Raw genomic sequence first — 139146 nt, 5'->3', positions numbered from 1 at the left:
TCAGAAGATGGGTACACTGTGGTCATAAAGGAACGGACATGGTCAGCAGCAATAATCAGGGTCTCAAAGTGTATCAAGACAATATTGCCTATAACCGTTACATCAACAACAGCCTGGCACCAACAACAGTGCCACATTGTCCTTTAAATCACCTTTCATCTTTCAGCAGGCATCTTGACCATCGACATGGCTTTCAGTTGTTGTGACTGGCCACTTAGAGGTTTGTGTTAACAAGTAGTTGGATAGTTGCTCCTAATAAAGTGGCAATTTGCCAATTAAGGAGTCAAACATCTCAAGAAGACTCCCAGCGTTGGAATTTGGATTCAAAAGGACTCTCAATGCAAAACCAAAAATCTATCTGCGAGATTATGGGACCATTAAGGGTATGTTGTGTGTGTAAGTCGGGGGGGGGGGGGGGGTTCTATTCCACTGCGGGTCAGTGGGCAATAAAGCCTTGATTAAGGGTATATATGTTACCAGTAAAGACTATGGCAGTGATGATCAAAGAAAAAATGCATTAAGGAGGTAGGCATGTTATCATCCAACCCAGCTCTGAAGAGAAGAGTTCATAAGAGTCAAAGCATTCATAAACTTTGATAACAGATGGACAAAAGAAAAATGAAGCTGCATCAGGTGACCCTGAATAGTCTCTTAGTTGTGCTGTAGTAGGTCTAGACTGCTGGGAGCTTCACATGATGCACTAAGTGTTTCTTCCTCACTCACTTTTTTCTTTTCGTTCACTATGTGTTTATACACCACTCTGCAATTAGTCATTAGTTATTGATCTCTGGCTGTCTTCCACAGCATGTCTTTGTCCTGTCTTTCCCCAACTCATTGCTGATGGCCGCCCTCCCTGAGTCTGGTTCCGCCAGAGGTTCCTTCATGTTACAAGGGAGTTTTTCCTTCCCACTGTCGCCAAAGCAGTCCTCATAAGAGGTCATATGACTGTTGAGGGTTGTTTTTCTTTGTATTATTGTGGGGTCTTTACCTTATAGTACAAAGTGCCTTTAGACCACTGATGTTGTGATTTGCCATTAAATAAACTGAATTGAATTCAAATGAAGTGAAATGTATTGAATTGAATTGGTCATGTCAGAGATATCTAGACGGACTAGATAGTGATGTCCATGGTTTCCAGTTTTCAAAATTGTGAAAACTGTACAAATTCCTGCGTTTATGTAGCTGAGGCTTTCTGTGTTTAATGTTAGTAACTACTGTTAATCACCGCAATCAGATAATAATGTAGACAGATGGAGAAATCAGACACACAAGTCCTGAGCCCATTTAAGAGGCTGACGGTCACGAAGGCCAGACAGAAAGCCGATATCTTTGTTTTCCATGACTTAATACTGTTTGTTGTCTTTAACCCAGACATAGTAAGAGTGAGAAGGCTGAAGAGGAGGGAGAAGAAGAAATGAGAGACCACATAAATAGTCAAATTTCCCCCACAGGTGTCTGTGTAACTAAATAATGCATTTTTCATGCATTATGGCTTTTAAAGGCACCAGTAACAATCTTCCAACTCATTTTGTCAATTATTATAGTATATATGTATTATATTTATGTATATTTAGATGCAGAAAATGGAAAGCAATGTAGCAGAACATTGTGCAATAAAATACATATTATACCTACTGTATTTCCTTGGCTTTAGAAAAATTTGTTTTAATTTAAAAGCAAACCAAAAAAATGATTAAATTAGCACATCTACAGCACAGACATATTAGACAGACAGGGCTTTAAATCTCTACTTCAGAACTACTTTTAAATATTAAAGCATGATAAAGTTCTCTATATCTATATAGCTCAAAACTGCAATAATTACCACAATGCAATAAATATATGTTGTTTTTAAAAGAGCATTCTATGTGTCAAAATAACCTATTAGAAAGAATATTTTGCAGGGTAAAAAAAAGTAAAAAGACATGTAAATTGTTTTGTTCTACAACAATATTTAGTTATGAGTGACTTAAATACAGAATGTTACAAATCACTTTTTTAAATATGACAAAATTTAAATATGTACAAATAACATTATTTGGAGCATGTGAAGTTAAATTAGTAGAACACCCAGAACTGTACCCAAATGTTAACTTCAGTCACGACTGGATTCAACCATGCATGAGAGAAATCTTCAAAAAGCAGCGCTGCAGTAGAGGCAAGTATTAACTGGTAAATATAATAACAGTTGGGAGTGTTTCAGTTATCATTTGATTTAACAGGGTCTGGTATGTAACCTCTACTGAAACAGCACTAGAGCTTTTTTTCATATAAAATACAGTTTTATCATCAGTCTAATTAAAAAAAACAAAACCCTTTCTTCAAAGTAAAGTATGACTATAAGGCCCCAGGGACCGTTCAGTCGCATCCCAAGTATTTCCCTCAGCCCCTCAAGTATCTCGTCTCTCAGGGATGCCAAAGTTTGAAGTTGGCTGAAGCTTTTTTTATTTTTTCAAAAAGCACAGAGTCTACTCTGTTATTATCTTATTCCACTTTCCATTTCACGCAAGTGTGAGCGGTGCCTCTACTGCAGGTTGGTGGCTGGATTTCTTGCTCGAACACGTCGCAAGGATGAATGCTGGCTCAGTCTGATTGGTCCATGTTCACTGTTGTACTTTTAGCTAGTCTCTGGGTTTAATCGGTTGTTTCCAGCTGGGATCATGTTCTAAACAATGTTAAGAAGACAACAGTCCCAGAGAGTCAGATGCCTCTCCACATTGGGCTCCTTTTGACTGCTTTTCACTCTGTGTGGCCGGCTGCTTTGGTCTTTTTGATCAGGGAAGCGCTCTAATCCTCCTTTTGTTGATAGAGAAGCAACACTGCTTCTTGCAGTGGTACTTGCAGTCTGTTGTAAGTCATCACATGTAAATATGTAGGTCCACTTCCTGCCCTTTTGACTAGAGACATTCTCACCTTTCTGACCTTTTGTTTCCAGACTAAACAGCCCAATAAATGGGAGGTATGCAGTCCTGCTCCTGCCTTTGGTTTCTTAATTCCACTCAGACCTCAGGTGGTTGGGGATACATTGACACACTAGGCGGCTGTAGTAAAATCCATCCTGGCACATGCGTCTGGGGTTTCTGCATGGCAACCTGTAACAACTAGAGACAGGAAGGGACAGATCAAGAGAAACAGAGGGGATCAAGAGGTAGTGTAAAAAATAATAGAAAAGGAAAAGAAGATAAAGAAAAGAAATGAAAGCAGGAAAAGAAGACAAAGGGGGAAATGAAATGAGAACATCCAGAAAAAGATTTTTGAGAAGGGTGAGGTTGAGAGTGGGAAGATAGGAACAGAAGAGAAATACAAAGGAGATTATTTTTGTCTTGGCATGCTTACTATTGATTATTCAGATCATCATATCCCTTTTGGGCAAACCTTCATCCAAGTTTTGTTTGCATCAAAGGACTCTGTGTGTGAGGAAAAAAAGAGGGAGTACTTTTCCGGGGGGAAGGGGGGGGGGGGGGGGATTGAAAACTCTCACTTCAAAATCACAGTAGGTGTACGGTCCTTTGTGAGCCACCTCCTGCGACCAGATGTTAAATCAGACTTAACCTTTTAAAGCCCAAACTATGAAGAAATTACCAGAAAATTATTTTTTTCTTTTTGGTAAATGGAGGGTCTGTTGGACCTTATAGCAAATGTTTTAAATAAAATATTTATGTATGTATGTTTAAGTTTTAATTTCTGTTATATTTACATCTGACATGTTTTTCCTGCAAGTTATTGCTTAAGATGTGTGGCATCTTAAGCAATAACATACTAGGATGAAAAATGATGTAAAGTCTCAAAATCCCATATGTGAAATAGGATAAACTAGGCATTAAAGGTTAAGTAAAAAAGTAAGTAAGAAAGTGAGAAAGTGAGCAAGAAAAGAAAAACTACAAAAAAAAAGTGGAATTAGTTTGCTATTTGTGAACTATGCCTGTAAAGTCCGTTCTAAATGACTACTTATCCTTTGTCAAACATAAAAAATGCAAATGTCAGCAAAATAAATTCCAAAACTTAAATGCAGCTTAAGGATTGGTTAATTTAACTTCTAGTTTTTATTTGCGCATCTGAATTAATTTGACTTGTGTGCAAACACTTTAGAGATTCTGCAGGAGACATTTACTGTGTACTTAACTAGGAAGAGACAATTTTTTAAATTTAATTTTAAGTTCCTAGGCAACTCCTAAATGAGGTATTCAGGGCATGGCCCCCTGAGAGGAGGCCCTGGGGCAGAACCAGGATACACTGGGGAGATTACATCTCTTGGCTGACTTGGGAATGCCTTGGTGTCCTCCCCGGAAAAGCTGGAGGCTGAGGGAGGTCATGGGTGTCTCTGCTTATGCTGCCCCCATGTTCCGGACCCAGATAAACAGGATGGATGAATAGATATTTTATGCTTTCATATCATTTTAGATTAAAAAAATGAGTAATAATGACTGAATAGACAAAAGGTGGCTAAAATGGAGGCTACAATTTTCCACAAAGAGTGAATTTATTTCAGCCCCCCTAAGCTCAGAAAATGTAGAAAACTGGCATTAAAGGTCACTTGCACGTAAATCCGTGAACTTTACCACATGGAAGGCCACTAATGTAAAAGCCGAGGTCTGCGGTTGTGTTTTCTTTGTGCCTGTCACTCCATCTGTCTCTGAGCTGGTCTCTGTCTGCTCTGATGGTTGCTCTGCTCACTGTCATCAAGTTCACCCAGTCTCCTTCTCTGTCTCTCTGCAGGCCTCTCGGGTCAGGGGAAGGTTGATCCCTTGCATGCTAACTGTGGGAACCGAGGCATGCACGCAAAACACACGCAAATATTTAGAATGCCTCAAGTCCATAAAAGGTCACATGGAAACATGTGAGCAAAAGAAAATGGAGGGAGATGCTTGTGTGGAATGTTTGACGTCTCCATCGAGAGTTGTTTCTCTTAATGCTCTCACTCTTTCCATGGGTGATGGCACCCCAGTGGGTCACCAGCCATTGGAAGCATCACGTGCAGGAGTAGCTCCCGCAGTGTAAGCCACTGTTTGAGGGAGCAAGTATGGAAGTGGCTGTGTACATATTGTACTCAGATTGCAGCACAACAGTGAAAATCTACACCGTGTGCAAACTCTTTCCAAAATAAAACTCCCATATCCGCAATTCTAAAACACTGAGCCAGTTTACCAGTCGTTAGTGCCAAGTTGTATGTTTTCAGTGATTGTTGTAATCACTCTCCAAGAGATCACCTCCTGCTGTGGTTTGAATAAATGATAAATGATTTCTATTGGCACAAACATATTGTCATGGTCTCCATTTCCTGGTTAAATTTGATTTCTGATCCCTGCTTGGATTTAGCTGATACTGTTCACTTTGTTACTGTCCCCTTTGTCCTCACTTCTTTGTCCTTCTCTGTTTTGTCTGTGTGTTGGCTTCTTTGTGTGTTTCAAGTATTTGTTTTCCCTCCTTTTATTATTGTCACCTGTGTTCAGCTGTTTTCACCTGTAACTAATCAACCCTGTGTGTGTGGTCTGTCTGATATCCTCGTGTTGGTTATGTACCAGCCATGTTATAGTTTTGCAACTTGGAAAAAAGTCCACAGGGTTAGGTTAGGGTTATGGGGTTAGGATTACGATTTGGTGTGCGGTGTTACAGCGTTTCCACGTTTAAAAACTACAACATAACTATATTGTGACTGGTCACTTTTGATGTTGATCCTGGACCAGCATCCAGGAACAACTTTGACACAACAATCAGATTGATTAAACCAGTTTACTGAACTTTGTGTATTTCTGTTTTTTTTGGAGCAGGCATTAAAGGCTCAGATTGGTTTATTTAACCCACCTCATTGTTTTATGTTTGTGTCCTTTAAATCTCTTTCAGAGATTTGTGTTCTTAGCCACATGTGTCAGTCAGTGCATTTACATAATACAGAGGAAGTGTTTAGTTGGGGATTTTTCTTTTTACATTGGAACTAAGAAGAGGAATTACTAATTCCAGTGAATTGTTTGGATGACACATGCATAGCAACCAGACTTGGATACTGCTTTTAGTGTGCGTAAGTACACTTTATTGGTGGTTGCATGTTGGATTGTGATTTTAAACCAAGAGGAGGGTATTTTATGTCACATAGAGACAGTGACAGAACAGAAAGTAGTCTGATGCCAGTGGAGGTGTAAGACATCTGTGATTAGTGGTGGATTCAGGTTTTTTAAATACAACAATCAACTATTAACAGATATAATTAAAAACCTAATTAATGTCTTTAATTAAATTTGTCTGTGGTTAAATATTTTCTTTGATCAGATAAGGTTCTCTTGAGTTTACTTGGCAGACGCCCACAGTGTGGATACCTGAGATGAACAAACCAAACAGTCACTTTGGCTCAAAGCCAGTAGCAGGAGTGGACTTCTGACTGCTTTTTACACCTACCTGCAGGTGTTTGGGTTGAACTTCTTGCCCTGCCGCATGCACGACTCATGACTCTCTCTGCACTGACACAGACAAGTATCTGGGTTCAGAGGCTGGTGTCCGGGACATTCTGCAGCGCACACACAGCCGCAGAGATCATCATCCCACCTCTGGCCAGCAGGGCATGACTTCCCCTCGCCCTGACCTTCGCACTGGCATTCACCTGAGAGAAGATCACCGAGAAAACCGAAGAGGGAGAGGGATTTTATGAATCAAAATGAAACTTTATCATATATTGTGTCACACATGCCTGACAGCACTGTCGGGCTAAGTATTTGATGGTCGTGTTTCTACTTGTAAGACATTTGCATGAAGCTATCTTCCCCAAACTTCCCTGTATCTGTGTATTTTTGTCTCTCGAGCTTGCTCATTTACTGTCAGAGTGATGGCTTCATGGCGCATTTATTGTAAACTGCTCAGAGTGAATCCAAAGGCTTGAGGAAAACTTAATTCTCAAGAGCTGCACATTACCATTTTGCACAACGCAGCCAAAACATATTTAAATACAATAAATGAAACCCTTGCTTACAAGTGTTGTGGTCCAGTTTCCAGCCTGGATCACAGCTGGCTTCAGTGAGTCCATTTTGACAGATGCATTCACATGTGGACTCTTCCAGAACCCGATTGGGCCCACAGAGAGCCAGAAGGCCAGAGTCCAGCACTTCTGGAAAACATAAAAAAGTGAAAAATTGTATTCTGTCAGGGTTTTTTTTCTTTTTCAGATTTATGAAATATTGTGCAGAGTCATGATCCCCAGAGGATGAAACACTGTAACTGTGAGGTTGGCATTTTCCCAGGAAGAGAAACAGATTCCTTTAATGTTGTTTCAGGAAGGCCATCCGGTGTTTGGCACTGCCCACTGTGGCGATCCCTTACGAATAAGGGAGCAACTAAAACTAGCTCATCTATACAGACATTTGATGGATTGTCATGAAATATGGGTTAGGGTTAGATGTTCAAGTTCCCCAGAAGATGAAATCTAATGCCTTTGATGGCCTCCTGATTACATTCAGGTCAACATTTTAATCTGTCCAGTACAAAAGATTCCCTGCAGCTGTACCTTGAACTAAGATTTGACTTCATGATATGTCAGCTAAACATCAGCCTGTTAGCATGATAGTATTATGTTTGCAGCCTCCCAAAGTTTAGTGCTTTCATGGCTGTCAGTTTGGCAGGCAGCTACAGGAACTGTGGTTAAGTTGCAGAGAGACTGGCATTTTCTTTTCTTAGGACACATACCTGTGGTAAATCCAAAGAAGAGAATAGTTTTTGGTTTACACTTATACTAATGTTGCCTGTGGAAACAATAGTTCAAAGACGGACCTCTCAGTATAGATCAGATGAACAGCTATGAAAATGATAAACAATAATATATGTCAAGAGAGGTTACTTTAATGTAAAAAAGAGTGGTAGGAACTGTAGTTCACTACATGATTGTACAAGTAAAACGGCACAAAAACATTCCTGCTACAAATGAATAGGCAGTACCTCAGGGAAAGATTTGCCACCCAAACGCCATCATCATCACCATCATCATCATCATCTGGGTGTTGTTACTCAGTTTTTTTTTTTGGTTCACATCCCAAAACGTGCTCAGTGGAAGTTTTTTGTACTATTGTGCATTCCACTTCAGAGCCGTGACCCAATTAAAAGGACATGTCTTGTTTAAAGGACATGCCTGAGTTTAAAAAAACAACACTATTTCTAACACGTTGGAGTGTCCGTGCTGTCCATTACGGAGCCACACAGGGGACATGGGAGAAAAAAAATTGAGACGGACTTTTGCGAGATCTCGCAAAACTATCTCGGGATCTCGCAAAACTTTTGCGAGATCTCGCAAAAGAAACTCGGGATCTCGCAAAACTTTTGCGAGATCTCGCAAAACTAGCCGCATTCTTCGGACGCCGGCTCGAAGCCGACCGGGAGGTCGAGGCACGATGTGCCGGGAAAGCAGTGTTCCTCCCGGCTGTAGTAGGTCTAGACCTCCCGTTAGCTTCGAGCTAACGGGAAGAATGCGGCTAAAACTTTTGCGAGATCTCACAAAAGTTTTGCGAGATCCCGAGTTTGTTTTGCGAGATCCCGAGTTTGTTTTGCGAGATCTCACAAAAGTTTTGCGAGATCTCGCAAAAGTCCGTCTTAATTTTTTTTCCTCCCATGTCCCCTGCGGGGCTCCGTAGTCCGTACTGCAGAAAGGGTGGGTCAGACAAAAATATCAAACTCTGCAGTGAGATTTTGACCCATGAATTAATCTCTGTTTTTCATGTCATCAAAATGACGCTCAAACTTTGACATCCTCATTTAAAGGCTTTATTTGGAACATAAGTCAGCCTTGTTCACTGGATTTACCACTTTGGTTTCATTTGCCAAAAAGTTTACTCTTCTATGACTCTTTTTCCACCATTGTAGTTCTGGTACCAATGCAGATCCCATTCTGTGTTGGTGCCTTTTGAGTACCAGGGGCTCAAGAGGATTCAGAACCAATTATTATGTTGCGTCATTAGGAGAAGTTGGGGTAGTGGTCTCCTTGGCTCTGGTGCTAGTCTTTTTTCAGTGCAAAAGGGTGGAGCTAGTTCTAGATTGGCCATCTGCGCCACATCAGTGGAAAAACTGTAATTGTCAGTTTTGTCTATAGTGGGTGTCAACCACATGCTTGAGAACCACTGATGGACTAGACTGAATATGCATCAGCATGAGTAGAAAATGACTAATTTGACCAACATGACTCATGCATGCTTACCTGCCTCTCTCTCAGGGTAGTTTATCGTGTCTGCAGAGACGCACACACAGTTTGCTGGATCCCATAAGCCCGAGGCACAGGCACGTTCAGGAGGAGAGCACCTATCAAAACACAGACACGCACTCACGCTATATTATAAATGCATGGATACACAAAAGAGTGAGTCATGAATGGCTGTAAAGGCACCCACACGTCACTCTTCACCTATCACTCCAACTCACAGGCGATCTGTTGCTGCTCGTCTGATGATGGAGCGGAGTGGCCGCTTGGGGAGGCAATCGCATGAAGTGTGGTTGATGAAGGTTACCGTGACAGCAGTGTAATCCAACCTGGACTGGGATCGTTCCATCAGCTAGGAGTGGGAAGAAGAAAGTTAGACGTGCATGTGTGCATAAAAATCTGCATTGTGGAAGGAATTAGTGTTTGTTCTTTTCTTTCCTGTTCTTCTGCTGCAGTACTGCTGATGTTTAGATGCTGATGTAATTGTTGTAAGATTGTGCAACTGTGCGTGACTCAACTGTGTATATTGTCTTAACATCATGTCCATTTGCAGCCAAAGGCTGTCCCACTGGAGTAGGGTGTGTTGTGATACAGACAAGCTGGTTACATAAATGGGCAGATTGGTTTCTGTCCTCTTTCCTGATGCAGTTTGTGGCGCAAGAGCATAAAATCTGGAGCAGAGTGTTAAATAATTCAAGCGCTGAAGAGTGTACAAGATACGGTGGCCCTGAGAGGCCAAACGGCCTGCAACTTAAGAAAACACCAGCAATAAGAAAAACGCTGCAAAAGCACACAAAACACAAAATAGGAAAAATGACAACGGAAATAGGAAAAACTAAAACAGAAATAGGAAAAAAAAGCTGATTTCCAAAAGTACAAAGGAAGTGTTTCTGGGGAGACAATAACCCGACGGACCAGTTGTAGGAACCAAAATATGTTAAGTATTGTGCTGGGAGACACTTAAAAAAGTGGAGGATTTATCGGTTTTGTGAGGAAAGAAAAGATGAGAGGTAAGTGTGTTAACCTAACCATTAACCCAAAAATCTGTCATCAGTATTATATGAATCATGATAAAACACGCCTACCATGTTTTGGGTTCCTGGAACTGGTCCGTCAATGGTTATTGTCCCCCCAGAAACACTTCCCTTATATTTTTTCCTATTTCCCTTGTTGTTTTTCCCTATTTCTGTTTTGTTTTTTCCTATTTTTCTGTTGTCGTTTTTCCTATTTCCATTGTGTTTTGTGTGCTTTTGCAGCATTTTTCTTATTGCTGGTGTTTTCTTAAGTTGCAGTCTGTTTGGCCTCTCAGGGCAACCATAACAAGATGTTAGATACAAGGAGGTAAAATAGAGACTCCGGGTGCATGGCTTACCGTCTTGTTCACAAGAGCGTAACTTGTATTTGTGCAGTAAAAAGCTTCGTTGTTGCAGCATCCACTGCAACGATGCAGTGCCACACAATGAGGGAGGTAGAATTGACTGGTGGATTCTGGGTATTCTTTAGCGACTTCAATGCACACCTCTCTGGGCTGGCACGAGGTTCGTTGGATCTCCTCCAGGATGACTGAAAATACAGCCAACAATGCATGACAACAGGAACTGCACCCCTCTGTGAAGGCCACACCAGACATCTTTGAACCACACCTTCAGTTTAATTCTAAAATTACTTAAACACAATCTGAGATGCTTATAGCTTAAAGATCCACCTTTAGCAACATTCACTTCAAGCAACGGTATTCTGTATGGCTTTATTAGTCGGTTACATCATTATGGAGGAATTTGGACCCACGCTTCTTTACAGTGGTGCTACATTTCATTGAGGTTTGCGGGAATTCAGCTCTCTTAAGTTCCCAGCACAGCATTTCAGTGGAGCTGAGGTCTGGACTTTAACTGGGTTGTTACAACGCCTTGATTATTTTCTTTCTCTGTCATTCTGTTGTTGACTTGCTGCTATGCTTGGGGATCACTGCCCCTTACATCATCTGGTTTGGGCCAAGCTTTAGGTGTGGGACAATGGCTTCACATTTGACTCTAGAACACTTTACAGAGGAGTTGATGGTTGACTCAGTGACTGCAGGGTGCGAGGTCCTTTGGCTGCAAAACAAGCCTAAACCATCACACCTCCACCTCCGTTCTTGACAGTCAGTATGAGGTGTTTGTGCTGATATGCTGGGTTTTCTGTCTATCACTTTGGTCTTGTCTGTCCAAAGCACAGAAGTCTTCTGATTTGTTCAGATGCAACTTTGCAAACCTAAGCCATGCTGCCATGTTTTTTCAGAGAGAAGAGGCCTTCTCCTTAAAACAGTTTCAAACACATCATACATAATTGTACTGCCGTTATCTTTAATATTGAACATGCTAACTGAGACCTGTAGAGTCTGAAGTGTGTTTTTTTCACTCTAGGCATTGCATGGTCTAACCTTGAGGCATCAATTCTTTGGATGAGTGGAGGCTGTCTTGAATGTTTTCCACTGGTGAGTAATCTTTCTCACTGTAAATTGTTTGGAAATGGCTTTGCATCCCTTTCCAGACTGATGGGTAGCAACAATTGCCTCTCTAAAGATCATTGCTGATGTCTTTCTTCCCTGGCATTGTGTGAACACACACCTGAATGCGGCAGATAAGCAAACTTCCAAAATTTCAGCTTTTCTCTAGAGGTGGTCACACTTGCTGATGATCAGTTAATCATGTGCACTTGATTAGCAGTGCCTGGCTGCTACTTCCCCTTTTAATTCTTATGGAAGCGGTAAGGGTGTATTCAGGGTTTTACATACTGCTTCTGCATGTGGGTTTTTTTTTTTTTTTGAGATAGTGAAATATTTCACGTGTTGTTGTTCACATATTTTTCCACATGAGTGTATAAACACCCACCTGAGGATTCAGAAACCACGTTTGGGATAATTCTCGCCACAATTTGTTTCTGCAGAAGCACATTTTTGACATACAGCTGCTCAGTGAACACAACAGTAATTTCCATTGTATGCTGGTAATTATAGGTAGATTCTGTTTGTTTCCCCCTTTCTTCGTTTTTCTGTTTATTAGAGGTTTTAGGGAGAGGAAATGCTCATTCTCTGCAATACCAGCTACTTTTTCTGTCTCCAGTACAATGAAATCCATCTGTTAGTCCTTAAAAAACACAATTGTGTGGTTATGTCACTGCTACATTTTTTCCACTTTGCCAGTCTGTTCAAGTATTTCAGACTGCTGTGATTGAAAGGCTGACATTAGCAGCAATAACACTGTCTTGACTTCCACAAATCTAATGATTCTGAAGAAATAATAATAAACAGACTACCTCTGTGCAAGCCATCAGTGTTTACCTCGCCAAGTGTCATCAACTTTGTAAAGAGCCTCCTCCCTCATCGGAACCCACATGTCCTGATTGTTAGCGTTGAGTAAAGGGCTCATTGAAGATGTGGATAAAGATGATGAAGAGGGGGATGAAGAGCTGTGCCATGACCTCTTCTTTAGGCACTGCTGAATCACACTGTATTCAGGGTATAGGAACTGTAGAAGGTCATCCACACTTTTTATTGTCTCCAAACTGAGCTGGTCATTTGACTGCAACAGAGCATGGGGGGGAAAGAAGAATAGAGAAATTATACTTTTTACATATGTAGTCAGCACAAAGAGTAAAAAGAGTTATGTAGACAGAAAATGAACCTAAAAGATGATAAACAAACGTCACAAATCTTGCAGCTAAGAGGGTGTTTTGGTTGTGTAATAAAATAGAAATTATTTAAAAACAGTTGTTTGTGTATTTTTGGTGAAAAATGGTTTGATACAGTGGAATTTACAGCATGGAGTTTGCTGGTTTGTTCTGGGTAAACAGTGAATACCTCAGCTGCCAATGTGTTGTAACATGTTGTTTTTGGCTACTGTTAGTTAAGAGCATGCATGTCCTCTCTTCACCTGCACACACTGCTATTTTTTAATGACAAAAAAAAAAACAAAAAAAATCCAAAGCAGGAAAACTTAATTTGAGAATACACATAGGGTATACATAAGTCTACAAATAAATACACAGTATATATAGCACTATGTAAAAGTCTTGAGTCACCTTCATTTCTTTGTATTTTGCTAGGAAATTGGGAAATAGGTGCAGCGATTTATTGAAATAACAACAGAGTTTGTGCAATTCTAACAAGCTTGAAAGTCAATATTTAGTATGACCACCTTTATTCTTCAACACAGTCTGAACTTAAGAGAGTTCAGAGTGTGTTGAATAATAAAGGCACACTCTTCTAATTTCTATAAGTAGTCTTCAGGAATAGTTCTCCTGGCTTCTTGAAAGACATCCAAAGCTCTTCTTTGGATGTTTCTGCCTTTTGTTCTGTTCTCTGTCAACATGATCCCACACTGCTTCAACAGTGTTGAGGTCCGGGCTCTGGGGAGGCCAATCCATAACTGATAGTGTTCCACTGTGTGTTTTATGTATCCAGGTATGGTTTTACTGCACTGGGAGTGGGTTTTTCATTGTCTTGCTGAAAAATTAAGGTATTGCATGGTGGATCTAAATCTGATGGCACTTTTTTTGCATACAAGATTCCATCAATTTTGATAGTCCCCAAAACAAGTGGTTGAAATGCAGCAAAACCATGACAGAGGCTCCACCGTGTTTTATAGATGGGCACTCACCGTCCTACCTCTCTCCTAACCTCCAACATATCAGTTATGATTTGAATGAAACCTTTAACATTTGGATTCATCACTCCACCACATGTGTTGCCCCCTGTTTTCACTCCAGTTCTTGTATAATGTGGCATACCTAAGCCTTTCCTCCCTGTTTCTCCACCTTAAGCCTTCTTGACAGCCACCCTTCCACTGAGATTATTTCTGATGAAGCTTCAGTGAACAGAAGATGGATCAACTGAAGGTCCAGATGCATCTCTTAGGTCCTGTGTCAGGTCTTTGATTGCTTTCCTTCATATTTCTTAAGGACATGACTTTCAGATATGGTTCATCTGCTGTAGACAGGTTTTAAGCCTGGCACTTCTTTTTTCCTCCACTTGTATAGTTTCCCCTAGTTGTTTCAAGACATTGCACATTGTGCTAAAGAGCCATTTTATGCCTGTCAAACTGTGTCATCTTTGGCATTTTTCATAGATTTGGCTACAAAAATGAGAACAAGTTTTGTGTTTTTGTGACAGCTGCTGGTAATAAAGTGCCTAAAGATACAATTTAAAAGTGGTTCTTTGCTAAGTTGTCTTTTATGTGCAGACAAAACACTGCTTAATCCCTTCAGTTAGGAGCCTTTTTATGCTTGAATGATTCATAGGTCAGTCTCAACTGGCTTAACAAACAAAAAACATTCATCTGAAAATTAGCAGGTACACAGACAATAAGTGAAAAAGCAGCCAATGTCCAAAGAAAACTTTGAAAGAACTTCAGAAATCCTGGATAACTATAGCTCAATGGCACTTTAAAAAAACTACAAGAAAGTCTGGCTGCTTAGAAGGAAAATATAAAGAATTGAGGGGTGACTCAATGGTTTTGCGTAGTACTGTATGAATCATCCAGAGTTACTCTACTATAATCTAAAAACAAAAGACAGAGCTGGAAATGAGCATAACAGGTCAGCTTCCATTGAAGCCTCCTATGTAAGAGCTTTTGGAGTTTACTCTAGGACAACACTGGGCCTCCTTAAATAGACAAACGTAATGGAGATTATTCAATGTGGTGGATGAGATCCATACAGTAAATCAGTTTAAAGCAGATATCACTCTATAAACCCTTCCAGCTGTGAGTCATTCCCTTAATGATTTTCCCGCCATCATGATAAACGACTCTCTTCTGTTTTAATAGAGTAGATGAAAGATGAGAGATTAACGGACTAATAGACGCTGCTGTATTATCTGACTAAATGTCAGCAGGGAGTTGGTCTTTGAGTGTCACATTTGAAGTCTTCCTGGGAACATGGGTGGGTTGTTTAATTTCCCAGGCTGAGAGAGAGCAGACTGGCACAGCTGGCACTGCCTAAACAGAAACTGGATCTCTGCAGTGTTATCACTATTTCCATTTATCTCTTTCTGTCTGCCTCCCCCCTCCTTTTTCATTTCCCTCCATCCGTCTTAACAAATATCAACATACTTTACTGTCATTATTAACCTCCCCTTCATAGCAGTTTTTTATGTCCACCTGTTACTATAAATATGGAATTCTGAATTTAGTGTAAAAACAAAACTGCATAAAAATCTGTATACACGAAGCTCCAGCTTGATGATCCATGACAACTTCATGGTGCCACTACTGGAAATAAGAGATGCTGTTTTTAGACCATATCTGCTTTTGAGATACCTAAGTTAAAAGAACCAACACTGGTCTTGTTTCCACCTCAGTGAACCCAGAACCTTTAATCCCAGCAACTTTTTTAATGTTCTTTCAGACAGTTGTTTGTCTGTGTTTCTCCCCAGTCTCTAAAGGCCTGTAGACAGCTGTTTTTACACATGAGACTCCTTTGCACTCCGTCATCCCCTGAGCTGTGCCACACGTGTAACTTTTGTTTTGGATGGAAATAGCTGTCAGGTGATATAAATCTATCTGACAGCCATTTTGCACATTTATAAACTATAAAATAGAGCTGAGTGCATTTCTAAAAATATAGTTGATCAACTTCAGCAGAACAGAAAAGAACATACTTGCCCTGTTTGTACGGAATTAATTCAAGGATCTTTTGATTTCCTATTAATCTTTTGACCAACCTAGGTTGCTATTTAAAACCAGTAGAAAGAAAAGTTTGTGGTATATTTACTGTAGAATTGTTTAGCGCTGTACTTCTCATTACAGAGCAGATGACAGACTCTTCTCTCTCATTTTGCCCTTTTTCTCCTGCTCTTCCTCCTCTCTTGCATTGTTAGTTGATCACATAACATGAGGTAATCGCTAAGGGACCGTGAAGTCATAATTGACTGATCTTGCATCCATTGTGTCTAACATCAGGCATTGCTGGCATATAGACACACACATGTGCACACACCCATTCATTTCTCACTCTTATTATTATTGCTGTTGTTGTTAGTAGCTGTAGTAGTAGTAGTAGTAGTAGTAGTAGTAGTTGTAGTAGTAGTAGTATTACAACCACATTAAGTCTGAAGTTATTGTGACTTAAACAGACTTTAAAAAAGATACATACACGTATGGAAAAAGTGCTCAGAAGAAAAACAAGTCCTCTATCTTAAGCGTGAAAAGCACTATGACTCATTGTTGTCATAGATGTTTTTGATAAGTCTGAAGTTTTTCACTTATGCACCGAGCAGCTTCCACTAAATGAGGTCTACTTTCCTAGAGCAGGAAACCAAACACCGAACCATTTCCTGGCTGGCTCGTAAACAGCCTTTGTTGTCAGGTAAACTTTCAAAACCATGCTGACTTTTGTTTTTTTCTTTCTTTAGTCATAACTTAATAACATCACAGAAACAAGCAGTTGCTTTACAAAACAAAACAAAAAAGTTGTGTAAAACAAATGCATTATATAAATGCATATCTTCTAATTTTGTGTAATGAAAAGCAAATGATAACCTCTATATTTAGAAATCTACTCCATGTTTCTGTGATCATACTATTTGTATGATTTATTAATAAGTTGCTTTCTAGAGGCTGCAAGGATTCTTCTTATAACTGGTTCTTAAAGTTTCTTATAATTTGTGTTTTAAGCTTTTGAAGGATTTAGGTGTCCCACAGGGATCAATACTTGGCCCCCAGCTGTTAATGTTATACATTAATAAGTTATATTACAATATAACTTATTAATTAAATATAATAGTTATATTGTTATACAATATAAATTATCTGATAATATCACACAATCTAAACATTTTACAAAGGAACATCAAATGTTCACTTCTATGCGGATGATACCATCTTGTGTGCAGCCAGCTCTATGGTGAGGAAGCTTCATGTTTTAAGTTTTCACTGAAAGAAAAACTGTTTGCACTTGACTACTGTTAGTTTTGGAGTATGCATTTGCATTCAAGCACCTAAGAAGATGGTGTTTTCTTTAATCTTAAGTGCATTACACTTTTTTTTGTTTACATAGTATACAAAAATGATGCCACTTTCTTTAGGTTCTGATAAATCTACCAAATTTGATTCACATGATACAATCTGGTGGGAAACTAAATATATTCCATGACTCAGTAAAGTAAAGTAAAGTAAAGTGTGCGTGTTAGTCCCCATAGGGAAATAGTTCCTCTGCATTTAACCCATTCACCCAGTGAAGCAGTGGGCAGCCACCAATGCAGCGCCCGGGGAGCAGCGTGTAGGGACGGCACCTTGCTCAGGGGTACCTCAGGGTAGCCGTTCAGTGGAGTCGAACCTCAGTAGCTTGTAGAAGAAACTTTGCCAGCAGTAACTGGAAGCAATTGTTTTCTCTATGACTATCAATCACATGCATTTTTGTGGAGGAATTCTCTTTATAGTGCCCCATATATTGAGGTTTGTGGACATTTGTTTTTACGCTACTTGCTTCATCTCCCACACAATTTTTTTTAGGTTGAGGCCTGGACTTTAACTGGACTAAAGCATTTTATTGTTTTTTATTTTATTTTAATTTATTTTTAGCCATTTTATTATAGTCACTGCTCTATTTGGGCTCATTGTCCTCTTACATCAATGGTTCCCAAACTTTTTTTGCTTGGCCCCCCTTTGTTTAGTAAACAATTAAGCAAATACGAATAATCTGCAATAAATTACAGGTAGTAAGGAAATACACTACTAACTCTTTTACGCTACGTCCACACCTACATGGGTGTTTTGGAAAACGCAGCTGTTTCGTCCACACGTAAACGGCGTTCCAAATCACCGAAAACTGAGATTTTTTAAAACTCCCTTTTTGCGTTTACGTGTGGACGAGCAATACAGAGTTTGTCACACAACATCACGCTGTGCCACGTTATTGTTTACATGAGATGAATTGCAGAATGGCAGATAGTCAGATTAACAGTATTTTGTTTCTATCTTCAGGTTTTACACATGAAGTTACTGTCCCTCTATTTAGAAAGGCAGAGGCATCACGGTGTAATTATTTTACATGCAGTTGTTTTTTTCCTGTGTAATAATATTCAACATTACTATCAATACATTTTTCAAAAAATGCCTCTCTGTGCAAAATGGGTTTAAAAACATAAACAGCTGTAGGATACTGTTTGTCCGTGATTTAGACAGGGGGAACAAATTGTGGCAGGATCAGCCTCATATTATCTGTATCCCACTGTAACTTTACTGTATAAAGAGCTAACATCTCCAAAATGTCAGGAGTAATTAATCATTACAACAAGTGTTTGTGAGTTAGGGTAAAAGGGAAAACCAATCATGCAGCAGAGACCTACCTTGGCACTTGTGCAGGTGAACCCAAAGGGAAAAATATGCTTCACCATATTTTCTAGTCTTTGGCTTAGAATGAAGTTGGTTCGGAAACATATTCAGCTATGCTTTGTCTCCTGCTTTGCGTTTGTGTGGTGCTAGCAGTGTCCGAGCATTGTCCCCCCCCCCCCCCCCCCTTGGCATACCACCCCCCCCCCCCTCCCCCCTGCAATGGCTCTGCGCCCCCCTTAGGGGGCGGGCCCCACACTTTGGGAAGGTCTGTCTTACATGATTCAGTTTGTTTGACCACTAAAACCAAGCTTTGGCTGTTGGACAGATTCACATTCAACTGCAGAATACTTTGGTATACAGAGGAATACATGGTTGACTAAATGACTGGAAGGTATCCAGGTCCTGTGTCTGCAAAATAAGCACAAATCATAACTCTTCCGCCACCATGCTCAAGTTGAATTTCCTGTGACGTCCCAGGATTGTGACATAGTGACAAACATAACATAATTATTATTAATGGGATGACTGTGGCTCAAGAGGTAGAGTGGGTTTTCATCTCAGAAGGTCAGTGGCTTAATCTCCGGTGGTTCAGGTGTGCATCCTTGCATGTCAAAGTATCTTTGGGCAAGATATTGAACCCCAAGTGGCCCCACTATATCCTTTTTAGTGTGAATGTTGGGTTTAAAGCACTTATGCACTTTATTTTTCATTTGACTGTATGTATTTTATGCTATTGAAGTATGCCATTGTACCACAAGAATGAACACTGTGTTTTTCCCCTAAAACATAATTGTATTTATTTTCCAGTTGAACATTTTAATGGCCATTGTTATGCTCATGATGCCATTATTGAAAGCTTATTCCAAACTCCATTTAGACAAAATGTTTGGTTTTCACTGCATTACTTATCTGTAATGTTCCTACTCTGCACAATAACAAAATTCAGGCTAAAGCAAGGCATCACTGAGCTCCTTGCATTTTGTTAAATAGCTTATAGTGTGAAAACACATCATGAAGGAGCAAAACAATTGCTGGAAGATTTAATATTCACAATTTGATGACATATATGAGACAGCTACAACAATAGCTAGTTGAAGTTCTGCAAAAGTTACATGTCCCAAAAAGTCACTGTTGGTTGGAAGGCATCAGGTTAGCTGTGTGTTTTTTTTTATTTTTTATTTTTTTATTAAGGACATGCTATCAAGCTTAATCAAGTTTAAAATGAACAACTGGAAGTTGTTAGGTTTATATACCCCATGTGGATTTTATTGATTTTATGATGCCTCCATTGTGTAAACCACTGTGATTGTTGGAAATGTTGCTTGTGTAAAAAAGATTACATCTGTGAGATTGCCTAAGTAAATACAGCTTAAATAACGCAATCCTTACAAAACGTATTCTCACATATAATGTTTCAGTGCTGACGGTGCAGAGGACAATCTCAACAGTTGGGCAATCTGCTGTCTGTGTCTACGTATCAAGCACATAGGTTAATGGTTCTTTAATACTATTTCTATAACATCTGTGTGCCATCCATGGAAGCATCTACAATTCTTTGTTCATTCAGCTTTTTCTCAAAAATGTTCATCTGTATGGAATCGATTGTAAGAAAAACTAACATAATTATCATGTTGTGAGGTGTGAAGTGTAAATACTTACCTGTGTGCCCATGTCTCCAGATTGGTAATAGTCTGTATAGTCTTGTCCTGAGCACAAATTGCTGATATTAAGCATCCATAGGAGCACAGCTGGTATCCACATAGTGAGGATATAGAGAGAAGGGGGGGAAGGAGAGGAGATGTCAGGACAGAGGAAGAGGAAGTTGGCGGATTTAAAGCTTGATGTAAAGAGAAAGCCAGGAAGGAGGAGAGGAAGGTGGAGGATAAGGAAAGAGGTTTCCGCAGATTTTATAGGTATCTCTCAGCTCCTCTCTTCATTCTATCCTGGGACGAAGTTGCTCTTCTGGCACAGGTTGGTTAAATTTGGGAAATCAGCTGAATAAATCATGATGAGGAAATCTACTCCTCTTCCTCGTGTCAAACCACAGCTCGTTCTCGTGCACGCTCTCTCTCTCTAGCCTCTCCTGTCGTCTCGCTGCTCTTCCATTCTTGCCGTTGGCCGTGATGTCAGGTGTCTGTTAGTCGCTGTTTGTCTCAGTTTTGTCTTCACTTTGTCGCCTCTTTATATCTTTCTTGGCCTTGGCCTGGACCTACTCCTCGGTCTCTGGCCCTTTTTTGTTTGCTGACTCTCGCATTTATCTCCCTTTTTCCTCTCTCCAGCCTTGGTCGTCCTTGTCAGTCTCCTTTCCTCGCCCTTCACACTTGTGTACCTCCTCGCCTTTTTTATCTGTATTTTTTTCCTCGTCTTTGCACAACAGCTGTGCTCTTCCCTCCCTCCTCTCTCTCTCTCTCTCTCTCTCTCCCTCAGATTATTTCTGACTCTTTATCTGTCTCCTCTTTCTTCCCCAGAAAGCTTCAGGGCACAGCTCTGTCTGTCTGTCTCTCTGGATTTCCCCCCTCCTGCTTTCTGAATCAGTCCCAACTTTTCTGTCAGGGTGTGTGATCCTTAGAAAAGCATCAAAGGGAGTTGAAACAATAGAAAGTGGCTTATTTAAAATCCTGCCCTGAAAAAAAAAATAGAAGAGAAAAAAAAAGAAAGGAAAGAGTCAGTCGTTTTAAGTTCCAGTCCAAACAGAGTGAACATGCGTCCTGTTCACAGGCGTCCTGCTGGAGTGAATGAGACAAACAAGAATGGCTTGTATTTAATGGGCGGGGTAAAGGATTTGAGAGACATGGTTTGTACAGCTGATTATACTGACCCCCGCCACCCAGCCCAGAAATTGCAGGCTATGCAGCGCCTGGGCACTGGCACATTTTCCCTTAGCAGATGCCATCATCTTCTTTATTTTAAGATTTAAATTCACTGGACAGACTGTTTCCCCCCCGCTGCTGTGGGTTCTATAATTTGATTCTCTCAGACACATAACACGCTGAACTGTCACTTTTTAAAATCAGATTATCCTCCCACATTCCCCATCACTCTTCTGTTTCTCACACAGTTGTTATCGTGACATCTTTTGTCATTCTGTCTCTGTAATTCCTGGTAACGGGAGCAGCTGCTGGTGGGGAAGAAAAAAATGCGCATGTTCGCTCACCTGGGAGTGATGAATGTGAGTTTCCTAACTGCAGCTCTAAGTGCCTTTTTATGAGCTCCTAATACCTTTGCTGCCTCTCTCTCTCTGGTTTATCTCAGCTGCCCCCAGTTCCTGTCGATTTCTCTTCACCCCCATGAGCACTATTTCTTTGTCAGGACTAGTCTGTGTGTGTGAGAGGCACATATGAAGCTCTCACACCTGCAGCTCAGCCTTTTCTGACATTTTTTACCCCTCTCAGGTTCCATCTTTGCCTTTTCTTCACTCTGGCTTTCACTTTTTTTCCTGACCACCTCTGGTTTTGTCCCTTACAGGTCCTAAAAAAAGACAAACTTTACATACCTCCTTAACTATACTGCCCCAAGGCTGTGGGCATGTGTGTCACGGAGCAGCAGGAGGAGGAGGAGGGGGAGAAGAAGGAGAGAGGAACAGCAGAAGGAGCTTTTATCTTTTTCTATATTCTGAAATCTTTTTTTCCACTTTCCCCCTTTACCGACAACTATAAAGTAAATTATGGGGATGTCAGGCAGACAGACGGTATATAGAAGTGGAGAAAAGGCAGGAGGAGGAGGCAAAGAGAGGTGTGTCTGGGAAACGCTCGAATGAGAAAACATCCGATTTTTGGGCCAGTCACTGCCAGCCTTTTGAAGGATTAGATGCGCACGCATGCATGCACGCACATGCTGGCAAGTGCCTGCATGCAGTTTGCTTTATGTGTCGGAATCTGCTCAACCAAACTCCACATTCCAGTCATTGCTTTCCCCTCTTCATCATGTGAGCACAGAATTACTAAATAGAGATCAATATGTGAAGAAGGGCTCTATCAGCATGATTCTGTGGCACCACCCAAGAAATCTTTTATAAAGAGAGCGATAACCTGCTATATAAAATTCACCAAGATGCTTACAATGGTGTCGTCTGTTTTCTTTGGGCTGTGAAGGGAATTTGACCTCACTGAATCATTGTTAATTGATCAGAAGGTCTCCGGTGGCTGACAACAAAACCAAAGATCCCATAAACCTACGCAAAAGTGACGTCAGACATGAATGACATGACATTTGAAGGAAAAATTAATTTGTATAATTTGATGGTGGTGGTGTGCATGGTGTTCTTTCAGAAATATCAGGTGACACAAGCTACTAACCAGTTTAAAACAGTTAGACGGGTATGTGCTGTGGATGAAGCATAAACAAGGCTACACAGTAAGGCTAACAGTAATTTAACAGGCTTTATTCACCGAGCTGTCAAAATGACACCTCAAGCAAATCTTGTTATGAATACAGCCCAGATAGTGGACATATTTGGCCCAATCTGGGCTACTTTTGGTACCTTCGCCTCATCAGAGAGCAATATGGCCATAGCCAGACTGTCTTGAGTCAATTCCCCTTAGTCATGGCCAAATGTAGCCCAAAGAAATCTGTAGCCCAAAGATTTTCTTAGTACTTCATAAGAGTCACATTTTAAAACTTGATCCATGAAAGGTTAGACCATCAAGAAAATATGTTTCCAGCTCAGACATGTTAAAAATGCATGCAAGAAATTAAATGGCAAAAAGATATAAACCGCAGGGGAATTTTTTTTTGATTAAAGATCTAAAAGACATCTGAGGCCTCAAAGCCATCGAAACTAACATCCTGTTACATTTGGTTTGAAAGAGAGTTAAGCAAATGTCTTGTTGACACTTGGACATTGTTTCAAAAGTCCACATGTTGTAGTGTATGGCACATTTTAAAAATTATATATAGATTATTTTGCCATTTATAACCACTCACTGAACACTTGCTAGGTACCATGTGACTCTCTAATGAGCCAATCACATGGAAACAATTTTAGACACGTAGACATGGTTAAGATGACCTACTGAAGTTCAAACTGAACATCATAATGGAAAAGAAAAGAAAAGAAAAGTGATTTATGTGACTTTGAACGTGGCATGGTTGTTGGTGCCAGACAGGGTGGTCTGAATACTTCAGAAACTGCTGATTTACTAGAGTTTTCAAAAACCTTTACCTTTAGGGTTTACAAAGTATGTTTCGAAAAAGAGAAAATATCCAGGGTGCAGCAGTTCCCTGACCTCTGGCGTCCCTTGTTGATGCCAGAGGTCAGAGGAGAAAGGCCAGCATGCCTCAGACTGAGGAAGGCAACAGTAACTCAAATAACCAATTGTTACAAGAAAAGTATGCAGAAGAGCATCTTAGTTTGCAAAAGAGCCCCCAGTATGGTCTTCTGCCACTCCTGTCACCTAAGAACAAGACACTAAGGCCACATTTGACAAATGTTCACCAAAATCTGACAATAGAAGAACATTTCTTCTGATGACTCTGAGAATTTCTGCTGTGAGCATTTAGATTGTAGGGTCAGACATGAAATCCTGCCTTATATCAATAGTTCAGATTAGTAGTGGTGGTATTTTGGGCCCTTAGCATCAAATGAGCGTTGTTTAAGAGTTACAGCGTATGTGACTATTTCTGCTGATCATGTCCATCACTTTAGGACTACATCTTCTGATGGCTTCTTCCAGTAGGATAACACACCATGTCACAAAGCTCTAATAATCTTTTTTCTGTTTTTTGTCTACATGATAAAGAGTACACTGTATTTAGATGACCTCCACAGTCACCAGATCTCAATCCAACAGACCACCTTTGGCTCATGGCGGAACAGGAGACTCTTACGTATGAACATTATGCATTATGAGTGAACAGCCGAGAAATCTGCAGCAACGGTGTGATGCTATCATGTGAGTATAAACCACATTCTTTGATGAATATTTCCAGAAGGTTGTTCAATCTGTGCAGTGAAGAATTAAAGTTGTTCTGAAGCCAAAAGCAGGTCAAATCCAGTACAAGTGGCCAGGGGCTATCTATAAGAAAAGGTTTTTTCTTGGGGGTCATGGCTTATTGTGCGTTGCAAGTTGGCCTTAGGCGGAAATTCAGAACTTATTGTTTCCACTAGCACAGGTGGCACAGTCCTAACCAATGTTACCTGCCAGAAAACTACATGTGAATTTGAATCTCCTGAAAGCAAAAGAAATATCCTCTCTCTTTGTTTTTTGAAGAAAGTTGCTGTTTTATTTGTGAGAGCTACAAAGGCTAGCTGTGACAAATGAGCCTAAAATCAATGTGGCAGGTGACCTGCAGCTGAAATATTAGAGCAGTGATTCTTGAGATAAGGGACAAAACATGTCCGGCAGATAAAACCCAATTATGTGGTTAAAAATATGCATAGAAGTGTTAACCCAACTGCCTAAAAGACAAACCAAGGCAATGTTTATACAACAAAACTATGATTTTGCATTTTTTATAAATATATATTTATTTTAAATGGTACAATACATTACCAGTACCTTAAAAATCCATTGTCCAGAAGCAGGTGTGATAATATTAAAATACAGAAAAAAAAAAAAAAGTAATGTAAAATTAAACATGTTCTCGTCACTAAGTATATAAGTCAATACCTTATATAATATCAAAATATGCAATTGAAAATGTATTTTTAAATATTTTTTAAGTGATTAAAATCGTGTCCAGAGTTTGTGTCAACACCGTCAGATTTTTTTAAATGTACAAATAAATCAGGAATTATTGTGGGTAGCTTACACTCTGAGGACCCCTTTACCACTTCCTGTTTGATACACATGCCATGAGGTCACTGCTGTGATAATTTGTTTGTTTTTATTTCATTTATTGTACACCTTTCTGATAAAACTCTGTGTCACAACCATAGTGCGTCAACACCAAAGTCGATGTAATCCAAGGTTTAATTATTTTTTCTTGTAAAAACAGCCTCATTGAGGTAGATTGTTGAGGCCATAAGCAAATGATGAAAAACAAGATGGCTTCTGTCAGAAAAACATGTGTTATAAGAGAAGTAGGGTATTTTGTCAACACCATCAGATGTCAACACCATCAGAATTTTTGTCTGATGGTGTTGACCCTTTTTCTAATGCTGTTTTTACTAATATTTCAGTCATATTACTTCCTGTGTATTTTACTGATATTTCTGCTTCACAGATGTGTCAAATATTATCAAATTTGCCTTATCTTGAATCTAATTGTTTATGTATACATTATTAATCCTGTAGGAAAATGCTTAGTACTCTGCATTTAACCCATTCACTCAGTGATGCAGTGGGCAGCTACCAATCCAGGATAGCCTCCGTTCGTTGGATTTGAACGCCCAACCTTTCGATCATGTGGCATCTACTGAGCTAGCTGTGCCCCGAGAGCTGTTCTTTAAGTGATGATGTATGAATCCTGCTACCGGGCCCAAACTACTCTGTCATTTACTTTTAAATGTGGTATAATTACTTTGAAAACATATGTGCATAAACAATAGAATAGAGAAGCTGCTAATAGTCAAAATAGCTGAAACAACTTAATTTAAAATATATATTTCTGCATTTCTTTGTGTCTGACGGTGTTGACAAAAACCTTGCACTTCTCCAGCAAAAACATAAATTATTAAAAAATGTTACACCTGGGAGATTGTACCAAAACATGGTGAGACAGCCAAAACTTTGTGTAACAATTATATGTAAATATGTTTTTGAAAAATTAAAAAATATAATTTAGAAAATTAAAACCTGTTTTGTCCCTAATCTCAGGAATCACTGAGAGGTAAAATTGTGAATTAGTCCAGCTTTCAAACAGCAGGCAAACCAAATAGTATAAAGGTTTGGGTTAAAATATTCAGCTCATCACATGAGTTGAATTAAAAACCTATTTCTTATCGAGTGTAAGCCCCAAAGTGAACTCTCCTCTCTGAGTTATGTAGTACTTTTAAGAACTTCTTACTATAACCACTTTTGAAATGGTAACAAAACATTTTTAAATCATAAATAACTGAACAAACAGAGAAATGTGGCTGATTTAGAGACACAGTGGCAGAATCACTGCTTGCTAGAGCCTGAACAATTTCACAGCCACACTTGCCATTACTGAAGCAATGGTGTCTTTATTCTGTCAGAACAAAATCCCAGATTACAGAAGGAACGAGTTCAGGTACAGCACCTATCCTACAAAAGTAATCAGAAGTCAGACAGCAGTCTCTCTTTTCCCCCCCAGCTGTCCTTGTGAAGTGCTGATGGTCTCTCTCGACATCCTGTGCTCAGCATTAAAAAGGGCGCCCTTTGCATTAGGCAGTGAGAGAGCCTACACAGCGGTGCCATTGTACTCCCAAATTGTGGAAAAACCACTTCCTCTGTTTTCAGTGTCTGCTGCAGTTCAGAGCAGTACTGCTGTCCTCTGCTACTGAGCTGATGTTGATGAGACTTGAGGCCCTTCAACTGCTTCCTCTGTCTTGGTCTTTGTTCATTAATCTCTAAGCACTAACTTGGACATTGTGCTGTAAATGGTCATAGCATGAGTGCAGAAGTGCAGGATGGAAAGTGCTGCCGATATGCAATGTTCCTTCTACAGTGGGGCAAAAAAGTATTTAGTCAGCCACCGATTGTGCAAGTTCCCCCACTTAAAATGATGACAGAGGTCAATAATTTGCACAAGAGGTACACTTCAACTGTGAGAGACAGAATGTGAAAAAAAAATCCATGAATTCACATGGTAGGATTTGTAAAGAATTTATTCGTAAATTAGGGTGGAAAATAAGTATTTGGTCACCTCAAACAAGGAAAATCTCTGGCTCTCACAGACCTGTAACGTCTTCTGTAAGAAGCTTTTCTGTCCCCCACTCGTTACCTGTATGAATGACACCTGTTTGAACTCATCATCTGTATAAAAGACACCTGTCCACAGCCTCAAACAGTCAGACTCCAAACTCCGCCATGACCAAGACCAAAGAGCTTTCGAAGGACACCAGGAAAAGTATTGTAGACCTGCACCAGACTGGGAAGAGTAAATCTACAATAGGCAAGCAGCTTGGTGTGAAAAAATCAACTGTGGGAGCAATCATCAGAAAATGGAAGACATACAAGACCACTGATAATCTCCCTCGATCTGGGGCTCCACGCAAGATCTCATCCCGTGGGGTCAAAATGATCATGAGAACGGTGAGCAAAGATCCCAGAACCACACGGGGGGACCTGGTGAATAACCTGCAGAGAGCTGGGACCAAAGTAACAAAGGTCGCCATCAGTAACACACTACAACGGCAGGGAATCAAATCCCGCAGTGCCAGACGTGTTCCGCTGCTGAAGCCAGTGCATGTCCAGGCCCGTCTGAAGTTTGCCAGAGAGCACATGGATGATACAGCAGAGGATTGGGAGAATGTCATGTGGTCAGATGAAACCAAAGTAGAACTTTTTGGTATAAACTCAACTCGTCGTGTTTGGAGGAAGAAGAATACTGAGTTGCATCCCAAGAACACCATACCTACTGTGAAGCATGGGGGTGGAAACATCATGCTATGGGACTTTTTTTCTGCCAAGGGGACAGGACGACTGATCCGTGTTAAGGACAGAATGAATGGGGCCATGTATCGTGAGATTTTGAGCCAAAACCTCCTTCCATCAGTGAGAACTTTGAAGATGAAACGAGGCTGGGTCTTCCAACATGACAATGATCCAAAACACACCGCCCGGGCAACAAAGGAGTGGCTCCGTAAGAAGCATTTGAATGTCCTGGAGTGGCCTAGCCAGTCTCCAGACCTCAACCCCATAGAAAATCTGTGGCGGGAGTTGAAAGTCCGTGTTGCTCGGCGATAGCCCCAAAACATCACTGCTCTCGAGAAGATCTGCATGGAGGAATGGGCCAAAATACCAGCTACTGTGTGTGCAAACCTGGTAAAGACCTATAGTAAACGTTTGACCTCTGTTATTACCAACAAAGGTTATGTTACAAAGTATTGAGTTGTATTTTTGTTATTGGCCAAATACTTATTTTCCACCCTGATTTACCAATAAATTCTTTACAAATCCTACCATGTGGATTCATGGATTTTTTTTTTCACATTCTGTCTCTCACAGTTGAAGTGTACCTCTGGTGCAAATTACTGACCTCTCTCATCATTTTAGGTGGGGGAACTTGCACAATCGGTGGCTGACTAAATACTTTTTTGCCCCACTGTAATTTTTCATGTGTCTGAGCGAACACACACTTTTATCATAACTCTGGTTTTACGTGGCCCATCAACACAATTTAAAAACTGGTATAAAGGCCACACTTTTTCTGTCAATTGTTCCGTCTGTCCTGCTCACATCTCCAATGGTTGTACACCATTGGAGGTGGCTTCACTCCACATCAACCACGCCGCTTTGCTAGCGAAAACATTGGTGTCGGCACATAAGGACGCTGTCATTGCCTGTCAACAATGCTGATTAGCTGCGTATATACGAATGTGAATCGCATCATTGGCTGGACTATGGGATGAGGTGGCATCATTCTAATCCCATACTGGAGCAGCCAGTCACTTACTGACTAACACTACAAAATAGAATTGTTAATGTATTTATTTTAATTTCAATTCAGGTTAGATTTTTTTTGTGTGCGCAATGCAGATTTTCTGTGCGCAGAGACCATGCCAGCAGTGCGCAGCTTAGAGGGAACGTTGCCGATATGTGGTTTTCTTTCCCCAATAAAGCAATAAATTATTATTATTTATTTATTTATTATTGGCAACACGGCAGTTAGCACTGTTGGATCACAGCAAGAAGGTGAGTTCAATTCCACCATCAGGCTAGGTTTGCATGTTCTTTTCGTGTTTGTGTTGGTTCTCCCCGGGTACTCTGGCTTCCTCCCAACATCAAAAGGCATGCACTTTGTGGGGATAGATTAATTGAAAAACCTAATTTCCCTATAGGTGTGAATTGAGTGCGAATGGTCTGTCCCTGTGTGTTAGCCCTGCGACACACTGGCAAACTGTCCAGGGTGTACCCCGCCTCTCGCCCTATGACATCTGGGATAGGCTCCAGCACCCCCTGCGACCCTGAAAAGCGGAAGCGAATGGATCAATGATATATTTATTGATTTTAAAAGTACAGTTTTCCAATAGATGGTCAATTTTTCCCCCTTCAGACATGTGAAAGAGATGCAGATTTCTCTAAAACGTGCTACGCCTCGCTACTTTTTACTCATTTACACCATCAGCTGGTTGTGTGCTGGTTTACCAGCACACAACCAACTTCCACATTGGTTGTGTTACCAATATGCAAATTGGAGAGTGCCCTCTGTTGGACAAACCCTTTATAGATGAAGGGTGTTTGTCCCTGCTTCTGTTTACTTTAAAATTTTCATTTGGGAGGGGGGTCTACAAAACACTAACATTAAAGGCGTTCAAACACTGTACTCACCTTTTCTACATGCATTTGTTCACACCAAACGCATAATTTGCTGGACAAATTTGCTGCATTTATTGTTTGGATCAAGCGGTACTGGATATTCATTGACATTTTAGTAAACTGGTAAAAGAATCCTATTTCACCTCAGACACACAGCTAAATGTTGCTTATGGTCAGTCGGCTCTCTGAAATTATTTCTTTGCCGCCTCAGATTTGGTCCCAACTCTGCCAACAAGAGCTCAAACTGCTCCACTGACGTCTCAAAATATGTACGAATATGTACGAAAGCATCCGTGATACAGCTTTAAACCATGAAATGATGAACCCAGAATCTCTCTTTCTTCCTTTTTAAGATGAATGCTATGCAAAATCCAAACTCTTTAAGCGTGTATGTAGGTTACACGACAAATTTGAGCGCTTCAGAATTTCATGGGTTTTTTGGAGCGTGCTCTGTGCATAAAGGCCTTTAAGGCTTCAGAATGTTGCGTACACAAACCATTTGGCTATGTTACGTTGGCTGCATCTTTAAAATACAGTCTATACTGAGATTTCACGTTGAGCTCCATAATCAGTCTTCTGAGTCATTTTTTAATCTTTGTCAGAACCCCTAAGACTGTATCGTGCTGTGCAAACAAACCAAAGAAAAAAGCGAAGCTGTGTTCCAACCGTCTATTTGTTCGTAGGCAGTTTCACCCACAGATGCCTGGTATTATAGCATGAATCGCGCCACCAGGATTAGAATATAGAAAATATAATATAGAAATGTTATTTGTTTCATGTTGCCATGAATAGTTCAAGACTTTGAGGTGATACGCTGAGTTTTTTTGGGTTTTTTTGCATGTAAGTTAGATTTTCTTTCCTTACAAAGCTGCAAAGAGGACAAAGTTAGCTTAGTACAGTTTAAAGAATGAAAATAGGGGGGTGGAGTTGGTCTGGCTGGATCAGAATGTAACAAGAGTCTTATTTATACACTCACTGCAACCCTGAACTTTTTAAGAGTCAGCAGACAGAGGTGTATGCGAGACCCAGTCAAATTGGACGACTGGAAATTCTGGAAGGTCTGTGACCTTCCAGCTCCTCAGTGCAAACTCTGTGATGATGGATTGTGTGAACGTGTGAGCAGGCATCATGTATCCTACTCCTGCCTTTTGCATGCTCTATTCCAGTAGCTCCCCTCACCTAAACCAAACAGAGTGTTCTTCCCTGTGTCCAGCAATGAAAAGGTGTCTGACATTAATGCACAACAGTGGAAAATAATTTGATAAAGTCAAAATTCACTGTGCGATTTAAGGATGGTGCTGTCCTGAGAGCATTCACCCAAATAATTGCCTTAGAAAATTTTAAAAAATCCTAGATTTTATTTAGCGGGCAGAAAGCAGGATACCTTCCCAACCATCCCACTGACATCAGCAGTGTTGGTAGGCAGGACGACGGTGTTGAACTGTTTGGCCCAGCAACACGTTTCCATTTCTATCTGTCAACAGCAAGTTACAGAGAGTACCTGGAAAAATTTACACAGGTACACCAAGCACCCGTGATTTATGATTATTTATAATCCTGAGGTAGTAAACGAAGCATTAAATTCTGCTTTAAACCTGCTCAGCCAAAGCCTCTGACAGCAGACGGATGGCCTTGGATTTGACTTGTGCTTTGGCCGACGCAGCCTGAGTTTTTGAGGATTTAAATGTCCTTTCCCAACGTCCCTCTCGGTTTGATGTCAGCGCCCTTGTTTGACTTATCTTATGTCTATGAGTCGTGAGATTGTCATGCGGTGTTGTAACGCAGTCTGCGGGCGTGTAATTAGATGCTTGGTGGATTCAGTGTAATGACAGCTTAAGTTAACAAGACCTTCAATTACATTACGGAAAACTCCTAGTTAAACTGTTTATTTAAATCATTAAAAAAACTCAAAAATGTAACTTGCTTGGGACCCTCTGTGATGTTTATGGTTGCTTCCTGTGTCCAGCACATTGGTTCTCTTCCTGTACTACCTGTAGTCTCTCCACCTACACAGGAAGTAGAGCGCACATAGTCAGATAATCCTGAAATCATCCCTGAAGCTGGCTGCTGCAGTTTTCATAACCTCTAGGATTTGCCTTTGATTGTGTCATTAGACCTCCCGGGTTATATGTGCGCATCTAACTTGCATTCGCATAGACTCTCTGACACAAACTCCTATGTCTTTGATTTCATAACATGTGCATCGAATTCTCCTACTCAATCATCTGATGCCTGGTTAATGCTGTGGATGAAGATTCCCTTTCCTTAAAAAGCAGTAAGGCGGCAGATCACGCCTCCCCATCATCGTGTTATTTTACACACCAGACACCCTGAATACTTTCTTCTTGGTGTCTGGTATATGCTTTTTCTGATATTTTCTGGAATTTTACACCATAACTGGACTGGAAAGACGTGAAGGATCAGCATTCATGAGGAGATAGTTCATGAGCAAGACAAGAAGCTGGTGCCCCCTGCTGGCTAAACCACAAGACTGCACTGAATTTAGGGCTGGAAACAGTATAATTACAGGAAATTATAAATAAATCAGTACTTATATAATCTTTTTTACTCTGTTTGAGCACTCTCTTAATACCACTTTAAATCTAACATTCACACTCTAATAGGGCAACTCAGGGTTTAGCCTTTTGTCCATGGATACTTCAACAAGCTGGGGATTGAACCACCAACCTTCCTAACAGTAGGCAACCTGCACTCAATCTTAATGGAGTTAGTGATTACTGTAAATCCATATTAAAGCAAGGGCAATGTGCAGCTTATTGTTTATGTTCCTTAAATGGATCCAACATCCTTTAAATACAGCACTGCGTTTATTTCCGGTGCCAGTACAGTAAATACCAGTTCACTGAGCAGAGGGTCAGGGTTTGTCATACAAGTACAATCTCTTTAAGGCTTTATATTTTTTGAACTCATTCCAGTTTGGGAATGAGGAAGTTCAGTCCCTGTGGGAACAGAGGTAACACAGATGTGGTTAATTTGATGTGGATGACGAAGCAACTGGCGGGAAGATCTGAGCTTGGTGGATAAAAGGAATTACTGGCTATAAAATCTGGTGAAAGCGGCCCATCCCTTTCAATCACCCAAGCCAGCTGCTGTGGCGCAAACAGCACCACGGTGTTCATGGAGAGGATCATTGCTGCTGGGCTGGAGCCAACCTGGGCACAGTTCACTGGGAATTCTGCAGAGCGGGAGGAGATACAGCAACGCTCAGTTCAGGTACAGCGCTGTGAGAAAGTTTTTGCATCTTTCTGAAACAGATCGGATACTAATTACACAAAGATAATCCAAGTAAATAAAAAAATGCAGTTTTCAAATTATAATTTAGTGAGGGGGAAAAACGTACTTGTGTGAAAATTAATTGCCCCTAAAGCTGATAATTGGTTGGGCCAACCCTGGCAGCAAGAACTGCAATCAAACATTTGTGACAATCGAGGAGTTTGTCACAAACTCTTTGCAGAATTGTTGTAATTCAGACACACTGGAGGGTTTTTCAGCCACAGCAGGTCACTCCAAACCCTTCATTTTGTTTTTTTAAACCATTCAGAGGTGGACTTACTTCATCGTCCTGCTGCATAACCTGCTGAAGTGAGTTTCAGGGCATGAACTGATGGTCAGGATTTTGGGGCAGAGAGCAGAATTCATGGTTGCATCAATTACAGCAAGTCATCCTGAAGCAGCAAATCAGCCACAGACCCTCACACCACCACCATGTTTGTGTGTTAGTGTGATGAATTTCATTTTCGTCTATGGAGAATGAGACCTGCAGTTCTTTAGATGTTGTTCTAGGTTTTGTTCTGACCTCCTGGATGAGTCATTGATGCGCTCTGGGAGTAATTTTGCTCAGCGAGCCTCTTGGAAGCTTTACCGCTGTTTCAAGTTTTCACGATAATGACTCTCACTGTGGTTCACTGAAGTCACAAACTCATTTCTGTGGACTGAAAGATATCAATGACTTTGTCTCTCATCTGTTTCTTTAGATTGTGGCATGATGTGTTGTTTTAGCCTACCTCACTTTGTCAGACAGGCTTTATTTGAGTGATTTCTTGATTCAGCTGGTCTGGTACCAATCAGGCTTGGGTGTCACTAAAGAATTTGAACTCAGCTTTCCCAAAAAAAAAAGTGGTTAATCACATTTAATTCATCATTTTACAAGAAAAAAATCCCCCAACTAAGTAGAAAGCAGGAAGGGGATAAATCAGTTTTCACAGCACTGTATCTATCAGTATTTACATTTCCAGTCATGTATCTGTTTGTACTATAGCCCTAATGAGGCAAAGAACAGTGATCAGTTCAGTTTCAGTTTTCAGTTTTATTTGTCATATGCAAGTTAGCACAGGGTCAACATCGCAATGAAATGTATTTGACGAGCAGAAGACAGTCACTCAGCAGAATGGTACAGTAGAAGAAAAAATAAATAAAAATAAAAAATAAATAGAAAAATAGAAAAGAGCAAAATATTAATAAGATGTAGTAAAAGAAAAAAATAGATTTCCAGTTAACTGACTAAATATAAGTATATATAAATATATGTACACACTAGTGATTAAGTGATTAAAAAGGTGATGCTTAACGCCTCTGCCCATTCTAAATATGGGTGGGGGCTGTCACACCTTTGCAGCGTTGGTTACTGATCCTGCTCACCTCTTTGACACAGGAGACACTAACTTTGAAACTTTATTCATATGAATACAAACGAAACCAAAAGAAATAGCAGGTTCTTTCACATACATTTTACTGAATGAGGTTATCAATCTACCAACTGACAAGCTGCTTAGACTATCTTTTAGCTAGCACTGACATGATGCTCATTAGATATTTTTACCTTTAAATCAGCAACACCAAACAGACACCATGTCTTCAACATTATTATTATTATTATTACTATTGTTTTTAAATACAATCAGATAAATGTTAATATTATAGGAGAACATGAAAGCCCAAGAATCAGTAGTCAGGGGTCATGCCCTTTTTCTTTTTTCTAGTTTTTTTTCCTTCTTCTGGTAAAATATATAACAGAATAAACCGCAGACAGGACCACTGCTGCCCTCTACAGGTTGTTTGCACTGATTTGTTGTGAATAGCTTTAATCGTCAAACGTCATGCAGCACTGAGCAGGGAACATGCTGCTGGTGCATGATGGGTGTAGAAAGCCTGCTGTTTCCTGTCCCATAGGGTCTAAAACAGGCAATATATGAGTTTACTATTATAGTTAGATGACATGCTCACAGACCTGGAGTTCAAGAAGCTTCAACAATGAAGTCAGAAACCTTTTCAGCAGAATAGATTTCACATATAATAATAATGGATTGGATTTATATAGCGCTTTTCAAGGCACCCAAAGCGCTTTACAATACCACTATTCATTCACTCTCACATTCACACACTGGTGGAGGCAAACTACAGTTGTAGCCACAGCTGCCCTGGGGCAGACTGACAGAAGCGAGGCTGCCATATCGCGCCATCGGCCCCTCTGGCCAACACCAGTAGGCAAGTAGGGTAAAGTGTCTTGCCCAAGGACACAACGACCAGGACAGAGAGCCCAGGGATCGAACCGGCGACCTTCCGGTTACAGATGCGATTCCCAACCCCCTATATGAACATTGATCCTAACAGGTTCATTGTTATTGTTATTATTATTATTATTATTAATATTATTGTCTAAATAAGAAGTGCAACGAAACTCTACTAAAAAGCCAAATCATCACATTGGTAAGAAAATCTGTTCCATGTGTTTACTATGCTGCCGTCCACCTTTAACCTCTAAATACTCACTTATGTTGATAGTTAGCACTCAGACATGTGCTGGAAGTATTGTGGTATGAGTTAGTTTGTTGCTGTGTGCAGGTTGTATGGATCCTTGAGAAAGCACAGGGTGATACGAGTTTGGGTATTTCTGTTTTTATTTCAAGGATTGTAAATGTGGTTTGTTAGACATAATATTGAACATGTTGAGAAGATTTTCAGATTGAAAGAGTAAGACGGCTGCAGGTATTTCTCATACAATGACAATGTTTTTGATTCAGCAAAGTAAAGTCTGAAAGAGCCCTTTACAGTTAGTCTGTGTGACAATAAATGACAACAACATAAGCAGACTTTAATACCGTCACAGGGATTATGCAGACAAAAAAAGCCATTAAGAGAAGCTGACTAACCTCTTTTATTGCAACTTAGCACATATTTATGATGAGTTACATTAAATGTCATATAGTGCAAAGCATGCATTTAATTCCTGCAATTTTCAGGTGCACAAGAGATCTGCATGCAGAGTCACTATCTGCGCGGGTCTGCGCTTCTGCTCATTATGTACTAAACACAAAGTGATGCTGGGCAGATGAACACCCACATTTAAAGGTGAAAATTTAGGTGAAAGTTGTATTGCGCTGCCTACAGGATTTTGACGTCTCTGGAGTGAGGCTGCAGTATTCTGAGGCTGACAATGAATCTGATAGCTCTTCTAAACCAGGGGTAAAACAGAACATAAATCACAGGGTTCACACAAGCATTTATTAGCATGATCCAACACACCATGGCGTACGAAGGCAAGCTCAGAAAGGTGTCCACACCTGCAAGGGAAGGATAATAATAAGGGCAGAAGCACATTACAAACACAGCTATCAAAATCCCGAGTGTCCTGGCTGCCTTCAGCTCTGATTTTTTAGCAGCTGGAGCTGCTCTCACAGCTGCCTGTGACTGAATGGCACGCACCTGAGAAACAGCAACCACAAACACCCTCATGTACAGAACAAACATTACGCCACAGGGGCCAAGAAATGACAAAAAGAAATCTACTGTTCCTGAAGTTTGGCTGATGAACACAACACACTCCCCGTGACAGGAGCTGAACCTGTCTGGCCACCCTATGTGCTCCATGAGAATGCAGCCATTGTAGAGAAGAGAGCAGGCCCAGCAGACACAGACTGAAAGCTTCACTCTGTTCACTGTTATCTTTGAGGAATAGAGCAGAGGGTCACAGATGGCTATATAGCGATCTACAGATATGAGCACCATGCTGCCCAGAGAGACAGAGATAAGGCAGTAAGACAAATAAGGACTGAGAGCACACATCAGCCTCCCCAGCAGCCAGCACGTCTCGATGTAGCGCAGGCCCTCGATGGGCATCACCAGCAACCCCACCAGCAGGTCGGACATGGCCAGGGACAGGAGCAGGGCGTTGGTCGGGGTGTGGAGCTGCTTGAAGTGGGAGATGGAGACGACCACAAGCAGGTTGAGCACCACAGTAAGCAATGAGACTGAAGCCAGCAGAGTGTAGAGAAGAGCGGCCTGGGAGGTGGGTCGCAGCAGCCGCCTGCAGGAGGAGTTGAGGTTAGGGAAGCAGAGGGGAGGACCTCCAGTGCCGTCCATCGGGGAGAAAGGGAAGACCTGCAACTGTGCTCGAGAGTCTTCATTTATCTTCTTCAAACACACACCGTCATTTTTTTTCTTTTTCTTTTTTTAAACATGAATGATGAGACTTCTTGTCTTTGTTTTCATCACCTCTCATTCTTCCTCAACCTCAACTCCTATATATATTCAGCTGGGATTTAATTTAGTTGAGCTTTGAGAAAAGTTTCAGAAATGTGCTATTAACCACTTACTTTGTATATTAATATTAATCTATAAGTGGTCCTTCCAAAACCTTTCGCACCTTGGAATTCGACTGGGTTGATACTGATATAACAATGAAAAACACCAGAATGTTCCAAAACTGTAATTGGAGCTGTGATGTTAATTCCAGAGTAGCTTTGCCGGATGATTCTAGAGTAGTTCACAATTTAAAAAAGACCTAATTTGTATGATGCTGGGCCTTGGTGCTGCCCTTCAGCCCAAGACAACTCTCTCTTTAGGGTCAACCTGTCCTTAAAGCGACTGGTCTTCTTCTGATTGGCTTCCCCTAGCAATCAATATGTTTCAATTAGGATGTTGCAGGGGAGAATGCTGTGCTCAATGCTAGAGATGGACATATCTGCTCTAATGGACTTGATATAGATCTTTGATGATCTGAAACATGTAAGTGAGACAAATATGCAAAAAATAAGAACTCAGGAAGCGGGTAAAAACCTTTTATGGCACTGAATGTGCTGCAGATCAGGAAGGTTGGACTTGATGGTCCTCTCGACTGAGTGGACCACCCCCCTAGGAGCCAAGAGGTCTGATCGGGTGCAGTTTGGTACTCCCTCTAAGAGTCCTCTCTATAGAGCAAATGTAGAAATTCCAAAGTCCCCTCCAACACAAGCAGAAGTTTAAAGTCACTGATGCAGTAGAGGTGTTGATGGGCTTTCTTCACCAGGGTGTTAACAGAGTATAGGACCATTTCATCTCCTGGGAGATGTAGCAGATTTTCCTTTTCTGGACTTTGGTGCAAAGTTTTCCATGTTCCAGGAGGCTGTAATGTATTGACTTATTCTGTTTTACAGCAGGAATTTTGAACTTAGATTTTACTTTAATTCATTTCAGCTGCAGTGCGCACAAAGTAAAAGGAGTCCAGCAGGTTATTTGGGAGCATTCATCTCAGTTGATGATGCACTAGCTATAGGAACAGAATAATATGAACACCGTGAATTGCATTCATATGCAACACCACATACTGTGGATCAGTGAAACACAAATTGGGGGTGTTTGTTTATTATTTAGGTATCTGTGTTATCTGTCATGTAGAGAAATCATTTTTTCTTTGCTCTTGTAGAAATAAGCAGCACTTCAGCATTTTTATGCCTACAGATAAAAATGACTCAGTCACAGGTCTGGACTGATATTTGCTGAAATGGTATTTGCCTTGATTTATCCATTAAATCCAACATTTGAATTTTTTCTCTCCCCTGATTCATACACCAAACATTGGTGTATTAAATTCTTATCTTCTCTTTCACGGGGGATAGAGTGCCTCGTATTAGTTAGGCACACAGATGGGAATTCTCTATTACTTCAGTTTAGATTTGTCTGTATTTTTGAGCCACTGTCGAGCTGCTGAGTTTCACAGACCTGCTTCATGCAGACACCAGGAAGTGGCTTTCTTTGTTGCAAGTCTGCAGGTAGCAATCTGGATGTGTGATGTTCTACGAACGAACTTTGGTGTCGCTTTTTCCCTCCATTTCTTGAGGGGACGGTGTATTTCACAGTTTGTTTTCACGTTTATTTAAATGAAACGTGGCAGAGACAAAGACCACTGCAGATCAGTTATTGTTTAAAAACACAGCTGGAAGGACAAGTACATAAAAGCTCCAGTGAAATGCTGAATGACAGTGAGAATAATTAATCAGCATTTGCCACTGCAGAGGGTAAAACACACATAGTTTATCTGAAAAGGCCCGCTGATCAGCCTGTTTAAAATCATGCATGCATTTATTATATTGCATCACAGTAATCTAGCATTTACTATTATTGCATTCACAGCATGTGGCTTCACGTATGTGATATTTTTGTACAACTTGTGGTTATATTTTGCAGTAAACTATGCAGTTTTTAAAAATGTGAGTATTCTGGTAGTGACAGAATTCATCAAGATGGACTTTAGATTATATAGCTTATAGTCATTTGAATGATTTGTAGCTTAGTATTTGCATGTGTATTATTTCCCCAATAGACGCAAGTGTGGTGAACATTGTTTGATCGTGAGGCCACTGTGAAGGATCTCTGTGGAGCAGTGGCATAGTTGTTTTTGATTATTCTTTTAAGAAAAGACTAATGACTGGTTTGTTTTACTGCTGCCTACAGGATCTTGACATCTCTGGAGTGAGGCTGCAGTATTCTGAGGGTGACAATGAGTCTGATAGCTCTTCTAAACCAGGGGTAGAACAGAGCATAAATCACAGGGTTCACACAAGAATTTGTCAGCATTATCCACGAGAATAGAGCGTAATAAGGTAAGCTCATAGAGGTGTCGTCACCTGCAAAGGAAGGATAATAATAAGGGCAGAAGCACATTAGAAACACAGCTATCAAAATCCCGAGTGTCCTGGCTGCCTTCAGCTCTGATTTTTTAGCAGCTGGAGCTGCTCTCACAGCTGCCTGCGACCGAATGATACGTACCTGAGAAACAGCAACCACAAAGACCCTCATGTACAGAACAAACATTAAGGCACATGGGCCGAGAAATGAGAAAAAGAGATCTATTGTACCCAAAGCGCGGCTGATGAACACCACACACTCCCCGTGACAGGAGCTGAACCTGTCTGGCCACCCTATGTGCTCCATGAGAATGCAGCCATTGTAGAGAAGAGAGCAGGCCCAGCAGACACAGACTGAAAGCTTCACTCTGTTCACTGTGATCTTTGAGGAATAGAGCAGAGGGTCACAGATGGCTATATAGCGATCTACAGATATGAGCACCATGCTGCCCAGAGAGACAGAGATAAGGCAGTAAGACAAATAAGGACTGAGAGCACACATCAGCCTCCCCAGCAGCCAGCACGTCTCGATGTAGTACAGGCCCTCGATGGGCATCACCAGCAACCCCACCAGCAGGTCAGACACAGCCAGGGAAAGGAGCAGGGTGTTGGTCGAGGTGTTAAGCTGTCTGAAGTGGGAGATGGAGATGACGACAAGCAGGTTGAGCACCACAGTGAGCAGGGAGATGGAGGCCAGCAGAGTGTAGAGAACAACGGTCTGGGAGGTGGGTCGCAGCAGCCGCCTGCAGGAGGAGTTGAGGTTGGGGAAGCAGAGGGGAGGACCTCCAGAGCTATCCATCGGAGAGGAGCGGTGCATGCATGTGCATGCAGTCAAAGGGAAGAGGTTGAACTATTTACCAGGTTGTCCCTTTATCCTCTTCTAACACCACCCTGTAATTTTTACAGGGACCCAACAAGAGTGATGTAACTCCCCTGACTGAGCATCATCATCTTCAATCTCATCTTCATCCCCTCTGTTTTCTCTGTTGTCGTTACAGTTACAGTACACTTTCAAATAAACTGTACTTTACAAACACTTTAAAAGTTAAATTGTTTATGAGCTGTAGGTTAACAAGCCATTATAAGTACTCCAGGCAAAAATGCTCTAAAAGTTTAACAGGGACTTTCATCACTGTCTTAGAAGTTGCAGCTTTAAACACTAATGGGTCATTAAAGCCCTTTAGTGTTTCACTTAACTGTCTGAAAAGACAGTTATGAACAGGATATAAGAAGCACTTCAAAGTACACTTGTTATCCTGGTTAGCCAGGACTCAAAAGCAAATATTGACACCATTGCTTCTGAAGCCACTATTACTACATCTTTTTGAGCAGTTTGAACTAATGAGTGTTAATTGGTGACTTCAACAGAATTTTATTACATTTTGGGGAGCCTAATCTAACCAGACCAGTGGCTAGCTTCTCATTTACTGTAAAGATGGCAGAGTGGGCTCAGGCTATTCTCCCAGCTATATGTCAGATGGTGTTTTTAGTAATGTGAAGTTACTACTCACTGAAGAACAGTGTGAGACTGCACGCTTAGATCCTATATTATTCCAACAATCATTCACTGACTGAAAACAATTTCGGTCTGAGACCTCCTCCTACACAATCAAGAGCGCAGCAGCCAAAACTGGCACACAGTTACATCTTAGGCCTCTGATGGTTCTTATCTATATCACATATTGCCAAGCAACCACCTACTGACCAAAATTATCCATTTGTACCACTCATGCATTTATAACACCTTATAAAACACTTTTCTGCATTTGTGTCTATATACACAAATGCAGTCATACTACACCTATATATATGTAGTATGATGTCATCACTTTACCTACCTAACAACAGACTAAAGCAAGATTTATATAATACAGCAGGACAAGTAATACCAGGGACCCACAATAATAGGATTGTAATACAATCAACCCCATATTTGTTTTCTATTTATGCATTTAGGAAATAAAATCTGTGATTTTCCCTCTTTTGAATTCTTAGTTGTTATGTATATTTGTTAGACTTGGAAGTTTCAGGTCATCATATAAATTTTAAGATTTTTTATATTAAACAAAGATAATCTTGAATTAATACAAGTTCAGCAAATTCAGCAAGTTTGACAGTTACCAAGCTTGCTAGGGTGATTAATTATAATAACATTTATTCCGTGAGGGCTCTTTCACAAGTGCCTAATGTGCGTGTTTCTACCTACCTACAGTATAGATAGATACACACAAATGATTATAATTAATCACTTTTTTCATTTGTTCAAGAAGCTATATCAAAAAACCCAGAAACCTTAGTAGAATAGATTTCACATATTAACATTGATCCACATATTATTATTATTACTACTACTACTACTACTACTACTACTACTACTACCACTAATAATAATAATAATAATAATAATAATAATAATAATAATATTGTCTAAATAAGAAGTGCAAAGAAACTCCACTAAAAAGCCAAATCATCACATTGGTAAGAAAATCTGTTCCATGTGTTTACTATGCTGCCGTCCACCTTTAACCTCTAAATACTCACTTATGTTGATAGTTAGCACTCAGACATGTGCTGGAAGTATTGTGGTATGAGTTAGTTTGTTGCTGTGTGCAGGTTGTATGGATCCTTGAGAAAGCACAGGGTGATACGAGTTTGGGTATTTCTGTTTTTATTTCAAGGATTGTAAATGTGGTTTGTTAGACATAATATTGAACATGTTGAGAAGATTTTCAGATTGAAAGAGTAAGACGGCTGCAGGTATTTCTCATACAATGACAATGTTTTTGATTCAGCAAAGTAAAGTCTGAAAGAGCCCTTTACAGTTAGTCTGTGTGACAATAAATGACAACAACATAAGCAGACTTTAATACCTTCACAGAGATTATGAATTAAAAAAAAAGCCATTAACAGGAATCAAACTGACTAACCTCTTTTATTGCAACTTAGCACATATTTATGAGGAGTTATATTAAAGATTGGTGCATACATTTCATTCCTGCAATTTTCAGGTGCACAGGAGATCTGCATGCAGGGCCACTACCTGCGCGGGTCTGCGCTGCTGCTCATTATGTACTGAACAAAAGGTGATGCTGGGCAGATGAACACCCACATTTAATAATTTTTTAATTTTCATGGTAAATTTTCACCTTTAAGTTGTATTGTACTGTCTACATGATTTTGACATCTCTGGAGTGAGGCTGCAGTATTCTGAGGGTGAAGATGAATTTGATAGCTCTTCTAAACCAGGGGTAAAACAGAACATAAATCACAGGGTTCACACAAGCATTTATTAGCATGATCCAAAACAGCACAGCGTAATAAGGCAAGCGTGTAGAGGTGTCCACACCTGTAAAGGAAGGATAATAATAAGGGCAGAAGCACATTACAAACACAGCTATCAAAATCCCGAGTGTCCTGGCTGCCTTCAGCTCTGATTTTTTAGCAGCTGGAGCTGCTCTCACAGCTGCCTGCGACTGAATGGCACGCACCTGAGAAACAGCAACCACAAAGACCCTCATGTACATAACAAACATTACAGCAAAGGGGGCAACACATGACAAAAAGAGATCTACTGTGCCTGTAGTGTAGCTGATGAACACAACACACTCCCCGTGACAGGAGCTGAACCTGTCTGGCCACCCTATGTGCTCCATGAGAATGCAGCCATTGTAGAGAAGAGAGCAGGCCCAGCAGACACAGACTGAAAGCTTCACTCTGTTCACTGTGATCTTTGAGGAATAGAGCAGAGGGTCACAGATGGCTAGATAGCGATCTACAGATATGAGCACCATGCTGTCCAGAGAAAAAGAGAGGAGGCAGTAAGACAAATAAGGACTGAGAGCACACATCAGCCTCCCCAGCAGCCAGCACGTCTCGATGTAGCGCAGGCCCTCGATGGGCATCACCAGCAACCCCAAAAGCAGGTCGGACACGGCCAGGGACAGGAGCAGGGCATTGGTCGGGGTGTGGAGCTGCTTGAAGTGGGAGATGGAGACGACCACAAGCAGGTTGAGCACCACAGTAAGCAGTGAGACTGAAGCCAGCAGAGTGTAGAGAAGAGTGGCCTGGGAGGTGGGTCGCAGCAGCCGCCTGCAGGAGGAGTTGAGGTTAGGGAAGCAGAGGGGAGGACCCCCAGTGCTGTCCATCATAGAGAAAGGGAAGACCTGCAACTGTGCTCGAGAATCTTCATTTATCTTCTTCAAACACCCCCCACCTTTTTTTTTAAACATCCTATGAATGATGAAACTTATTGTCTTAAACTTCATCACCTTTCCTTCTTCCTCTGTATAAATTCAGCTGGGATTTATATTAGTTGAGCCTTGAAAAAGTTTCACAACTGTAGTGTGTTGTACTCCCGAAGCCTTTCACAACTTGGACTTTGACCCATTGGGTTTATGCTGATATAATAATGGTAAATGGCCTGCATTTGTATAGCGCTTTTCTAGTCCTTAAGGACCCCAAAGCACTTTACACTACATTCAGTCATTCACCCATTCACACACACATTCACACACTGGCGATAGCAAGCTACATTGTAGCCACAGCTGCCCTGGGGCGCACTGACAGAGGCGAGGCTGCCGGACACAGGCGCCACCGGGCCCTCTGACCACCACCAGTAGGTAAACATGGGGTTAGTATCTTGCCCAAGGATATTTAGCATGCAGCCAGGAGGCAGCCTGGGATCAAACCACCGACCTTCTGATTAGTGGCTGACCTGCTCCAGCCACCGCATTATAATGAAAAACACTAGAATGCTCCAAACCTGTAATTGGAGCTGTGATGTTGATTTTACACTAGCTTTGCATGATTATTGCAGAGTAGCTCTGCATAGCTGACGGTTAAAAAATACCTAATTTTTATCATGCTGGGCCATGCAGATGGGTCTGCTGGGCTTAAAGCTAGAGAATGAAATATCTGCTCTAATGGACTTTATATAGATCTTTGATTATCTGAAACATGTAAGTGTGACAAATATGCAAAAAAAAGGGACCCAGCAAGGGGGCAAAAGCTTCTTCACAGCACTGAATGTGCTGCAGATCAGGAGGACCTCTTGACTGAGTGGAACACCCTCCTAAGAGCTAAGAGGTCAGATCAGGTGCAGCTCGGTACTCCCACTAAGAATCCTCTCTATAGAGCAAGTGTAGAAGTTCCTGAAGTCTTTCAATCCACTGATGCAGTGAAGTCTTGATGGGCTTTCTTCACCAAGAGTGAATTGTTATCCTTTACGCTTACTTCCTATTTAACTGAGAACATCTTAATCGCAACCATCATCATATATAACTATTTCTCAAGACTGTGGAATTTTAGAATGAACAAAGTTACGAACCTGGAGAAAGCCAAAAAAAAGTGGTCTCTAGGAATATTAAAATTTGACTGCTCATCAGTGTGTTGTTTTGATACAAATCGCATATTACCCTTAATCCCTTTTTGTGCCACTTATCGAACATACTGCGAGACATTCCTGTAACAAAGTCTTTGTTTCTCAGTAAAGGAGTCAAGAATGAAGTGTAATCTTCTCGACCCAACCTTTTATGCATTTCCCCCCAGACCCTTATTGATTGGGTTATTCTTAATCCCCATTTGTAATATTGTTTTTTTTGTCACAGACAACTAAGCTCCAAAGGGAATAAGGTAAAGTGGACCAAGAGTCTAGGTGAGAGTGAGAATTTAGATAAGCATATAGCCACTTCCATAAGACATGGCTATGACATGCCCAATTACAGGGAGTGCAGAATTATTAGGCAAATGAGTATTTTGTCCACATCATCCTCTTCATGCATGTTGTCTTACTCCAAGCTGTATAGGCTCAAAAGCCTACTACCAATTAAGCATATTAGGTGATGTGCATCTCTGTAATGAGAAGGGGTGTGGTCTAATGACATCAACACCCACCCTCAGGTGCGTGTGCATAATTATTAGGCAACTTCCTTTCCTTTGGCAAAATGGGTCAAAAGAAGGACTTGACAGGCTCAGAAAAGTCAAAAATAGTGAGATATCTTGCAGAGGGATGCAGCAGTCTCAAAATTGCAAAGCTTCTGAAGAGTGATCATCGAACAATCAAGCGTTTCATTCAAAATAGTCAACAGGGTCACAAGAAGCGTGTGGAAAAACCAAGGCGCAAAATAACTGCCCATGAACTGAGAAAAGTCAAGCGTGCAGCTGCCAAGATGCCACTTGCCACCAGTTTGGCCATATTTCAGAGCTGCAACATCACTGGAGTGCCCAAAAGCACAAGGTGTGCAATACTCAGAGACATGGCCAAGGTAAGAAAGGCTGAAAGACGACCACCACTGAACAAGACACACAAAATATCTCAAGACTGATTTTTCTAAGGTTTTATGGACTGATGAAATGAGAGTGAGTCTTGATGGGCCAGATGGATGGGCCCGTGGCTGGATTGGTAAAGGGCAGAGAGCTCCAGTCCGACTCAGACGCCAGCAAGGTGGAGGTGGAGTACTGGTTTGGGCTGGTATCATCAAAGATGAGCTTGTGGGGCCTTTTCGGGTTGAGGATGGAGTCAAGCTCAACTCCCAGTCCTACTGCCAGTTTCTGGAAGACACCTTCTTCAAGCAGTGGTACAGGAAGAAGTCTGCATCCTTCAAGAAAAACATGATTTTCATGCAGGACAATGCTCCATCACACGCTTCCAAGTACTCCACAGCGTGGCTGGCAAGAAAGGGTATAAAAGAAGAAAAACTAATGACATAGCCACCTTGTTCACCTGATCTGAACCCCATTGAGAAACTGTGGTCCATCATCAAATGTGAGATTTACAAGGAGGGAAAACAGTACACCTCTCTGAACAGTGTCTGGGAGGCTGTGGTTGCTGCTGCACGCAATGTTGATGGTGAACAGATCAAAACACTGACAGAATCCATGGATGGCAGGCTTTTGAGTGTCCTTGCAAAGAAAGGTGGCTATATTGGTCGCTGATTTGTTTTTGTTTTGTTTTTGAATGTCAGAAATGTATATTTGTGGATGTGGAGATGTTATATTGGTTTCACTGGTAAAAATAAATAATTGAAATGGGTATATATTTGTTTTTTGTTAAGTTGCCTAATAATTATGCCCAGTAATAGTCACCTGCACACACAGATATCCCCCTAAAATAGCTAAAACTAAAAACAAACTAAAAACTACTTCCAAAAACATTCAGCTTTGATATTAATGAGTTTTTTGGGTTCATTGAGAACATGGTTGTTGTTCAATAATATAATTATTCCTCAAAAATACAACTTGCCTAATAATTCTGCACTCCCTGTATGAAAAATTTAATTTAGTAAGCCTAAGCCTCCCCTATCTATAGGCAGTAGTAAAGTTCCAATCCTTAATCTAGGTTTCTTGCCACGCCAGATAAATTTTGAAAAGGCTTTTTCTATATCACAAGAAACTTTCTGGGTGATCAGTAAAGGTAGCATTTGTAGGGGATATAATAAACGCGGGAGAACACTCATTTTTATTAAGTTCACACGCCCCATAAGAGAAAGCGGCAATTTTTGCCATCTATCGAAATCTTTTTTGATTTTTATTATAACTGGTGATAAGTTCAGTTTCCATAAATCTTTAAGAACTGGTGGAATGTTTAGCCCAAGGTATGTAAAGCCGCTGGGGGACCATTGAAAGGGATTAGAAATATCTGGCAAAGAGTTAATCTGATCACCCAGCGGCATGACTTCTGATTTCCCAAAATTAATTCTGTAAGCAGAGAATGAGCTGAACTCATGTATAGTAGACATAATAGCTGGTGTTGATTGTTCTGGTTTTGATAAGAACAGCAAAATATCATCAGCATACAATGCTATCTTATGATTTGTTCCACCCACTGTTATACGATGCACATCTTGGTGCTGGTGAATGGCCTCAGCTGGAGGTTCAAGTGCTAATGCAAAGAGGAGAGGGGACAGGGGACAGCCTTGCCTCGTACCTCTTTGCAGTGGAAACGCTGATGCTTGTACACCATTAGTTATTACACAAGCTTCTGGAAGTTTGTAGATAGTTTTAATCCATGCAATAAAACCCTCACCTAAGCCAAATCTTTCTAACACATTAAATAAATATGTCCACTCGATTCTGTCAAATGCCTTTTCGGCATCTAAAGATATACCATAGGCTTTATAACGCTGAATTCTAGAGATGAATGCAGTGCGTTTTATTCAGAGTGAGTGACAACAATCCAACAATAATCCCCTTTGTGCTCCCGACTCCCGTGCAGTGTCCATTCCTCCGTGCTCCACGTCTCTGCTCCCTTATACTTGAGTCTGCTGCCCTCCTGTGCTCCACTTTCCTCCTGGGGAAAACAACAGAGGCAGCCATTAGTACAATCCCACGGTCGCGGCAAAGTCACACTAACTATAGCTGGAAAACTGATGGGTAGTAACGCGTATTATCCAGCTTCGAGGAGCTCTCAGCTACACTCCTATGTAACTCCGCTGACGAGCCTGATCAGCTGCAGGTGTGTGTAATTCTCCTCCACAGGTGTGGCCAGGCGGTGAAGCCGGTGACGGCTGAAGTGGCCCCTCAGACCCTCCAGCGGAGACAGACACGTGACCGGTATGGAGACCTCTGGCCAAGGGAATGCTGACTGTGACTGTACAGGGCACACAGCCGGCTCATGATGCTGCAGCTCGGGCTGTGCAGTCCTCTGCTGGCAGACTGAGCTTCTCTGAGCATTCAGCAGAGGATGGAAGTGGCAGTGTTGCCGGCTGAGTTACAGGCCATGCTGCCATGGGCTGAGCTACAGTCTGGACAGCTATGGGCTGAGCTACAGGCTGTGCAGCTAACTGTGCTACAGGCTGGGCAGCTTACTGTGCTATAGCTACAGGCTCGGCAGCTGACTGAGCTTCAAGCTGGGCAGATGACAGAGTTACAGCTACAGGCTGTGCTGATGGAGAAACTAATAATGGCACAGCAACCGCAACAATTTCCAGGAACCCAGAGCTAGCTGAGGCCTCCAGTTCAGTCACTGTGGAAGCCCTGGAGTGAGGAAATGTCTTGTGGCTGTCAGGCTTAGCTAAACAAAGCTCAGGTATCGGGCTCTCCAATACCGGGCACTTCAACACATCAGCAGCCACGAACTCTCAAGTTCTCAAGTTCTTTAACATTAGTAAAGTCAGGAGCTTTTTCCTCCAGGCTCTTCTCCTCAGCCAGTACTTACCTGCCTTCTCTTTTCCATCTTAGCCCTCTCTCCACCTCTGCAAGCCTCTTCTTCTTTGCCTGTACTCTTATCCTTTCCTCCTCATCTCTTTTCTTCCTTTCTTCCTCCTGAATTTTAACAGTCACAGGGAGGGAATTTGCAAAATTAGCAGAGCCAATTTTACTCACCATAGCGTCTTGGGCTGCTGGAGTGGTTAGCAGGGTGGAGGCTGCCATAGGTGGAGCAGATGGCTGAACTTCAAATGGCTTAGCCGATGGACAGGCTACTTTAGTGTTTGCAGTCTCACAGTCTTCTGTTAACAAACAAAAAGACGGAGTGGGTGGAGAAAAATTGTCCTTATTACTCACCACAGCCGACAGTTGGAAAGTCCGGGAATCCGGCTGCAGTGAGGAGCGCCGAGCGGCGCTTCCTTGACGATGCCGGGGCCGGCGTGTCAGGCTGAGGATCCGCCAGCTGGCCAGGCTGGGAGAGCAGCCTGAGTTGGAGAGTGGAGGGTGTTAATTAAGAAGTCAGCGACGATTGGAAAGAGACGGTCCATTACCCAAGGGAAACAAGCCAGTTTTTCCCGCAGCTGCTTTTCCACTGTGCGACGCACTTTTCCCCGCCAGCTACAGGTCGCAGAGTCCGTTAATTTTATCCATCACCTCCCTCCTGAACCTCTCCGATGAGTCTGCTGGGTCCATCTGGCTGGATCGTTCTGTCACGGTTTGCCAAGGCAACCCGTGGGGAATGTGGGGATGGAGGGCCCAAACGCTGGACTCTAGAGGTGAATGCAGTGCATTTTATTCACAATGAGTGACAACAATCCAACAATAATTGCCTGTGCGCTCCCGACTCCCGTGCAGTGTCCATTCCCCTGTGCTCGACGTCCCTGCTCCCTTATACTTGAGTCTGCTGCCCTCCTGTGCTCCACTTTCCTCCTGGGGAAAACAACAGAGGCAGCCATTAGTACAATCCCACGGTCGCAGTAAACTCAAACTAACTGTAGCTGGGAAACTGACGAGTAGTCACATGTACCATCCAGCTTCGAGAAGCTCTCAGCTACACTCCTATGTAACTCCCCTGACGAGCCTAATCGTCAGGCGTGTGTAATTCTGCTCTGCAGGTGTGGCCAGGCTCCAGGCAGACACACCCACACATGCCCACATAGATCACCCACATACACAAACATGGATCTGGGTCACCCAGAACCAGGTCCTCAGAGAAGCTCATTCTCATTCCCACCACTTCACACTCAGCTGTGAACAGTTCCAAGCCGAGCTGGAGGCTATTACCCGATGAAGCCAACAGAATCACATCATACGCAAAAAACAGAGATGAGATCCTGAAACCACCCAAGTAGAAGCCTTCCGCCACTTGGCTATGCCCAGAAATTCTGTCCATAAAAATTATGAACAGAATCAGTGACAAAGGGCAGCCCTGGTGAAGCCCATCACCCACCAGGAACGAGTCCGACTTATTGCTGGCTATCTGGACGAAGCTCTTGCAATGGTTGTATAAGGACTGGAAGGCCCGTAGCAATGGGCCAGACACCCCATACTCCTGGAGCACCCCCCACAGGATCCCTGAGGGACACGGTCGAATGCCTTCTTCAAGTCCACGACACACATGTAGACTGGTTGGGCAAACTCTCTTGCACCCTCAAGTATCCTTGAGAGGATGAAGAGCTGATCCAATGTTCCACGACCTGGAAAAAAAACGGATCATTCCTCCTGTATCCAAGGTTTGGCTAACGGATGGACTCTCCTCTCCAGCACCCTGGCATAGGCTTTCCCAGGGAGGCTGAGGAATGTGATTCCCCTGTAATTGGAACACAACCTCCTGTCCCCTTTCTAAAAGATGGGAACCACCACCCCGGTCTGCCAATCCAGGGGTACTATCCCTGATCTCCAAGCAACATTGTAGAGGCGTGTCAACCAAGACAGCCCTACAACATCCAGAGCCTTCAGGAACTTGGGGCGGACCTCATCCACCCCAGGGGCTCTGCCACCAAGGAGCTGTTTAACTGCCTCAGTGACACCTCTGGTGTCCACCATTTGGTTTGAGGATTACCACCACGACAGTGTAAAGCAAGTGTTCTTAACAATATTAATAAGTCTGCAGTTTGTTACAATCCACTTGGCAATTGTGTAAGTCAGTGTTTCCGAGGTAGACTTACTGAGTCCCTGATGCTCCGTGAGTGGTTTGTCGCAAGCTGGGTGACATGTTAGCCAAGGTCCTAGCAGCATCCCAGACTAACATATGCTTCACCTCAATGTGATATTTTAAGCTGGAAGTACCTCGGTGAAAAGAAAATTCATTCTTGCACATTGTGCATAATACTTTATGTCGGTCGACTGTTCCATCTTGTTATTTTTTTAATACTCAAATTTCCCAATGTGCATTTAATAATAATAATGGATTGGATTTATATAGCGCTTTACAACACAACTATTCATTCACTCTCACACACTGGTGGCAAGCTACAGTTGTAGCCACAGCTGCCCTGGGGCAGACTGACAGAAGCGAGGCTGCCATATTGCGCCATCGGCCCCTCTGGCCAACACCAGTAGGCAGTAGGGTAAAGTGTCTTGCCCAAGGACACAACGACCAGGACAGAGAGGGCGGGGATCGAACCGGCAACCTTCCGGTTACAGATGCGCTTCCCAACCCCCTGAGCCATGGTCGCCCCGTTTATCATTTTCCATATTGAGTTGAGTGGATCAGCTGCCCATCACTACCAGATCAACTGCCCATTTGCGCATGTAACTGTACTTGGACAAACTGCCCGAAATGCGTTGAAAAAACATTGCAGTGATTTTGAGTCATTTTGCACTCGAGATGCATTAATTGCGTTAAAAATTTGAATCGTGTTGACCGCGATGGCAGATTAATTTGCGTTAATTTTGACAGCACTAATTCATATGCAACAGCACATACTACATACAGTAAAACACAAACTGGGGCTTTTGTTTATTATTTAGGAATTGTATCTGTATTATCTGTTATGTAGAGAAGTCATTTTTTCTTTGCTCTTGTAAAAATAAGCAGCACCTCACCTTGAGGATTTTTGTGCCTACAGATGAAAAAAATAACTCAGTCACAGGTCTGGACTGATATTTGCTGAAATGGTATTTGCCTTGATTTATCCATTAAATCCAACATTTGAATTTTTTCTCTCCCCTGATTCATACACCAAACATTGGTGTATTAAATTCTTATCTTCTCTTTCACGGGGGATAGAGTGCCTCGTATTAGTTAGGCACACAGATGGGAATTCTCTATTACTTCAGTTTAGATTTGTCTGTATTTTTGAGCCACTGTCGAGCTGCTGAGTTTCACAGACCTGCTTCACGCAGACACCAGGGAGTGGTTTCCTTTGTTGCAAGTCTGCAGGTAGCAATTTGAATGTGTGATGTTGTATAAACGAACTATAGTGTCGCTTTTTCCTTCCATTTCTTGAGGGGACGGTGTATTTCACAGTTTGTTTTCACCGTTATTTAAATGAAACGTGGCAGAGACAACGACCACTGCAAATCAGTTATTGTTTAAAAACACAGCTGGAAGGACAAGTACATAAAAGCTCCAGTGAAATGCTGAATGACAGTGACAATAATTAATCAGCATTAGCAAAGGCAGAGGGTAAAACACACATAGTAAAGGTCCGCTGATAAGCCTGTTTAATCATGCATGCATTTATTATATTGCATCACAGTAATCTAGCATTTATTATTATTGCATATACAGCATGTGACTTCATTTATGTGATATTTTTGTACAACTTGTTTGCAGTAAAATATGCACTTTTTTAAAAATGTGATTATTCTGGTAGTGACAAAATGCAGAAAAAGTCATCTTCATCAAGATGGACTTCTATAGCTTATAGTCATTTGAATGTTTTGTAGCTTAGTATTTGCATGTGTATTATTTCCCCAACAGACACTAATGTGGTGAACATTAGTTTTTACTGGGACCCAAGAAGAGTGATGTAACTCCCCTGACTGAGCATCATCATCTTCAACCTCATTTTTCTTCCCCACTGTTTTCTCTCTTGTCGTTACAGTTTTCAGCTTTTGAGTACACTTTCAAATAAACTGTACTTTACAAAGGCTTTAAAAGTTAAATTGGTTATGAGCTGTAGGTTAACAGGCCATTATAAGTACCCCAGGCAAAAATGCTCTAAAAGTTTAACAGGGACCTTCATCATTGTCTTAGAAGTTTAGTTTTAAACACCAAGAGGTCATTAAAGCCCTTTAGTGTTTCACATAACCATCTGAAAAGACATAGCTATGAACAGGATATAAGAAGCACTTCAAAGTACCCTTGTTATCATGCTTGCCAGGACATAAAAGCAAATATTGATATCATTGCTTCTGAAGCCACTATTACTACGTCTTTTTGAGCGGATTGAACTAATGAGTGTTAATTGGTGACTTCAACGGAATTTTATTATCCGACCAGTGGCTAGCTTCTCTATTACTGTAAAGATGGCAGAGTGGGCTCAGGCTTTTCATCCAGCTATATGTCAGATGGTGTTTTTAGTAATGTGAAGTTACTACTCACTGAAGAACAGTGTGAGACTGCACGCTTAGATCCTATATTATTCCAACAATCATGCATTGACTGAAAACAATTTCCGTCTGAGACCTCCTTCTACACAATCAAGAGCGCAGCAGCCAAAACTGGCACACAGTTACATCTTAGGCCTCTGGTGGTTCTTATCTATATCACATATTGCCAAGCAACCACCTACTGACCAAAATGATCCATTTGTCACTCTTAAGCACTTATAACACCTTTGTACTTGTATGTCTATATATATATCACGTTACCTACTTAACAACAGACTAAAGCAACATTTACAGTTGAGGCCAGAATTATTAGCTCTCCAGGAATTATGGAACATTTTCCTAAACTTCTTCTCAATGTTTGCAGCATTGATGAAACTTGATATAATCAAACATTCACCAGTGCTATTTAGTAGCTTTTTGTACATTTTGCAGTGGAAAATACATTTTTCGGTTTGCCTTATATTAAATACAGTAAAACATGGTGTGGTTTAGCCCCATGTGAATGTTTGCTTTCAAAACACACCTACAGTAATTAACCAGTCTGCTTTGAAACCACACCTCTGCAGTCACTTTGCTTCCTAACACCATTCAATAAGCATAAAAAGACTCCAAGGAAGAGGGCACTTGAACACATGAGAGGGACTACTGTCACAAACCATGCCAAAGACAAACGAAATCGGTCTTGAGCTCAGAAAGAAGATAGTACAGGCTCATGATAAGGGGGAAGACTGCCATTTCCAAGCGATTCACAGTGTCTAGAACCGCTGTACGTTGCATCATTGCCAAGTACAAGGAGACAAATTCTGTAAGAAACATACCTGACCGTGGCCATAAGTGCTCTGGAGAGGAAAATAGTCAGACATGCCAGCAAGGAACCCTGGACATCTGTCAAGACAATTGTTGCTGACCTGGCCTCTTCTGGAGTTGATGTTTCAAGGAACCCAGTTGTGAGGGCTCGTCATCATGGTGGGCTTCAGGTCCATCGTCCCAGAAGAACCCCTTTACTCAAATAGCAGCACATCACAGCCCGACTGAGGTTTGCTCGTGAACATTTGAAAGGTAAAGACGAGTTTTGGAAGTCTGTGTTTTGGTCTGATAAGACTAAACTGGAACTGTTTGGGCACATGGATGTTGCTTATGTTTGGCGAATAAAGGGACAGGCCTTCAACCCTAGGAACACAGTTCCCACAGTTAAACATGGTTTGGGGCTATTTTGAAGCCTCAGGCACAGGGAGACTTGTTCGGGTGGATGCCATCATGAAAAAAGAAAATTATGTTGACATTTTGAGGGGGGATATGTAAAAATCTTCTCGTAGTCTAGGCTTAGGTCATTGCTGGGTCTTCCAACAAGACAATGACCCAAAGCATACATTGAAATTAGTCCAACAGTTCCTCAAGGATACCAAAACCAAGATCCTGGAGTGGCCCGCACAGAGCCCAGACCTCACTCCTATTGAGAATTTGTGGCAAGTGCTCAAAGTGAATGTCCATGATTGGAAACCATGCAATTTAGACCAGCTAGAAAGATTTGCAATGGAGGAATAGACCAAAATCCCTCAGTAGACCTGTGCCAACCTAGTAAAGACCTACTCTCAGAGATTGTTGTTGGTTGTGGTTCAGAAAGGGTACAGTATTGTCTACTATTGGCCATAGGGATAATAATTTTGGATGTCTCATTTTTGCCCTTTCTTGTTTCAATTCGGTGTATCAATAAAATATCCTAATTAAACTTAGTGGACATTGTTATCTTGGAAACAGATACACTATAAAAACAAATACTTGTTGTTAGTGGTCATTTCTATATTGAAATCAAGAGTGTTGTCTAATTTCACAAGGGCTAATAATTTTGGCCTAAACTGTATAAAGTACAGCAGAACAAGTATTGCCAGGGACTTTAATACAACCCCATATTTGTCTTCTATTTATGCATAAAAAAAAATAACATCTGTGATTGGCCCTCTTTTGATTTTTTAGTTGTTTTGTGTATTTGTCAGACTTAGAAGTTTCAGATCATCATACAAATTTATATTATTTTATATAAAAATTTTTTAATATTAAACAAAGATAATCCAGAATTAATACAAGTTCAGCAATTTTGGCAGCTACTAAATACACACAAATGATTATAACTAGGGCTGTCAACGTTAATGCATTAACGCGGATTAATCAGTCATCTCGATTAATGCAATTACATTTTTTTTAATGCAATTAATATATCTGGAACTCAAAATCCCTGAAATGTTTCTTTCAATGCATTTTGGGCGGTTTGTCCAAAGTTTGTCCATTCTGCGCTCCAGGTTTTGGCCTGGAGCGCAATTAAAAATTTTAATCATGTTAATTGTGATGACACGTTAACGTTGACAGCCCTAATTATTACTGATCACTTTTTTCAATTTCACTAGTCCCATTCAGGCCTGGTAACTGCCAAACTTGCTTAATCAAGAAATCACTTAAATAGAGCCTGTCTGACAAAGTGAATTAGGCTAACAGATCTCAAAAAGCAACACATCATGGCACAATCTAAATATACTGCTGAGAAACTAAGTCATTGACATCTATAATTCTGGAAATGTTTACAAAGCCATTTCTAAAGCTTTGGGACTCTGGTGAACTACAGTGAGAGTAATTATACAGAAATGTAGAAAACTTGGAACAGTGGTGGAGCTTCCCAGGAGTGACTGGCCCATGAAAATTACTCCAATAGTGCATAAACGACTCATCCCTGAGGCCACAAAAAAACCCCAGAACAAAATCTACAGAACCACAGGCCTCAGTTGCCTCTCACTTAAGGTCAGAGTTTAGAAAGAGACTGGACAAAAATGACATCCATTAAGGAGTTCAAGGAAAAAAACACTGCTGACAAAAAACAAACAAAAAAACAAACAAAAATTTTTTGATGATCCCCAGGACTTTTGGGAAAATATTCTGTAGACTGATGACACTTAGTCTCATCAATTTTTGGAGTGTTTGAGTCCCGTTGCATGTGACATAAAACTAAAATCAGATTGAGATGCTGAGGCATGACTTTAAATAGACAGTTCATGCTGGAAAACCCTGCAATGTGTTTGAGTTACAACAATTCTGCAAAGAAGAGTGGACCAAAATTCCTCCACAGCTATGTGAAAGACTCATTGCCAGTTATCACACTTGATTACAGTTCTTGCTGCCCAGGTTGGCCCAAACTATTTTTAGGTTTAGAGGACAATTACTTTTCACACACGGCCATGGAGATTTGGATAACTGTCTTCCCTTAATAAATGAAACTGTCATTTAAAAACTGCATTTTTTTATTTACTTGGATTATCTTTGTGTATAATTAAAATAAGTTTGATGATCTAATACTGGCTAATAAATGTTGAGAGACTGAGTTTCAACAGATTTATCACAGTAGTTAGCACCATGACTGCCACTTCTGTAGAAATGGATGACATTGGATTTAGCATTCACCTTCAGGATGATTTTGAAATGGTTTCATACAGGAATTATCCCATATCCACATGGTGCATAGGGAAGGGGAACATTGAAAGTGCTTTTACCTTGTCATGTTTCAAGGAAGACATGAAGCTAAAGGCGAGGCGCAGTGAAGATGTGTAACAGGAACACTAAAACAACAAATTATGGCAACCAAACAGGTCATAGTATTATACTGGAAAGCTTTTATTCGATTCAGAGCAGTAAAATAAACTGTTGTAAATGTCAGTAGGCACACTGTAAACAGATGGCAAGTCTAGCTGCTAAGGTTTTACTGTAATCTAACAATGACATTTATTGCAGTGCTGAAAAAAAAACACCAACTGTGCAGGATTATGGTTGGTGAGGCATTTTAAGCACGTTTTTCTCCACAGTATGATTAGAAGCGGGTATTACATGTAAAGTCTGCACAGACCATCCAAACTTTGACTGTTTAAACAGGCGATCATAAAAAAATGTTTACCTGTCCTTATGTGTTGTGTTGCATCATTACAGTATATTTGTTTTAACACCTCAGATTGGCCCAGTGCCTCGGTGGCAAAGAAGTGCTACCTAACAGAGTCATGATGAAACAAGGAAGCTTGCTAATGAGAGGCACCTCACTGGTATTAACCACGGAAGGCAGTTGTTTTGCTGATGGGTGAGAAGCTATAATTTGATCTCAAAGGTATTATTATTTGTGTGTATTAGTTTAATGAGTTTGCTGAATGTTTTGGGGGATTAGGTGATGGAGGGGTCTGGGGGCCAAGTGAAGCTACTGTTGTAGTCTGTTAAAAATTACAAACCCAATTCTGAAAAACACTCATATTTCCCTAATAGAACATAGAAAACATAAAATTTTGAATTCTGTGGCAGCAACATACTGCAAAACATTGAGATTAGGGGGGTGGGGCAACAAAAGGTTGGGAAAGTAAATATTACTAAAAGCAAACAGATGGATGAACATTTTCTAACCAGATTGATTCATAGGCAACTGATCAGTGACATGATTGGGTATAAAAGGAGCATCTTAGAGAGGCAGAATTTCTCAGACCTTTGGGGTTCGTCAAGCTGCAGTAAATGTTTCTAATATGTGAAATTGTGAGGACTTTGAATAATTTATTTCCTACAGGTCATAATTTAATCAAAAGATTGAGAAAATTTGGAGAAATCTCTGCGCAAGGGATGAAGCCAAAGATCAGTACTGTATGCTTGTAGATCACAATTTTTGGCCTTCAGGCAACAAACTAAATGATTTTGTGAACCTGGAAAAACTAGCTAAAATAAAACAAAAATATTGAGTAAATATCTTTAGTTTTAGTATTTGTTAGTTTGGTAAAAGCAAAGCTAAAAAACAATTTACCTGATTTGGGATGAGTGTTTATTGAGACTGATATCTATCTCTGGGGCGATCGTGACTCAAGAGATAGCAGTTCGTCTTCTAATCAGAAGGTTGCCAGTTTCAGCCCCAGCTCCGACGGTCTCGGTCGTTGTGTCCTTGGGCAAGACACTTCACCTGTTGTCTAGTGGTGGTGGGCAGCTGTGGCTACAATGTGGCTTGCCATCACCAGTGGGTGGATGACTGAATGAAGTGTAAAGTGCTATACAAATACAGGCCATTTACTGAGCTGATTGAGTCAGCTGCTTTCAAAATTTTATTTTAATACCTGTACTAATTTTCCTGCTTCCTTGTCTCTGACATATGCCCTCCGTAACATAATTATAAAGACTAAAACTAACACTGAAACTAATAAAAACTCTGAACGAAACATAATAAAAGAATAAACTGAAATAAAAAAAAATCAGCTCTGGAAACTAACTGGAACTAAACTGATTTGAAACCAAAAACCAAAATAAAATAATAAATACAAAAAAATGCTAATAAGAAAAAACCAAGACTATAACTCTGTACAAAATTAGTTTTTTGTACAAAGGGAAGGGTGGCCATTTTAACAAAATGAAATTTTCATTTTATTAATTCATTTTATGTATTTATTTATTTGTTTAACTTTTTCAGACTAAAAGAAAACAATGATGTATTGCTGGCAAAATATTACACTGGCTTGTCAATAAATAGATGAATTTTAGTAGATTAAAAAAAAATGTAACATGCCTGTAAATAATTCCAAAATGCAAATGATCCTGTTTTGGGACTACAAATGTTTCAAATAAGTAAAACACCCAATACATTGTTTTAATGTTGTTTGTTGTATAAATTATTAAAACCACCTTTTGTTTTATGTTTATTTTGGTTAGGAGTGACGTCACCGTGACGTTGTTGTATATAGGGCTTTGCCGCATGATGTCATGGACAGAGGGGGGCACGCCCCCTCCCGCCATGACAGTAGGCCAGACAAAGCACATGGAAGCGTCAGCTATGGTTCGTATGTACTGTGTTGTCGGTTGCAACGGTAGATCACACAATAGGGAAAGGAAAGAAGCTGGAAAATGGGATCTCTTTTCATCGTTTCCCCTCCTGGAGGCAACGGGAGGGATCTCATGTATCCGATAATACTAAACGAAGACGTCAGGCTTGGATTGCAGCAGTCAGACGAGTGGATATCAAGTTCTCTGCCATCCCCAAACGAGAGCAATTGCCCACCTGAGAATTCATGTTGAGCGAGTAATAGGTAGTTTGCGTAACAAGTTCAAAATGCTACCACTACAATGCCAATCCGATTACTCACATCATGTGAGGGTGAAGACACAACACTGCTTGATAAGATTGCTAAGGTGTGCTGTGTTTTGGTGAATATGTGCCCCAGTGTGGTTGTCAAACCAGGGCCAAATGAAATTTGCTCTTTGCTCGTTTTGCATGTACAGTTCATTGTAAATAATTGTACTTTCTGTAAAGTGGTTTCAATAAAACAGAAAAAAGTATGTTTATTTTTTTATTCAAGATCCGTTCACATGTACTTAGCAAGTACATACACATGAAATGCAAACTATTTACATGGCAACGCACAGCTGGCATCAATCGTGAACCGTTCATCTAGAGCAAATTTTGGGGCAGGTGTTGAGAAGTCAATGTTATGTGCAACCTCTGGCTGGATCTTGGTCATATGGTCAACGTACTCACAACGTGGAGGCTTAAAAACGGCCAAATCTTGTACCCAACCGTTTGTGAATCAGATGTGCGCCTCCAGGGATTTATAATTACGAAAATGATTTCCCCACAGGCAAGGTACGTGAAGATATTGGGATAGGACAACAGCGGTAGGCTGTCTGGGTTTCCACTCCACTGCCTTATTTCATACAGGTCCACATTACAGATGCACGCTATTTTTTCCAAGTACCGTCTCTTGGCTTCTGGGCGCAATCAGTCACGATACAGCCCTTTTGCGCTGATTTTAAGCATGGTTCTGGCAGTCCCGCTTCCAACACCGTGGCCCTTTCTCAATATGCGTACTTGTGTGTACTTGCGTTCTCGTGATACGTCATCAGTCGGAGACCAAGTACTGTTCCAATTCGAAGTACGCATCAAGCCGAGAACGCGAAAAAGTCCCGGATGTGTTCTCACTCCGCCCGTTTTATCGAGCATGCATCGGTGGTGACTGTCACTACCCAATCTGTACCGGAAACCCGATCGGTACCCCGCATGCGCGAAAGGTGTCTACTTCCGGTCGAAGCATTTTACGATAGTTACAGGTCAGAGTATCTGTTAACTCATTCACTGCCATTGACGTCTATAGCCGTCAATGGCAGTGAATGAGTCAATGGGTTTAACTCATTCACTGCCAATGGCTGGCAGTGAATGAGTTAAGAATAACAAGTATCTCTTAAAATGTTTCCGATAATGAAACATTTAATATAATGTAGACAAAAACAAAAAAATAAAAAGATAGTGACAGATCGGGACTTCCGATCCTTACTGCGCATGTGCAAAGTCGGACCGTACAAATCGGGTCTACCCGATCTGTACCGTGCATGTGCAGGGGTTTTCTTCTTCTTCTGTTCGTTTAATGGCAGTGTACTCCCCAGTGTACGAGGGCACCACCACCTGCTGACTGAGCGAATGAACCCTATTGTAAACTAAATTAGCGTCATTATAAACGTGTGTTAAATTTGATTTAGTGATAATCGAGTGTGTTTATGCTTGTCTGTGTGGAGAGGATTGTTGGAAAAGTGATGATAATGTCCGCTATCACTGTCAATTGCCAGTAAACACTTCATCTGGCTGCTGAATCTTCACTTGACATATTATAAAGTCTGTATTATTAACTCTGTCATTAGGCACCATTCTTCTTATTTTACGGCGCTGTTGTTCAATCAACGAACGCTCTCTGTTGAGGAGAAAAGCAAAAATTTGTTGCGGATACGGATTATCCATTGTTTAAATGTCCCGGTAGTCGAAAAGGAGGCAGAGCTGCTGAGAAATGCTAAGAGCTAACTGGGCGCTAACCGTGTCATTCAAATATATTGAATGTCGCAATGTTGGCAAAGAGAGGAAGTGACGTAAGATTTGCGCATGCGGGGTACCGATCGGGTTTCCGGTACGAATCAGGTAGTGACAGTGGCTGTATCCCAATTCAGGGTCTGCAGCCTTAAAGTACGCAGCCTCAACGGTCTTCAAGGGCCGCGTACTCAAAGACCACTAAGGCCGGAAGTGCGAGGCTTGTGAAATGGGACGGTCTAGCCTCCGTCGCGCTGCCCAGGTTGCCTAGCAACCATGATACTAACAGCTGGAAACGTTTCATACAGCTTTGTTTGACAGAAATGAAGAAGAAAATCTTTTGTTCATTTGTTTGTTTGTTTCTACATGAGCTTTGATCATTCTCTGTAAAATGAAGGTCAGCTATTGAAGGCGTATATTTTAAAGTAAAGGCTTTAAAACCAAGTTAGTACAAATGTCACTAATGTCACATAACTTTGCCGACATGTGGCCAACAGTAATGTTTTAATGTTCTTCGTTATTAAGCATTTGCACATAAATAAGTGACATAATATTCAGTACTTACTTAAAGTTTACTCTTCGGGCGCCCCTCATCCGCCGTTTTTTTTTCGGTAAAATTATCGTAATCGGCCTTAAAATGCGGCCTTTAAGGCTGCAGACCCTGAATTGGGATACAGCCAGTGGTCGTGTCCAAATTCATGGGCTGCATCCTTCTGAGGCCGCATTTGTAGACCGATTACGTCACAGCGACGCGCCGAAGGCTGTCCAAATTCGTAGACTCCTCCGAATGCAGCCGACAAATGCGTCCTCCTTTTCCCCGAATTTGAAGGATGGGTCAGGTGTGTCCTTCGTGGCATACCATATCCCAGAATTCATAGCGCGGCCCAGCCAAACTCCAGTTTCCAACAATGTTTCCAACTACTAAGTTTTAAAATTACTCATACTAATCTTTCTGGGTCACAAAATAAACTTTTAACATATTTTCAGGCGAGAAAGTAGCTGTGTAAACATCAAATATCTGCTCGGTTTATCAAGATATCGCATATTTGCAAAAGTGCCTCGACGTTTTCGGAGACGTCTGCTACCCACCAGCTCGATAGCTAGCTGGGAGCTCGAGGGTTACTGATGCGGCCGAGAACGGCACAACTCCCGGCACATCATTTTCAGATCACCGCGGACTGCTCGGGTTAAACGTAATATATAAGTCACTTAGACAACCTAAAAATGTTATTGTTGGGCTTTTTTTCAGTGTTTTGTTTGTTCGTGAGTAAATCGGTTTGGCTGAGATTAAAGTTATTAGATTAGATTAGATAAAATAAAACTTTATTAATCCCCTGGGTGGGTTCCTCCTTGGTTTTTACACAGCTGACTAAACGTCAAACAGAAAACTGATTAAACAGAAGTATGAGACAGTCGAGAATTTACGCCAGTGTCCTGTTATATTTTAGATAGCAAGGAGCAGACGGCTGAGTTTATTAAACTCCACCGAGACAGCGGTGACGCTAATCAGAAGGCTAGACCGTCCAATTTCACGGCCGTTTACTTCCGGCCTACCCGACCTTCTGAGGACCCGGCCCACGTAGACCGCGAAGGCCGGGTCTATGGGCTCAAAATGTGGTCATAAATAGTTTGTACTTGTAAATCAGTCTCGTATGTGTAAAAAGAATTTGTGTGTGTATAAAAGATTTGTATGTGTAAAAAGAATTTGTGTGTGTAAAAAAGATTCGTATGTGTAAAAAGAATTTGTGTGTGTATAAAAGATTTGTATGTGTAAAAAGAATTTGTGTGTGTGTAAAAAAGATTCGTATGTGTAAAAAGAATTTGTGTGTGTAAAAAAGATTTGTATGTGTACAAAGAATTTGTGTGTGTGTAAAAAAGATTTGTATGTGTAAAAAGAATTTGTGTGTGCACAAAAAAGATTCGTATGTGTAAAAAAGATTTGCGTGTGCGTAAAAAAGATTCGTATGTGTAAAAAGAATGTGTGTAAAAAAGATTTGTATGTGTAAAAAAGATTTGCGTGTGCGTAAAAAAGATTCGTATGTGTAAAAAGAATTTGTGTGTGTAAAAAAGATTTGGGTGCTTTTTTGAACTGATTTGAACACACAAATCTTTTTTACACATACAAATCTTTTTTACACACATACAAATCTTTTTTACACACACACAAATTCTTTTTACACATATAAAACTGATTTACAAGTACAAAATATTTATGACCATGGTCATAAATATTTTGTACTTGTAAATCATAGTGGATTCATGCCCAAATGTTAATACTTGTACTGATGTGTAACGTGCACTGAATGTCACAGTTTCTCCACTCCATGTTTGAATAACCCCCAGGACAGTCCGTGTTCAAATGTGCTGTTACACCTTTTGATAGGACAATGTCAACTGTGTTTTCTATCCCCTTCTGTGTTCTGTGCATTTATAATATCCCTGCATACACATTGAGGATGCATGCTGTCATGTGTTGGTGATAAGCAGACTTCTCACCCTTGCAAACATTTCTGTATATGCACAGTGTGAATGCATGTGTCTTGAAAAGACAAAGGAAGAGAGCTTAGCCACTGGCACCAGCACCACAACAACATTGGGTTCTAGACAGATGGTCAACTAGAATGATAGAGAGGTTCACACATAGGGGCATATTGAAGAAAACAAATGTAGGATTTTATTGAACTGCTCCACTCCTGTCAAGCCACACTACATGTGCAAACTTTGTCTGCATATCACTATTGTTTTTTTTTTTTCCTCAGAGTTTTCTTTGGGGTCAATCCTGAGCGAGGCTCCAAGGCAGAGAAGAAGGGGAAGAAACGGCACTTCATTCCTCCACAGGTGTGCAAGCTGGTTTCTCAGCTGAAGGAATTTGAATGCAAGCAGAAGGAATCTGAATGGGCCATTTGAGTTGTTCTCAGAGCTCAGAAAATACCTTTTTGGACTGAATGTACACACACACACACACACACACACACACACACACACACACACACACACAGGCGAATCCAAAAACATGGGGCTTGGGAGTAGAAATACAGATTTTTACAGTATTAGGTGAGTTCAGATGTTTTAACTAGATGCCCACAACACACATGCTGCAGTTTCAAATCCCCCATGTTAAGGGGGAGGGAAGGTGGGCGATATTTGTCATTCCAGTTAAGCTTTTCCTGTCATTGTGGAGTTGGAGGTGTAAGTTTTAATTTTTTTTTAGTTTTAAGTTGTTTTAAGAGTTTTAAAAATCTCTTTATGGCATGTTGCACAGTCATCCTTCTAAGGTCATGGTTGTTATTGCTGCACTGATGTTTTATAGAAAAGTTGTATAATGTAATACTTCTAATGTTCTATTTGTTTTTTGTAGAAAGGTCAGCCACTGGTTGCAGAGCTCTGCCTGTCGGTGTGATATGTGGAGTTGGAGGTGTAGGTTTCTGCATCCTCCTGGAGGGGGCTCCTCATTTTGCACTGACAGGTGAGACAGCAACAGCAATGCTGGCAGTTTTATTGTCTTATTTTGTCATTGTCTTTAACAAATCAATTTGTTATTAATGCCTGTCAGCCTGTGGATGCTAAAAAGTTGCTAGATTTGGCATCTCCCTGTTAAAGGACATGGCTGTACTTCTTTGAGAAAACAGCTGGTTTATGTATGTAAAATTTCTCTGAATGTGAAGGTGATGTTCTGAATGTTTTAATGGTTGTAGTGTAAATATTGCAAATCATTCACCACAAAAAGTGAAATCACTTTAAAGCACTGGCAGCTGTTAAAGGAAATAAATAATTGCTGTGATTCTACATTTGTGCTTTATTGATGGTAAACGGTATAGAGAATGGTACAGAATTAAACATTTTAGGATGACTGAAGTGTCCGTAAATGGTATGGATTGAGTACTTAAATAATACGGAATATTCCATTTTAGGTTTGACGGAAATGTCCGTCAATGGTACAGAAAAACTCGGGTAAATCTACAGAAATATCCGTTTTAAGGTTTACGGAAGTGCCCGTACAATAACGGAAAAAGTGCTGGTAATTAATTACCAGCACTTTTTCCGTTTTATAACGGAATTTTTTCTAACAGTGCACGTTTTGGGCCCATACGGGTCCTCAGGAGAATGCAGTCCATGAATTTGGACACGACTTGTGTGGACTTGGTACAGCTAAATATCCCAAAATGCATTTCGTCCAAAACTCAAACGCGGCAATGGCGGACGAGCGGGGCTAATAACTTTTAAATATTACTCTTTCTGGGTCACAAAATAAACTTTTAAGTTATTTTCAAGCGAGAATGTAGCTGTGTAAACTTCAAATATTGGCTCGATTTATCAAGATATCATATGTTTCCAAACGCGCTCCGACGTTTTCGGAGACGTCTGTGACCCGCCAGCTCCATAGCAGACAGCGAGGTCGAGGATCATTAGAGCCGGCGAGAACAGCGACTCCCGGCACATCGTTTCCCCCCCCCCCCGCGGTCTTTTCGCTACTCAGGTTAAACAAACCCCAAACCCCAGTAGCTGTCTATTGTATTGAGTGTCCACTAAAATAAAGGCGTTCTAACATCTCACCTGCTTGTTTTTATTAAGGTATGTACACGTATGTACATGTACACTATTTTTTATTAATAGAGCTTTCACTACTGAGGTTAAACATGATATATAAGTCACTTAGATCACTTCTAAATGTTAATGTTTGGTTTATTTCAGTGTTTTATTTGTTCCTGAGTAAACCGGTTTGGCTGTGATTAAAGTTAAGCTTCATAACATATTACTCACAGTTAAATTAAGAGGGGACGGCAGTAAAAACTCTGGACCTGTGACATCATCAAGTACGCTGGTGTTCCAATAGCTAGGTTTCATTTGACGTAGACGTAAAGCGCGAAATTTGACTGGCGGTCGGAAGTGAAAAAGATAAGCGCAAAATCACAGACAGACAGTACGCAAAATGCCTATGTCCTGTTGTGTTTACGGATGCTCCAGTAGGTCGACCAGAGAAACTGATAAACGGTATTTTAGGGTACCAAAAATAGCCCAACGAAGAGGAGAAAAATGGAAAATTCTAACCGAAAAACGTAGGAAAAAATGGATTTTAAATTTACGTTTACAGTCGGGAGGAGCAGAGTCTGCCAATGCCCGTGTCTGCAGCGACCACTTCGTCAGAGGTAATGTTATGTTTGCAAACGAACTTATTAGCATTAGGTTGTCGTTAAATTCTCGTTTACTTAGTGCTTTTAAGTTAGTAGTCTAATATTGACTTGATTGGGACTATAGGCTGCCCAAGTGCTTTGGATGACGAAGAGTCGGAGGACTGGGCTCCGACGGTCAATCTCGGCTACGAACAAAAACCCAGATCGGAATCAGTTCTCAAACGAGAGAAAAGAATGAAGCTTAAGGCAGAACAGCATCGATGTGCAGAGGCGATTTTGGATATGCAACAGACGGCTGAGAGCCCGAGACACCCTTCAGAGGTGTCTCGTTAGACCGCTGAGAATGGTTTACCTTGAAACAAACAACTGTCACTCTAACGAAGTCCTAAGGATGTGGCATGTTTGTTGACGTTAAAGCCGCTACCGCTAACTGTTAGCGTGTTTAAGATAAAGCAATATAAGAACAAACACTCACCCTTGCAAACACCAAACTGTATCCATCACCGAGACGTTTTGTTCCAAGGTTGTGGACCCACCCGCTGACAAAAAAATTGTACGCCTCCAGACTCTTGAAAGCTTTCATTTGCTGCCTAGTGTAGTAAGAAGTCTGGAGGACCAAGTAGTTGGTGATATCCACAGCCTCGATAGTAGGCAAATCCTTTACTTCTGTGGTGTATTCGGACATTTTCAAAGAATACGGATCACGTCCGATATATTTTTTTTAACTATCTGTTTATATCTCTCCCGAGAAACGGGGTCTAAAGTTGCACAATAGCTGCTCTCCTGACTCTCCACAGTGTCCTCCATGTTTACTTCCGCCCTCCACTCAAAAATCGCGCTGCCTCCGCACGTCATCAGAACCACGTGACCGCAACCCAACTATTGTACAAGCCCGTGCTCGCGTTCTCGCCAAGTCCGGTCTCGCCGAGAACGTGAGTACGTACTCGCGTACTTTTTTTTTTTTTTAAATTTGCACAGAACAGTACAACAATTATGGCAATCTCTACAAACATTCTATTTTCCCAACATGAAATAGTATCAGAACAGGCTGAATTCCAACATATCGTTAGCTTCATAGCATAAGTGCCTAAGTCATTTGACTTAGTCAAATGACTTAGGCACTTATGCTATGAAGCTAACGATATAGAAGATAGATAATGAACAGGAAGTACAAACAACAACAAATAAATAAAAACAAACCCCAAACAGAATCAAAGCAAGCAAACAAACAAACAAACAAACAAAACAACAACAACAACAACAACAAAAAAGACGTTATACCTTAGGGGTTTTCTAGCAGATCTAGTTCAATAATCATATGATTCAGAACCAGAGCTTGGTTTTTTGTCCATAAATTTAACAGATGAGAGGAAGAGGCAGAGGTCTTTGTGAAAAGTCAAAAAGGACGGCTTTGTTTTCAGAAAACGACATTTGTGAATGAAGAATTTGCCCATAATTATTACATTTAGAACATTTTCAAGCTTCTTTTCTTTTCTTAGAGAACCCAAGATAATATCATTTTTAGAAAATTCAAGTAAGTTTGGAATCTTTGGAAAGAGCCAGTAGTGCACACAGGGCTTTACAGAATATACAATTATAAAATAAATGTTCTGTTGATTCAATATCCCCGTCACAAAAAGAGCAAGAATTATTATCAATAGCAAAGCGACGTCTGAGAAATTCTTTGGAAGGGTAAATACCAGAGAGTATTTTGTAGTGGACCTCCTTAACTTTGGGAGGAATGGGAAGTTTTAGGTAATTTTTTCTGATCTCTTACTTTTGATCACCGGAGAACAGATGTGAGATGGAATTTGGATTGGATCTATAAGGGAAAAAACATTAGTAAATAATTCCCTAATTTGGGAGTTTTTTAGACTGTTAGCTGTAATGTTATGCCCATTTACCAAGAGTTCAGGGAGGTCAGGGGATCTAGTCAGGGTTTTGACAAAGATTATATGCTGTACAAAGAATGTTTTGAGGGATAGCCTTAGTAATTTTTTGAAATTCTTTGTTATTTATTTACAGATTATAATTGGTGGTGAAATCTTCTAATAAAATTTTACCTCAATCATTTAACAAATGCATCACACTCGCGTACTTAGAATTGAGAAAGGGCCAGTGTGTTTGTTTTGATTTGTTGCCTTCTGACATGGCGCCGCGATCCCACAATACACTGCGGCGTGACGTCAACTCCAAAGCCCTATAAGGAAGTACAGCGAGAACGTCTCCGGGGCTGAGCTACCTTTATTTTTAGCATGATTTTAGGCATATTGTCATCAAACATTAAACAGTGGCTCTGCCGAGCTTGATTCCTTAGTGTGGGCCAGCAGATGGAGGAGCGGATATTTAGTGAGCATGAGTACGAGCTACCCCACGCCGCTTTATTCCCACGCTGGACGAGGAGACTTCCGAGAGGTTTACGAGCCGGCGGAGGACTCCTTCCTCCTGATTGATGCTCTGGAGAAAGACGCAGACCGGCTACAGCGGATGAGGTAGCCATAGATCGAGTATTATTTCCAGTAGACACACACACATTTTTATCAGAGTCTTAACTGCCTCTTCACCGTTTTCAGCCCGTGTGTATGTTTGGAGGTGGGCAGTGGCTCAGGAGTGGTGTCTGCATTCCTGGCGTCGGTGGTGGGACCTTCGGCTTTATATATGTGAGCCATTCTGGTACCTAGCAGCAATGTCCAGCCAATGGGACTTACTGATGTAGAACATAGCATCCAGTTTCATGTACGCATGCATTTATGTTTCAGTTGCACTGATGTGAATCCTGCAGCAGCACAATGCACAGCAGAGACTGCTTCTTGTAACAGGGTGTCCCTGCAGCCGGTGATCACAGACCTGGTAATCTTCAGCTGCTCTTATGGTTTGGGGTTTTCACAACCTGCATATCTGAATGTTGTTCCTCCTGCAGGCTGACTCTCTTCTCCCCCAGCTGTGTGGGAAAGTGGACATACTCCTCTTTAACCCTCCCTACGTGGTTACGCCTTCAGAAGAGGTGCATCACATAGCTCAGCAGGGTTAATGAAGTTCAGGCATGGTGCATTAACCTCCAGTTACTCAGTGGGTTTTCTTTTTCAGGTGGGCAGCACAGGCATCGAAGCCGCCTGGGCTGGAGGGGAGAGAGGGCGAGAGGTGACAGACAGATTTCTGCCAGCTGTGGTGCAGCTGCTGTCCGATAAAGGGCTGTTTTACCTCATCACAATTGCTGAGAATGATCCAGGTTGGTTGACTTTATTCATTGCAAATTATTCATTGTAAGGAATTGAAGCTTGAATAGTTGTTTCCCCCCCTTTTTCTTAACCAGAGGAGATCATCCACCTACTGAGCCAAAGTGGCTTGAAGGGAGAGTCCTGTTTGTCTACAAGAGCGAGAAACGAGAGGCTGTCCGTCCTGCGTTTCCACAGGAACCAACAAACATGACCTCCTTGGACATGTTTGTCCAGGATGCATTTCTTTTAGCCCCTGAGGTAGAATTCAACAAGAGCAAATCATGGACAACTGGACAGCTGTTGAATCTCCAGAGGACGAACAGCATGGGAAAACTGCAAGGAATTGGATCAGTCAAAGGATATTTTTAATCCAAGCTGGCTCCATGGAAGGACATTTAGTCCTAAATGTCCTTCCATGTAGCCATGGACAAAAAACAGCCACTATAAAAATAAATGATTGAAATCCTTATAATTGACTGTTTGCATTCAACCACAGTTTTTATTATCAAGTCACCAATGATAACATTCAAAACCTCATAATCAAGCATTCAGATACTGTAACAAGAAGGCTCATCATGCTAAATCTGTTATTTAGTGAGTCCAATGCAAATCTACAAGATATATGTGGAATGTAGTTAATGCAGTCATTTATCTGGGTTTTTTTCAAAAGCTTTAAGTGACCCTACAGCACATGTGTACAAAAGTCAGCTGAAGACTTTTTAAAGAGTAAACTTTTTCTACTCATCACTCTGTTAGTGCCTCAATTTCTCTAAAACCAGTTTTGTGTAACGGAAGTAAACTGGAATTACTGTAAACAGCACATAATTATTATTATTAATTTTTTTTATTTTTTATTTTAACTTGAGTGAGATTTCCAGCTTATGCGTCCATCCTCTCCAAGGCTCACAGCGCCGCTCGCCACCAGCTCCAGAGCTGCAGGGAAGGCTCGGTGCTCGGCCTCTCTGATTCTGTCGGAGAGACTCTCCTCTGTGTCGCTACCCAGCACGGGCACCGCCTCCTGCACGATGATGGCTCCTGCGTCCACCTCCTCCTGATCGAGTACAGAAGCCACAGCAAAATGTTAAACTTTCCTGCCTCCCACGACTCTGCTTCTTGGTTTTCACATCTGAACTAAACACAAGCTCCTACTTACTGCTACAAAGTGGACCGTGCAGCCGGTGACCCTCACACCAGCCTGCAGAGCCTGTTTCTGAGCGTTCACACCCTTGAACGAGGGTAGCAGAGACGGATGGATGTTCAGCAGCTTACCTGTGACAACAAACGCACTGAAACTGTAAGAAAACTTAAATCTCTCTGATATTTCACAGAAGAAAAGATGCGCTTCAGGGAGCCTACCATTCCATTTCTTGACAAAGGTTCCAGTGAGGATCCTCATGAACCCAGCCAGACACACCAACTCCACCCCAAATTCTTCCAGCACGCGATCAATGGTGCCATCGAACTCTGCGCGGCTGCCATATAGTTTGTGGTCTACCACCTATTCAGAGCCAGACAGACAGGTTTTTCCCCCAGAAAGTGTGCACACATGGATCAGACCACTGCTTAGGGTGTATTTATTTATTCATTTAATTCCAAACTCACATCAGTGAGCTCATCCAGACTTTTTAAATCTCCAAAACCCCACTCAAAGTTATCATAAATGCATTTTTTTCCCCCCCAAGTTAAGTGAAAAGCTACTTCTGGTTGTTACCCGGGTCTGGATGCCAGCCAGTGATGCTCTTTTCAGGCCTTGAACTCCTGGTTTGTTGGAAATCACCACCACAATCTCAGCTGAGCTGCACGGACGCTTGGCCTGCTCTATGAGGGCCTGCAGGTTTGTGCCTAGGAGAACAGAAAAGTCATTTATTTTTAGACACCAGTTTAAAAAATATGGTCCTTCATTATCTTGACTCTGAAGGAGCAGACATACAAGGATACAACTTCTCTTCTCCTTCGCTTTTTTGCACACTACATGTGACCTCTCTCCAGCCGCATACATTTAAAACAATTAGTCAGAAGGAAGACGTCCTCACCTGACACTGTACTTCAATATTTTGGAAAACAAAATGACTTTCAAATTGCAAATACCTTGTCTAGATGATATTTTGTCACTGAAACATTGCGCCTGATAGTGGCAATGTTAGACTTATAAACTCTTCTGTTGCTTTTATGTGACACACACAGATTTCCTAAACCACTTTTCAAATGGTACTTGCATGAACTCATTTCACCATTATTAGAAACACACCTGTGCCAGAGATGAGAACGCCTACTTTTGTCCTCTTGCGTGGTACCATGCTGTTGTCGTGACAACCCCCATTCGCCTTGACTGCCACCTCTTTGCTGGAGGCCTGTCCCGCATTGAGCAGGCTGTTTTTCAGGTTGCGGACCACCACAGGTTCGGCCCCTGCGTGAACACAAAGTTCATTTTTAGTCTCTTTTGTTTCTGTCCCGCCAGCCTGTTTTTAAGCATCAGCATTTCACAGTCTCACCAGGTTCCTTGTGGGCCAGCGAACCGACAATCCAGGCCTCCTCGTGGGCTTGAAGCTGGCTCAGGACCCTCTGAGCGTCCACGGGGGCGACCACCAGCACCGCTCCCAGGCCGCAGTTGAAGGTGCGGGCCATCTCCTCTTCACTCAGACCTCCTTCCTTGTGGAGCCAGGAGAACACTGGGGGGATGCTCCACTGAGAGGCATCTGTACCGTGCATAAACCGTGTAAATAATCAATCAGGAGGTGCTGCAACTGTGCTGAATATAAAAACACTTCTGTTAAGTGTTTTTATACATTCTTATTCTTCCTCTCCACATTGTTCAGGTCGTTGTCTCTATGCTATAGTTTGCGTTTGTGCTTTCGTCTCACCTAAATCCACAGCCAGCTCCTGTGGCAGCACCCGTGGGATGTTCTCCAGGAGTCCCCCACCTGTGATGTGAGCGTAGGCTTTGACAGCACCGCTGCGCAGGATTGGCAGGAGCAGGGGGCTGTAGATCTTCGTTGGAGTCAGCAGAACCTCCCCTGGAATCAGAATTACAAACAATTGAGTTCAACTGTTAAGGGTAACCTGGAGGAAAGGCACACTTCATCTCTTTGACTCACCAACAGTCTGTCCTGACTTGCCAAAGGGAGCAGGGGAGCTGTAGCTGAGCTTTGCCTTCTCCAGGATTTTACGGACAAGACTGAAGCCGTTGCTATGAACCCCAGAGGAGGCCACTCCAATCAGCATGTGCCCCTCAGAGATATCCCCCAGTCTGGGCAGCAGAGCTCCTCGTTCCACTGCGCCGACGCAGAACCCGGCCAGGTCGTACTCTCCCGGAGGATAGACGCTCGGCATTTCAGCCGTCTCACCACCTGCAACAGAAGCAGATGGCATGAACTCAACATAACGTCAAGACCGGATCTACCTTACCTCATAAGCCTCAAATGGTATGTCTTGTTTCTCACCCAGCAGCGCGCAGCCGGCCATTTCGCAGGCCTTTGCGATGCCCCTGACCACCGAGGCGGCCACGTCCACATCCAGGCTACCACAGGAGAAGTAGTCGAGGAAGAAGAGCGGCTCAGCACCCTGTGCCAGCACATCGTTTACACACATGGCCACCAGGTCCTGACCCAGAATGCCGTGCTGCCCGCACGCCTGGGCGATCTGATGATTTAAAAAAGAAAAAAAAAAATTAAAAGAAAATCCAAACACTGCTAGGTTTACAGGCTCTATTCTCCTTAAAGGACTGAAATCCCACCTTGAGCTTAGTCCCAACTCCGTCTGTTCCAGATACAAGGATCGGGTCCACAAATCCAGCCGCCTTCAGGTCAAAGAGCCCAGCGAAGCCTCCGAGCTCTGCATTACATCCTGGCAAAGACAGAAAAACAAGTGACTCATTCGTTCTAGTTTGTTGTTTAGACTACGGCTGCTTTATCTGAATAAAACAGATGTAATAAAAATCACAGCATTTAATGACTACAATTACTGAAAAGGCAGGAAAACGCGTTTTCTAATTAGAAAAAAGGTTTCCATCAGCAGAAGAGGAAGAAAATAAAATGAGGTTTACAGAGTGGCATTTAAACAATTTCCCCCCAATGTTGTGGGTTTGACATTCGATCACAGATACAAGCGCATAAGCTGTGTGTAAACACAATACAAACCCTTTCTTCCTTTTGTGTTCAATTTCTGCAGATAAGAACAAAATTACCAGAACGGGAAGTTGCCTTGGCCAGGGGTTTGATCACGTCCACCAGCCTGTTTCCGGCAGCAATGTCCACACCGCTGTCCTTATAGGTCAGACCTCTGTCAGAGACAACTGATCAGCACTCACTGAACTGTGACAGTCGGTAATATCGTGTTGGTCTGCAGCTGCTATCACAGTGAAGCTAATGAAAGAGGCTAAAAATCAGTCGGGAATTCCTCACTGTGAATTAGATCAGCTACATGACAACTTAATTAGCTGAAGATGAAAATTAATACCCGCGGAAAGAAGAACAAGGACGCAGTTTATTATTCAAATACATGATATCCAGCAAAGGAATGAACAAAAGCACAACAGAATTTTTAGCCACACACACACACCTGTGCTGTTTCAAGTGAGCGATGGCTCGGTGACCGATGTCGCGCCTGTACACCGCGTCCGGGAAGCCAACTGCCGCCACACCCTGATTGGCCGCCTGCAGGGCCAGCTCCAGAGACGACTTCACTGCAGTGACAGACAAGACCCGCCCGCCGCTGGAGACCACGCTTCCTTCTTTCAAGGCTGTACCGGCATGGAAAATCTGCAGCCCCATGTCCTGAATCAGGGACAACCCTGAGGAGGAGCCAAGGTGTTACACTAATAGTTCCAAGCACTATAACGTGCGCAAACACAGTATATGTCCCAAAAATCTAGATGTAGTGTTTTCAGTAAAGCACTTGCAGAAATTAATGCATTACATTAACTTGATCATTTTTTGCAATAAAATGTGCATGTTTTTTTTTTTCGATTGCAGAATTATTACATCCACAGAACCACAGACTGAAACATTAACATGAAGGAAAAAGGAACTAGAGTTTTGCACATGTACAGACTGAGAGGCTCACAGAAAAAGTGAAGCCACACTCCATCTTCACTCACAGACAATTTTAAACAAGACTCCTGCTGAAATCGCGGATTTCCTGTACCTGTGATTTCGACTCCTTTCTTGTAGGAGCCGGGGTAACCGCCACTGGCCATGACCACAGTGACTGCAGAGCTGTCCTGGTGCCACACGGGGGCGTTGGAGGCCAGTTTGCCATTCATGGTGTTCATGATCACTTCATATAGGTCGCTCTGCAACAGCGGCAGCAGCACCTGGAGGAAAATGGCAAGAGCGGAGAGAAACGCTTAGTTTTAAAGAGAGGAGATGCAAAGGTGGACGTCTGCCTGTGAAACACACACCTGACACTCGGGGTCTCCGAAGCGGCAGTTAAACTCTAGCACCTTCGGGCCCCGCTCTGTCAGCATCAGGCCTGCGTACAGCACGCCTGAAAGACAAGGGCATAAACGATAAGTGAAAATAAATGAAGGCTGCTGCAGCAAACATTGACTACAGATGGTACTCACCCACATAGGGTGTTCCCTCCTCACGCATCCCATCCACAGTCTTCTGCAGAACAGTCTCTGTGATTTGCTGCAGCAGGTCCTGACTCACCTGTACCACAGTGACAGAAAGCAGCTTAACCATTAGCCAGCAAAAACTAAAGTAGAGCACAAACAGGGTGGTGCAGCACGACTACAGTTAACGTTACCTGAGGGGTGGGGCAGTAAGCTCCCATGCCGCCTGTGTTTGGGCCCAGGTCACTGTCCTGCAGCCGCTTGTGATCCTGTGCAGGGGGCATCTGTGACACCGAGTGGCCGTCGCTGAAACACAGGCACTACAAAACCAGAGCATGCGGGATAAGCAGTTTGCCAATTTTGATGGAAGAAAAAAAATATACACGCACATGTATATAAAAAAAATTCTTAAGTTTGTTTAAGTTTTCTCAGACTTTAACTTAAACTATTGCACTCACAGATACTTCCTCTCCCTCCAGAAGCTCCTCCACCACCACCGTCTCCCCTGCAGATCCAAAGGCTCCATCCTTGAGCGCACAGTAAACACAGCAAACTGTTGACACTGGAAGATCCAATTACCTCCCCCAAAATTCTTCAACAGCTCAATATATCGGGTAAAAAAAACCCCCAAAAAAACAAAACAAAAAACCCCAACAAACTTCTGAGACTCCACCAGCGATTATTCTACTGACTAACCAGGCGACTCTGCACCTGAGGCTGCTGTGCAGCTTTAAAGGGAAACAGTCTGAGAGAGAAGAAGAAAGGCGTTTAAAGGCTTCTGCAGTTCAATTTCTTTTGGGAGGATACAGGGCAGAGAAGCAGCTTTGCATAAACAAGGCACACCAAAGTCTAGAAAAATGAGGAGCTGCCTACAGAAATATAATCCACTGCAGGATTTGTTCAGCACACAAAATAATGGTAACAGATTACGACAGCTGTGTAGCATGTTTCTGCCATCACTTTGAAAGAAGAAAGAAAAAAGTAGCACGTTATAATTCACTTCACTGCAGCACTTCTGGATGCTCACAACAGGAAACACGATGCAGCAGATCAAAGCAGATGACTTTGACCTGGAAGAAACGTGTTTGAATACTCAGTGAAGCAGACCTTAATCGTGCTTTCCTGAGTAGGTCGGAATTCCAGAGTTTCCAGCTGGAATTGCAGGGTTTTTTTTGATGAGTAAATATTCTAAATTATGTTAACATTAATGAGCAGTCATCTGTGCCTGCACTGCTACACTCTACTGATGCTCAATACTAACTAGAATAGCACTTTACCCTCTCGTCCAACCCTGGTCACCACCCCAATGCCAAACTCCAGACTTAAAACTGTTAGTTTGTGAAATCCCATTTTAATGTTTACTGAGGTATTTTCTGTGTTTTATTGCAGGAATAGTTTGAAAAATTCCTCCAACATTCCTCATGCTAATAGTAAATAACTCTCAATAATATAGTAACATACTCTGTTTTGCATTCCTGTTTAAAAATTACTTCCCAATACTTCCAAAAAAGAAAAACACCTGAAAACATGGAAGCTTGTTTCTGCCACATTTCTCCTCCCCCTGTTTTTTGGCAACTGAAACTTCAACATAGCTCAAAACTGACAAAAACATGTTTTTTTTGTCAAGTTGGTAAACTCAAACTGTGATTTTGAATTATTACATTAAAATTTAAATGAAGTAACATGAAATTTTGAATTACGGATGGCAAATTATTTTCTTTTTTTTCCTTAAGTGGCAGAAAGTTTCAGCTCACAGTAGCAACGTTTAACGTTATACTTCATCAGGAAATACACGTTAGCTTTCTGTTTGAGACAGAGACATTGTTGGTGCCAAGTCAGTTTTGTTCCTTAGCCGTTTCAAAACTTTTGAAATGTGAGAGTGACTGAATAGTGGCATTGTAAAGCGCTTTGGGTGCCTTGAAAAGCGCTATATCAATCCACTCCATTATTATTGTTATTATTAAATTACTTACGAGTTTAATTTGTCAGCAACTTTCTGCCAGCCCTCTCTCCTTGCTTTTGCAGCCTTTGCAGTGTTCCCTTGCGTTCTGATTAACCTCTGAAACTCCTGAAATCCCTCACTCAAGAGTTCTTGCTCTGCTGCCGAAAAATACCGAGCCGAGCGCGCTCCGTCGACATTTTCGCCGACCAATCAGAGGGTTGCCGATCAATGTTTCTACTATCGATGCGTAGCCCCTTTTACGACACCCAGTGATGTCACATTACTGCGTCCAGCTGTACTAATCGTCAACAGCAGGTGTTCGGGGAACCGGATTAGCGAGCTCATGGTTAGCGCGATGGTTTGGTCTTGGATGTAGTGAGCGACGTACGAAGAACGGGCCCCTGAACCATGTCCTTCTCAAAAATAAATAAAACAAGGTCCATTGTCTGCAAATGGTGTAAAATCTGCATCTGAAGACATTAAAAAGACTGAGGAGTGCGCCATAACAGCACAGCTACAACATAAAGGTGAAATTAAGAGGAAGAGCAGAGTTGGCACTAATTCCCACCCTTTTCATATACACAAAGCAGTTTGGTCCAACATTCATATAAAAATAATGATTACAGCAGCTTTAAGTAGCCCAGAAATGTGCTGGGAAATGAGCATTGAGAACATTACATACATCACTGATCTAGGAGGACTGCTCTGTGGGCAGCTGTGACTGAATATTCAAAAAGGAAGCTTTTACAACACTCATTCATCTATTTTCAATTAAAAATTTTAGCCAAATACTGCTGCCCATTTCCCCCTCTTTCCCCTCCTTGCTATAACATAAGGCCAGGGATTAATGAAGAGCTGCAGTATTGCTTAATAGCCTCACACCTTCATAATGTCCATCACGGCCTGACAGGCCTCGTCCTGATCTCGCGCCACGATCACTCCCTTCCCTGCAGCCAGACCGCTTGCCTTCACCACCAGAGCTGGAAAGTCGGCCCTGGAGAATCAAAGAGATGAAATAAACCTGGATAATGTGCAACAGGAATCTTTTCTCTGCCTCCCCGCTGCCGCCACAGACATACACTGAACAGATGCTGATACTGAGCATAAAATGTTTTTTTTTGTGCACCATTTAACATTTGCAGTGCGCGCTGCTGTTGGGGAATGGGTTTGCGATCCGTATGGATGAAGGCTGTCAGAATATGGCAGCTGTTGTTCTGCCCAAGATGCTTTACATGACCAGAGAAACGGCTCTCATTGAGCGCAAGACATTTTTTTTCCCCTTTTCCCCTCCCCTTTGTCGATAAAAGTAACAAATCTGTTTATGCCGGATTGCTCCGTGCGGCTTCGCTCATCAGAAAGGCGGTCATTACATCTTAGATCATTAACTCATGAAACCATCTGAGGAAGGAAACTTCCATCTTCTTTCACGGTGTCGCTTTTTATGCATTTCACGGCTCTAAAAACAAAACTTCGCAGCCATAGACAGTCTTTTACCGTAAACAGAAAACCCCATCTCCAATCCCAACTACTTCTTCAATTAAGCTGGACCAAGACGAGTTTTCAACAGTCCAAAACCAGAACTGTAACTTTAATGAAGTGTATTGCCTCACATATCCTTCTATAGTACTGACGTGCGGATGTAGTGACAGGCCTGCTGGGGGTCGGTGAAGGACCCGTAGCGAGCTGTGGGGATGCCGTGACGTTCCATGAAGGCCTTGGAAAAGCTCTTACTGGCCTCCAGCTGAGCTGCTTTGGCTGAAGGACCAAAACATGGAACTCCTGCGGCCGTCAGGTCATCCACAATACCTGAAAGAGAAGCAACAGGTGCATTTAATATAAAAATCATACCCATCATACAAGTTTAAACAGACGGCCGGCACTTACCTGCTGCCAACGGAACTTCAGGTCCGACCACAACCAGCCCCACATGGTGATCCTTGCAGAACTGAGCCAGGATGGTGTGGTTGCTCACTGATACCTCTGCACAGAGTGTGAGCACTTAGACATCATTCAGTCTTCAGCTGCTTGACGGTGTAATCAGCATGTCATACCGAGCATATCCCATTAGGCTAATTATGTAATTAACTCAATCAGTGCATTAATTAATACATATCTGTGCGAGCGTCCTCATCGTCACCTTAAACAGAGGTGCTGTAAAAGTTTGTGCTATATTTATTAAAGCTCTTAATGAGTAACGCTAATGAAGAAGGATATGAAACGCAAAGAAGTTCATCTGTAAGATAAGAAACTTAGAATGTTGGCAAAGTGCAAAAACGTGTCATATCGCAGCTTTAGTGTGGAATCTGTGCAGCTACCCTTGCATAAAGCAGGCAAGCCAATTCCTCCGATTTACAGATTTGATGCTTTGCAGCTTCTGGTTTAATGTGATGTGCATAAGTCTTCAGTCATCCTTCATTTCTTTTCATTTTGTTAGGAAAATGTGTAAAAGGTGCAGTGATTTACGCCACAGCAAGACCTTCGAAAATTGTCTGAACGCTTGTGTCTCAGAGGGACACCTGATCTTCACAAAGCTGCCCGTCACTCAAGTATTAATATAGAAAACACTTCCCACTTACCAGAATTGCTGATTTTTCCACAGCCGGCCGTGCCCGCGTTACCCGGCGCTACCAGAACCTGCTGAACCTGTGGCGACTGGGCCAGCTTCCACGCCAGCGCGTGCTCCCGCCCGCCGCCACCAACCACCAGCACCCGCCCTGCCATGACACCTGAGCGGCAAAAGAAGAACAACACCACCACCAAAACTCATCTTGTCATCCACCTTTAATTGACAGCACTCGTGCCAATTTAATTGCATGCAAACGGTGACCTATAACTGCACAGCTGCAAGGAAGCGGTGACCTTTTCAGTCAGCCTGCTGCTCTCATATTATCTTGTATCGCCGCGGTAACAAGGATCCAATCAAGCAGAACATAAACACAAGTCAACAATTACACAGAATGGTCACCAGGCAAGGCTAAATCACCAACAAGTGGAAACACAGGCTCAATTTGCATAGAAAAATAAAACCATAACAGCCACAGTGTGGCTGGGCAGTTATTCGGCAGTCCCTCCATTTTTGGAGTATTCATCCAACGCATTTTTAAAAAAAAATCCCTGTCATGGAAATTTAATTAACAAAGCTAGCAGACACTGTAGTAGCAGTAAAAACACCTTTAATTCTTCTATCGCATGCATGAGGACAGACATCAGTCAGGGGGCACTGAGAGCCGTCTTTGAAAATGAACAGTACTGGCCTCTTTTTAATACAGTCAACAGAACAAACGAAGGCCTTAAACAGCTGTTCCTTACAACTGCTTCCCCAAGGAAAGAGTTTACAATCCTTTACAAGAGCAGTCTGGGGTGATAAAGTCAAAGTACTGTTACTAAGACAATATGTGACCAATACGTAAAAAAAGTCCAACATATCCCTTTTACTTCAAACTATTGGGAATCTATTAGAAAGCAGGATACGGATATAAAACAGCTGAAAGGGACTACAAAGTTGTTTGTTGGCCCTTGAAATCAAACAAACTGGGGTCAGAGTTTAAACCATCCCCATGTGCGCTGACCTGAAACCCATTCCTTGAACCCTGGGAGGTTGTGCAACTGCATGGTTTGCTACAGTAAAGGCCAGTTTTTGCAGATACACTGCATCAGTGCAGTGACTTCAGGGATAAGACAACACAAAGGCGTGTGTGTTGCACAGTGGTTGCGCATGCTCAACAATTAACCAAATCATCGGGTTTGATTGAAATCACTCCGCTCATGTGACTCGCTTTTAAGATGCACGAGTCCAATAAGGGTTTAAGAAAGCTTTTTTTTTTCTTGAGAACCTTCACTGACAAAACTGTTTATACGCTGTTACACAACATGCTGCGCAAAATGATGCATTTGAAACTGGTATTACTGCACTGGCATGTGCCAGAATGTATATGAATGAATTTCACTGCTATACTCTGGGAAAACAGTGAAAAGGTGGCAGCATGTACACAGAAATCCATGCATTTATTCTAGAATAACAAAAAAAAAAACATCCACTGCATTTCTAATAAACTTTCTTGGATCGTCTGTGCAATGCATTCAATCCCATTCTTTTCCACTAAGAGTACATTCAGCGACATTACCGCGTTAAACTGGGTAAAGTGAGCATGTCGCGTGCCATTTTAACACTTACCTGCGCGTGTTAAGTGTATGTGTGAAGCAGGAATTAGCCGGAGCCCAGACCAGGACAACAGTCAGACGTGTAGCCTCTGCTCCCAGCCCGCTGACTGACCGAGGGGATGCAAAGTATGTCATCACACACACATACAACACACCACGTGGATCCAATGTAACAAATACATATTCACTATACGTTAGCAAACGCTACGAAAAGTTAGCTTAAAGTGCTACGAAGCATAACAAAGTGTATCGGCGTTTGTGTTCGCTGCTTACCTTTATGTGTTGTACAAACTAATCTGGGACACTTTTTTGGGGAATTCTACAACTTCCTCGGGGTGTAACTGGCAAGTGCATCATGGGAATTGTAGTTTGTTCGCCATCTCGTGCTAGTGTGGCGACCATTGACTGTAGAAAACACAGTCAATGGTGGCGACTCGAATTAGGAAAACCGGTAAAGGCAACTAACTAGATGGTGATGACAGCAACACCTGGTGTAACACCCCAGGAGAGATTGCCGGCGCAAACGTTGTAACAGTTATAAAAGGCACACAGGCTCGTTATTATCGGGCAGAGACAAGGCAGGTCAAGTTCATCAAACAAAGTTTATTGGACAAAATCACTAAAATTGTAGAGCTGAAAAAAAGAACTTCTTAAGTAGCAGGGCTGGGAATACCGAACCGTTAATTAAGACACGTTATTTACAAACATTACTTAAAATAACAAGGTTCAGTAAAATGATCCTGTGTAGTCTGTCTACAATCCTCACTGCAACTTAAATGGTGCGTAATACCCATTTCCCGGTGTGTATGCTCACATGCATCAGAGGGAATTCCACCACACGTGCCTAGCCCTCACAAGCATAAGTAAGTAAGTAAGTAAAATTTATTTATATAGCACATTTCACAGATAAAAATCACAAAGTGCTTTACAGTAAGATCAGACATACAAGTTAAAATTAATTAAATTAGTTAAAAGCCCGTTTGTATAAAAATGTCTTCAGCTGCTTTTTAAAGGAGTCAGTAGAGTCTAGACAGCGTAAAGACAACGGCAGAGAGTTCCACAGCCTAGGTGCCAGTGCCTGAAAAGCCCGATCCCCACGTGTTTTAAATCTAGTACGTGGGACCACCAGTAGCCTCTGACCTGAAGACCTAAGTGCTCGGGATGAAGCATGAGGTTTCAACAGGTCAGAGATATACTGGGGAGCTTCACCATGCAGAGCTCTAAAAGTTACAACTAAAATTTTAAAATGAACCCTAAAATTTACAGGCAACCAATGAAGAGAAGCCAAAACTGGAGTAATGTGTGACCTCTTGTTTGTACCAGTTAAAAGTCTTGCCGCTGCATTCTGTACAGACTGAAGGCGATCCAGAGCTGATTTGTTAAGACACGTAAAAAGACCGTTACAATAATCCAAACGAGAAGAGATAAAAGCATGAATAATCATCTCAAGTTCTGCCTTTGACACCAGTAGCCTGAGTTTAGAAATGTTTCTTAGATGATAAAAACAGTTCCGGACAAGTTGTTTAGAGTGTTTCTCAAGAGACATCGAACTGTCAAATATAACACCTAAGTTTCTGAGACTCGACTGAAATGAAGGGTCTAAAAAACTGATATGCTGCCTAATTTCTGAGAGCATGTGATCAGGTGCAATAATCAAAGTTTCTGTTTTATCTGCATTTAACTGAAGGAAATTGTCATTTAACCATTGTTTGATTTCTGACAGACAATTATTTAAACAAGACAATTTATACAACTCAGAAGCTTTGAAAGAACAGTACAACTGAATGTCATCAGCATAGAGATGATAAGAAATATTATTGTAACGTCTGATAATGTGGCCTAGAGGGAGGATATACAGCAAAAAGAGAATAGGACCTAAAACAGATCCTTGAGGTACCCCAGAAGACAGAACTGATGTTTCCGACAGCACATGATTTATACAGACAGTAAAGGATCTCTCAGATAGATATGACATAAACCATTTTAAAACAACGCCAGTAATCCCAAACAAGTCCATCAGCCTATTTATCATGATGCTGTGATCAACAGTATCAAAAGCAGAGCTGAGATCCAACATAACCAGAACAGTGTACTCTCCAGAGTCTGCTGCCATCAGAATGTCACTAGACACTTTAAGCAAAGCGGTTTCAGTGGAGTGCAATTTGCGGAAACCAGACTGGAAAATGTCCAGAACATTGTTCTTTTCCAAAAAGTTTATAAGTTGTTCTGCAAGCATAGTGGAGCAACCCTCCACTAAAGCAAAATAAACCCATAAATCAATATATATTAAACATAAAACAACTCAGTAAATGAGATGCAAAAGAAACAAGAACCAACAAACACAATTAACCAGTACTCAGAACAATGTGCAAGTCCTGGAACTCAGTGAAGATTAAAGAGAACGACAACTGCAAGACAACAGTATCATCACTTGTATGTAAATGTACATTATTCACATGTGTCACTACTTTGCCAAGATCTGGAAGAAAACCTAAAGTATTACCCTCACGAGAGGAAATTGGTTTCTGGTGCAACAGCGTCACTCCACACAGTGTAGAATGATGCTGCCAGAGCTTTACATCTGCTCCAAAATTGACACCTTCAAGCTTGACTGAAATTTGCAGCTGCCCACCTGGACTAGTTATATGCTTTCTCAAGAAAAGTTTTATGGTCAGATGAGACAAAGATTGAGCTTTTCAGCCACAATGACAAGTGGTATGTTTAGAGTAGTAAAGGTGAAGCTTTCAAACCTAAAAACACTGTACCAACTGTCGAGCATAGCGATGGTAGCATCGTGCTGTGGGGCTGTTTTGCTGCCAGTTGTACATTGCACAAAGTGGATGGAATGATAAAGGGCTACTTCCAAATTCTTTAACTTCACATGTCTGTCTGCTTCCCAGGTGTTTTTGGTGACTAAAGCTTGAGCTTTACATCACTTCCACTTTTCCACTTTTGTGAGATCACCGGTCTAGTCCAATCATCTTTCTGCCGGCCTTCTTTAGGCCAATCAACCTTCACTCCGTGTACTTCAAATTCCAACAAGTAAATGATGTTAAATACATGAAACGTGCATTTTGAATAGAGAACGCAGACTACCATTAAGCTTCTGAAAATCTTCCCAAAGCCCTGCTTAAAATTTGTGGACAAGGGATAAAACCTGTGTTTTGCCAAGAAGCAAACCACTTTAACTGAACTCAATTCAATACCAATTCTGCCAGAGTGGTGAAATATTTGCCCAGAATTATGTCAGAAGATTGTTGATGGCTACCAGAAGCATCTGGCTGAGGTGCAACTTGCTTAGGGACATTTAACCAAATATTAGCGGATGTATATGCATGTTGTTAGCCCGTGCGGATTAGAGAAACTTGTACAAGTTACTAAAGATGTATACTGTACAATCATTCCACCCTGGAAAAAGAACAGTTTACTTAAAAGCCCCAAATTACCATGATATTCATCCTCATGGATAGTTTATGCAAACTTCTGAACTTTACATTCAAACCATCACATAATGCTATTGGCATCCCTATAATGTTAACCTAATGCAGGCTTTTTAAAAAATATCTTTTTATCCACAAATTCTTTAATTTTGATCATAGCTTCTAAAAAACGATTCAGGAAACACTGACAAACTTTAGGAACGATCACAGCCATATCAAGCTGGGATAACAAACGCAACATAATAAGTGTTAGAGTTGAATTGTTAAATGTTTGTCATTTTTATGTTTAACATTTGTACAGTGTTTTAACTCTGATGAAAGAAATTCCACTGTCCTTCCCCCCAGATTCTCGAGGTTCTGGTGGGGGCTGTAATGTTTTATTGCAGATATATCCTATCTGGAAGATCTGCTTCGTTTGATGTAAGCTTCCTGCGTTTACGACCCTTTGGTCAGCAGGTCTGACACACACACACACACACACACACACACACACACACACACACACACACACACACACACACACACACACTCTTACAGAAGTTCACACATACACATTTACATACAGTCCTTGTCTTTGTAACCAAAGGGGGTTGCAAGGGGAGGTGTTTAGTAAACTATTGTTTGAAGTTTGTCAATAAAAGGCAGCGAGAGGAGGCCACCATTGGGGTCATTGTCGTGCTGGACACAGATGAGAGGCCTCCCTTGCACAAGTAATCGATCGATCGACTGTCTTGTTTTCTTCATGATGAATACGTCTCTAGAATTAGCGGGGTTTGTGGAAACACAGACCCAACAATAAGTTATACAAAAAGAATCCACTTTTCATGCAAGTGTGACAGTTTTTTCCTTCTCAACTGTAGCGATTTGTAGCGCCCTAACTGCAGCGACTCCATCACTTTTAATGTGGCTTTGGAAGCAATCACAGGAGATTAACCTGCTGATAGAAGCTTCTTCACAAAAGCACATAACAGCTCTGAAATACATGCTGGAGCTGTGCCATTTATTGCTTTTTGCAAGCGATCAATAAATTCTGAAAGTCAATCTTGAAGTTAACATGGAGATGTGTAAAGTTAGCAAATAAGGGCTGAGAGCAGGGTGGGGGCTTTTAATGATGTTGTCTTTAAAACAAAGATACAAACATGTACATCTCTTAAAATGTGATTTCTAATCAATGTTGCCACAGAAAAATGGACAGAAAGTCAGAGTTCACTTTGAGCTTTGATTTAAATCTGCTGATCTTAAACATTTGGATCAATACAAAGTGTTATTGATAGTATAAATAGATCTTCAAGCTTTAAGTCCATCCACATGTGGCAGTGCGGTCACAACAGAGGGAGTTCAGGAGCATCGAGGAGTTCTTGTCCCAATTCTGACTCTCTTATGGCAAACAATGTGACGCCTGAGCTGTATGCTGCAGGGATCCTGATGTGAGTCATCTTGGGCTGATTATTTTCTTCTTCTTCTTCTCCTTCCTCCTCCGTGGCCATCTGCCTCACCTGACCTGAGGAAAACAGGAAAAACAGTGTCAAATATCACATCGGGCACAAAATGTAAATGTAGAACACCATGATGACCATGTTGTGAGTAACAAATGCTGCACTGTCCAACCCGAGAAGAAACAATAGACGTTCGTCTTCTTCAATACCAATTCAGTGAAAAGGAGCTGCTGCTTTACCCTCGACATCCAGGGCCTTCCACCGTGGGTCGGACTGGCTCTCCGAGAGGCCCGACAGGGAGCAGTCGGGCGTCAGTCGCTGCAGCACGTCTTCTCGACGAATCAGCAACATGGAGTCACTGCAGAGTCGCTGGTGCACCTCTCCCTCGCTTACTACAACGCACAATAACCAACACCAGCATGAGGAGCTGATTCCTCTTCCCTATAAGCAGCTATTTCCTTTCCCTTACTCACCTACATCTAAAGGATTGGTCATAAAGACAGCGTTGGATGTGACTCCGAATATGAGCTGGTGGTGCCAGGCGTCGGGCACCTCCTCACCCTCGGGTACAGCCAGCTGCATGTTCATGGTCGCCACGGGAACAGCGCCTTTTCGGATCCAGCGGGCGAGCCAGGGGACCAGTCTGACTCGCCTGCTAGGGTGGAGGTGGAAGAATCGGCCCGTCACCTGGCCTCCGCTGGCCTCCTGCGCTCCCTGGATGAGCTGGATGTGAGTCGCACCTGAAAGAGCGGGATGAAACGGGACGCCGACATTTATCGCATCTGAATCATAACAGTTGAACAAAAAGTACGTGTCACGTCCGCTCAGAAGCTGAAATGTCGGTGTAAAAACTGTGTAGCAGAGCCGAGAAAGTCAATTACAGCCTCTCCTGCGAGAGACATCAAACTCTTTGTCTAATTCAATAGGGTACTTTTGAATTCGCCTGGTTGGCAATGCAGCCAGCTGTCACACTTGTGGGAAGCAGCACTTATGGGTTCAAGACATTACAGAACGGGGCAGTTATAGTCCCTGTTAGCATCTGTGACACCCCAGATATTACTGTCTGTGGAGCTAAATTAAGATATGCACCTATACCACACTTTATGTATTAACATTTCATTACCTGAAATGTCATGGAACAGCTTGCCGAGAGAGTGAGAAATTTTGAGCTTGAGCCAACGGCTTACAGTGTAATACCTGCCAATTTAGGGGGAAGCTTTTAAATTGCACAAAAACACACATTTTTAGGGAATTGTAAATGCTAAAGAGACTGCATTTATGTGGCTTTTCTAGTCTTAATGGCCACTCAAAGTGCTTTAACACCAGAAGCCACGCTCGCCCGTTCAGGCAGAGGTTTATAGTCTAGATCAATTCTGTTTGAGCTGTGTAACCTTCTCGGTCCCCTGGGTTCTTGAAGCAAATGGCCAAAAGCAGCCCTTGGGATCATTTTATGCAGCCCGTGGAGCAGAAAAAGGAAAGAAAGCAGTACTGTATGCACAGGTATAGCCAAAAGACATTTTTTTAACATCTGCGGTAATTTTTATTTAGCAACATTGCTCTGTGTTGGTACCTCATCACCGCTTTCATTTGAATGTGAGATGGATATAGAACTGCAAGACCCCCTACTGCCAGCACCAACGCCATGCAGAATAGAGCAGGCATCACTAAAAACAGATATTAAATAGTATTAGTTAAAAAAAACAACATGAAAGGAAGAGCTGGGTTGCAAAAAGGCTTGCAGGGGCAGCTTAAATAGGCTGCTCACTTATTTGGCAAGGGGTCACCACAGCGAATGGATCCACAGATTTGACATCAGATGCCCATCCTGATGCAACCATCCCCGACTGGAACTCAGAATTCAGTAGCATGTGACCTCTTCAGGCTGGGTTTGTTTCTCCTTTTGGCAAATGTTTTCACCACTATACTGAGGGGCACTACAAGAGATTTTTCAATGGGATGTGAGATGTATAACGTAGGCCAACACTGAGCTCAGCCGATCTGCAATCAAGACAAATCACAGTTTAATTCCATCTCTCCAAGCTGTCCACCTGACAGCTTTTGTTCAGATTTCTTAATTGCCTATGTCGCTTCTGCAAGAACTCAGAGGACCACGTGCATTGTTATTACATCAACTTGTCAGCAGTCAGGACTGAGATTTGTTTAGTAAGGCGTAGCAAAGAGAAAAAAAAATCCTCTTATCTTGGAAGAAGCAAGCACAATAAAGCACAATAAGAAAATAGACCCTCATGTTTTGCATCAACTACTCGTTGCTACATTCTTATTAAAGAGGAATCAAGACTCATTAGGGTTTACACAAAAACATATTCCAGTATGGAAAGAGGGATTCTGACCAGTTTAAGTGCGCACACATCAGACACATTCAGCTAACGGTAAAGACTTCCTGTAAGATGGCACTCAGACAGTTAGAGTGCTCCCCACATCTCCACCACCCTAAGCCTCAGTATGGGCTCCTAAAAGGTTGTATGCCATGTCCCTTGCTCTACTCCATGATTGCACCCCATCCACTACAGCAACACCATCAGTAAATCCACAGACGACACCACGGTGATGGGGTTCATGTCTGTGTGAGATGAATCGGCCTGCAGGGACGAGGTGGTGCAGATGACGGTGAGGTGCAGAGACAACAACTTGTTTCTTTTGTGTGTGGTGCAGCTGCACAGTGGCAAAAAGTTGTCTTTAGAGGAACTCAACAACACTCGCTGTCTCAGGAAATCCCAAAAACATTTTGTCTGACTCATCACACCCAGACAATGCAGTACAATAAAATCAAGGACAATGTTACTTCCCCACAACTATTTAAGCATAGTTTTCATTTATTTTGTATATATTATTTGTATCCTCTTTAGCACTAAGTGCTGAACTTAGTTTTGCTGAACTTGTAACTTAGTAATTTTAATCATTATTTAGGGGTCTGGAAGCCATGCTAACTTGTCGCCGGGAAGGTTTAGTCTGTTACACTGGCTGGAAAAGACGCTCACTTTCAAACTTTTTTTGCAGTGTTAGAGCATAGCAATATCTACGGCTGGATTAAGTGCATACAAATGCCTTTTTTTCTCCACACACTTTTGCACTTACAGGGTGCATAAAGTGTTCCAGAGGGCTGTCACTGGCCTGCAGCTTTCACTTGGAGAGCCCCGGCCCTTGAAGGTTAAACAGGAACTCCAAGAGAATCGATCTAAAGCCACCGTCGCCTGCTTGTGCTGAAATAATTCATTTACTTGTCATTTGGCTTTCTGTTTCATCAGCTTGTATATGCTTAATCAAGTTAATGACAGTCTGCTGAGCTTGGTTTCATTTTTATGGAAAGTTGAAGCATCTAAAATCTGTCCAAATCCTCACGGCAAAGGAGCATTTGCAGACCTTCAAATGTAAGCTTTTTACTTAAAAAAGCAGTTATGGTGTGCTTATAGAACATGTGTGTCTACTTTCCCTCTCCCTCCCCTTAGGGAATCCACAGTGAAACAGGACCTACACCCTATAACTGTTGCAGTAGTCAAAAATTCATGAGAATGAAAGTTACCTGGCAATAAAAATATATATTATGCACAGACAGAGAAGAATGGACTAATCCAATTGTTCTCTGTCTGGAAAAAAAATAGTGGAAAGTTGGATATAAGAAAGACAAATACAATTTCAACAGTACGTCTCAGTTTTTCCACGTGATAAAGAAACAGTAATGGAGGAAATGAAAGAAACCTGTCAGCACCATGGTTTGGGTTTAAACTTTGAAAAAATGAATGTGTAAAATTACAGAAATAAATTTGATAGCTCATTGCCCAGACTCCTGTAGTTTCTGTTATTTCATGTGGACGCATTGCAAAAAAATAAAATAAAAGATTTCTATAGTCAACAGTGGAAAAACTGTTGTTTTTCTGTTATTTCACTGCATCTATTACTAAATTATTTTGGTGTAATCTGAATGGGCGTGGGGTCGGTCTTTATCACAAAGAAAAGCTTATAATACATTTCATATTTTCCAAAGCCATCCAATGGGTCAGACTGGAGTCTCTGCGGGTCGATTCTGGCCCCCAGGCCTTATGTATGACCCCCCGATTTAGACTTAATACTTAAACGTAGCTCAATGATCAGGATATGAGAGTGCACACGGCATTTTCTGCACATTTATGTGCACTTTTTGCGTAAAACAAGCACACCCCTCTCCCTCTCTTTAGCCATGTTTAGTGTTCTCACCAGCTTCACTGCGGGACAGCAGGTAGTCCGGCAACGGTGACTCGTTCCTCCGCAAACGGGTTTGGACGCAGCGGTCAGCTTCCTCCGGGGTCACGTCTACTCCGAGCGCCTTCAGCACGTCCACCACAGCCGTGGCCCCGCAGGCGGACGCTCCGATCTGCAGGGTCTGCATCTCCAGAGCCTCCTGGACGGACCACAGCATGGCTTCATCGGCCCCTGCCTCCTCATCATCCTCACGACCTCCCCGCACCTCCTCACACACAGCCGCCTCCATCTGAGAGCCTCACCTGGAATATAAGTAAAGGCACAAAGTCAAAGTAAAACACCTGCAGCCATTAACCATGTAGCCCATGAATACGGAGGGGAGAGCTTAACGAGATCCAACACATATGTGCACCGAAATTACTCCTCATAGTCCACTCGGGTGTTTGCCAGTCTAAACAACGGATTTATTTACGTTTATTTTACATGTCCTCACCATTTCTCACGCTGTCAGACACAAACCGACAGCTGCAGCTACAACAACAGTGTGCGCATGCCCGTACTGCGCGTGTTCTGCTCCTCACCGCTTTCTTTACCAGCAGGGGAGAGGAGGAATGAGGCGACTGGCGCCCCCACTGGCCGCTTTCAGCTATGACCCACGACCACTACAAGTGCATCTCTGCAGGCTGAAGGCATTTTTACACCGAAAACAATTCAGTTTGCATATCTGTCTACAAACCGTGTTTATAAAGTAGTACTGCTGCATTTTAATGTATTTGGAGATCTGCAACAGACTTGTATTAAATCATTTTGGCGTATCCAAACAATTGTTTTTTGTTTTTCAACTGTGCATGCTCTTTAGATTTTTTTTAAATTCATTTATTTATTGGTAAAGTCTAATCTGGTCTTATTGTACTTGAGTGTAACCAGATGTTTGTAGCTCGGAGTAAAGTCTCTGTATGTACATCCATTAAGGCATCGCTTATAGATTTTAATAATGATTCTCCTACCTTTCTGAAAGTGTATTTGACTTGGTTTGATGCTGTGAAGTTGTTCTGTTTAACCACTGAATAATAATTTTGTCATCATCCACTTTATTTGTCTTCTGTGCTCTTTCAGGCCTTTGTTTGTAGCTGGCCATCATTCTTTTAATAATGCACAAGATTATTGATCTAGCCACTCATAAAGTTGTTGCTGTCTCTCTGACAGGTTTTTCTTTGGTTTCTTTGGTTGATCTTTGGTTTCACTGAATGATGGCCTCCCTCACTTGCACCAACATCTCTTTGTACTTTACAGTGTAGAGTATGAAACAACAGGAGAGCAGGCCTCACCTGGCCATGAAACTACTTGTCAGTCAATTGTCCAATTATTTCTGGGGGTTTGTGCATAAAAATGGCAGTAATTCCTAAACACTCAGCAAAATACTTTTGTTAAACACTTGAATTAAAGCTGAAAGCCTGCACTTCAGTCACATCTTGATTGTTTAATTTGAAATCCACTGCGATGGCGTACAGATGCAAAACTACAAAAAATTGAAGCCTTTGTCTAACAAGTTATGGAGCTGACTGCATGACCACAAAGCCCGGACAGTTTTCCATCAAGCCAAAAGATGTCAGTGTGGCTACATGCAACTGCAGCATGCAGAAGCGCAGCATGTGTGGTAACAGCAGATATGTACGTGGTGTCACAATGTTTGATGCTTTGTGAAAGAGCCTGAGGCGTGCAGCACGTCGCCGATGGCCGCGTCTTCTTTTTGCCGTGCACGGTTATCACAGGAGGAAGGGGGGGCATCGGGGTGAAGTGTACAGAGAGCAGACAATCTGAGGCATTAAAGGAAATAGTGTAACAAGGCCACTGTAATCAAGATGGTCTTTTTCTCTTTTAATGTGCTAAATAATTTTTCTCGTTGAGCTAAATTTTGAGCCAACCTGGTTGCACACCGCACAAATGAAAAGCATAACAGAACAGTTCAGGATAGTCAGCTCAGAATCATCCAAACAGGAAGTCCCACGGGACGTCACTGTTCTCCCAATTATTTCTGACTTAAATTCTACAAACAGCCAACGCTGGCTCTGCCTCAAAAACACATGAGAAGCACATGGAAATAAAGTAAGCCAGCTCTCTGCTCAATGCCATCTGGTGGCTGGAAAAGAGAATCAGAGTTTGCAACCGAAAGTGACCTGCGCTGGAAAAAAAGAAAAAACCCCAGACTTTAAGATTTGTATTTGATTAAGAAAGCCTAATTTTTATTCCCCTTGCACACCTTGCTTTGATCTCTCCTACAGTAACTTTATCTGTACTGATCCAGGATCACCCATCAGCATGTGTAATCACGAACACCAAAATCCTTGTTGGTATTCGCCTCACCCTTACTTTCGCCAGGTTTTCTCTCAGTTGCAGCAACTGGCTGCTGGAAACACTACAAGCAAAGTGTGATTAAAACTGACGGGCTCGACGAACGTGACCCGGCTGCCAATAAGCCAGCCAGGAGATGAGGTAGATGGGATGGGATGAAAGACAGAAGCAACCTTGGCGTCACCATTTTTTTTCACTTGCAGATGTAGCAGAAGCTTAAAGGGAGTTTCCTTCTAAGCCGTCTAAGCTTTAGCTCTTCGTTATCAAGCTTGCCAACAGATATGCAGATCAATATTTTCCTGAAGTGGGCTATGAATAATATGAATACTGTGGGGGTAAAATGTGGGATGTGCTAGTCATTTTAGCAGATAATTTGGAAGCTGCGGCGACTGTACAGAATCAATAGCTTTTTCCTGTGAAAGCATTAAACAGTGTGGATATGCAGCAGCTGTAATATGATAATGCTGTGCTGCCAGCAGACTGTAATGTTGTGCAGCCGTGAATCCAAACGGGTGACCAAGTGCCATCACAGGCACATTCAGCCGAACTCCAGTATTGGGACTAATGCGGCTGTTTACACTAGTTCTCAAGTGGCTCACGCACTCTTTATCTGAATCCTGCTTTACTTGTTACATAACCGCTCCCAATGCAGAGACCATCAAAAGTAGATCCTTCATGCACTTTCAGTTGAAACCATTAAAGAGATTAAATGAGAAGGATTTAGAAACCGTGCTTCACGGGCCCAGTCTTTCATTGAAACACCAAAGCGGTTTGATTTAGCAAACAGCTGGATGGAAACGCTTTCTTTTAGAGGTCTGCCGTTTCCCTGAACTTTCCTGTCCTCTGGATGACCTTTTGGGTGCTCCACCATCCACTCACTTATTTTTGATTTTTTTATTTTATTTTCCAGATTTCTGAAGTATGAAATACATTTGTGAATATAAACAGCACCAAAGCCTATACCTACTGACACATCATTCATATTTAATGATGCATTTCTGTTGTTGTTGACTTTGCCTTTCATGAGTAAACTGCAAATCACTGAGGCTGGAGGATGAATAGGTAGTTTTTTCCTCTGTGAATACAGACCATTAATAAAGAGACACATACAAGCTGAAGATGCAGCTGTGTGCCCGTCTCATAAATAAATAGTAAATAAAATAAACGAATGCACTGATCACAAATTAACAGTGACTGCTGTGAGGCAGGCTAATGCAGATTCATGAATCTACTGAAATAGAGGTGCAGGTTAAAAAAGTAAAAATGCCACATCTTTGGCTTCACATTTGTTAAGAGTGAACCATTACAAATGATGGTGGGAAAATAAGAAATCAGGACGGAACCTTGTTAATTGCTTGTTATAATGCAAAAGTTTTCCCCAAAATGTCAGACCACAGTGCCCAACAACAAATGCTTTAAGGCAAGGACACACACAGCTCAATTTAATCTTAAAACTCACTTTTCTGTCCAAACAAAGAAGTTTAAGGGCACTGTGGCGGAGGCGTGGCCCCGGGCGCAGCTGCAGGGGAGGAGTGGAGCGGAAGGCTCAACAGGGCGGCGCTGCGAGGCCGGTAAGAACAGCTGATGTTGTTTATGGACTGATGATGGTCTCCCTCCGCTGTGTTTATAGTGAGACGAGGAGGAGCGGCCAGAAGAGAGATCAGCTGGGCTCGTGAGCTGTCAGACTGTGTGACTGAGTCAGCTGTCAAAACAACAACACTTGAATAAATGTGGAAGTTGGCTGTACCTACCTGTGTGTGCGTGTGTCTGTGCCTGGTGTATTCCACAAGTGGTGCCGAAACCCAGGAAAGTGCCGGTGGGGAAATGTCCGACCCACAGGCCGCGCCACCCGCCCAGCCTCTGTAATTCTTGGCGCAGATGCTGGCGGAGATGGCGACGATGAGCCGGGATCAGGCGGCCGACCAGCGTGCCCACCTGGCCGCGCTGCGGGAGCAGACGGACCGGCAGACGCAAGTTCTGGAGCGGCTGGTCGGGGCCGCTGCCACGCCGAAGCCCTCGCCACTGTCGGTGGCGGTGCCCCGGATGGGGGACGGGGACGACCCACAGGTTTTTTTGGAGACCTTCCGTGCCACGGCGGAGGCTTGCCAATGGCCGCGGGAGGAGTGGGCTCCGCGGCTGCTCCCCCTGCGGTCCGGGGAGGCACAAACAGCGGCCCTGAGTCTGCCTCCGGCGTCGAGGAGCAGCTTCGCGGACGTGAGCCGGGCGGTGGTGGACAGGCTAGGGCTCACCGCCGAAGACCACCGCCGGCGGTTCCGGGCCTGTCGGCTGGCTACAACGGACCGACCATTCGCCTGGGCCCGGCAGCTGCGCGACGCGGCGGTACGCTGGCTGCAACCGGGAACATCGGAGGGGGAGACGAAGCTGGTGGACAAGGTGGTGCTGGAGCAGTTCACGGAGGGATTGCCAGCGGAGACGGCGAGATGGGTCCGGTGCCACCGGCCCGCAAGCTTGGAGGTAGCGGTGACGCTGGCGGAGGACCACCTTGCCGCTGGAGCAGGGGAACCCGGGGACGCCGGACGGAGGCCGAACAAACAGGCCCCAGTGCCGGCCCCGAGGCGCCGTGTGCCGGCACCAGGGCAGGCAGAGCGGCTGCCGGCGCTGAGCCCCACTAACCCTTTCGCGGCGATGGTGCCGTCCAGGGGAGCCGAGCCAAGTGGAGCCGCCCCCGAGCCACGGAGAGCAGCACAGACGCCGGGGCCGGAGTGTTGGAAGTGCGGGCAGCCGGGGCACCTGAGGAGGGATTGTCCGCTTATGGAAGTGGGGCAGGTGTTTCGTGTTGCTGGCGCCCCAGCACCCTCCCCCGGTCCAGGAGGGACATACAGTATTCCGGTAAGGACTCGAGGGGGTATACGCCAGGCGTTGGTGGACACGGGCTGCACGCAGACCCTCGTACACCAAAGCTTGGTTCGCCCCGGGGCATTGCTGGAGGCAGAATGGGTGGAGGTGAGGTGTGTGCATGGTGACGTTCACAGCAGGGGTGTCACTAGGTATTAAGGACGGGGGGGGCTTAGCCCCCAAGAGATGCACACGACATGAACGAACGTAGTGAATGAGCACAAAATTTCACAAACAGAAAACAAAGACTGAGAAATTGTTTTCCTACTTTTTTGGACAGATTAAACATCCTAGGCCACCAATAGATCTATTGTTTTATTTCAGTCTGCTTTATAATACAGTACAACAAAAAAACAGAGGAAATGTGTTTGCTGCATCAATAACAAGAAAAAAACTGAAAATAAAAAAGTACATTTTTCTGGCTGCAATCACCAGTTACTTGGTGGGTGGAAGCATCAAAGAATGACGTCTGTTTTTAAGAGTGGCAAATCGGTCAATCACTCTGTTGTGACTCAGATGCTGAAGCGTGTCTTTTTCAATAGACATGACTGCAAGACTGTGAAGTCTTTTCTGACCCATTGTTTGACGCAGCCAGGAGTGCAGCCGACGCAGTGCACTAAAGGACCGTTCGCACGAGCAGCTGCTGACAGGCACTGTTAGGGCAACTTGGATGGTTGCCTTCAGAGAGGGAAACATGTCTGAATCAAGGAGGTTGTACACAGACAACATAGTTTTGGGTGGACATCCAGCCTCTGTTTTCCGGGTAAGAAAGTTTCTGGCCACCAGAACCTCCTCTTTTTTTCAGGTCAAGTCTGTAGTGCTTTGCAAGTTCATTCAAGTGTGGTTCACTCAAGAAGTTCTCAGATTTAGGACTGCATGCCTGGACGCCTTTTAGCAGCCCTGCATCTACACTGCAAAATCTTTGATCAAGCTCGCCAACCATCCGATCCACACAAGGGAAAAGTAACTCTCTTTTCAATGTGTCTGAGTTGTTCAATTCAGTGCGTGAACCCACAGTTGCCTCCAGGACAAAATCCTCCATTTTCCTCTGTTTGTGCCTTGTCTTGGCACCTGGTTCAGGGATACTGTGGGTGTTACACAGGGCCTTGGTTTTCTCATACAGCTCTGTAGCAAATGCATCTGAGTGTTTGCCCTTAAGTGTGTCACACACAGCTTGTTTGCAGATAAAAGCTTCTGCCAGGTCTAAAGTCTCTTTCTGCAGGAATTTGTGGAGTCCTTCGGTTACAGACAGAATCGACTGAAACATCAGTAGTGCATAGACTGCTGAGAACTTGTAGAGCTTTGCTCTGAGACCAACAGCTATGGGGGATCCAATTGCAGATAGGCACTCCAAAATGGCAGGCAATGTCTCAAGAACTGCACTGATTGATCGCAACTGACATGCCCAGCGAGTGTTTGAAAGTTGCACAAGCTCAGTTTTTGTCAATCCAAGCTTTGCCTGAGTCTCCATGAACTTATGATGATTGACTAGGGAGGTGCTGAAGAAAGAATACACACACTCCAACAAGCTGAAAAGCTCCACAGCCTCTGGGACAGCCTTGCAAGTATTGCACAAAACCAGGTTGAGTTGATGAGCATAACAATGCACATAGATAGCCTCAGGATGGAGCCTTCTAAAATGTGCTTGTACACCTCCAGTGGAGCCACTCATAACGGCTGCACCATCATATGTTTGTGCTACACACTTAAGCTCTGCAAGACCATAGTTTTGGATCTGCTGCTGAATCTCATTTGCAATGGACTGGGCATCAAATGATTTTATCTCTGCAAGTGCAAGGAAACGCTCCTTCACTGCCCCCTCTGACACGTACCTGACACAAACAGCTAACTGCTCTGCCTTTTTATCCCTTGCCTCATCCACCATGATGGAATAGACTTTAGACTTTGTCATTTCAGATACAATGACACTAGTAACTTCCTGGGCACAACAGTCAATCATGTCATTCTGGGATGTTGGTGAGATATACTGTGCATTTGATGGGGGATTATGTTTTTGAAGAAAAGGATCAAACTCCTTCAAAAGCTCCATGCACGCAAGAAAATCCCCTCTGTTTGGGCTGTCTTCACCTTCATCATGACCACGAAAAGGGAGTCCCTGTCTCCCTAACATAGAGGTGACTGCAACAATTCGTCTGAGATACTCTCTTCTTTCGACTATCTCACTCACATTTGCAGTTGCTATCATCTGTGCAACGTTTCCCTGTTTGCTAGTTCCCTGGTAGCTTTTCCATGTAACAACACTGTCCTTATGTGTTTGTGCCATCTCATGCTTGCCAAAGATGACTAAAGCTTTCTTCCAGTTCTTGCAACCGTTACTGACCAAACTATCATGTTTGATGTTTTTGCCAAGCACTCTACATGGGAAGCAGAAAGCTGCATTCTGGTTGACTGAATATTCTAACCAGTTGTGCTTTTCAAACCAGCTGTGGTTAAATGCTCGCTTCTGTGTACCAAAAGTATCATGTGGATAGCTCTTCAGCTTCACCTGTCTGGGCCCTGTGTCTTTGTCACCTAAATCAAACCCTGTAGTAGAATGAGTTGCTGCAGCTGCTTCATTTTCCCTCTCTAGGCCTGTTTGCTCTCCTCTCTCTGTAATAACTTGATCTTCCTCTGCCTCTCGATCCATTTGCTGCAGCTCCTCTGTCTCTCCTTGCTCTCTCTGACTTGAACTTGCCTGTTGACCTTTTTCTCCCTCAGCCACTCCTTCTGCCTCACCCTTCAAGATACATTAAAACATACTGAATTGTAATGTAAATTGCTAATATCATGACTTCTGCTCCCGCTCCACAGTAATTTGTTGCTCCCAAATATTTTGAAGTTACAAACATTATATTTTGAGCACGCATGTGACTAAAATGGTTGCAATTTAAAGCCCTGAAAAATATTACTAAATTACTTGAATTGAAGTAATATTAAAATAGAACCCTCAAAAATATGTGAGTCAGGCTAATTTGACTTATATACATATCTCTCTCTTTGCTCTCTCCACTTTCTAACCTTGACTCTCCTAAATAAAAGCTCAAGTTAAACAGGTCTTATATGTTGTACCGTGACTGAAATGTTTCATATTTCATATCCATATTGAGTCCCATAAAATTCTAATCAGACTGTCTCCATCACAAATGACTCCATCCTTTGACTCACCTCTCCAGCAGACGTCTCTCCCCTCTGCCTCTCTGTGCTCCTCTGCCCTGACTCCTACAGGTTAATGGGGATGGAGTGATTATTATTATTTCCACTGATGATAACCATACCTGAATGAGCTCAGCTGGATTTTTCAGAGCTAAAACGAGTGACAGAAATTAACATTATGCTAACAATTTAACTTAGTGCGCTAGCCAGGTTTTTATTTACAAAATGGGGAGCACCTGGTTCATTATTTACATGGGACTCTCTGCTGTTAGCTGGAGCTAACTAATTGTTACTACCAGCCAGTGATGAAGACTTACTTTCTTGAAAAACTTGCGTATATCCATGATTTCTTGCCGTTTGCCACATGCACGCTAGTGTTTCTGCAGGTGTATACGAGCGGAGTGTAAAGTAGCAGTGAAAACGAGGACTGGATTTTCAGTCATGTGGATGTCCCCTGTGAACAACTGGAAGGGATTGGATAACGAAGCACTGACGCTACCTTAACAATGTAAAGCGAAAGGGACCAACCGAGTTATGATCATATTTGTGTGAATAGCGACAGGTTTATATTATTATTTCTTTAAACTCATATTCCTGCATCTTTATATTGAATTTGTCTGCAAGTTCTGTAAAAAAAAAATCGAATAAGTTTAAAAATAAAAAAAATAAAAAAAAAACTAAAAAAAAAACCCCACCAAATTATTTAGGGGGGCTTAAGAATATTTTAGGGAGGCTTCAGCACCCCTAAAATAGGCCTAACGACGCCACTGGTTCACAGGTATCCCATAGTGCCGCTGTTATTAAAGTATACGGGCAAAACGCATAGAGTAACGGCGGCGGTTAGCCCGCGCCTGTCGCACCCCCTGATTCTGGGTACCAATTGGCCGGGGTTTCATCAGCTACTGGGACAGTACGCGGAGGTGCGATCACGACCGGAAGCGGGGTGTAGCGTGTGCGCGGCGTTCAGCGGTGACGCGGGGTCGTCCGACACTGACTCCAGGGGGGAGGAGCCGGCGGGTCCCTCACGGGACGTCCCGCCGGCCCCGGAAGTGTCCCCCATGGGTGATTTCCCACTGGAGCAGTCTCGTGACGGCACCCTACGCTCAGCCTTTGACCAAGTGATGGCTATTGATGGTCACGTGGTGCGCCCTGAGGCCGCGCAGACCTACCCGCGTTTCGTCTTATTAAACGACCGATTATATCGAGTGAGTCGTGACACTCAGACAGAGGAAACACACACCCAGTTGTTGGTGCCGCAGGGCCGCCTGGAAACGCTTTTCCAGGCGGCCCACTATAACCCCATGGCAGGGCATATGGGCTATGAGAAAACTCTGGAGCGAATAACGGCCCGATTTTATTGGCCGGGCATCCGAGCGGATGTGCGCCGCTGGTGCGCGTCCTGCCCGGACTGCCAACTTGTTAACCAGCCGGCCATACCGAAGGCGCCGCTGCACCCTCTCCCCCTCATTGAGGTCCCGTTTGAGCGCATCGGCATGGACCTCATCAGGCCGTTTCACCGGAGTGCACGCGGCTACCGCTTTGTGTTAGTCCTGGTGGATTACGCAACGCGGTACCTGGAAGCAGTTCCGCTGCGCACAATCTCTGCAAAGAGTGTGGCGCAGGCACTGTTTCAGGTCATCTCCCGAGTCGGAATCCCGAAAGAGATACTGACTGACCAGGGCACGTCGTTTATGTCTCGTACACTGCGGGAACTGTACGAATTACTGGGCATTAAATCTATTCGGACCAGCGTCTACCACCCTCAGACTGACGGGCTGGTGGAGCGGCTGAATAAGACTTTAAAGTCCATGATTCGGAAGTTCATTAACGAGGATGAACGCAATTGGGATCACTGGCTAGACCCTCTGTTATTCGCAGTGCGGGAGGTGCCCCAGGCCTCCACGGGATTTTCTCCCTTTGAACTGCTGTTCGGCAGGAGGCCACGTGGGGTGCTCGACCTGATTAAAGAAAGCTGGGAGGACGGTCCGAGCCCCGCCAAAAATGAGATTCAGTAAGTGTTGGACCTGAGAGCAAAACTCCACACTTTGGGGAGGTTGTCACGGGAGAATTTGCTCCTCCAGGCTCAGCAGCGTCAGCAACGCCTGTATGACAGAGGGGCTAGGCTCAGGCAATTTTCACCGGGAGATAAAGTGCTTGTGTTACTCCCTACTTTCAGCTCGAAGTTGCTCGCCAAGTGGCAAGGACCCTTTGTGGTCACACGACGAGTCGGGGACGTGGACTATGAGGTCGCTCGGTCGGACAGGGGGGGAGCCACGCAGATTTATCACCTCAATCTCCTCAAACTGTGGCGAGAGGTTGAAACCGCTTCTCTGGTGAGCTTGGTGAAGGAGAGAGATGAGTTGGGGCCTGAGGTGCCAAATTCTATCATTCCCACCTCCCTCCCTTGTGATGACCATCTCACACAGGCCCAGAGAGCGGCTGTTGTCGCGTTGCAACAGCGTTTTGCGGACGTGTTCTCCCCCCTGCCCGGCCGGACGTCCCTCATCGAGCACCATTTCGTGACGCAGCCCGGCGTGACGGTGCGTTCACGGCCCTACAGGCTCCCGGAGCACAAGCGAAAAATCGTGCAGAGGGAATTGGCGGAAATGCTGAGGATGGGAGTAATAGAAGAGTCGCACAGCGCCTGGTGTAGCCCCATCGTTCTGGTGGCGAAGAAGGATGGGTCTATACGGTTCTGTGTCGACTATCGCAGGGTGAACGAAGTGTCACGCTTTGATGCCTACCCCATGCCTCGGGTCGACGAGCTCCTGGACCGGTTAGGCACGGCCCGCTTTTTCACGACACTGGACTTAACCAAGGGCTATTGGCAGATTCCCTTGTCTGCCGAGGCCAGGGAGAAAACGGCCTTCTCCACTCCGTACGGTTTGTACCAGTTCGTGACACTTCCGTTTGGCCTGTTCGGGGCCCCGGCCACTTTCCAGCGTCTCATGGACCGGGTACTGCGTCCGCACGCAGCGTATGCTGCCGCCTACCTGGATGACATGATCATCCACAGCGACACCTGGGCGGAGCATGTGCTGCGGGTGGCCGCGGTCCTGGAGTCCCTGAGGGGGGCGGGGCTCACGGCCAATCCGAAGAAGTGCGCGGTTGGACGGAGGGAGGTGCAGTATCTGGGGTACCACCTGGGGGGCGGGCAGGTGCGTCCACAGGTGGAGAAGACGGCGGCTATCGCATCCTGCCCGCGCCCCAGGACGAAAAAGGAGGTGAGACGGTTCTTGGGGTTGGCGGGTTACTATCGTCGCTTTGTGCCGGGGTTTGCGCAGCTAACCAGCCCCCTGACCGATCTCACTTGAAAGGGTGCCCCGGATCTGGTCCAGTGGACGGGGCCGTGCCAGGCGGCGTTTGTGCAGGTGAAAAAGGCTCTCTGTGGGGAGCCGCTGCTTCACACTCCTAACTTTTCCCTCCCTTTTGTTCTGCAGACTGACGCCTTGGACAGAGGGCTGGGAGCCGTTTTGTCCCAGCAGGTAAGGGGGGCCGACCGCCCTTTCCTATACATCAGCCGGAAGCTAGCAGAGTGCGAGCGCCGGTACAGCACCGTGGAGAAGGAGTGCCTGGCCATCCGGTGGGCGGTCGGCTCCCTGCGCTATTACCTCCTGGGACGCTCATTCACCCTCTGTTCGGACCACGCCCCGCTGCAGTGGCTCCACCGCATGAAGGATGCCAACGCCCGGATCACCCGGTGGTATCTGGCGTTGCAGCCCTTTAAGTTCAAGGTGATCCATAGGCCGGGGGCGCAGATGGCAGTGGCCGATTTCCTCTCTCGCTCGCGGGGGGGGGGAGTTGGCTCGGCCGGACGGCTCCCCGGCCTCGAACGGGCGGTGGGGGTGTGTGGCGGAGGCGTGGCCCCGGGCGCAGCTGCAGGGGAGGAGTGGAGCGGAAGGCTCAACAGGGCGGCGCTGCGAGGCCGGTAAGAACAGCTGATGTTGTTTATGGACTGATGATGGTCTCCCTCCGCTGTGTTTATAGTGAGACGAGGAGGAGCGGCCAGAAGAGAGATCAGCTGGGCTCGTGAGCTGTCAGACTGTGTGACTGAGTCAGCTGTCAAAACAACAACACTTGAATAAATGTGGAAGTTGGCTGTACCTACCTGTGTGTGCGTGTGTCTGTGCCTGGTGTATTCCACAGGCACTTTTAGCTGAGACATCTTAATATAAAAGAAGATGTCATTTTAAAGGCAGTTCTTAGTTATTCTGTAGGATCACGAATCGCTGCTTTAATTAATAGAAAAGAAACGTTTCAGTATGACTTAAATTATAAGAAATAAGATTGTAAAATTACAGAAAACGACAAAGAGAAAGTTTGTCTAAATTCAATTCAATTCAACTTTATTTATATGGCATTGTTGATGATTTCCTAACTATATGAAGAAACACACAGCCTTCATTTTCACTGCTGAGCAGATAATTGTGGTCAGACAATTAAATCCACTCATCAAGAGCATGAATGTAACAGTAATTCGGGCCTTTTAATAATTTCTTTGAATTCTTTTTGCAGGGTTGAATGATTGTACAACATATGTCTTTAATGACTGGATTAGATTTGATTCTACTGTATTTTATTTGCTGTCATTTTAAAAGTATATTACTCAAACAATGAAAGGAAGTTTGGCATCCAGTTCAAAGTGCAAACAATATATACATGCGTTGCTATCAGTGATCAGAGTTTAGCAGGCTGACAGCAGTGTGGAAGAAAGTGCTCTTCAGTCTGCTGGTTTGGGAGCAGAGGATCCTGCACTCCTTCCAGAGCGACGCAGAGTGAACAGTTTGTGGTTTGGATGTGAGGAGTCTTTATGATGTTGTGAGCAGTCTTCAGACTGTGATTCCAGACTATGTTAGCAAAGGAGGGGAGCTGAGTCCCAATGATGTTTTGGGCAGTTTTCTCAACTCACTGTAGAGCTGCTGTTAAACCACAGTACAATGCAGCTAATCAGGATGCTCTCAGAGGTGCATCTGTAAAAGTTCAGGAGACATTTGAGGGTTTTCTTTATCAGGCTAATTGTATTGGTGTGCCAAGTGAGGTCATCGCCGATGTGGACTCCCAGAAGCTCAAAGGCTACGTTCACACTGCAGGCGAAAGCGCATCAAATCCGATTTTTTGACCCTATGCGACCCATATCCGATCATGCTATGACAGTGTGAACGGCGCAAATCCGATATTTTCAAATCCGATCTGGGTCACTTTCGTATGTGGTACTGAATCCGATACATATCCGATGTTTTAGAAAGCGACTGCTGTGTGAACGGTCAAGTCGCATTAAATCCGCCTTTTACGTCACTGACACAAGACTGAAGCCAATTATCAGCGCCAGAGAAGCGCCCGAGAAGACATCGCGAACGCTTCCTGGCCATCCAGTGTGGATGTCAGTGAAACTGTTGGGAAGACAACGTAAACATTTTATTTGTACTGTATAATCTGCAGATTCTGACAGAAATCTACAGCTATCCTTTGAAGCACCGCTCCTCTCTTAAACGGCAATAAGGATCATTATTAGGTTATTTACATTATTATGTAAATAACAAAATAACTTAAAGCAAAAATTGGGAAACGTGAAGACCGAAGTCTTTATATTAAGGGCCATCAGTCAAACAATACTGTTGCTCTGGGTCTAAACAGAGCGCGTTGTGTGTGACATCTTCTTTTGCGCATGCGGGCCGCTTTGAGCGTTCACACTAGAGCGCGTTTGCTGTCGCATTTTATTTGTAGTGTGAACGAGCAGACAAAAAAATCGGATTTGATCAAAAAATCGGAATTGAGCATTAAGACCTGCAGTGTGAACGTAGCCAAAGAGACACACTGCCACCTCACTCCCTTAGATGTTAAGTGGAGCGTGTGATGTGTCACTGTATCATCATAAGTCCACAATAAGCTCCTTGTTCTTCATGGTGTTAAGGGTAAGATTGTTAACTCCACACCAGTGAGCCAGATGTTCCACCTCCTTCCTGTAAGCCTCCTTGTTGTTCACACTGATCAACCCCACCGTTGCAATGTCATTTGCAAACTTCACAGTAGTGTTTTATACACACACAGGAATGCAGTGATAGATTAGCAGTGAGTAGACGAGTGGATTGAGTATGCAGCCTTGTGGGACACTGTGGTTAGCGTCAGAGTAGAGACGATGCGGCTGTCTACTCTAACAGGCTGGAGTGTGTTGGGTGTAGTCCAGTTGCAGAGTGCTGATGCCCAGCTGTCTGAGTTTGGATGGTACAACTGTGTTGAATTCTACAGTTCATCCTGTTAAAACTAAAGCTGAATTTAAAACCCTTCTCCTCACATACAAAGTCTTAATTAATCAGACTGCATCACAGCTTGAAGATTTCATATTAGGGCTGCTCGATTATGGCAAAAATGATAATCACGATTATTTTCACTGAAATTGAGATCTCGATTATTTGACGATATTTATTTAACCCTTTAAGACCTACCATAGAACCAAGTCCGCCAGAGCTTATATTATTTTTTTACATGTTGTAGTGCCATTTGTGGGAGCATTTCAAGTTGCTATACAACTTTTATAGCCCATATTTTAATAATATGTATGCACTAAGTCCATAGTAATTACATTAATTGCAAAAAAGTGCAATAAACTACAAAAAAATTGAAAATCGTTTTTGGTTTTTTTTTACATATATTTCTACTTGGAGAAATTTAAGAGGTTTATCCCGCAAAGCTGTGAATACAAAAAAGTTGCAAAAAATAGTTTACAACAACAGGAAATTTATTTTGAGTGTCTTCATAGTTTTATTTTGGAGATACACCAATTTTTATATACTGCAGGAAAAACAAAAAAACCAATCCTATGATGCAAATTTGCAAAGAAAACTGCAGGTGCATCAAAATAAACTATTTCCAGCAGTGCAATTTGAGTTCCAAGCATCCCAGAAACTATTCAGAAAAGTCAAACATGACCAGTATAGGCTTTTAAGGCTACAAGTAAAAAACTACAATTTCTGCGAAAATGACGTCACTTCCGGTTTCGGCCAGGAAATGGCGGACATGCGATAGTTCGCACTGATGTCTGTTTCACTGTGGGAAGTGTTATGAACAGCTGATCGGACCGGCAAAGCTGTTTCTGGAATATTATGTTTTTGTTCCTGCAAGCGCTTTTTATGCAATTTTTGCAAAGCTTTGTGTGGAAGGAAACTGTGACCGAGGACAAGCTGATGGCATGAGATGTGAGTACAACTCCTCTGGTTTATTGCGTTAGCTTACAGGGTTCGTGTTCTACAGGGATTTAAAAATAGTTACGCAAAACGGAGCGTGCTGCTCTGACCGGCTTTAAAGGGTTAACAATGACTTTAAAAAATAATATAAAATAGTGTGCAACACCACTGAAGTTTTTTTTTTTTTACCTCTCTTTTCAACCAACGGCAGTCACTCTCCTCTCCAAATAACTTCTGCTTAGCTTTCCGAGCTTCCCTCGGGTCCTCTTAATCAGCGGTCTCCAACCTTTTTTGCGCCACGGACCGGTTTATGCCCTCCAATATTTTCAAGGACCCTATTTCATATCATCGTAATAGACCACTTTGCTCTCTAATCGCAGGCTTGTGTGGTTCCTCGAGTTTTTAAAAGTAGAATGGGAGGCAGAGGGTTTGGCTTTCAGGCCTCTTTTCTGTGGAAACCTCTCCCAGTTTGGATTCAGAAGAAAGACACCCTCTCTACCTTTAGGATTAGATACAAAACTTTCCGTGGATCAGGTGACCCTGAACCCTCCCTTAGGGTGTGGGGAACTTTTCATGATGCACTGAACACTTCGTCCTAGTCTTGCCACTACTGCATATCATTGAATTTTACCTTCTCTCTCTATGTAGTAGTCCATTTTTCCCACATTCACCAAGTCCTTGCATATTAGAAATATATCCTTTTCTCCAATATTGTCGGGCATAAAGCACCTTGAGTCAATTGTTGTTGTTAATTGTTGCTATGTAAACAAAATAAAACTGAATTAAATGGAACATAGAATTGGGTTGGGGTACTTGACTAGCGTGCTTAGATGTCACAGGGTCTATAACTCTCCTCCTGGTGGCTGACACTGTAAAAGTCACTGCTGAGAATCAGTTGCTACCATTTCAATGTTGCATCTCTTTCTGATTCTCAAGACAGTTGTTGGTATGTAAACAGCTACATACATTTTCTAGTAGCTGTCTATTAAAGTGAACAGCTGGAGAGCACTTGAAATTGTTTTCTCCTCTATTACACAGTGACCACATTTGATTTTGCTGATTCAAATCCACAAAGAGCCAATGTCGGCGACAGCTCAGTGTGAGCCTCCAGGTTATGACTGCAAACGAGGTGCAGAGCTCAGAGATGCTTTGTGCTACACCAGAAATAAAGAAACATTCAGTTCTGTAATCTTTGCCTCTTTTGTGAACACTAAATGTGCAGGAAAAATGGAAGAAACTGCAAAACTGTCAGCTGTTTACAGACCTGTGGTCGTCCCCTTGGAATAATACGTTAAACAGAGTCTATTTAAACACTATCTCTATGACCCCTTGGTACAGAGCAGCTCTGCAGGGATCTACAGGATTAACCAGCGCCTCTGAGGTAAGCTGAATCATAATAAACAGCAGCAACGCTTTGAAAATACCCATAACGGCACATTAGCATTGAAATGAGGTGGCACTTTTGTCAGTAGGTAGTTCTGGGTCACGGAGACAAACGCTGAATACTGCCGCGGGGACGACGGCACACACTCAGCTGTCCTCTCCACAGCCCAGTATGCCTACATCGCTAATGTCAATAGTGTTAACATGGCGGCTCGTTTGCAGAGGAGCACGGGATGAATTTGCTCAAAGCGCTGGAAGCCATCCATTTTTTGGAGAGAATTCACATCAACCCTGCTTCGTACTATGGGCTACATCCATGGCACTTCTACTCATAGGCTGTAAAATTTTAAGGGTTCGCACAAAGCCATGAGGTCTATGAGATTTGCTCCTTATATTCTTCACTTCAACTGGCTGTAAAACATCTCCCGCTGTTAACTTACCTTTATATAGGCCATTATGGCAGGCGAGTGCCTGCCCTCTCCGGCATGTCCCCCTCGTCTCCTGCAGTAAAAGTTCTCCGGATTTCAATAAGGCAAGTGCATAAATAATGAGACAGGGCATTTAGTCTCCACAAAGACAGCATTCCTTGTCTTTTGTCAAACGCATAATGTGGATTTTGCACTCCAGGAAACACTTAAGTGGCAGCTCTACGGGATTGTATTCAGAGTCCAAGTCACATAAGAGCAAAATCACAGTCTACCACTAATTAAAACGATAGAGGGAAACAGAGCTGAATCGGAGACACACACGGTCCTATAACTGCCAAGCTCAGCTGTCACAAACCTGTGATTTTTTTTTTTAATGGTTTATTCAAAAGCCTGTGCTCTGGAGTGGATACTGTATAGCACAGGTTGTTCTTTCAGTGGCAAATAAAAGGTTTCCTTTTTTTTATTACTGTTCTTTTATTTAGGAGCCTATTACAGCGTGTTCAGCCACTCGGAGCAACTGCAGTCGCCATGCTGCGTGTCAGCCCCTCCTTAGTGAAATTTAATCGCTCAGGCTAAGTCATACTTTCACATATTTAGAACAGTTAAATTACATACACCCATGCACAATTAACTCAACCGGTTGTAGAGAATACTCTTGATACTTCCTGAATGATGTCGACACAGTTTAGCAATTAAACAGCAATGTAAAGCGTTTCCCGAGGAAACGGAAGGCACTTCCTGTTGTCCGTCCAAACAGCCGATGTGAAGTTTGCATGAACAGCAACGGCAACAGCTTGACAAGAGAGCGGCAACAGCTGCACGGCTCGTTCATGAATACAAATCAAACCGTGTGCCACTTTCAATTAGGCCTTCGAGGGGTACTTGTGGGAAACAATTCACAAAGGAGAAGATGTGACATGTTTCATCACTGCGTCATGTTTCACATGCGGTACATGCAGGAAAACAACGTGGAGTCATTATTTATGACTGTCTGATGCGCCTAAAAGTTGTTGTTTGGGCATTTGTGCATAGTGTTGCAAAAAAAAAGAGAGAAAAAAGAAAGAAAGGGCTTTACAGCCCATTATCACATCTAACCAGGATCAGATTCAGCTTAGCCTGACGACCAGAGGAACGCACGCCTAAGCTTGATGTGCAAAAGCTGTACATCATCACCTTACTGCAAAAACAAACTGTCCTTGGCAGATAATGTTCCATAAAGTTTCTCGAGCCGGCTGATTTTCCTCTCTGCGAGACATTTGTCAGGTTTCCCTGACACCGGGACAATTTCTGCTCCTCGCTCGTACATCACGGCGCAAAAGGCTGATGAGTTCTTTTCTGAAGATGTCAGCCTAAAATAGCCGTGCTGACATTCCTAATCACACACACGACATTCACGAGGCGAGAGGAAAACTTTCCATCTGCTCCCCCCCCCCAACTCTTAACGGACCGATCTCTCACACGCCGATGTGACTGAAAGGTGCTCTTTAGGTTCAGACACCTGCATCAAGGCAGCCTGCCATTAGCGTATGATGCGCACTGTGGTAGCTGTCACTATAGCTGAGTGTCTCCACAACAGAATGCCATTTTCTCTTGCTTTGTTTCTCCAGACCCCCCGCTACTCGGCCCACCGTTTAGCTATCAACCTCTGACATTTGTCAGCTTCCCTCCAAAACACCCTTTTCACTACAGAGGAAGAAGTATTAAATGTTCAGGGTGGCTTCAGACAGGTTTACAGGAGGATGAAACACTTTGTGTCGTGCTTTTTTTCCTGCATTAGCTGGGAGAATCTTGTCAGTTCTGTGTGACGAATGTAGTAGTTTCAAAAGTTGAAACCCCCCCCCCCCCCCCCCCCCCACACACACACACACACACACACACACACTAAGCAACTACTCAGTCCTCCATGAACTTTATCTGAAAGTACTGGAATACAAAACAAGGACAGGAATATTGATGTGAGGGAAATGAAAGGCTGCATACTGAGCTGGTTAGCTTACTGACCGATCTAGCCCATAGTATGTTTTTCCTTTCATTGACCCAAACTGTATATTGACACAATGGGAATGCTGTAGGATGGCGCTTCTATGGTGCTGCCACGGAACAAGGCCATAGAAAGTCCTTACTCCATCAGTAGGACCGATATCAGCTTCTTTTGGGCAAAAGGATGAGGAGAGCCACAGGAGAGCTAAAAAATTATCTCCAGCAGGACACTGGTCTGAATGTCTCTGACCAAGCAACCAGAAACAAACTTCATGAGGGTGGCCAGAGGGCCCGATGTCCTCTAGTGGGCCCACTGCTCACTGGCTGGCACCGTGGAGCCCAATTGGCATTTGCCATAGAATAACAGAATAAGCAGGTCTGCCACTGGTGTCCTGTGAGAAGCTGTGGAAAATGTTATTCTGCCTGTATCATTCAGCATGACTGGTTTCATGGTGGGTCAGTGATGATTTTTCACTTAGATTTTTGCGGTATCTTTACATTCAGTCCTGTGTAGGTGATCCATTTGTTCCTTACACATTATACAGCCCATATGAGTATAGCTCTCCAGCATGACTTTTTCCCCCATTGAGATCTGATATGTGTTCTAAATTCCTTTATTTTTTGCAGGAGTGTGTCATTTAAAACCTTTCCCCCCTGATTAGCATCACTGAGAAATATAGATGCTTCAATATAACTTAACCAGCAATAAAATAGTTGTAAAGTATTAATATACATTCGTAAAATAGAGTACCCGTTTGTACTTTGTAACCAAATTTGCACATAGACTCAGCCTTCATTACTCAGACCCTTAAACACCACCAGGGCTGGGGCTGAAAGAATAGAAACACTATCAGATTCTCCCGTGTCTTAATCATAGAGTTGTGATATTCATAAGTCCATTAACTTACAGTCTGCATTTTTTGTTTGTTTTTGTTTTGCTGTCTTTCCTTCCTGGCTCCAAATAGCTCAGACTTTATTAATATTTAATCTTACTGACCAACGCATGTACAGTGCTCACACGTTCATGCAGTACACTGCCTTTTCTTCTCAGACACACTCACACCACTGCTTCGTCTGCAGCATCTGTGTTACATTCAGTCTATAATGTGGTTAACCTCTTCATTTTTTCCCCATTTTTCTTCTTGTGTGAAATCATCTGCTCTGCTGACAGTACACTTATTCATAACTGTGATCGGTCCGATGCTGCCAGCACCACCCCAATCACCCCTTGCAAACGTGCAGGGGAAACCCCGGGTTAGCTTAGTGTGCTAATAATCAGCTTTGTGTGACCACTTATCCTGATTGCCAGTGTTAAGCCAGATAACAGAAGGATACACTGCGTATTTTAATACATTTCATAATACAGGGCCCAGGACTAGCTTCCCTGCTATCAGACTTCTAGATTAGGTAGCAGGTGTGGTTTTAGCTCAGCTGCAGGAAGTCAGGTGGGGCAGAGTAGTTCAGAGAGCCGTGCCAGGTGGATTAATTGGTGCACCAACTGTGTGTTTTCTAATCAACTTGGTGCGCTGGGGCCTGAGAACACACACACACACACACACACACACACACACACACACACACACACACCTAAAGAAACGTCGCAATTAATGCCGCCTCATCTACTGTATGCTCAGTTGAAAACACTTGAGTTGTTATCCAAGTTGAGTGCACTCTGGTAACACTGGTCAAGCACCACTGGAGCACACAGTTTTGTGTTTGTTTGCTTGCTGTCCGGCTCAGTCTCCACCACAGGGGTAATGGGGTCTTCTGCTACACAGATGTTTTGGGTTTGGTCCACCTTTTTTTAGATGAATTACAAGCTAAGTTGTCACACAATGCTCTCTTCTGTTATCCCTACTGTGCTCCACGCCTACTTACACAAAGATGGAGGCAGCAGTGGGGAGAAAAGACAAAGGAACTAGCGTGACCATAAATGACAGCAAAATGCAGTAGAGCAGCAGTGTCAAACATAAAGCCCAGGGGCCAGAATTGGGCTGCCAAAGGCTCCAATCTGTGCAAATGTGAAGCAGAGCATACATTTTGTGCTTGCAAGTGTATTTTTACAGGTTTTGCAGCTTCTTCTACTGATAAAGCGCTATACAAATACAGGCCATTTTTACCATAAAGAGCTCCCCCCCACATGTCACCAAAGTAAAAAAGTAATGCAACAATTAATAAATAAACAAACAATTAAATGACAGAAAAATACATTTTTTTCACTATCTGCTTTAAAATGTATGCTTCTTAAAGTGGTTTCACAGCCCAAAGACAGATTTCATTTAGTACAGCAGCATTTGTTATCATATATTAAAAAAAGAGATGTATTGAATAAATTCCACTTCTTTTTTTATATTAAATTATTTTAGGCATTAACTCTTTCTCCGTATGTATCTGGAAGTACGACAGGATCTTAGCTCGGTCCACACCCTCTATTGCCTCCCCGTGTATGAGGAGAGGAGCGTGTTCTGTCTTTCTGGACCTCCAGCATGACCAAAGAGGTCATTGTGGATTGCAGGTATTCAGGACGAGCTTGTTGTCTAAGCACCACTTTGTCAAGTGTTGGTACATCCTCTCTCATCATTATCCGATACGAGAGACACCACTGTGGTATCATCCGCAAACTTCATGACTGTGTCAGAGTGAATATGGCCAGGCTGAGCACACAGCCCTTTATCTAATGTTCCATAGAAAACCGCACGCTCCTATACAACATTAAACAACTGTTTTTTACAGCGTGGCTTAAACAAACTTTAAGCTTGGTTGAAAGCAGTCAATATGAATTTCCATGTCACTAGTAGCCATTTTGAACAGCAATGACAAACAATATTGACTTGCTGATGTGCTCCTCTGTTCGGTCTCCACAATGCAGAAACACATATGTGTTGTTAAGGGCTCGTAAACTGTAAACAACCAGTTATATAATCAATAAATGAATATAAAACAACTGGAGATTGCTGGAGCTCCAAAGGCATGTAAATGACAGATATATTAAAGGGAATATTAAAATGCCATACAGAAGACTTCTGCATTGCAAATCCTCTCTTGTTGCCACTCACCTTTTTTTTTGGTAAACACGTCGAGTCGTCCTCATGTCCTCATTTTTCTCATCATGTCCTCGCCTCTGACTTCCTCGAGGAGGGCTCATTGTTCTGAAGTGATTGGACCTTAAAGGAGCAGACTCTGTATATGAGTTTATTTGTGTTTGACACAGAAAGCAGGGTGGATGAGGGAGGAGGAGCATTTGTGAGGGCCCCATCTACCAATCTAGATTCAATTTCTATGCAAATTTGACGACTCGTTGTGGAAGAAGCTGCCTTTGTCTTGCGTGGGCAGGCGAGGCCGGCTTAAGGTGTCGCAACGCTCAGGAGCCGTGTGTGCACGGGCAGCGAGTGTGCTCATATTTTCCCCAACTGACAAACTTGGCGTGTGATGCATTTCGGTGCAGCAGCTAGCAACTGGAAGGCAATACTTTACGCGGTGGTGACAAACAGCTGCAGGGGGAGAATCACACCTAACTGGTGGAAGAGGCCAGCAAACTAATTGTGAGTCTGTGGGGAAATGTTCCTCTCAGCCAATGGGGCAGAAACCTGAGCGCTCATATTTCTTGGCCACTATATCACCCCCCGCCCCCAAGCATCATTCACGTAACAAATATCACCATCTGCCTGTTGCGGTGTTTCTCAAAAAAGCAGCCTGGGCCCTGCGCCTTCCATCAAATGCTACAGGGGGACAGTGTGCACACTGCAGTTAGTGGTTGTTTGCCATGATGGTTAGCTGTTGTTGTTGTCCATAAAAAATAGTATAGAGCAGCTGAATGAGCACAAATGCAACAGGCGCCGTGTTTCCAGGCTGTACCAACCTTGAAAGTGGAAGAGAAAGCTGCTCCAAGATTTTGAAAAGAAAATATAAATAGACAGCAAAGAGATTTTCCCGCCTCGCATTTTCATTCATCTCCATCCCACACACACACGCCCACTTATGCACGCTTACAGAAGGGAACTTTGTGTGAGTAGAGAGAAGTGCAGTGACCCCCATTTCACTTACGTGTTCCTGGATTCGGACGTAGGGTGGGTGGGAGGAGAGCGTATGCAATATTGCCTTCAGCTCCAGTAATCCGCTGCTCTGCATTTGTTATGTGTGATTCTGGTGTGAGCAGAAACTACCTGTGTATTCTGTGGGCAAGGCTGCATCACACCTTCAATAAAATCTTCCTTATCGCTATGCAAACATGCACTGAAGAAAAGTTTTGTAGTCTTGCCATCACGGGCAAGCGAGCAGGGCCAACTCCTCGAGTTAATTATGTGCTCAGATGGTCTCGCTGACACATGGTACTGTAGATCAGTGGTACTCAAAGTCCCGCTTGGGGGCCACTTGCAGCCTATAAAAGACTTCTAAGAGGTCCTTGAACATTTTCCAGGATGAAACAAGCCCATCTTGGGCTGCTGAACCACCTCCTACGTCCATGAAGACGGCAGGATCTATAATTAATGTCTGATAACTTCATCTGCAGTTCCAGTGATTTCATTACCCTTCTGGAAGCAGTTCTCCCTAAAGAGGGTCAGTCTTCAAGTAATAATCCGTTGCATCATTATTTTAACAAATTTCTGTTTTTCTACACTTCACTGCTGATTGCACGATGAAGCTAATTCAATTAGCTCTTCTAAGTGCTCTCAAGTCATTACTTGGAAAGATTTCCTGGGAAAGTGATGAGCTGAATGTTTACAGAAAGAAATGGCAGCAATTTAAAAATGAGAAGAATGGGTAAGTGATCGGGCAGGGTTTTCTGTGGGCTTCCCCATAGAAAACTCATACAGGGGCCCCAAAGGGCACAACTGCCTGTGTGGGTGCACCCACTTGGAGTCCCTGTGGGAGAAATGTTTGGCCTGCTGACACCCCCCCCCCCCCCCCCCCCCCACAGTCTAATGGCATTCTTCCTGGCACAATATGTACAATAAGGAAACACCTTGTTATACATAATATTATATATGAACATGTTTTAATAGACCGTCAGAAGTATGAAGCAGGCGATTGATTCCATCCCAGAGTAAAATCAAAGTCTTACTGGATCTTGTAATACGTCAAAAGAACTACAGAGGTCAAATTTATCAGATGATATTCAAGTTACTGCAACAGAATAACTTGATTTTTTTTAGCTAATTGTTTCAAAGTGCCATGTATACATTTGCCTAGCAATTTAAAGGCCCTGGTTTAAGCTTGGGGCTTCTGGTGTAAAGACCCGTCAAATCTCTGTATGCCACCAACTGGTGCCCAGTGCCACCAGTTGGGCCATGCACTGTGCAACTTACATTTGACTTCAGTACTAGTGCCCAGTGGGTGGGCTTGCTGACTGTGGCCCCACATGGAGCCCCAAGTGGGCATGTTTGCTGGGTGCCTATAGTACTCATACTATAGTGACTTGTCAATGTCAAGGTAGGCCACACTGAAGAATATTTTACACAACTGTAAGTTACACATCCAATAAACTAAGACTACAAAATAGTGAATTGAGTCTCCAAGTTAATTAGGAAAGTGTTTATTGGGTTATTTAACAGCCACTAGAGTCACCTCTTAGAATTATTCCTGGTTATTATAAAGCACTTTTCAGACTCGGTGTTTATATCTCTTTTTTCATTTCAAGTCCATGTCATAAATAAAGCCAAATATCCTGAATAAAACAGATTTAAGGTCTCAAACAGGCCTCAGCTCACTTTCAGACTGGTTGGCAACCCTGCTTAGGAAAAAGGTTCATTATCTGACGGGCTGATCAGTCTTTGCATTATGCTGCATTAAACTGATTGCTAAAGTCTCTGTCAACAAACTGGTGGTGCTAGTCAGTAAGTTATTTGACTAGTTGGTGGGCGGTTGCAAGGAGGTATACAGAACTGCACTGAAAACCTTCTACCTGAAAACCTGAAAACTAGCAGATTGCCAAAATTGCTTGCAGTTTGCAACTACATTACAAATCAGATCGTTTTTACCCTCAAAGTTTTACTCTTTTACTCTGAAGGAAACCCATCTTCATTTTATATTTGCATTGTCCGTCAAGTGGGTTTATTGGTTCAACAATCCTCTCGCCAGCAGGGAATACTGGTCTTGTGGCTTGTATGACTGAAACTAAACAGCCAGTTTGGAAGGACCCCAAGAACACATGCTCGAGTGAACAATGCTTTGATTGCAGAATCACTACAGCTCTGCCTCCACCAAACCAAAACAGAAAAATACATCTCAATATGTTTCATACTGTACAATCTGATTAGGCCAGAAAGTGATATGTATGAGCCATAAAATTATGGGCCTTCATTTCCGTCATGCAGATAGAAATCTAAGAGGGATGAAATGCAAATTACCGAAGCAGTAAATGTGTGCCGTGTTAGTGACACGCCTGGATGAGCGAAATTCCCCTTAATGTCATGCATTAAGAAACAAAACAAATAACCAAAGACGTACTGGAGCATAAAAATAAAGCATGAAACATACTCTGACACCCTGAATATAATTTTTTTACACATAAACCCAGAGTTGACCATGACAAGTAGATTGGATTAACGGGCACAATTAAAGAGAGGAGGATAAGAAGTGATGACACATTCAGCAAACCGCACATAATACTGATTCAATATTCTAAATACATCAACTTTATTTTAATGCAGACATGCATTTTGAACCTTTGCACTAATTACTTCACTTCCTAAAACAGGAATTGGGATTCATTTTAAGTTTAATTATCTGTGCCCTTGTTTTTCGTACAGTTTGATGTTTACTCTGCTGAGAAAACAAAACACCATCAGTCTTCATCATTGCCAAGCAGAGCATACCACAAAACCTCTCTCATTGCCAAGACGATGAGAGCAGATGATGAGCAAAATCTTTTATTATTTTGGAAGACTTCTCTTTGATGTGGCTTTAAAAAAAACCCAGCTTTTCTCTAATGATTGTGCAGATGTAGAAATACACTTCAAAACTGGGAGTGCTTTGTTTTATCCAAGGTGGTACATGAACTTTAAAGCTCAAGTTAAAAAGAAAGAAAAATGACATTTTAACAGCTGAAAATACACCAAAGAAGACATGCAAAGCACAAAAAAAGAACTAAATTAGCACAATCAGGTTCCAAACACACCTGCGGAAGAAGAAAGAAAATCCTCTCTTGATCGTTTTGTTTCTTTTCAATGAGACTTTTTGCACTGCGGCGATTTTGCCCACCAAGAACTTGTATTTTTTTTTAATGCAATCTGCTTCTGTCAGTCATTTTAAAAGAAATTGCACATTTTCCTCTAAAATCATCGCCATCTTGCCTTTCAAGTCTCTCAGAAACTGTAAAAACTCAAGAGTCTCCAGTATTGGCGAATCAAAATCACGCCGCACCGCTGATGGCTGTTTCTGAACCACTCAGAGCTGTTAACCTCGTTTCATTCTCGGGATTAATAAGCATCAGAAGAAGCAAAGCCTCTCAGGGTGCTGCTGAGATCTTTGGCTCAGTGGAAGATTGCTCTACGCTCTCTTTCTCCCAGCTGCCTCCCTTTCTCGCTGGGTGTCTCATTACAGTGGTGCAGCACCAGGTAGGGTAGAATCTGTTGGAATAGCCACCGACGGTCATTTTTAAACCTCTCTCTCTACTTGTAGATCTGTCATCATACCACACAGGGAAGACATTTAAATAAAAATCTAATTAATAGACTGACTTTTATTGGCCTCTATCTAGATATAGATATTGCATCAGGGAGTTTCTAAATAATTAGCACCTGCACCTAAGGTAGCTAGGATAAAAGATATGATTAATCACCATGCATAGCATGCATGTGCAGCTCACATCTTTGGTTAAAATGTCTTTAAAAATACATGGGGTACAGGAGATGTGAGCTTCTTTTTTAATATTTGCAGGCTTCATTTTGTGCTCGATGATGACAGGAATCCAAGGCAAGGTGATACGATCATTAAGTTTCACAAGTTTGCTCGTAAAAATCAGAAACTTCAAAGCCCTCCCACGGGGCACCAATTTCAGCACTGCAGCTACTTTTAGATTCCTCACTGGGAGTTCTGTTATGACCATTTGTGCCTCTACGGTGTGGACTGGATCCTCCTTTACTACGTCAGAACACCATCCTTTCATTCTGAATTGTATTTTGTGTAAGAGGATGAAATTGCAGGGAGTTCTGTCTGGCGAGTAGGGCGAACGTTGTGTGGTACGGCTAAAAAAGCCCACTATTTTTAATGACACGCTATAGTTCAGGACATTTCACCATGTGTCTATACTGACAGGTGCAAATTCGAAGTAGAGTAATTCTTTGCAGACTGAATTATACCACTCTAATTATAATTACTGTTAATGACAAAATATGAAAAAACATTTTTTTGTATGTGCAACTCTGACAGTTTTGCTACAGTGGGATATCTTTAGCAAAGTTTGCTAAGCCTAACATATCCAACTGTCTGTCTGTGTCCTGAAAAGTGCTTTTTGATGGCCAGCAGGAGGGGACTCCTCTGGTTGTTTCCCCCCAAAAATGCTGCTCTGAATTCCTATCCAATTCCAACCTTTAAGGAGTTTTCACACAGGAAGTGATTAGCTTATCTCACATTGTTTGGCGCTAGCAGTCGTTCCCTGCTCCAGTTGTCTGGGCAATTCTCTAACCTGACCAATCACGTATCACCGATCAACACCATCCTTCACTCTCACTGGTAGTTTCTAAAGTTGCTTGCCTTCAAGGTAAAAAAAGCTTATCTTGGTACCCGCTCACTTCACAAGCCACCAGTTATTTTGCCCATCGTTGGGTTCAGTGAGTGTCGACTTTCTCTGGACTCTTGGCACAACATTACTGCAATTCGCTTGTTGTGTGGTCTTCCTTTAAGCCAGTGCTGGAAATGAGCAGGTAAAAGCCAGATGTACAAGACATATCAGGACATCAGATTCTCTCAATTTGAGATAAATACAAGGTGTCCTTTTATGCTAATGATAATACGTAGAGCTAACCGTCCTTTTTCTGTAGAGTACTGGAGTCAAGAGTGATGGTAGCAACTTAGGACCCCATTATGACTTGCAAATTACAAAGCTGACGTTAAATTAACATAAACTCTGCAGTCGCAAGCTACTGTTTCTGCTGGACACTTCACCATTTAAATGATATATCAATACAGATGCTCAGAAATTAAACACAGATTATCACAGATTAAACCGAGGAAGCTTTTGCAACAGTTTAAAAAGAAAAAACTCTTTCTTTACTCCAGATTTTGACTTCTTCTCCTCCTGTACCAGGAGATACCAGGAGTGGTGATACCTATCGTTCAAGAAAATATTGCAGCAGATACCTGGAGCAGAAATGGGTGTATAATGATGTCACTGGTGGTGTGTGAAGGGACAAATGTGGTGGTTATACTGAGATCCCTAGGCTTCAGTTGTACTCCGTTGTGAATATGGATACCTGGAGAGTGGAGACTCAATGGCCCAGTAGTCGATCCTGTTATACTGATATAGCATCCACTGTCTGGGGTACGTGTGTAGTTAGGGTTAGGGCTAACAGACTAGAGCTAACTGTCCTTAGCAAACCATTAGCACCCCATTATATCTCACAAATGGCACCATGTAACAAAGTTGAGGTCAAATTGCAGTGGAGTCAAGACCCTAGCACAGGGGTCGGCAACCTGCGGCTCTTTAGTCCTTATAGTGCGGCTCCGCGTGGTTTGGGAAAATAAATTAGAAGTATTTAGCTGAAGTGTATTTTATTTATGTTAGTTCTTTTTTAACTTGTAGTTCTAAATTGGAAGATTATTGTAATATTGAAATATAAAAATAAAATTATAGCCTTGCGACAGACTGGCTATAAGGGTGTACCCCGCCTCTCGCCCTATGACAGCTGGGATAGGCTCCAGCGCCCCCCGCGACCCTGAAAAGGATAAGCGGAAGTGAATGGATGGATGGATGGATGAAATGTAAAAATAAAATTATATTCTACTATTTTTCATTGCTCAAAATAAGCATCACACTTACGGAAGCCGGTATACCCGCCTAAATGCCGTGCATTTATCGAGACTTTCAACCCCAGGTAGGCCATTTATGGATCTTCGGATCCACATTATGTCAGCAGCTGTTCTCCACCATGAACTATGTTAAAAACAAACACCGCTCACGTCTCACAGATGACAGCTTACAGTCCTGCGTAAAGATGAAAGTGACTTCGTACAGCCCCGATTTGCAGACGCTGTGCGCAGAGGTTCAGGAGCAGCAGTCCCATTGTAAACATACCACGGCAGACCCGACGATGTTTCCATGAACATGCTTTTCAGCATCTCTTTATTGACCACTTTTCACACACGGCTGCTTTACGCACACAGCCGGCTGTAGGTTTTCAGCTCACAGCCCGACATATACCAACAACACGCGTTACTGTAATCTGATTACTTTTTTCAAGTAACGAGTAAAGTAAGGGATTACTATTGCAAAAACGGTAATTAGATTACCGTTACTTTCCCGTAGGAACGCTGCGTTACTGTGTTACTAAAACCGTGATGTTTTTGCGAGAATGTCTCATAACAGTGACGTAAGCAAGTGCGACGTTCGTGAAAACCATTGACTGTAGAAAACATGGACGACGCGACAGCTCCCCAAAAATGAAGCCAAAACGTCTCTATCGCCCCCTGGTGTCTGGCTGCAGTATAGGTCATAAACCCCGCCTCCTCCATGTTGGCGGATGGGACTTGGGTCTGACTAAAATAAATTCTCCTCCTGGCTCCTTAGATAATTTTTTTCCAAAGATTCTTTCTTTTGTTATCAATAGTTCTCATCATGCTGATTGATGTCCGAGAGGTCTCCTTTCCCATAAGTTTGATTCTAATTCCTACCGCGGTGATGTTAAATTGGGGTGAAACGTCATTATAACAGCTTTGACTGGCAGCTGCAGTCGCGGAGAAACGGTTAGTTATGTCTATAACTTCTGTTCCCTGAAGGAGAGGAACGAGGTACAACACATAAGTATGGGATATCACGCCCTCGCGTGTCCTGGCTGAAGAAACCTTTATTCACGCCTTTACGGCAGATGACGTGTGATGACACGCGCAAGGCCCCGCCCGCACATATAGCCGCTGCCATCACCGTCATCCCTCAGTTCGATAGCCGCTCTTCACCGAGCCAACTGCTCAGTGGGGCCACCCTGTGTTGTACCTCGTTCCTCTCCTTCAGGGAACAGAAGTTATAGACATAACTAACCGTTCCCTTTCAGTCGATTCACTCGGTACAACACATAAGTATGGGACCTATATACACGCCCCGCAGAGCAGCCACCGAACCGGAACGGGACCACCACATCCTCAGTGAGTGGTAGACCCAGCAGAAAGGACAGCATGAGCCACCGAAGGGGCTGTAACGTCCAACCGATAAAACCGCACAAAAGTGTGCGGCGACGCCCAATTAGCCGCTGCACAAATATCAGCCACAGGCACCCCTCTAAAAAGAGCCCATGAGGTCGCCATCCCCCTGGTGGAATGAGCTCCCACCCCGTGGGGCAACGCAAAACCTCCGGTGCTGTATGCCAGCGAGATAGCTTCTACAATCCAGTGGGACAGCCTCTGTCTGGACAGAGCTCTACCTCTATTCGGATTAGCGAAGCAGACAAACAACTGGTCACACAAACGCACATCCCGAGTGCGCTCAATGTAGGTGCGTAGCGCACGCACCGGACAAAGAGAATGCACCCTCCTCTGCTCCTCAGATTCAAAAGGAGGGGAGCAAAAGCTCAGCAACTCAAACTCCATTGAACTATAAGATGCAGGCATGACCTTGGGAAGATAGGCGGCATTCGGACGCAATACGACCTTGCGGCCATCAGGAGAAAACTGTGTGCAGGCAGGATGCACAGACAGCGCATGAAGGTCCCCCACTCGCTTCGCCGAGGCCAAAGCGAGAAGTAATGCGGTCTTATACGAAAGAAGTTTCATATCTACCGACTCAACGGGTTCAAACGGAGGGCCACAAAGGGCCTCCAGCACCAAAGACAAGTCCCAAGCAGGGACACTGGACTTAAGCACGGGCCTCAGCCGGCGAACCCCTTTCAGAAAACGCACGGCGAGGGGATGCGCACCTGGTGTCACCCCGTCAAAACCGATATGACAAGCAGATATAGCCGCTAAATAAACCTTGATCGTCGAAAACGAAAGGCCTTTATCCAACAGCTCCTGCAGGAATGTCAAAACATCCACAATAGAGCACTGAAATGGGAGAGTGTGGCGGTCCTGGCACCATCGCTCGAAGGCTCGCCATTTGTAAGCGTACAAGCCTCTAGTAGACGAGGCCCTGGCGCTCTGAATCGTCGCTACCACACTAGGTGGCAGACCCTTAGCAACCAAGTTTAACCTCTCAGCAGGTAAGCATGAAGGTGCCACAGATCCGGGCGCGGATGAAACACTTCCCCCCCCGCCTGAGAGAGGAGATCCCTGCGGAGAGGAAGCTGCCAAGGACTTGCTGCAAGCAGGCTGATTATTTCTGCATACCACGACTTCGCGGGCCACCAAGGGGCCACCAGGATCAGAGAGAGGGAATGCCGACGCACCCTCTCCAGAATTGGAGATATCATTTCCACTGGGGGAAATGCATACAGGAGCACGTCTGGCCATTGGTGCGCTAGCGCGTCCAAGCCCAAGGGTGCATCGTGGTCGATTATGGAGAAGTACAGGGGGCAGTGAGCATTCACCCTGGAAGCAAAAAGATCTATTTGCGCCTCGCCAAATAGATCCCAAATCTGAGCCACTATTGAAGGGTGTAACCTCCATTCTCTCACCAGAGGACCCCCCCTGGAGAGAAGGTCCGGCCCCAGGTTCAGGTGGCCCGGGACATGGGTGGCTCTTAGAGTCAGAAAATGAACACTGCACCATAACAGCAGAGAGCGAGACAGCTGCAACAGGGGAAGAGAGCGTGTTCCTCCCTGCCTGTTTATATAAGACACCACTGTTGAATTGTCCGTCCTGACTAAGACATGCTGGCCCTGCAGGACTGGACGGAAACGCTTTAGAGCTAAGAACACTGCTAACAGCTCTAAGTGGTTGATGTGCAGCTGGCGCTGAGCCGCGGACCCGATCCCTCTCACTGACGCACCCTCGCACAGCGCTCCCCACCCACTTAGGGAAGCATCTGTGGACACCACCTTGCGAAACAACACCCTCCCAATCCGAGAGCCCTGGTGCAGTAGCCCGGGCTCCCTCCAAGGACGGAGAGCTAGCATGCAAGACGCAGTTACCGGCAGCCTCCTCCGGAGGTGACGCGAAGCACACAAACGGTGAGAGAGAGTCCAGCGTTGAAACGCTCTCATTTTCAACAGCCCAAGCGGCACTACGGCGATCATAGATGCCATCATGCCCAACAAGCGCAATATCGTCTGGAAACGCAGTCTGCGTCCCAGCTGAAATTGAGCGAGGCAGCGATGAAACGCGGCCACTCTGTGCTCTGACAACCGTGCGCGGCTGGAAAGCGAGCATATTTCCAGACCGAGAAAAGCGATCTGTTGACCTGGGATTAGCGAGCTCTTCTGAAAGTTCACAGAGAACCCCAGTGTCTGAATGTGTGACAGAACCCGCGACAGCTGCGTCTCCGCCTGTTCTCTGGAGCAAGCCACGAGAGCCCAGTCGTCCAGGTAGGCCAAGATGCGGATGCCCCTCTTCCTGAGGGGCGCTAGCGCTGCCTCGGCACATTTCGTAAAGGTGCGGGGAGCGAGCGACAGCCCGAACGGCAGCACTAGGTATTCGTAGGCTACGCCCTCGAATGCAAACCTCAGAAACTGCCTGTGTTTCGGGTGTATAGCGACATGAAAATAAGCATCTGTTAGATCGATTGTCGCAAACCAATCTCCCGGGCCGACTGCACTCAGGAGCTGTCTGAGTGTTAGCATCTTGAACCTGTACGTTCGCAGGTACGTGTTCAAGACTCGCAGGTCGAGGATGGGACGAAGCCCTCCCCCTTTCTTCGGAATGACAAAATAACGGCTGTACCAACCTTTGTCCGTCTCCGAAGCGGGGACCACCCGTATTGCTCTCTTCTGTAATAGCGCCTGTATTTCCTCTCTGAGTACCAAGGCTGCCTCGGGGTTGACAATCGTGTTCACGACTCTTTGGAAACGAGGCGGCTTGACCCGGAACTGCAACCGGTAACCCATGGCAACGGTTTGCAGCACCCACGGAGAGGGGGCGCAAGCGCGCCACTGAGGGAAGTGAGCAGCCAGCCGGCTGGCCTGCAGCACTGACGGCGGGGCGCCGTCGCCCCCCAGTGTGTCTGCAGGGGACTGCATCCCCTGCCTGACCTGGCTCATTTCGCCTGCAGGTTGAGCATTTGAGATTGTTTGAGAGTAAACCACACTCTTTATTGATTGCAACATGGGAACATGTACATTTATACATTTTGTTGGGTGCACCTTTTCCGGGGCATAACAATGAAAAACAGCGGGAACACTCGATGTGGTCGCTTGAACATTCAACACATCTGAACCGTGTGCAGGGGTTATGTGCTTGGGAGACCGCGATAGGGAAGTGCAGCGCCTTCTGGGGCTGACAACCTGAACAGAACTTAAGCGGCACCTCTTGTGCGGCAACAGAGGGGTAAGAGCAGCGTCTCCCTGCTGCCGGATCCCTTCCCCACTCGCAATCACAGCTAGGAGGGCTGAGGCTTCTTCCTCCTGGGCGTCGGGTCCCGTCGGGGGCCCGGGGGAGGGCCTTTGCCCCAGGCCGACTGGCGTGGAGCTCGGGCCGGAGTACGTGCTCTCGCCGGCGGCCCTCCCACTCCAGCAGTGGGCGCTGGTCTCTTGCCAGCTGTCAGAGGAGCGGCGGGCCTGTGAGAGCTAGCAGTGGGCTTGGGCTGGGGCTGGCGTCTGGGGATGATGTCGCGCAGAGCTTCCGTCTGCTTCTTCCTCAGATCGAATCTAGCCTGAATGGCTTCAAGTGAATGTCCGAACAACCCAGCCGCAGACACTGGTGCGTCCAGATACACAGCTCTGTCTCTATCAGGGACGTCGGAGAGGGTCAGCCACAGGTGCCTCTGCGCCACCACTGTCGAAGCCATCCCTCTGCCCAGGGAGAGCGCTGCACAGCGAGACGCACGGAGGATGTAATCCGTGGTGACTCTAACCTCGTTAAGAAGAGGTGACAGCGGGCTGTCCTCCGGAACCAGCGATCCAAGCTCCGCCAGGCACATTGCTTGGTACGTCTGGAGCATGGTGACGGAGCTCATGGCTCGAGCGGTGCCGGCCTGAGCCCGATAAATCTTCTCCAGCTGCGAGGCCGAGAATCTGCAGTGCTTGGACGGCAGAGTTGCGGGGCCACCGACACCATGGTTATGGGACGGGGCCAGATAAGCAGCCAGAGACGGCTCCATAGGGGGTGGGTTAGCTAAACCAGCTCCCTCGGCGCCGTCCAATTCCATGTACTGTCCATAGCCGGGCACAGTGACGCGGGTAGACAGAGGTTTGTCCCATGACGCTGTTAGCTCGCAGAGAAAGTCTGGGAACATGGGGAGGCAGTTTTTGGCCGTTGCGGGCTCCGGTGGAAGGAAAAAACCCGCAAACCGCGACGGCTTCCGAGCTGGTGGAGGAGAGGGCCAGTCCACCTGCAGCTTCTCAGCGGCACGGCGAAACAGGGAGAAAAGAGAGGTGTCATCGTGGCCGACCGGCGCAGCAGCGGCGGCATATTGGGTCGACAATGAGCTCTCCTGCTCATCCTCCGACAAACCATGGATGTCCAGGCCGATGTCCAGCACGTCATCGTCTTCCTGGGGAGCGCTGGCGGGCTTCAACCCAGGCTGAAGCCCGTCAGCGCTCCTGCATGGTTCCGGTCCGTCATCGGCTAACCCGTCAACGTATTCCATGTGGTCAGCCCAGCTAATCGCGGGGACATCGACCTGAAAATTTTCGTCTTCGGACTCGGACGAAGCCGGGGCTCCAGACTCGGAAAGAAGAGGGTCATGCCGTGCGACAGCCGAGCGTCCCAGCACTCTTTCCACAAACGTCACCCGTCTTTCCAGGGTCGAGCGTCGGAGCTGGCGACAAAACGCACAAGCTTCGGGCTCCGTCAACGCTCTCCTAGCGTGGACGATCCCCAGGCAGACAGGGCAGGCATCGTGCTGGTCGCTGTCGTGCAAAGAGAAACCACATCCCTGAGGACAGGGGCGAACAGAAGATTTCTGCTTTGCTCGCTTCGGTTTGGAGTCCATTCCCAAAACGCAAAGCGAAACGCTGCACAAGAAAAACTTGAAAATAGCGCTCCGCGGGCAGCCTACGCACCAGCTGGGCGGTGGAGGCTAACACTAACAGGGGCAGTTAAGCTAGGTTCAAGTTGGCAGACAACGGAGCTAACTAGCAGTAGCTAGCTAGCCCAACTCAGCAGAGGTGTTCTCAGCGAGGTGAAGAGCGGCTATCGAACTGAGGGATGACGGTGATGGCAGCGGCTATATGTGCGGGCGGGGCCTTGCGCGTGTCATCACACGTCATCTGCCGTAAAGGCGTGAATAAAGGTTTCTTCAGCCAGGACACGCGAGGGCGTGATATCCCATACTTATGTGTTGTACCGAGTGAATCGACTGAAAGGGAACTTGCGTATCTCTGTCCGGAAATAGCAGATAGAGCGTAGGCTCTGAGAGGAGGGCCAGCGTTTACGTTACGAAAACACGACTGAGTGTTTTAGCCTGAGGTGTTCTTCAGTAAACTGGACTACCCGACAGAAGGACCCGAGGCCCCGCTGCACTTTTTCGGTAAGTTAAACGTGTTTGTAAGCTAATCCGTAACTACTGTCCTTAGCTAGCTCCTGAGACCTAGCTAGCTAAAATGAGCACTCGGCTGTCAGGGTTCGTTTAGCTAATCCGTGCAGGGGAATGAATTTACTAAAGAAATCAAGAGAAACGCTCCGGGCTGCTCAGTCACTAATTAATGTTACTGTACTTTTATTACAAGTATTATACTGTAAAAGCAGCAGGCTGCACCCTGCTTCAGCTCCTGTGCAGAGCTGATTATTAAATATGTGCAAACAACAGCATGTTTTCAGTCTCTTGCCACATCTGTAAAGACAGTAACATTTTTTTAAAAGCTTGTACTTCAGTAACTCCTCATTAATCCGGAACTATGGTTTAAAGTACTGTAGTGTACTGTAATACTGAAAAAAATGTAAGAGAAGAACTTCAGATCCTGAGTGTGTGAGGACAGAAGAATCAGCTTTATTTCAATATTGAGGGATAAAATGTATATCTGAGTTTGATGGTTCTGTTGTCTTTGTGATTACAGGAGCTGCCCTCAGATTCAGACCTTAGCTCCATTGAGTGACAGCAGACAGATCATCCAACATGTTCACATGTTAACTGTAAAATGAACTGATGAAAACAGTGCAAAGGTTAAAGTACCACACGTGCTGTAGTGAAAGCTGCAGCTGTTTTATTGATAAAGTTAAAGACAAAAAAACAAAAGGATTAATCACTCATGTAACTGTGTCACTATATATCAGCATTAACAGGACCTCAGTTTGTATCTCAGACCTGCACAGCTTCCGTTTCAAACACTTGATGTACTCAGCTGCATGAAGAGCACGTGAGATTTTCTCTGACACAATTAAATAAAACCTCATGAAGGTTAAAGGTCGTCACTTGTATGTTGAACTACAAACTTGTCATCTGGAATTTTTTCACAGTTTTTTTTACACATAGTGTGTTATTTACCATAAAGTGATGCAGAGTTATTCATACCAGAGTAATGTAACGGAGCGGAAAGGCTGATTTTATTTCCAAGATGTTTTGTGTTTTTAAAAGGAAGGAAACCTTCCTCAAAACGGGCAGAGCAGTGGAGCCGCCAAGGGAAAGCACACAATTTAAACTGTAAGATTAAAAATATAATTTATTATATTTAAATAGTTAAAAATGTAACATGAATTAAAACAACCTTGGCCAAGGGATAACACAATAAAAATCAATAAAACACAACATTAAAAGTCCAGTGGGATCCACCACGGCATAAAAGTCACAAAAAACTAAGAAATCCAGCGTAGTAGTAAAAGAGGGAAACCCAGCGGAGTCCTCGCCTTCCTCCCCGCATTCCACGTCCCGGTGCACTGAAGGAAGGGAGGGAGCGGCAGTCACTATTCTTTTCGACAGTTTTACTTTATAAAAAAAGGGATAAGTCAAAGACTTACCCCGGGTGGGCAGAGCTCTCAACTCCGCCCGCCGCTTCTTTAAAACTGCAATCGGCACCAGCTGTCTCACTGCTTCTGCTCTCCCGCAGTGCACAAGCTGGCTCTTGTCGTTATTGCCGTCTGACTGCCCGCTGCGCGTCCCTAGTCGCTGGTGGTGGCGCGTCCCCAGTCGCTGGTCATGTCTCCTAACGCCCAGCTCCACCAGCCCCTTCGGCTTGCAGGCGCCGCCGCCTGGCACCACTTACTCCTGGCCGTCTCTCAAGCCTCTCGGTCGAACTCCTTCCTTTGGTCTGCCAGGCCCTCTTATTGGCCTCTCTGGGATCTCTCGCAGGTGTGATCAGTTTATTATCAGGTAGGGGCGGAGTCTTTCCAGGACAAGTCACCAAATAAATACCATTAAAACATGCAGTAAAACTCATAAAAATAACCCAATGTACAATATTAAAATATTAAAAAGGTAAAACGCAGCAAAACATGCATAGTAAAAAAACTTAGATAACTTGTCCCTTTCCACCCTGTGACAGTAACCAGAGAGGATCACATATTTTTAAATATATAACTTTCTACAGGACTGAATATAATATCTTTATGTAAAAGTCCGGAGCCTCTGGGGAGTATCCAAGTATTTATAACATTACACAAACCAAAGGTCTCATCACAGTGTTCATGAAATGCTGGGTTTATCCATCTCCTGGGGCGGGCCTACAGAGGAGCTCTGAAGATTTCCCTGTGAGGGAGCTGCTGGCGAAGATCATGAGTCCTGCTTGATCAATGCGATGAGCTTCAGTGTTCCTGGTGTTTCTTAAATGAAGCCTCTTTCAGTGGGTCAGCAGAACTTCTGGCACAGGACAGCTGTGATGAAAGAAAAGGAAGAAGTTTCTCCAACCCTCTGGACCCAGAAACCCAGCTTGGTTCTGATGGTCTCCCTCACTAGTTTCTCTCCAGGCTGTTATACATAATATGGATTATTATTAAATGAAAAGAACACATTAGACTACACTACTGAAACGTTCTGCTGCTGTTTTTAAAGTTTCCATGTTACCAGGCTGTAGACTAGAGATTTAAACAGTTTTAGATCCATTACACTCACAGTCTTATGTTAAAATCTCAAAGGACAGCATTATATTTTTGATATTAACAGTAACTCTGGGCCTCTGTGGAGTGTGCAGCTGATCTCATCGCTGTCTAAAAATGGATAAAAAAACACAAGTGTTAAAGACTATTAAGAGTAGCAGGTGTGTAGCATCGCTAACTAGTTAGCTACAAGCCTCCAACACAGTGCGTATGCTAGCGGCTAATGTAGCAAACGAATTAACAACAGAGCGATTTTAGAACTATAAGATGATAAGCTGTGTGTCTTTTTTTATAACAGTGACATGGTTGTATTTACCTTAATTAAACGAGTCGTCAGTCGCGGTAAACCGGCAAAAAACTCGAACCACAGGTGCTACGTAAAAAGTGTAGGGGGGCGTGTTTGCGGTCACGTCCAGCCAGTGTTGCCAACTCCTCAGTAAGGAAAATCACTATTGGCTGTCCTAAAAGTTGCTAGAAGTCGCTAAATGACGTCATCGCCTAATTTGCATAATTGGTCATGCTAATGTAATTGTGACCTATGTTGTTGGAGAGAGAAATAACATCGTGGAAGAGACATAAAGTGAGTAAAAAACGTCCTAAATGCATTTAGAATTTATTTAGAACTACAAATTAAATTTCTTTTAGCAATTATTGTTTTTTTTAATGTCACAATTCCAACCCTGCTCCTTTACCCGGGCTTGGACCGGCAAAAGTGACCCGAAATAGGCACTCTGGTGGAGTTACTTTGTGTGTGTGTGCTTATAAGTAGTTTTAAACCTTGTGATTCACAAAACAGCATAAGAGTAAAAGAGTAAAAGAAGAACTGACTGCATTGCAGCACCCGCTGCTTGTTGAGAGTAAAAGCGATACGCGCTTTCACGTCTTTTTAAAAAAAAAAGTCGCTAAGGGGTCTGAAAACTCGCTAAATATAGCGACAAAGTCGCTAAGTTGGCAACACTGAGTCCAGCGGGTGTGTGGGCGGGAGTGTTACACAGTCACTCCACCTCAAGTCACTACTGCGCAGACTCTGGCTCGAAATTTGCAAGATGGCAGCCTCCACAAGTGGGATAGTTTGGCTTCATTTTTGCACAATGGTAGGAGGCGGTGTCGCGTCGTCCATCTTTTTTCTACAGTCATTGGTGAAAACAGCTGTGTGCAGAGCAACAATGGATAATATATCGAGTGCAGAGAGAGTATGAGCATGCAGCGTTTAAAGCGTGGAAGTACTGACCTTACTTTAAGTTTGATTCCATAAAAAGTGACAAAAACATTAGTGTCCGTTGTGCATGGGAAGAAAACTTATTTTTACACCGAAACCCCCCCCCCCCCCAACTTCCAAACACCGAGTGCGCTACGACATAATGGGAAATTCACAGAGAAACTCGCGGATTCTTCAACTGACCGCTGCGGCACACCTGCACCAGGGTAAACCTCCGCCTACCCCACTCCTGCTTTACGGGTGAAAATAGAGCAAAAGGACCGCTGAGTGTTTGACTTTATTTAGTTTCTGCTGTGCTTTACTTACATCTATTTGAAAGAGTGAGTGTAAACACACACACAAAAAAAATATTTTATGTGCTGGAATGTGCAGAAAATAGGTTTAAATATTAAACAAATTTCTTCCAGTCAGAGAATGTTGCATATAATTAAATTTTTGCTTGATGCATAAAGTTAAAAGATTAAAACTAATAAAACAATTTTTAAAAAGGGACTTTTCCATTTGATTACATTTTGTATGATGGATTATGTAGAAAAAGTAGAATTGGGCTGAAAGATCTATCGCTTTATCACCTATTCAGGTTGTAAATCGTGTTTTTAAAAAGTAACTAAGTAACTAAGTAATTAATTACTTTTGAAAATAAGTAATCAGTAAAGTAACAGGATTACTTTTTGGGGAAGTAATCAGTAATTAGTTACTGATTACTTTTTTCAAGTAACTTGACCAACACTGACAACAACACAACAGCATAGATAGCACAGACGTTAAGGCGGCGAGGCGTGATTGCGGGTGCCGCTCAGGTGTGTCCGCCTCCCCTGCAGCGGCTGCAGACCACGCCCCGCCACACACATTAACCTGGTAAAATACATATTTAGGCAGAAATTTGCAAATATCTATTTTTCATATTTCAGCAGCATAGTGCTTTTTTTCCAATTATTTTTTTAAAAGTCAGGTCAAGGCTCCAAAAGCCCAAACGTGATATGAGGGTGGCGGCTCACAACAGTTTTTGCTTGCTACATGGATCATTTTAGTTCAGCTTTCCTTTTGTTATATTTCTTTAAGAGTTCAAAATGTGTTAATTACACAAATAAAATGTGATTTTCTCTATAGCACTTCATGGATTTCATAAGCAACACACCTTAGTTGTTCACACAAAGTATAAAGGTAAAAAACAATATATACAGTGCTATCTTCATTTTAGGTGTCAAAAAGTATTTGTGGCTCCCAGTGTTTTCTTTTGTGTGGAAACCGGGTCCAAATGGCTCTTTGGGTCTTAAAGGTTGCTGACCCCTGCCCTAGCAGATCCTCATGGACATGGAAAGTATAATCCCAAATTTCTCAGCCAGGTGATTACAGATTGTGGCCTCTTCAGAACATTTCTTCACAGGTTAAAATATTCCAAAGGGTACTGTGTTTAAATGTGATGGCAAGATCTCCTAAACAAAAATCTATATGGGGCAAGTTGGGGAGAGCGACTGGGGTCATGTATGCTGTGCTTCTCTCTTGGCAGCAAAAGCCAGGGATTACAGTGAGAAAAGTGTCAAGTAAGAGACTAAGTGCTGTCCTGTTACAGTTTCAACTTGTTTGCCTTTTTTGTCATCACTTTGCCAAGAGGGTGCACGGCGTGGACACCCAAGAATTACGCAACGTAGGATTTTCACCAGTGCAGCAGCAAGGAAGCTGAGGGTAACCAGTGGCAGTCAATATTTTTAAACTGTAACCCCAGTGTTAGCTTATTCAAGTTGATCTACTATTGTCCACATTTAAATGAGACTTGAATAAAGTTAGACTGAATATAAAATCATGTTGTAATTATTATGGCATTTTTCCTGAAATTAGAAGAGAGAGTAGAGCGACGAGGATTGGTTTTATTTAAAACTGCTCAAGCTTGAAGAAAGAACAGTGAAGTGTAGTAGCCAATATGTTTTCATCTGACAAAACAGAGGGTGTGCTGTGAGACAGTCCAGAAAGTAACAAGTGGTGAGTTTAAAAACCTTATCAGACGCCAATAACTTTGCTCGGTTTGGCCCAACTTTTTTTTGTTTTTTCAGTGGACCTGTTTTGCCAGACCCTCGCCGTGCTGAGACTCCTGCTGTGTTGGCGTACCGATTTCCCTGGAACGAATGAGGGAATTGTATTTTTTTCCCCAGCCTGAAAATCCAAACATGAAAAGTAAATCCATATCTAGTTCCACAATGTTTCTGCAAAGGCTTCTCTTTATTTTTTACCCTTTTCAGAAGTAGCTGAGCACTGGGTGTGCCAATGAGGAACTGGTGGTGCACTCCAAACAACAAAAAAAAGATGCAAGCACATGAAACAAGCACTTAATTATAGTGAGGAGAGGTACCTGGACTTATTCATTTTCCGTAGTGGGGGGAAATTATAGTTTCTAGTAGAGTTTGGAGAAAAAAATAAGCAGAAGTTAAGTTTATTAAAAAAAAGAAAGAAAATTACCTGTTTTTTACATGCACACAGACTGAAAATGTAACACTCGTGTTTTTGACCTTGGTTGTGTGAAAAAGTAATAAAGCAGTTGGGTGGCCTAGTGGGCATAGAGACCTTCCTTTATCAGAAAGGTCGCAGGTTCTATCCCAGCCGACAGCAACTCTGTATCCATCAAAAGCTGTTTATCCTCTGCAAATGTCCTTCAGCAACCCGGCGAACTGCTTCCTGCTCACCCACTGCCGCTCTGGCTGACAGCTCCATATCTTAAAGGTAAACACATTTCAACATCACCTGTGACCTAGCAGGGTACACATTATCTAAACAACACTAATGAATATTAATGTCTGCCCATGCCATGTCTATTATGTCGTTTATTCATCTTAAGGATTTCCTAAAGCAAAGCCTCAGCACCTCTCCCATGTACCTGGATTCAGCTTGATCGACTGGCTCAATCGAGGCATTCATCAAACGTCAGACTCTTTTGGCAAAGTGCAACCAGTCTCGGCCTGAATTATGCAGAAGGAGAAAAAAAAAGCTCTAATATTTCTCCCAAAGCCGTTGGTCGATGTTGTATCAGCCGACCCATTTTTATGCTTCTGCTGCTACTGTAGTGATTAATTTTCTTCAAAGTGTTTGAAAACCCATAGCGGAAATAACTTCAGAAGTCCCCCTCAACTCCAAAAATAAAGTCCTTACAAGTTTTAATGTGTCACAGCATTTTTTGGGGAGGGGTGGGTAGGTGGGGTGGGGGTCCAGAGTGTGGTAAACACAGCAATTTATGCATATCCGGTAAGTCAAAGCGCCATGCAGACAACCCGAAATACTGAAGCTCCAACTTGTGACACTAATTATGACATGTCAATGTGCTGAGCATTTACATCTGATTGAAAGCCCTGCGGCAACAGCACAAAGAGTGCAGTTGTTGCTGCTGTAAGCCACTAAGCCAATTTGTCAGAGTAAAAATCAGTAAATCTTTCTCTTTTTCTGTGCTGGACTCCCCCGAGAGTCATACAGTATAAACTGGTGTGAATGCAGACAAAGACAAAGAGACGAGATAGAGAAAGAAGAAGGCACGCCAGGTAGAGCAAAAGGGGATAAACATTGTTTATGATCCCTTTTGTGCAAGGTCCCAATTTTAATTAGCTCCCAGCTCACGAGGATTTCAGTCAAGGTCCCTGGTTATGTGCAAATTGTTTTATTTGGATTCTCAGCAAGAACCTGCTCTTTCCTCATTGTTTTCTTTTTCCCCCTCCAGCTGCTGATATTCCATAAAGGGAGCTGCACCGGAGACACGAGCTGACCCCGCTGAGAAGACGTAAAGGCTTTGCAGCGCAGCCAGCGTGGAGGGAGCCAGGCTGGACACTGGCCATGCTTCAGATTAAACGCCATAATTATTAATTCTGCAGCCTCTAATAGAATAGAATAATGTGCCAGTTGCCAAGAGACCGCTCCGCGCTTTCTACGTGGAGAGGCTTCCTGAGACAGACAAGAATAGAGCTTATTCGCCGTGAGCACCGAGGTGAGGAAATACAGGAAAGGGCTTATGAGAGGTTTTTGTTCCAAACATAAAATGCTCACTTCTGGGGAAAAAGTTAATAAAATTGTACTTTTACTGTAAAAGAGCTTTATTTTAGAGAATGGATGATTATTTTAGAAAATGCTGAGAGTTAGTCCTCCAACTATGCAATCCTATCAGTCATTTGTTCCCGCTGTCTACAACATACAGTGAAAGAAGTTGTGAAACAGCAATATGGTGTCACAAACACAATCAGCCCGTGTGCTACACAGGAAGTCTAGTTACAGGCTTTTTCACGTAGCTACATCTTCTAGTCTTTGGCTTGTCTGACCCTGCCCCTGAACCACTCTTCAAAGGACTCTTGGTGATTACTTTCACTAGAGGCCATCCTTAAACACCTGGATGCTGCCACTCTGGCTCTTCCTTTCCCTTGTTTTTTCAACTTGGTAATAGATATTCTGTTTAGGTTCCTAATTAGTAAAAAGACTAAGGACTCAAAGACACAAAATCACATCTGCGCTGATCAATAAAACTGTGTATAACAGTTGCAATCCTGTCTTGTTCCTTGGTCCTGCAAGATATCTGCAAATGACTATCAAACATTTGGTAAACTTTGTTTTTCTGTGATTTGAGCAACAGGCTACCATTTAGCCACAACCCCAATTCTAAAAAAGTTTGTATGCTGTGATAAATGTAAATAAAGACAGTGGCAGTGGTTTGCAAATTAAGGAAAACCCACATTTTACCACAGCAGAACACAGAAAAACTGTTATCGCCATAACAGTCATCAAAAAAGTTTGAGGGAGAGGGAAACAGCTAGCGTGATGTACCAAGTTTTCTTTTAAAAGTATTAGTGATAGCTAAAGACTTCCCCAAAGTGTATATTTAATATAATCATATTTTTAATTATGCTGATATAATTATACATGCTGTCATGTTTCTGTAACAAGTTTCAGTCCATGTGGGTGATTTGTTTGTATGTATGAAGAGCAGCACTTTGAAGATTAACATTTTCTGTAACTTTATAATAAATCTATTATTATAAGACATAGCAGCTATATATTATTTCCTTACAGATTTCAATTGAATTTGTGTATCTTGTTAAGCCGTACCAGTTTCATTCTGTTTCCTTTTTTTATATCATTGCGTATATGCTGTACTGTGCAAAAGTTTGAGGTAGTTCATGTTTGTTAAAAGATTTATCCAATCTTTCCAGAGGACAGGGTGAAATTTCTCTGTAGAGACTAGAGATGGCACGATACCACTTTTTTATGTCCGATACCGATATCATAAATTTGGATATCTGCTGATACCGATATGAATCCGATATAGTGTGTTTTAATCAATAAAACTGTTTTTTTTAAAAATATCTTGCTGCATTTTGTATAAGTTCATACTCAAGTTTAAAACAACAACTACACTAAAGCTATTCTGTTATACCTATATGCAAAAAAAAAAAATTTATAGTTCAGCAATACTGATCAATCTAATAAACTTAAACCTGCACCATCCTCCCTATTCTGGTATTTTAAAGAGTACTTAGCGTAAATATTAAGCAACCTAACTAATAGGGTTCCAACTCCCAGCAACAACAAAAATAAATAAATAAAAAATAGGGAACCACCCCTCACGCTCCACCTCATGATGCTTAATCAACGTAATCAACCTTAATTTGATGCAGTGTGAAAAAAAAATGCACAGAAATCAATTATTTTTCAAGAAATATTAAATAGATTCAACATCTTTCTTCAACAAAATTGCAGACTGTACAGATGGTACCTTCCCAAAGGAAAAAGTACTATAGCTTACTAGGGTATATATATTAGACTTAATAGTCACTATATACAGTAATTGACTTCTATTCATTTTACATCAAATTAAAACTTTCGGTGTAAGATTCGGATAATTATTTATTAAAAGCTAGACATTTTAAATGAGAATAAGAAAGAAAAGTATGTCTTTGTGCCCCCTTTTCCCTGTTAATGCCCTATCGGCCCCCCTGGCTAAACTTTGCTAGATCCGCCCCTGCACAGTTACCAGCGTCAGCTACGTAGAAAAAGATCCTCGAGTAGAAAGTAATAATAAATAAATTCTAACAACAGCTGATCAAGCTTAAACGTGCTGCTGTTGTTTAGCCGCTGGTTTCCTCTTTCTGGTGCAAAGTGGGCCAAAAACAAACCAGAGAGATGGACTCGCGACAGAAAAGCCGATCAGCTGATCATTAAGCAGTTTCATGATTGAAGTAGCAGCAAGAAGAGGCAGTCGCTCCATATATCGCTTGTTAAGCTTAACGCAGGAATGCTTTACAAACATTCAGAGATGGACTTACACACTTGCTTTACTTCTCTCGGGGATAACTTTGTCGGAGATGAAATGCCGGGTTGCTAGCGAAGCTCCACATGCTATCCAGACCACCGACAGGTCCCGCATGCCACAGCCGCTCTATCACGTGATGCATACTGCTCCGACGTGCTAACGTTCTGAGGTGAGTTACGGCGTGTTGCAAGTTTTGTGAGGTGCTTTCGTGATATTTAATGGATCGGATTAAATTTTTTATTTTTCTCCGATATCCGATCCAGTAATTTAGGTCAGTATCGGACCGATACCGATACGTAATATCGGATCGGTCCATCTCTAGTAGAGACAAAAACTGTACATAAAAGATGGACATGTCTACCTATGTGAGTCAGAGACAATGATCATGATCAATATGGCTTCTGCGCTCCATCTCTGCAATAGAGGCAACATTACTGCTTTGGCCAACACCATGGTGTTGTTTTGGAGCCACAATGGCTGTATTTGGACAAGCGGCAAAAAAAGGCTCAGTCAAAGAGATAGCAGCAGTATTTGCCAAAACCTTCACCAGATTTAGTGACTCAAATCACTACCTCAATCTGAAGAAAAAGCAAAGCAGAAATTGCAAAGAACCTTGGTGTGATTTTCGTCTGAGCTTTAATATTAGCTCCGCTGTCAAGACCAACTTCTTTCAACCAAGGTGAAAACTTAGCCACCCGCCACATGACTTGGAGAGCTTAATTCATGCTTTTATTACCTCTAGTCTAGACTGTTGCTAGGTGTTGCCGGCAGAAATGTTATGATCACATCATACCTCTATTGGCCTTCTTATACTGGCTTCCAACCCACTTCAGGATCCAATTTAAAAAGGTTTGGTGCCCCCTTAAAACGTTTGAAATCCTACAATCCTTCCCAAGCACAGAGGTCTATGAACCAGCTGCTCTTGGATATTCCTAGAGCAGAGCCGATAGAGCCTTTTTAGTAGTGGCTCCTTAACTTTGAAACTACTTAGCTTTTTACATTAGAGTTGTCGATCTCTCAGTCTTTTAAAAACCTATTTATGCTTGTTTATTTTTGGGTCTAGTTGAGCATGGTATCTTAATTACTTTTATTTTGTTTTATTTGATTTTTACTGTATATTTATTGTTGCTTTTGAGACTGTTGGTGCATAATTTGTATAACTTGTATAGCACTGTGGTCAACTGATATTGTTTAAGATGTGCTGTAGAAATAAACTTTGACTCGACTGACTCGACTATAGCCACCTACTTCAGCATTCACCTGCCAGTCTATGCTAACTTTAACTTTAAGCCTTAACTGCATTCAGATGGATAGATGGGTGGAAGTTCCCATTTCACAAAAAACAAAAACCCTAAAATTCAACACTACATCCATCTTTATGTAAAACTGACACATTTGTTTGTTGTGTTTTGTTTCCAATGCAAAAGAAATGGGTTCAGTCACATTTCTGTGCTCCATATTGGAGCCAAATTGATTTCTAAGTAAATTGTCAGAAAAAAAAATGAAGAACTCTGAGTACTTTGTGGGTGCCCGGTCACGGTGTGAAATAAATCAAACTGACATCAAAATTAATCATGCGCATTACCGAGAAAACAGCCGACCCATTTGTATTTGGCACATTTTCCAGGGATGCGAGGGTTCACGTGTTAACTAAAAAGTTGCTGTAATGTGATTCAGAAAATAGCAGAGGGACTTTTTGGGTGTTTGTCTGATGGAGCATTAGTTGTTATATACAGGGAGTGCAGAATTATTAGGCAAATGAGTATTTTGTCCACATCATCCTCTTCATGCATGTTGTCTTACTCCAAGCTGTATAGGCTCGAAAGCCTACTCCCAATTAAGCATATTAGGTGATGTGCATCTCCGTAATGAGAAGGGGTGTGGTCTAATGACATCAACACCCTATATCAGGTGTGCATAATTATTAGGCAACGTCCTTTCCTTTGGCAAAATGGGTCAAAAGAAGGACTTGACAGGCACAGAAAAGTCAAAAATAGTGACTGCCAAGATGCCACTTGCCACCAGTTTGGCCATATTTCAGAGCTGCAACATCACTGGAGTGCCCAAAAGCACAAGGTGTGCAATACTCAGAGACATGGCCAAGGTAAGAAAGGCTGAAAGACGACCACCACTGAACAAGACACACAAGCTGAAACGTCAAGACTGGGCCAAGAAACATCTCAAGATTGATTTTTCTAAGGTTTTATGGACTGATGACATGAGAGTGAGTCTTGATGGGCCAGATGGATGGGCCCGTGGCTGGATTGGTAAAGGGCAGAGAGCTCCAGTCCGACTCAGATGCCAGCAAGGTGGAGGTGGAGTACTGGTTTGGGCTGGTATCATCAAAGATGAGCTTGTGGGGCCTTTTCGGGTTGAGGATGGAGTCAAGCTCAACTCCCAGTCCTACTGCCAGTTTCTGGAAGACACCTTCTTCAAGCAGTGGTACAGGAAGAAGTCTGCATCCTTCAAGAAAAACATGATTTTCATGCAGGACAATGCTCCATCACACGCGTCCAAGTACTCCACAGCGTGGCTGGCAAGAAAGGGTATAAAAGAAGTAAAACTAATGACATGGCCACCTTGTTCACCTGATCTGAACCCCATTGAGAACCTGTGGTCCATCATCAAATGTGAGATTTACAAGGAGGGACAACAGTACACCTCTCTGAACAGTGTCTGGGATTGCTGCACGCAATGTTGATGGTGAACAGATCAAAA

At 43.0% G+C, this 139146-nt stretch overlaps 9 protein-coding genes and 1 long non-coding RNA gene across 11 annotated transcripts; 2 read left to right on the top strand and 8 right to left on the bottom strand.

Moving 5' to 3' along the window:
- Positions 1 to 1635: 1635 nt before the first annotated feature.
- LOC113016522 (vascular endothelial growth factor C-like) lies at positions 1636 to 21195 on the bottom strand. The gene is made up of 8 exons (XM_026159411.1): positions 20137 to 21195; positions 12486 to 12726; positions 10539 to 10729; positions 9388 to 9518; positions 9167 to 9267; positions 6959 to 7093; positions 6391 to 6592; positions 1636 to 3101 (listed from the first exon to the last, which is right to left on the bottom strand). Exons 1-8 carry the CDS (start codon positions 20236 to 20238, stop codon positions 2990 to 2992), a joined length of 1215 nt encoding a protein of 404 aa, XP_026015196.1. The 5' UTR covers positions 20239 to 21195; the 3' UTR covers positions 1636 to 2989.
- Positions 21196 to 36263: 15068 nt separating this feature from the next.
- LOC113016467 (trace amine-associated receptor 13c-like) lies at positions 36264 to 37270 on the bottom strand. Its single transcript, XM_026159307.1, has one exon. The coding sequence runs from the start codon at positions 37239 to 37241 to the stop codon at positions 36264 to 36266; it is 978 nt and encodes a 325-aa protein (XP_026015092.1). The 5' UTR covers positions 37242 to 37270.
- A 2314-nt stretch (positions 37271 to 39584) lies between these two features.
- On the bottom strand, positions 39585 to 40591 carry LOC113016466 (trace amine-associated receptor 13c-like). Its single transcript, XM_026159306.1, has one exon. The coding sequence runs from the start codon at positions 40578 to 40580 to the stop codon at positions 39585 to 39587; it is 996 nt and encodes a 331-aa protein (XP_026015091.1). The 5' UTR covers positions 40581 to 40591.
- Positions 40592 to 42385: 1794 nt separating this feature from the next.
- On the bottom strand, positions 42386 to 44188 carry LOC113016520 (trace amine-associated receptor 13c-like). Its single transcript, XM_026159409.1, has one exon. It carries the CDS (start codon positions 44026 to 44028, stop codon positions 42931 to 42933), a length of 1098 nt encoding a protein of 365 aa, XP_026015194.1. The 5' UTR covers positions 44029 to 44188; the 3' UTR covers positions 42386 to 42930.
- A 3597-nt stretch (positions 44189 to 47785) lies between these two features.
- On the bottom strand, positions 47786 to 67436 carry LOC113016863 (uncharacterized). 2 transcript variants are annotated; one of them, XR_003271319.1, is made up of 3 exons: positions 66918 to 67436; positions 48918 to 49837; positions 47786 to 48050 (listed from the first exon to the last, which is right to left on the bottom strand). It is a non-coding gene; the product is annotated as an uncharacterized LOC113016863 (long non-coding RNA). The 2 variants fall into 2 exon arrangements; XR_003271320.1 differs by having other exon boundaries at positions 49085 to 49837; positions 66918 to 67433.
- Positions 67437 to 68606: 1170 nt separating this feature from the next.
- Positions 68607 to 70132, top strand: hemk2 (HemK methyltransferase 2, ETF1 glutamine and histone H4 lysine). The gene is made up of 6 exons (XM_026158980.1): positions 68607 to 68934; positions 69016 to 69102; positions 69202 to 69292; positions 69363 to 69446; positions 69530 to 69671; positions 69756 to 70132. Exons 1-6 carry the CDS (start codon positions 68798 to 68800, stop codon positions 69869 to 69871), a joined length of 657 nt encoding a protein of 218 aa, XP_026014765.1. The 5' UTR covers positions 68607 to 68797; the 3' UTR covers positions 69872 to 70132.
- Positions 70133 to 70139: 7 nt separating this feature from the next.
- On the bottom strand, positions 70140 to 81806 carry gart (phosphoribosylglycinamide formyltransferase). The gene is made up of 23 exons (XM_026158979.1): positions 81591 to 81806; positions 81331 to 81424; positions 79733 to 79882; positions 79041 to 79136; positions 78788 to 78962; positions 78039 to 78150; positions 75673 to 75741; positions 75409 to 75534; positions 75224 to 75311; positions 75059 to 75144; positions 74803 to 74971; positions 74218 to 74449; positions 73844 to 73938; positions 73394 to 73503; positions 73101 to 73299; positions 72756 to 73007; positions 72522 to 72674; positions 72153 to 72356; positions 71909 to 72067; positions 71372 to 71502; positions 71017 to 71158; positions 70814 to 70929; positions 70140 to 70711 (listed from the first exon to the last, which is right to left on the bottom strand). The coding sequence occupies exons 3-23, from the start codon at positions 79875 to 79877 to the stop codon at positions 70517 to 70519; spliced, it is 3054 nt and encodes a 1017-aa protein (XP_026014764.1). The 5' UTR covers positions 79878 to 79882; positions 81331 to 81424; positions 81591 to 81806; the 3' UTR covers positions 70140 to 70516.
- A 4036-nt stretch (positions 81807 to 85842) lies between these two features.
- Positions 85843 to 90964, bottom strand: LOC113016823 (uncharacterized). Its single transcript, XM_026159961.1, has 5 exons — positions 90884 to 90964; positions 90406 to 90692; positions 86667 to 86933; positions 86433 to 86585; positions 85843 to 86258 (listed from the first exon to the last, which is right to left on the bottom strand). The coding sequence occupies exons 2-5, from the start codon at positions 90677 to 90679 to the stop codon at positions 86080 to 86082; spliced, it is 873 nt and encodes a 290-aa protein (XP_026015746.1). The 5' UTR covers positions 90680 to 90692; positions 90884 to 90964; the 3' UTR covers positions 85843 to 86079.
- A 3342-nt stretch (positions 90965 to 94306) lies between these two features.
- Positions 94307 to 102854, top strand: LOC113016690 (zinc finger protein 232-like). The gene is made up of 2 exons (XM_026159711.1): positions 94307 to 95592; positions 102739 to 102854. Exons 1-2 carry the CDS (start codon positions 94621 to 94623, stop codon positions 102739 to 102741), a joined length of 975 nt encoding a protein of 324 aa, XP_026015496.1. The 5' UTR covers positions 94307 to 94620; the 3' UTR covers positions 102742 to 102854.
- Positions 95970 to 99372, bottom strand: LOC113016689 (zinc finger MYM-type protein 1-like). The gene is made up of 3 exons (XM_026159709.1): positions 99069 to 99372; positions 98764 to 98817; positions 95970 to 98335 (listed from the first exon to the last, which is right to left on the bottom strand). Exons 1-3 carry the CDS (start codon positions 99093 to 99095, stop codon positions 96302 to 96304), a joined length of 2115 nt encoding a protein of 704 aa, XP_026015494.1. The 5' UTR covers positions 99096 to 99372; the 3' UTR covers positions 95970 to 96301.
- Positions 102855 to 139146: the final 36292 nt, after the last annotated feature.

This window comes from Astatotilapia calliptera, chromosome 23, assembly GCF_900246225.1.
Source record: "Astatotilapia calliptera chromosome 23, fAstCal1.2, whole genome shotgun sequence".
NCBI lineage: Eukaryota > Metazoa > Chordata > Actinopteri > Cichliformes > Cichlidae > Astatotilapia > Astatotilapia calliptera.
Note: the sequence above shows the minus strand (reverse complement) of the source record. Positions and strands in the feature narration are given on the sequence as shown.

Coding starts and splice junctions, on each gene's coding strand:
- LOC113016522 (XM_026159411.1), bottom strand. CDS start 20,238: ATGTGGATACCAGCTGTGCTCCTATGGATGCTTAATATCAGCAATTTG. Junction 7,094..9,166: donor CTACCCTGAGAGAGAGGCAG/GTAAGCATGCAT, acceptor TATGTTTTCCAG/AAGTGCTGGACTCTGGCCTT. Junction 6,593..6,958: donor GAAACTGGACCACAACACTT/GTAAGCAAGGGT, acceptor ATCTTCTCTCAG/GTGAATGCCAGTGCGAAGGT.
- LOC113016467 (XM_026159307.1), bottom strand. CDS start 37,241: ATGGACGGCACTGGAGGTCCTCCCCTCTGCTTCCCTAACCTCAACTCC.
- LOC113016466 (XM_026159306.1), bottom strand. CDS start 40,580: ATGCACCGCTCCTCTCCGATGGATAGCTCTGGAGGTCCTCCCCTCTGC.
- LOC113016520 (XM_026159409.1), bottom strand. CDS start 44,028: ATGAAGTTTAAGACAATAAGTTTCATCATTCATAGGATGTTTAAAAAA.
- hemk2 (XM_026158980.1), top strand. CDS start 68,798: ATGAGTACGAGCTACCCCACGCCGCTTTATTCCCACGCTGGACGAGGA. Junction 69,103..69,201: donor GGACCTTCGGCTTTATATAT/GTGAGCCATTCT, acceptor TTTATGTTTCAG/TTGCACTGATGTGAATCCTG. Junction 69,672..69,755: donor AATTGCTGAGAATGATCCAG/GTTGGTTGACTT, acceptor TTTCTTAACCAG/AGGAGATCATCCACCTACTG.
- gart (XM_026158979.1), bottom strand. CDS start 79,877: ATGGCAGGGCGGGTGCTGGTGGTTGGTGGCGGCGGGCGGGAGCACGCG. Junction 75,742..78,038: donor CCGTGATGGACATTATGAAG/GTGTGAGGCTAT, acceptor TGTGCGCTCAAG/GATGGAGCCTTTGGATCTGC. Junction 72,357..72,521: donor GGAGCTGGCTGTGGATTTAG/GTGAGACGAAAG, acceptor TGCACGGTACAG/ATGCCTCTCAGTGGAGCATC.
- LOC113016823 (XM_026159961.1), bottom strand. CDS start 90,679: ATGGAGGCGGCTGTGTGTGAGGAGGTGCGGGGAGGTCGTGAGGATGAT. Junction 86,934..90,405: donor GCTGTCCCGCAGTGAAGCTG/GTGAGAACACTA, acceptor CCGCTCTTTCAG/GTGCGACTCACATCCAGCTC. Junction 86,259..86,432: donor GAAGGCCCTGGATGTCGAGG/GTAAAGCAGCAG, acceptor TGTTTTCCTCAG/GTCAGGTGAGGCAGATGGCC.
- LOC113016690 (XM_026159711.1), top strand. CDS start 94,621: ATGCTGGCGGAGATGGCGACGATGAGCCGGGATCAGGCGGCCGACCAG.
- LOC113016689 (XM_026159709.1), bottom strand. CDS start 99,095: ATGGATATACGCAAGTTTTTCAAGAAA. Junction 98,818..99,068: donor TACGCAAGTTTTTCAAGAAA/GTAAGTCTTCAT, acceptor ATTAACCTGTAG/GAGTCAGGGCAGAGGAGCAC. Junction 98,336..98,763: donor GAGAGACGTCTGCTGGAGAG/GTGAGTCAAAGG, acceptor TGTATCTTGAAG/GGTGAGGCAGAAGGAGTGGC.